The sequence below is a fragment of the Cydia splendana genome, chromosome 6 (genome assembly GCF_910591565.1).
Source record: "Cydia splendana chromosome 6, ilCydSple1.2, whole genome shotgun sequence".
Lineage (NCBI taxonomy): Eukaryota > Metazoa > Arthropoda > Insecta > Lepidoptera > Tortricidae > Cydia > Cydia splendana.
In genome coordinates, this window is record NC_085965.1 from 11,546,069 (window position 1) to 11,690,247 (window position 144,179).

Here is a 144,179-nt window from a genome sequence, read left to right on the forward strand (position 1 = left end):
GGCATGCAACGAAAAAGCTATTTTCCACGACTTCGGCACACGGTAATATTGGAGTTGTGCATGAGGATTGAGAGAATATTTCGTTTGGCTTTGGTCTGCTGAAAATGACACCCGACCCGGCTTTTGTTCATTCAGTAGTAAACATGGATTATACTACAATGACCTTTTATTTATGTAGACGTGTGACGTTCATAGTTGACAAAACTAAAATTTGATCCAACGATTTTGACAACTTGACAGGTTGGCGTCACCCATAGGACTAACTAAATATAGGTTCCGGAACCTATATTTGATGGCTCACGATCGTGCGCCTGGTACCATATCTACCTCTTTTTACTTACATCCATGTTATACTACAACCTTATTTCATTTGGGTTAGTATCATATGGTCAAAAACGCAGGTCGTCTACAGCGTCAAGTCACCTAAAAATCGTTTGGGCAAATTGGCAGATAGTCTAAAACGTAAGCAGCCTATAAAGCAACTCGTCTAAAATCAACCCGATAAATAAGCGGTTTGTCCGATATGTAACTAGTCACTTTAGCTACTTGCCTTAGGATCATCTAGACCAATTCACAAATAGGTTAAAAAGTAACTGATCGATAAAACAACTCGTCTTACTCGTCGGACACTTGAATAGCATATTGGAGTCATCACTTGACAGCTTTTCAATAAGTGTCATTCCATTAAGACGAGTTGCTTCTTGGGCGACATGCTATTTAGACCACGTACATTTTAGACGAATTGCTTTGTCGGCGACCAGCTATTTAGACCATATGCATGTAAGACGATTTGATAATACGACAGTAGACGAAATCATTTTGTGACGAGTTGCTTCATGGACCGCTTACGTTTTAGACTACTCTGCAAATTTGCCCAAATGATTTTTAGGTGAGTTGACGCTGAGACCACTTGCGTTTTTGACCATATGATACTAACCCTTTTATTTCATAAGGTATGCTTAAGTATTAAGTTTGTATTATTTACTTACATTATAAATATTTATTTATGTATTACGTATGTGCTTACACATAAATAGGTTACAATTTCAAAATGTATTCATAGGATATCCGAGTAGGATTCACTCGGATGAACGGAACCATGTCATATTAACCCATTTAAAAATACTTGTGACTTCGCTTTGACAATCACATATTTACATACGTATTGAGTTGGAATTACATTTGTATTTATACATACATAGAACAAATAGAATAATGTGCCCTCAGCCCTTTGAAATTGTAGAAGGCTTGAATCTAAAAACAGGAATTCACGACTTCACGAGAAGTATCTATCCACATTCCGGTGCATCCGGTTCATTGTTGGCGTTGTCAAGCGTTACTACCAGTTACTGCTATCTCACAAATGTTGAACAACGCGTTGCTCGTTCCTAGTATAATTTGATCTCAACACAGGTAACCACAATGTAACATTTTCAAAATCGAAACGACAGAAAAATTCTATCTAACTTCCAAACATGCTCACAAAACGGCTACACGAGAAACGGAGCTGAGAATTGCGACCTGTAGCAGGCGTGGCTCTCTCCGCGATTTCGTCGCTTTGCTACATGTAGCTAAAAGTACATCCGTTCCACACCAATTTTGGTGGCTAGCCATAAGCCGCGCGTGGCGCTGTTGCCACCTAGCGGCCATATCTGTCCTGATCGTAACAGACGCGTTTTGTTAGAGAGTGAGTCTTCTGTACCTAGTAGGTACTATTATTTATTCTGTGCCTGTAGAGGAGAACATCCGGACATAAAAAAGCATTGCCCAAGCTGAAACGTAGACCTTCGCTAACGCTCGGTCAATAAGCCTTGTCTCGGCCATGCATTGTGAATAGCTCGAGCTCACTCGGAGTTACCGTCTTGTTAGACCGGCCGTGACTTACGGTAGTTACGGTATTACGTACAAGTAATTACCGCTGCACTAGCTCACTCGACCAGTTTAAGAGGCTTCTTAGTTTTGCATCGTGGTTTAATGAATTATCTAGGAATGAGATACAAAGCCAGTCTACTAAGATTATAAATTATTTCCATATACTCGTAAATATGTAAATAAGCAAAGCGAATGAAAACTGGGTAGCCACTTTTATCAATATCTTTTCAGATCGGTCACGGTACTAATTTATAATACAACATGAGCATCAAGGGGCCTAGCCAAGATACCAATCGTTTGCGCCGTAGCGAACGAAACGCTAATGTCTCTCTATCACTTTTCGATATTAGTGCGACAGAGAGACATTAGCGTTTCATTCACTACGGCGCAAACGATGGACATCTTGACTAGGACTCCAGATTAGGGTATTAAGTACGATTGTTGAAGTAGCTGGTTCGAATCCAGCTTCGAGCATAAGAGGGTTCGTATTTTTAGGATTTCGTAGCCAGCTAGGAATTAGTTACCTATAAATATAGAAACTAAGATGGTGAAGGTCTGCTCAAGTGAAGTGTTTTTATGAAACAGACTACTAAAATTTATTTATCAAACTAGCTGTGCCCGCGGCTCCGCCCGCGTGGAATTCGGTCTGTGTCAGTAAGCGGCTAATTTCTAATCCTAATTTCTCTCCCTCTCCCCTGGAGGCGGAACTTGAAGTAAAGTTGACAGATGGATATGCTAGAGCAGCGATCGGCAACCTTTTTTTGCGTAATTTTAGTAGCGTAGTTAACGATGAGTAAGTTGACGCGGGCCGCACTTTGTTAATATTTATGACTTTATCAGACATTGTAGTTTCTCAATATTACATAGCCAGAGAGGCTCGCGGCAGGCCGCAAGTGACAGTTTCACGAGCCGCATGCGGCCCGCGGGCCGCAGGTTGCCGACCGCCGTGCTAGAGGACTGTAGTCCAGATAAAATATAACTGTATAGTATTACGCGTTCGACAAGGATGACGGTCAGGGCATGAAGTTATCTAGATCCGAATTGTCAAATGTCCACAGCGCTATCCTGTGTTGCCAGTAGTATAAACAGAATTGCCCGAAAGTCTGAAATTTCTTTCGTGAATCGGAAGATATTGCTAACGAGTAATTAAAAATGACGTGTTATTGTAAAATTTAAGCTAAAATACATATAAATGAAAATTATAAAATTATAAAGAAATATTTTAACTTATTAACCATAGGTATAATGTACCCATGTAACATGTTATGTTGAAATAAAGTGGCAATGTTATTGTGACGTAATCGCGTGTCACTCTGGGAATGGAAGACCATGTTTTATTAGACCATGCGTGCTACTTATTTTGCCGATAGTCTCTATCACAGCGTAAATGGGAGCAATTCACCATATTTGTTCATGAATCCTTTCTTTTTCTCTTTGTAAAATATGTGTTTTATTTAATCAACTAGCTGTGCCCGCGGCTCCGCCCGCGTGGAATTCGGTCTGTGTCAGTAAGCAGCTAATTTCTAATCCTAATTTCTCTCCCTCTCCCCTGGAGGCGGAACTTGAAGTAAAGTTGACAGATGGATATGCTAGACTCTAGCATCAACAAGAGGACTGTAGTCCAGATAAAATATTTTACAGTTAGGTACCACTAAATAAAACTACACTCCAAAATCAATAGTTATTTCGCCCTTATTAAAAATTTACACGTGATTTAAACTTAGAGATTATAACCAACATCCTATAATGTAATTGAAAACGCGAGCGAAGCGAGCGCGAAAATGTTTCGATATAAAAACGCAATTTGATAGACAGTTGTACATTTTTACTTTTAGTATGGAAATCAGTCACATCATTTAATCACGAAAATTGACAGTGCTGCAGCAGTAACGTTGCAACAGAGTATTAAACTCAGTAATTCGCCTTTCGAGATTACACTAAGTTTACATGTAGTAGCACGAAGATAGTGCTGCCATCGTACACCCTTTTAGAGCAACTATTAAAAAAAAAAACAAATTTTATTTATACCCTGTGGCGGGTACTTCATAATCTCATACACGTTTTGTGTCGCCGCCATCGTATACGCTATTCCCGTGCTAAGTGTTTTAATTCGAATATTTGGCTGTAATTCGTGTGTTTTACCATGGGAAAACGTAAGTTTAGGGATGATGAAGAATACTATGCACGGAAAATAAAGAAGTTGGAGCAGAAAATGAAAAAAGTGCGACGGGAACGCCGAGAGGAGTCGTCGGATTCGGAGTCGGGGAGTTCGGTGTCGTCGGATGCAGACCAGTACGATGAGGAAGTGGTAAACGAGCTTGGCGTGGATCATGTTTCCGAGCAGGAGGTGCCGCAAACCGAAGGTACTATATACTTATGTTTCTTTTATATTACGCGTGGTTTTGTAGGTACGTAGGTAACGCAGGCGCGCTTGACCTTGGCTCGAGCGTGCGCACGCGCCCCCTATCGGCGGGGAACCTATACGATCTTGACGTAGGTGTCTACCTACTTATTGTTCACAAGAGTGTAGCTACGTACTTTTTTATGCACTGCTACGTATGCTTGTTTATTCGGCGTATTTTTATTTTACTGGTAAACATTAGTGGCTAAAGTTGTGCCTGTAAGGCTACATACTAACCTAAAATATACTTCAGATCGATCTGTAAGGTTGTATCGTAGTATATAGGTTTGCCACCTCGATGCGCAGTCGCAAGAGTCCGCGAGACAGCTACTGATGATATCAAAAGTTTACTCCAGTGTATCCAGAATACAATCGACTTACCTATTACAAAGTCTGGCAATAAAGCAGTTTGAAAAACTGTTTCTAGGCTTGCACATGTGATTTATTTTTACTTAGACATTTTGTGTCGGTTTTTTCAGGACCCCAAGAGGAAAACCAACCATCTCCAGTCCTGGATCCTCAGCTGGAAACATCGCCGGAGTTAGATCCGAGTATTTTGAATATTCTAGGTGACGAACCTGCTAAAGAAGAAATATTTAGCAAGGCTGTGCACAAGGATATTGCTAACCGATGGTCCGATATACTAATCAATGGTTTAAAGGAGGATGTCAAAAAGGAAATTATTTCCGGTCACGACATTCCTGAGAATCTGACGTTACTGCAGAGTCCTATAATAAACCCTGAAATCAAAGCGGCGGTCAACGAAAACGCGCTTAAGAGAGACATTATTTTATCAGAAAAGCAGAGAAGTATGGCTTGCGTCATGACATGTATAGCCGACTTAATGTCGTCGAATTTAGAAAATCATTCCGACGCCACAGAAAATAAAGAAAGTTTGAAGCTACTCAGCGATGCAGGCCGCTTGTTATGCCATATACATTACGAAGAGACTTCAGCTAGAAGGAACTTCTTGCAAGCTTGTCTTAGCAAAGACGTCAAAGACAATATAAAGGACCTGAAACGAGATAAATTCCTTTTTGGTACGGATCTTTCAGAGAAACTGAAATCTATGAAGGCGATAACGAAGACTGGCGCGGAGATGAGACCCGCCTCAACGAAACCGAAGCCTCCACCTAAGAGCAGACCGGCTGAAGCGGTACCTTCGAGGGCTTTAAACTGGCGGGGCCCGCCACCGCCGGCACCTCGGCGCGCGTACGCGCGGACGAGCTCGACGGCTGGTGGGCGCAGGCAGCCGGCAGCGACGCCGCGCGGCAGCGCGCGCCGCGACCCTCGCCCGCGGAGCAGCAAGCCGACCGCCAGTCGGCGCTAAGCAGCGAGTCGCAGGCGGGTACACTACAGTTTTATTACCATAATTGGCAACGCGTAACTAATGACCCGGTAGTTTTATCTTGGGTCAGAGGCTTACGCTTGCCAGTTGACATTGATATCGTCCAGTCACAGATACCTGTAAATAAACCACAGTCGGCTCAGCATAAGTTAGAAATGAATAATGAAATTACTAAACTCATAAATATAGGCGCTGTTCGACAGTGCGAGCCATGCGAGGGTCAATTCTTATCAAGCATTTTTCTAATTAAGAAAAGTAATGGCCAGAATAGATTTATCCTAAATTTGAAGCAATTGAATAAGTTTATTCCTACACCACACTTCAAAATTGAGGATTACAGGACTTTGATGCGTCTTTTATCTAAAGACACTTATATGTGTACATTGGACCTTCAGAATGCTTATTTTTCAATAAGTAAGTGAAGTGAAGACTACAGAAAATACTTACGATTTCAATGGTTAGGGCGTTTGTATGAATTTCAAGTACTGTGCTTTGGCTTGAATTTAGCGCCATACGTATTCACAAAACTTATGCGTCCGGTTGTGGAGTATTTACGAAAACAAGGGTTATTTTCTGTAATTTATTTAGACGATATATGTCTTTTTGGTTCCAGCCCTTACGAATGCAAACAAAATTTCAAACAAACCAAAGACTTATTGGAATCGCTTGGCTTTGTAATAAACTTAGAAAAAAGTGACGGTACACCTAGTCGAAGCATTACTTTCCTAGGTTTCGTTTTTAACTCCAATGCATTAACAATTAGCATTCCGAAAGATAAAAAATTAAAAATTAAGCGTGAGATAATACGGTTTTCTAACATGAAAAGGTGCAAAGTTCGAGATTTTGCACATTTAGTTGGTTTGCTAGTGTCTGTATGCCCAGCCGTTCAGTACGGGTGGGTTTATACAAAAATGTTCGAACGACAAAAATACCTTTGTCTAAAAGATAATGATGATTATAATCAATTCATGTCAATACCAAATCATCTTAGTGGCGATTTTAATTGGTGGTTACGTAATATTGAAAAGTGTAACAACCCGATAAGGTCAGGCGATTACCGGCTAGAGATTTTTTCAGACGCATCTCGTACGGGCTGGGGCATTAGTTGCTCGGATCAAACAGCGAGTGGTCAGTGGTCAAAAGAAGAGTTAAATGAGCATATTAACTTTTTGGAACTGACAGCTGCATTTTTTGGTCTAAAAATTTTTGCCAGTAAATTCACGGATTGCGAGATACTTTTGCGTATTGATAATACTACGGCAATAGCATACATAAACCGGTTTGGAGGCATTCAGTTTCCGCATCTGAATGCACTAAGCCGTAAGATTTGGCAGTGGTGCGAAGAAAGACGCATATATATCTTTGCGTCTTACATAAGCTCCACTGAGAATTTGATTGCCGATGCCGAATCTCGCCGAGTTCATGCAGATGTTGAGTGGGAGCTCGCTGATGAAGCCTATAATCTGATTTGTGAGACATTTAGACGACCAGAAATCGACTTGTTTGCAAGTCGTCTAAATAAAAAATGTGTGAAATTTGTATCATGGCATAAAGACCCAGACGCATTCAAAGTTGATGCTTTTACATTGTCTTGGAATAATCTTCTATGCTTTTCCACCATTTTCAATGATATTAAATGTACTCCAGAAAATAGTAAATAATAAAGCGGAGGGTATTGTGGTTGTACCTTTATGGCACACACAGCCGTGGTTTCCACTTTTTAAGAAACTACAAGTTTCAAATAGCTTGGTATTTCCTCCAGAGGCTATTTTATTGCATTCGCCTTACAGGGCCGAACACAAACTTCAGCGGAACCTTACCCTGGTGGCCGCTGTCTTATCCGGACGGCGTTCCTGAGGCAGGGCGCTCCTCCCGAAGCCGTGGACGTGATGTTAGCCTCGCTGACGGACAATACAATTAGTCAGTATGAACCATGTATTAAAAAATGGTTTTGTTATTGCCAAGAAATTAACGTCAATCTTTATGATGCGTCCGTTAAGGATATATTAAGATTTTTAGTAAGACTTTATAATCAAGATAATAAATACGGTTCAATTAATTCAGCGAAATCAGCTATAAGTCTTATAGTAGGTTCTGGACTTATGAACGATTTAAAGATAAAACGATTCATGAAGGGAGTGTATAAATTGAGAACTCCCCTTCCAAGGTATAATTCTACTTGGAACCCAGCGGTAGTTTTAGATTTCCTAAGTAATCATTATCCGAACGAAAGCTTGCCGTTTGATTTATTATCCAAAAAGCTAGCAACATTACTAGCATTGACCACAGCGCATCGCGTACAGACCCTTTCTTTGATTCGAGTGTCTAACATACAACAATATAATGGTGAGAAATTTGTAATCAAAATCTCTGATAAAATAAAAACTTCTGCGGTTGGTAGGTCACAACCTTTACTGATTCTTCCTTACTTCGACGAAAGGCCTTCTATTTGTCCGGCTAGAACTTTAGAACAATATCTAAAAACTACTGCCGATAAAAGGCAAACAGATTGTGAGTTTTTATTCATTAGCTTAAGGAAGCCATATAGAAATGTATGTTCTCAATCACTGAGTCGCTGGATCAAGGCCACACTGCAGGAGAGCGGGATCGACACCTCAGTATTCAGCTCTCACAGCACCAGGCATGCATCTACGTCTGCTGCCAACAAGCTTGGCGAAAGCATAGATGTTATAAAAAGAACCGCAGGATGGACAGGTAACTCGGCATCCTTTGCTAAATTTTATAACAGGGAAGTATTACCTGATACGTCAGAGTCGTTCGCCCGGTCTCTTTGCAGTATGACCTCAACATAATACTTAATAAAATAGGTATTATACTAGTTGATTATTCATTATGCATTAATTAACATCTAAATATGGTTATTTTCTAAGAAAAACCGCAATGTAAACGATTTGTTAGAACTGAAATATAGTACATAATAAGTTGATTTCATACTTTGTTTATTTCAGTTTTCCTAAATATTTCGTGAAGCTTTAAACATCTACATGTAAACTTAGTGTAATCTCGAAAGGCGAATTACTGAGTTTAATAGAAAATCAAACGAACTTACCTGTAAGTGACGTTCGATGATTATTAAACGAGGTAATTCGCCTGAGAGATTACACGCCCACCCGGACCCTATACAGAACTAGTTCTGTAGTTGCCCTATTTCCTCACGAAATATATTATGTATGAGTTGACGATGGGCTCCGGGTACCAAAAGTGTATGAGATTATGAAGTACCCGCCACAGGGTATAAATAAAATTTGTTTTTTTTTTAATAGTTGCTCTAAAAGGGTGTACGATGGCAGCACTATCTTCGTGCTACTACATGTAAACTTAGTGTAATCTCTCAGGCGAATTACCTCGTTTAATAATCATCGAACGTCACTTACAGGTAAGTTCGTTTGATTTTCTATTGCTGCTACAGTCCCCACCCGAATGCCACCTTTATCATATTGTAGAAAGTAATTGTAAACTCGAGCGAAGCGAGCGCGAAAATTTTTCGATATAATAAAACGCAATTTGATAGACAGTTGTGCATTTTTACTTTTAGTAAGGAAATCAGTCACATCATTTATCACGAAAATTGACAGTGCCGCAGCAGTAACGTTGCAACAGAGTACCTAATGCTGCTGCAGTCGCCACCCGAATGTCACCTTTATCATATCTTAGAAAGTTATTGAAAACGCGAGCAAAGCGAGCGCGACAATTTTTCGATATAAAAAACGCAATTCGATAGACAGTTGTACATTTTTACTTTTAGTATGGAAATCAGTCAAATCATTATATCACGAAAATTGAATGTCACCTTTATCATATGTTAGAAAGTTATTGAAAACGCGAGCGAAGCGAGCGCGAAAATTTTTCGATATAAAAAACGCATTTTGATAGATAGTTTTACATTTTTACTTTTTGTACCGAAATCAGTCACATCATTTTATCACGAAAATTGACAGTGCCGCAGCAGTAACGTTGCAACAGAGTACCTAATGCTGCTGCAGTCGCCACCCGAATGTCACCTTTATCATATCTTAGAAAGTTACTGAAAACGCGAGCGAAGCGAGCGCGACAATTTTTCGATATAAAAAAACGCAATTCGATAGACAATTGTACATTTTTACTTTTAGTATGGAAATCAGTCACATCATTATATCACGAAAATTGAATGTCACCTTTATCATATGTTAGAAAGTTATTGAATACGCGAGCGAAGCGAGCTCGAAAATTTTTCGATATAAAAAAACGCAATTTGATAGACAGTTGTACATTTTTACTTTTAGTGTGGAAATCAGTCACATCATTTTATTACGAAAATTGACAGTGCTGCAGCAGTAATGTTGCAGCAGAGTAATGCTGCTGCAGTCGCCAACCGAATGTCACATTTATCATATTTTAGAAAGTTATTGAAAACGCGAGCGAAGCGAACGCGTAAATTTTTCAATAATTTTTGGTGCCCCCTAGACATGGTGCCCTAAGCAAGTGCTTATTTTGCTTAAAAGGGTTAATCCGGCACTGCAAATGACAGAGGTCAATGTTTTTTTTTCAAAGTACCCACCTTCGTGGCCATTATTAAGTGCTTAAGGAGGCGATACGTATGAATATGGATTTGATATGGATGCGATATAATTACGATTAGGTATAATTCATGACGGAGAAAATAAATAATTTTATGCAATTATACGCGTGTTGATGTGTGTTTATTTTACCACTACCTATACGCAACTATGTAAACTCATTTTTAGTTTTCTTGGTTACTTAATGTTTACTCAGCTCCCCAAAAGATGGCACTGTGCAATGAGGGGCAATTAATTTACTGTCGTTTAATTTTGTTGTATTATTAAATCAACACAATTATTCAATTAAATTTGTTGATATCCGTACGATTGATTGATATTTTAGAAGAGGGGTCTTCTAAGCTTAGAGTTATATTGGAAAAATCCTTCCGCGGTGGTTTATTTATGTCACATCGTATTAAATTCAGCGCCATCTGTTAGTTTACCAGGGTACTCTATAGTGTTAGCACATATTTGAAAAAAGTTTGCCCCTCCTTCCTAAGTAGCGCCATACGATTCAGGGGCAAACTTAAGTCAATCAAGTGTTGTGGCTACCCCCCCTTTTAAGGGTTGATTTATAGCCTATATAGCCTTATAACCTGGCCGGGGATTTTCTCGACAGATTAGTAAAGTTTTCATCAAAATCCGTTCAGCCGTTTTCACATGATGCGCGTTCAAATAAACAGACAAACAGATAAACAGATAAACAGACAAACAGACAAAAATTCTAAAAACTGTTGGAACGTGTTCTGTTATCAATTCTAAGTATCCCCAGCCAACTTTTTTTCAAATATCTTCCATGTAGAGACTTTCGACCCTCTTCAGCTTTATTATATGTATATATAGATGTAAGAAGTTTTTAAATTACTTTTTCACAAAACATGCCTACCTTTACCTTTTAGAAATATGCAGTGAAGGTTTATTCTATTTATACCGAGGTCAGTCGACAATCATAAAAGTGATAAAGCCTGGATTAAAGCGTCCATAATAAACGCGTAGTAAAATGCTACAATATTTTACAAGCGAAGGCTGTTTTTTAAATTTTTTGTTTAACAGTAAAGCTTTTGGCTGGATGGTTAAAATACCTACTTAAATCTTTTACATTTATTATGATTTTGTGCTCTTAATATTAATAACCTAAAACGTGATGACGTTATTTAAGATAATTAAATACCAAACAAATTATTAACATGCATCATATTGTATGTTATCTAACTAGGCATCTATGTCTCGTCATGTCATCTCGCATCATGAAAACCTAATTAATGTAATAAAGATTTTTGATAGTAGAAAATAAAAACGAATTGACAACCATAAATTAGAGGTACCTACCTAAAACCAAGGAAATAAGTTAAGGAAATTAATTCTTTTACTTTTTAATAAATTCCTTTGACAAAAGTTATATGCCTATGTAATTTTCGTTACACAATGGACAGAATTGAACTGTAGAAGAATTAAGGCCTTCATTATGTATATAAAAATTAATTACTTTAGGTACCTACCTTTCTATCAGCCGACAGGTTCCATCGACCGTGGTCACAGATAACTGAAATTCCAGCAGAACGGTATCGAAAGAGATGCTGGGACATATTTTATCTCGAACTGTCGAACTTTAAGATACGTCAAATAGTACGAACTAGATACGATATGGATTAGATATGTCAGTGTTAAAAGTGACGCTTTTGTTTGAAGAAACGTCACTTTTGACACTGACATATACATATCTAATCCATATCGTATAGAGACGTAATATTTGACTTCCGTTTCGAGCGCCATCTTGATGGCACGCGTCGGGATCAATTGCTTTGTTTTTTGCTCATTAATATTGTTTAAAGTGTAATATCGATAGCCTATTATACAGTTAACTAATGTGGTAGTGTGCAGTGAATGGAGAATTTATCTTGAAGCACGTTTAACCATCATTTTGGAGTCAACGGCCGGTTGTCCACGTGTTTCTTGTAAAGCCCGCTATCGCTTTACAAGAGCTAAATCACCGTACACTGTCTTGTACTAACCGTACAATTTCAATCGTTTTACCCTGCTACTACGACCTTGACACTGGCGAAATAGCCCCAATGGGTTGAAGCCATAATTTTAAAAGAATGAATGAATGACGTAATATTTGACGTATCTTAAAGTACGAATCGGGCCGGTACATGATGAAATCTTTAAAGGTCGAACAACTCCAGACTCGCCACACTTTTTTAATTCAGTATAGAAAAAGACTGCGCGATCTTGACGTCTCTTTTAATTGAAAAACGGTTTTTAAAAATCGGTAACTATTAGGTACCTACTTATGAAAGCAAAATAATTTAAATACTGTAAATAATTGTTACATATTTGCCGTGCCTTATTTTTCAAAAGTGTTTTTTAATAAAAAGACAAGTCAAGATTGTTTACCTTTTTTCTAATGCTAAAAAAACGAACTAAGTATAGAAACTCACTGTTCAACTCAGCTCACAGGTGAGTACCTACTGTCAACGCCCCGGACCACAATAAATATAGGTAAATTAATTGGAATAAAAAATTTAAACCGAAATAACCTAAAAAGTATGTAATAATACTTTATGTACGCTACTGTAGGTACACACAAGAAAATGCAACGAAAATTCTTGCAACTACAAAATGTAAAATACCTAATAACTTCGTAGTCGAGCCCATTACCCATGTTTTGTATCTACTACAAAACATGGCTAAGGATTTAATAATGTTCATAACATTAATTTAAGCAGAACAAAATGACTTCCGCTCTTTTCATTTTCACTAGGTTTTTGCACGGTTTTATCGTCCGAGCGAAGTTGTTTATGACAGCGAAGTAGTTGGGTATATTCGTCGTGACCCTTATGATTTTATATCACGGGTACAAAAATTACTTTGAATTTAATTCCACCTAATTACCATACAATACATTTTCCGCTTTCACTCGCTTAGCCATTTTGTGTGGTTTACAGTAACGTACTTGATCATTTTTTGGATGGATTAAATTAAAAGGTAATGTTAACAAAATACCTAATTAGTTATTTCATGCATATATAGCAAATATCTAGTATTTAACTAGTTTGCAAACTTATATTTTACAGTGAATGAGAGTAGGTAATATGCGAGTAAAAGCGGCCGAGCGGACTATTAAGCTCGACGTTAGCTTAATCTGCGGCCATTATTATAGAGGTACCTAGTACCTACTAATATCTACAACTGTAATTTTCACTTATGTTCATGCTGCGTGTGATCAGATAAGCGCCGGTGTTCTGATTGTAATATTTAATCAAAATCCACTACTAATTAATAGACCGTCCCGTACATATAATGAGGTTAATTGGAAATAATTCCAATTAAAACTCAGTCCGTCGCGCTCACAAACCAGTATCCTTTTAATATCACTTTTATTGAATCAAATGCGAACTCGAGAATAAGGTAGAAATGTGGTCGAACTTTTCACGTGTAGTAAACTACTGGGTTATTGTTAACGTTGAAAAATTTCCCACGGGGAAGTTGAACGTTCATTCAAACGATAACCGTCCGTGCATATTTACACGTCTGCTTATTGCTATTGGGCCGGATCGAATTAAAACCAATGCTCATATCAAGTTATATTTGCATTACGTAATGAAGTGGCTAATGTTAATCGGACAAGGTTAAGTTATTATTATGTTAAATTACTTAAATTTCCTTGGTATTTAAGACTCTTGGAGAAGTAGAAATTATAAGCTTATTTGAACCGCACAAAGGAAAATCTTTATTAAAGGAAAAAATATTATGGCTGTAATTACCTACTCTCTGAGATTTTAATTTGATAGCTAATGTTCCTCGATTTTTATCTATTTTTCTATACTACGCAATTTCAAAATTCTATATTTCTTTCTTGACCCTCGCGGTAATTATTATTATTATTCCGAATTTTTACTGTAAGTATTAATGAGGTTGTATGTATCCTACTTTAGGCTTATGCTTGTACCTGTTGTATTTCTTTTTTTAGTTACATATATATTTTATGAACCTCCAGGTCTTTTCAGTAATAAGATTTATGTGCGTATTACGCACCTCTGACTTATGTATCTTGTATATGACTGTATGTGTTCTGAATAAATAAAATAAATAAATAAAGGTTAACACTATGAAGTTAGCTTATCAGAATACCTATGGCACCCCAATATGGCAGCTCATTTTGGTAGGTCATCTTGCTATCTGACCGAGAATTGAAGTGAAGATGACCTATAATACTTTGTTTGCCAAGAGGCGGTCTGTACTCTAAAAGAAGCTTACTTCGACAGTTTTCGGTTCTGCATTAGATGTTATCAATTCATACAGTCTGACAACATTAAGAGCAATAATGGCCACTTTGATTCTCTGACGTAGGTTACTATATAGTTCTTTAATATGTTACAGTTCACTAAAAATAGCAATACTTTCACCGAACATACTTGCTCTAATTTATAGAACAACCCCACATAGCGCCGCGCATAGAGGCTCGCGTTTTACATTTAGCTCTGAGCTCTGCTTCTCTACCTATTTATTTCCTGAAATAGTTAACATGTTTACATTGTAGTGCAGTTCGCTGACATCGTGCTCGCTCCGTTGTTCATTATTTGATTATAAAGTATGCAAATGGCCCGGCATCAGTTCTTAGTATTATGTTAAACACCGAAATTCTGAATACATATTCAGTGACCACATTAACCAAGACGTAGATGCCTCGAGACATTTTATAGCATTGAATAGGAAATGCGATTATTTGAAAATTATGTTTTTTGTATCTTCATTGCGTGCCCCTCTGCTGAAAAATATTTGTTGCTAGGCCAAAGTAACTAATGGACGACGTACTTTTTTTATTTTACAAAAGTTTTTTGTCGTTTGGTTTGTGTACACGGGTAAAGGTTTATCCACAATCACCATTCTTTTAACTTGGAATGTCTCGAGATTGTTTCAAAATAAAGCCTTCTTTAGTTTGTAATTGAACTTTACGTTCTCCATGTAATATTTTACGATTAGATGTTGTCGTATCCGTAGCTTTCAGAAGTACCTAAAGAGTAGAGTGACATTTTGTCACTCTACCTCTTTCTCTTTCGTTTGTCATTTTGTGACTGCACGACGGCCACTGACGAGACGACTGCCCTGCATTCCGGAGTAAATAGGTAAGTTGTTTGAGACGTTTTCGAGCATGGCATAAGCCTGAATATGGTTTACAAAGGATGTAGTGGTCAATAGCTAAGGAAATGCAAGCTGCACCACTACTGAATATTAAATGTAACCACTCAAAGCCCCAGGCGAATCATTTCGTCTGCTTCGTAATGTTCATATTAAAATTATCCAAAAGTAAAAAACCGGCCAAGAGCATGTCATACCATGATCAGTGTAGGGTTTCATAGTTACCGTTCTGTCACAATAGGCTGACCGGGGCCAAACTTATATGAAATTAAGTATGACGTATAAATAACACTTGTACGTACTGCGTGTGCTATCAAAATCGTTGCAGACTTATCTCGGTCTAACTCTAATTTTCATGTCTAGTAAAAAATAAACTGCATAATCGATACCAGTGTGCAGGGTCCACAAGATCACGATCGCACCTATTGTCTTTTATTTGTATTTACTTTAAACATTGCCAACATCTACGGTTAAATAATATCGAGTTTGTATGTGTATTGCAAGCATTTCGTCTATTGTTCGATCACCGCCGGCATATGACACTGAACTGAATTGTTAAAAACGGAAAACGCCCCGGATTTTGTGTCAGCATTTTTTCATGGAACTTTTATTCGCAGTCATCCGCAGCGATATCGCAAATACGTGAACCAATGAAAATGGAATAATGTGGAATATAAAATTTTAGTAAACCCATGCAGTGCCACTAGCTATCTAGTGGATCTGAACTATTCAGAAACGTAAATTCTCTAAATCAAATGTCTAAACCGTAGCTTATGACTTGAGTAAGTAAGTAGGTATTTTGAAATGCTGTTCTTTACGATTACTTTGATATTATAAAGGTGGTTTTAAACGTTTTATTTGGTACGGTCAAGGAATTTAATTTCAGTACCATTTCGTACTTTGCCACAGTGACAATAGTAAAACAAGAGCCCTCTGTCTGGGAGCGGAAGGCGCAGCGCAGCGGCCCGAATGGCGGCGCCTCATTCATGATCGAGTTAGCCATTTTGAGACTGAACGCTGCAGTAAGCTCGACAGAAAACAAGATGAGCTTAAGGCTCGGCCGCCAACCTCAATTCCCTACAACTATATAGGAGGTCCGCTGACGTGCCCAAAAGCTCCAGTATTTAGCAAGAAGATAGGGCCACCTAAGGGCGCACCAGAAAGTGGATCAGCTACACTCTAATAGCACGAGTTAAAAATTGCCAGTCGCTATGGCCGAAATCGGTCAGGAGAGCGTCATCATCAGTATGAGGTCCCCAGTGACTTTCATATAGATCGTCACTGTGACAAGGTACGAAATTACATTCTTTGACTGTACCTACTTGTAATTAAAATTGATTGATTCATAAGACTGACATAACAAAAAAATCGTAAAAAACAAAATACATCGATATCAATAACTTGTTTAGAGTGAACTTATTTAATACACGGTGATTTAACTTTCGTGTAAGCACAAAATATTAAAGCAGGAACCTACATTTTTCGATTTATTTCGGGAGCTAATCCTTAAAAAAAGAAAATAAATTCAAGAAGGTAAAAAGTTCAGGATCAACATTTCTTGCCAGTGTGACTTGGCCTTGTTACAAAACTGTTATTCTCGTCATTTGCCGGCGGAAAGCGACGGTTAGCCTCAGAGTAAACCAGTACACGTGCCCTAGAGAATCGTAACAAAAAGGTCGCAGTGGTTCAATTGAAAATGTTCAGCAGGTAAGCGTAGGATATAAAGGAATAGGAGTGCGGCGGCGGAGGCACTAATAATAATGCTGACAGATGGCGGGGTAAATCGCGCGGTTAACATATTTCGAGCCCTAATCTATCTGTGGAATTAAAGGCGCGTCACATGTTGTTATTTATTCGCAAAGAGCAGAAGTTAACGCACTTGTCATCGGGATTAGTATGTGTAATTAGTTTATTGTGTTGTAAACGTGGAGTGATTACAATTTATAATTGTAGTGTTGTATTTAGTTTAGTAGGTCATCAACATCAGTCAATATGAGAGTTGTACAAATATGAATACCAAAAGCCAGTGAACGCACGCAAACTTATGTATTTATGCGTTTTCGGTACAATTTACTGCTTGCGTCAGTGATAGGGAATGCAAATCGGTTATTTTTTGTATGGAAATAACCGCGGTTTCGGTTAATAACCGATAATTTCCATACAAAAAATAACCGAAAATAACCGATTTGCATTCCCTAGTCAGTGAATATGTAAGCATACATACTGTAAGCAATTATAATTAAATAAATAAATTTTCTGTTCAAGTTACAATTATTACTTTGTTTTATGATATGATAGTCAGTGGTATCTGAGGGCCTACCAACAAAAACAACAAAATCGTCATCTGCCTCTCTATCGGACTTGCCTATTCGAGCTACTTGCGCTGCGGCTAGTTTGCAATCCGGATCAGAAATGTATGAAATTATCCGGATCTGGATCCGGATCCGCGGATCTTCCCATACATTTCGGATCCGTCGTGCAAACCCTAGCTGCGGCGGATTACCGCTCTTATGTTGGGCGGGAAGTAAAATAAAACCCCTTCAAAAGTATCTATCAATGTAAAAAAAAATATGCGCATAACAATTCGCGAGTGTGGTTCACATATTTGCACGAATGATTGACGGGTAATTAGTTCAAGCCCCCTTGACGCTCAATAGCCCGAATGATCCTGGTTAAGAATAAAATGCAAAATTAGTGTGAAAGGTCATGTAGATTTTGACCTGCGTGTCCTACATTGCGTAATATAGGTTTATTAGTGTGGCTACTACTGGACTTAATAAAAATAACCAATTATCATAAATTAGCATAGCAGGAAACTGATTAATTAGAAAATTATTTTATTGCAAAAAAAATATTTAAATATCAATATTATGGAAAAGTTTTAAACTTGGTAGTATTTTTTACACTTATTCAAAATATACATAAATATTTGCGGGTTCTCCTTAAAAAAATAAATAAAAGGAAAAGTGAAACACATCGCTTTTTTCTACGTCTGTTCGTGATACGGATACGTTGGCGACCATTTCATTGTATTATTCCCACGGGATTTCCCGGCAATGCGAACGTCTCACTAGACTCGTTGTCTAAATGACCTTATCACACGTCTTTTATGCTATTCGTCTGCACTGGACCGGACTGCACCGGAGAATGTAATAATAATAATTAATAATTAATAATAAATAAATAGTATAGCTAGTTTTCATAAAGCAAACAATTCAATTTATTCTTGAATAAATGTACTTACCACAGATTGAGGTGGCAGAAATGCTCTTTTAATGGTTTCCTTTAACAACCCGTAAGATACCGTGCACTTACACACGGAGGTTACACACTATATAGAGTGCAGCAATTTCCATAATCCGTTAAGCACGTTCTTCACAACACACGTAAGGGGAATGGAAATAGATTACGTGGGCTTGCTTGTGACATTGTTATGTTATGAATATGAAGTTATGACAATGTATCTTCAGAAATGATAAAGATGAAAATCCTTTTTAATACACTAACGAACACATTAAGAGGAACGCACAAAAATAAGTTTACTTAATTACAAAATTTGAAATTACTTTAGGTGCTGTAATCCAGTAATTAAACCTCTTTTTTTGCGTTCCTCTTAATTTGTTCATGAGCAGATATAGGAATCCGCGGGGCAAATTGTGAATTAAGACTTTATGTTTGTGCACTTATGGTACTAATTATAACAAAATTTAGGCTGTTTTAAAATGATTAGGCAATTAAAAACTAATTTTTAACTATTTTGTTGTAATTAGTAACTAGTAGTACTAGTAGTACTAGTAATTAGTAGTAGTAATAGTTGTAGTAGTAGTAGAATTTCTGATTTTTTTAAATTGTTTCTTAAGGATACCTATAGGTAATGCTACAATCACCGAAGTACTAAAATCTGCTAAAAAAACTTACTTTCTTTAGGTACACCTTCTTCAAAACTACATAAAATGTAAACCTAAGTAAAAGCAGAGGCTAGTAACCTAAATAGAAGACACTTGTCTCTATATTGTATTGTTGAAGGTATGGCGCTATTTAAAAGTTTTGTATTTTAATTTTGTGATGAAAACAGCCATTTATTGCTATTTATAACTTGGAATCGTAAAATTGGACTTACCTGACTACTGTCAGTGCATAAAAGCATCAGAGATATGTATAGAATTAATTAAATAACCCTAATTGCGTTTTCATTCGACAGACAGGTTGCTGACGTGAACGTGTAAATAGTTACAGCGGTACGTGATGTGACGGACGAGACCACAAGCTCATACGCAACGTTTTATCGCGGTCAATGTTGTTTTTTGTCCGCAATACCCGTTAGCAACCAACATATATTTCATAACCTCCATTGCCCTGGTCACAATAAAAACGAACATATATCGCATCAAGTTTGCTCAGCTTGCATCGAGGTTTTTAGTGCACTGATATTCGTACCTGTACGTTATCGTTTTGGAATATCCTTAGTAGCCTTCAACACACCACGACTGCCTTAGCAGTGTCAAACTAACATATTCGATTCGCTAACGTCCTCCTACTTTCTATACATCTCGCTCGCACTAATGTGCGAGTAAGAGCGGGATGCAAGTTAAGTTACGCACACGCTAGCGAATATATCACTGTCAAACCGGTGGTAGCCGTAAAGGTACCTACAAAATATTATACCTAAGCTATGTGAAAAGAATTATCGAGGGTTGTTTATCGTAAACCTCGAATGAAAATTACATTCTGATCACGCAATGTGCTAAATAGCTTCGTATTCGTACCATCGGGCTGAATCAATTTATTAACAGATTTCCCGCGTTTTTGCATATTTCATAAAATATTCTCGTCGATCTTTGAAAACATTTCTTGTGGAACTGGAAAAAGTTCGAGAGAGTCGGACGCTGATAAGACATAAAACTTAAGCGAATGAGATATGGGTGTAGTTTAGTTGCACGAACGGGTCAGGCGGCGGTTGGCACATACATATACGTCCGCTGGGACATGGCAGATTTACATTGGCCCGGTTCAGTTACCGGATAGTCAATCTAATTTTAGGTGGTAGGTACTAAATTTAGCATCACTTCTCACACTCCCTTACTGGCTTTGAAAGTAGAGGATGTAATTGTACTATTGACGGTTCCGAGTAGATTGGATGTTGAACTAATGCACAGGCACCTGCAGAATACTAATCGATGCCATAAATCGCTAAGTTGTAGGTAAGATCTGCAACTTAACGACGGGATGAATAATGGAACCAAACTAGACCCGCTTATTCAACTCTAGATTGCATAGCTGAGCACTAGAACGACAAAGATCGTTAATCTTTAGGTAATTAACAAAGTTAACTTATTGAGAATTAAGTTGTACAGCTTTGACGTTTATGGTGACCATATACCGTGTAATCACATAGCCTGTGCAAAGTTAGCTTGGACCGAGTCTATACGCTTACTAAAGGTGACAGTCCATTTCCAACGACAGCTGCACTACTGTTGCGAGTGGGTTTGCAATCCGGATCCAAAATGTATGAAATTATCCGGATCTGGATCCGGATCCGCGGATCTTCCCATACATTTCGGATCCGTCGTGCAAACCCTAGTTGCGTCGTTACTGTCATTCATTTTACTATGGAAATTGACAATAACATCGACGTGTCGGAGGAGTAGTGCAGCTGCGGTCAGAAATGGAATGTTACCTTAAGCATTCTGTTAATAGTTAAATGTATAATTTTCTATGACAAAAATGCTGTTGGGTTATGGCACAGACAAAACATCCTCTAGACTGAGCATAGTCGCGCTACCCCCTCTGCCACGCATACGGTAAATTTACTCCATGTTCGAGTCGAAAGTGTCTTTGTGTGACGTCCGTGAACTCGTTCGTCGTTTGAACGGACCAATCACGGCACGGGATCTCGCTAACCTCGTCCCGCGCACCCCCGCATTTTTGGCAGCATCGGTTGCATGAAATAATTGCTCTAAACTCCGTCTAGAGGATTCCTAGTCTATGGGTTATGGAAACAATCGGCCCAATTCGAACCATGTTTATAATATGTCACAGTGATACGATACCGATCGGTCAGTGTCAAAAGTGACATTTCTTCAACCAAAAAGTGTCAGTGTCAGATCGGTATTGTATCGCTGTGACATCTTATAAGCTGTGTTCGAATACGGCCGTATATTTTGGACAAAGTAGTTTGAATCGTGTACCGGCGTAATATTACAAACTATATTCCCTTATATCTACATTGTTGTTATTGTAACGCAATTGTATCTTAGCTGATTGAATTACAAGTTACAACCCGGACATCAATTTACAAGTTACAACCCACTTACAACCTATGCATACGACATCAGTTTACCGAAACAAGATTTGGTCCGTTATATAAATGTTGATGGGTTTCGATTACGGTGGAACTAAGGGAAATGAATTTACGATTAAATACTAGGTAAGTACATTTAATTGTCATTTCAACGATTAGATGAGTCTGTTCACAAGAAGCAGTAGGTGCTCGTACCAACGCTCCGCGATTGTTGCGCCATTAGGGTCCTAGCTAAATTGGTCGTTCAATACTTACGATATAGAATTTCCAATTTAGCAAGAACCCTAAATGGCTTAACAATCCCGTGTGGTGACTGTACTTCCCACGCCACACGTCTTAACCTGCAAACATTATAGGTTAATAAAGGCTTGTAAATAAAAACGGCGACTCCGCAAAATACAACGCATCGATGTATGTCAGCCATCAGTCAATCAGATACAGTCTATGTTCTTCACAAAATTGAGTTGTCGCCGATCAATGACGAATTCTGCTCTGGAAGAAAAATGGTTACTATTATTTAAGACACTGAAAAATGACCACTTCATATAGTACAATATATACTGGAAGTAAAGTGCTTTAGCATAGTTTGTTGTTAAGGCCCCAGTACACAGTGAAGTGGTCAAGGATGGTCCATGATAAGCCATATCGCTATTGTGTACAGGGGGTAATGGTATACATGTCGGCGGCCGATCATAAGATCAGGCATATCGCGAAATTCCTAGGCATATCGTGAAACGTGAAAATCTTTGACTCGTTCCCTGAGTCGACGGAGCCCCGCTACGCGGGGCTCCTATTTGTGGGCAGTTTGCCCTTCGGGCATCTGAAGCAACCTAACGAACCTATCCTACCTATGTATTGGTTTAATGTGACTATCGTCAAAACATTACACAGGAACATTACGATCTGCCTGATCTTACGATCGGCCTACAACATACATACAATGGCGGACGACCATCACTCAGTTACACAGTCACAGGTATCAGTCGGCGAAAGGCTATCAGTTGGCTAGATCGTGGTGCGCAATCGGGAAGTTGTCGTTTTTTTGACACTGAAAAGAAACCGTGACGTAGCTGCGTAGCCTGGCCTGTGGTGTTCATACAGTCGCCCATCGCAGTGGCTTGGCATGGCCCATCGTTAGCCACTGTGTACTGGGGCCTTTATAGTTAGTTACATTGACTGCAGTCTCGGGTTCAAAGTTATTGGTTTTGTTACATGATATGCTTCAATTAAGTTCTCTGGTGCATTGGATGATCGATCTACTATAGGTACAGAATCGCTCACATAAAATAACAGTTTCATGTTTTTTTTCAACCAATTGTAGATATGTACCTATAGCTATGTCGTCCAGAAGAAAGAAATAAAAATATAGTTATGTTTTTTTTTCACGATAATTTTTTTTAATCATTTTGCAAAAAGAGTAATCGATTAAGTTTGATAAAAAAAAAGTTTTAGAAGCAATTTTCATTGAAGCATTTTAATGGTGCATTTTAGAATTTAGTTTTTTTTTCTATTGAGCGAAAGTTGTTTAGTTTAGTTTCGAATCAATTAACAACAAGTTACTACAGAAAGGCTTGAGGAGCTATTCATATATTTGGCAAGCGCGTTATGATCTATAAAAGCACTACGATTTTTCAAAAAGTCTTCTGATTGCACTCACTGCACAATGAATGTACGCCAAGCTACCTTCACGTAAGGTAGGGAAGGCACGTTAGAAGCACTTTCGTTGTTTTGCCGTAATGTTTATTGATAGCGCATTAGCGCCGTGGTGAGTGTATGTAGTCTCGTTTTACTCTGCTGCTCTGATGACCGCGCTGCCCTGGATATTACGGTGCGGTGTAAAGTTTCAAGCGTAATTTTGTTTCGAAACAACTGTCCCGAGTAGCTACATGTAATTTACTTTCATAAATAACGTCTATATATTGCATCAATGTACTCAACCATTGTAAAGAAATAAACAAAATTTTCATTTCAACCTTTTAACGTCATAATAGTCGTTAGTTTGCCTGTGACATTATCAATTGTATAATTATATATCACATGTCTTAACCCTTTAACCATTTGACATGCCTTTCTAGTCATTCGATTTCGAACCATAATTCTGAATGTAGAGATGAGTTTTTGTTTTAAGTATGATGGCAAGTATGTTGCCGCTACGGACTTAAGGGTTAAGTCGAATAACCTAACCTAACCTAGCCAGACACAAAGTCATGCGAAAAGGTCTTATTGCATTTTTGCAGACTTACGCAATTATACAAGCTAAGTGACAGCGACACCTAGCTCTCGTACTGTCGTGGTGTAGCTCAAGTAGCTGTACAAGTGTATAGCCGTGTTGTATTGCTTTGTCGATTAAATTATGACAAAACCTCCTAACACATGTTACTGCGTGATAACATTTCATGATGGTTTTTGCTCTGTTATGAATTACGCGAATAGCCAGTCTAGCCACGCGCCAACGTTTGTGCATTTAATTGCGGCGTAACCAGAATAAACAGAAAACTAGACAAGACCGGCCTCAAAGTAGTGCTCACATACAATCTAAATGAGATTGTGTAATGATTCCTTTAAACCATTGCGCTGTTTTTTTTTTCATATTAAATTTATACAATCACAACTGCGCTTAGTCTTTTAACAAAGGACAAAGCTAAAGCGAGTTCGTAGCACCTGCTACGACCGCGTAGCACCTGCTACGACCGCGTAGCACAATCTAGAACGAAGTTAATAAATAATTAGTAATACACAACCGCTGACTTTGTGGAAACGTTTTTTGCTAATGTACGTTTAGTGGCGTACAAAGGATGCCTACAATAAAACCGTTAATTTCCAGGAAGTTTACTGTAGGCGGAACGAAATATGAATTCAATTCCCGCGCTACTAATGGAATAGAGTACCTATCACACAAAAAAGGAATTGCGAAGCGCTTGTAATGGGGAATTCAACGTTGATTAAGGTCGTGTTATGAAAGAAATCCAATTAATGTTGGTATAGGCCGAAAATTAATTAGTTACTCTAGTAGTTAACAATGAAAGCAATAATCATTCAAAGTGAAAGTATGCAACAATTATATGTAGTTATATTTGCAAAAGAGGCTGTATAGGAAACCCATTATAAAATAATGGCGCACACAAATGACAAGTATCGTTTATGATTAATGGCAGAACCACTTTGTACATTACGAAATAAAGTTACAGACGTTATGACGGGGCGGCTAACTTTTTACTGGGATAGGTAATTGTCTGGGGGTAAGGGCTGCATTTTAATAAGGTGACGTCGCGTGCAGTCTGGGTGCAGGGTGCAAGCGGGGGGCGAGTGTGCGTCGGCGGCGGGCGCGGGGCGAGGAGTGCACCTGGGCGGCGGCCCACGTGCCCGGGCCGGGCCCGCTCGCTCGCTGCTCAGTCGCCAGCGAGCCTTTCTCGAGCGAACAGCGCGCGCCGCCACCACCCCCGCGCAGCGACAGGTGGCGCCGACGCCCGACGCCCGCAGGCCGCCGGCAACCCCCGCTCACTTCATCCCCCCGCACCCCAACACCATGAAACTTTAATGAAACATTTGCTAAACAAATCACGGTGTGGTGCTTCGACGGACAACAGTTCACTAGTGCTGATTGTTTCCCATTCAAGGATCCTTTGAAAATGATAGGCTGTTAAAGCAAACGCCGGTACTGAAAACGATACTGTAAGTACCTATACAATTTAATCATTTTTAGGGTTAATTAATACCTGAGACATAACTAAGATTATCGGCTTAAATAGTAAATAAATACAAACATATGGCAAAAAGTTTTGCAAGACCACAAAGTGTCAGGAGCAGGATAAGCTTAGAAAGCAACACGGTGTATTCAATGTGTAAACCTTAGAATGTTAGTGCCTAATAAGCTCAAAAACTAAATAACAAATACTACGCAACAAGAAATAGTGTTAAACTGATTTCACATCGTACGGGAAATTCGCAGGCCGTCGCAAAATGGTTTTCGGTACTTTTTTAGCAGCTGGATCTGGATTTATTCTTATATTCTTGGCTTTGGATGGCTAGATTTCCACGTCGACTTGCGTCAACTAAATTGGTAATTTTTATTAAGAACTAAAATAGTATGATAATTCCTAGATTTCACGCACAGAGACTCTGTTACGGAAAATATGGTTAACATGATATACTAGTCAAAGGATAACTTAAGTTTTGACAAGGGAAATGCTCTAATCATCAGTTTCAGCGTAACTTGATGATAGCTATATTGTATTACGCAACGATAATTGATCAATATCCACAGTAATTAATAGACATTGACCCAATAAATCAACCATGATTGATGTATACCATAATTATAAACGGGCTGCCTATTTCACGGACGGTTATAATTAACTGTTATCTATAACAAACTCCAGTTATCATCTTTAATTAACATGACTGTCATCTAACCGTAATTCGACTTCTTGTAGCTAAACTCTGGTATAGTGCGTGACAGACATTAGTTCTTCACTTAATTATGTTTAGCGAAGTTAGAAGTACATATGGGGGTGAAATGTTCCACCAAACTTGAAGAAATTAGCGAGATGACGTACACATACTGCCGTATTCGAACTTCAAGATATTCACAAGAGACGACACGTACTAGATCCATTCTAGATACGTTATAGTTTAGATATCAACTAGTTCTCTTTTGCAGCGCAATTCGGGCAACCAATGTCACTTTTACGTTAGACAGAGTAAGATATCTATTAGATGTGAATTGGATCTCTAAGTCATATCCTGTGGAAATCGTTCAACAGTATCTCCAGATAGTGAATAGAATCAGGCGTTACTTTGCGGAAATCCATACTAATTAAAACCAAAATATTACTTTGCTAATCCGCGAAAAGATAACGTGCTAGTCAATCAGTGCTAACCCGTTATACTTACTTGCGTATTTTTACATGCAATTAATATTCCCACCCTCCCACCGCAAAAATAAATACGCAAATAAATATAACAAACCACCACCAAAAGAATAAACCTCGACACGTGTTTCGCCTCTCTACGAGGCATCCTCAGGAGTTGTTGACGGTCTGACGCCCGGCAACGGAATGACCTGTCTAGAATGGTCGGCCATATTTATACCCTGACCACTCCCCCTACCGTGCAAGTGTGAGTGAGATGGAAAAATTCGTAATAACGGCGATGACGCAACATTCAATTGTTCGTTAAGAATCATGCCCCTATTGTTGTACCTAATTATTTCCAGTTGTTCCAGAACACCCAAACGCAATCCCTTTTCGCAAACATGTAAAATATCAAAAGAATGATTCTCAGATAAAGTGTGACCTGTATCTAATAAGTGCTTTGCAAAATTGGACTTCTCTGGATGGTTATGTCTATATGACGCAACATGCTCTTTATACCTAGTAGTGAAACTACGGCCCGTTTGCCCCACATACACTTTATTGCAATCGTCACAGGTAAGCTTATAAACTCCAGACTTTTTCCCATTCTCGATCTTATCTTTGCCATTGCAAAGCTTCGAGTGCAAAGTATTATTTGTCTTAAAGGCCACAGGAATGTCGTTAGACTTCAAAATTTTGTAAATTGCATCAGACAACTTGCCAACATAAGTTATGCTCGCTTTATATTTCTTAATCGGTTCAGAGGATCGTGCCGCATACAACATAGTGTTGACCATACTATTCCGCTTTTTCCTGATGATACCATCCACAACAGACTTATCGTAACCATTCGAAACTGCTAAGTGATAAATATTATTTAATTCAATCTGATAGTGTTCATCAGAAAGAGGCACAGTCAACATTCTATGCACATAACAATGAAAAGCAGCCAACTTATGCTGCCACGGATGCGTGGAAGAAGCCGGGATAACTATATCGGTATGTGTAGGCTTACGGTAAATTTTGAACTGATGCCTGTTGTTTACTTTAGTGATTGTTAAATCTAGAAAATTCAATGAGTTGTCTTGCTCTAGTTCCTTTTTAAACTTAATTTTTGGATGCTTACCATTAATTTCAGCAATAAATGCATCCAGCAGGCCCATACTACCCGTCCAACAAATAATCAAATCATCCACGTATCTAAAATAGTATAATATATTATTGTTGCCCGCAATATGCTGGTTCTCAAAATGGTCCATAAAAATATCAGCCATTAAAGGACTTAGTTATGGACCATTTTGAGAACCAGCATATTGCGGGCAACAATAATATATTATACTATTTTAGATACGTGGATGATTTGATTATTTGTTGGACGGGTAGTATGGGCCTGCTGGATGCATTTATTGCTGAAATTAATGGTAAGCATCCAAAAATTAAGTTTAAAAAGGAACTAGAGCAAGACAACTCATTGAATTTTCTAGATTTAACAATCACTAAAGTAAACAACAGGCATCAGTTCAAAATTTACCGTAAGCCTACACATACCGATATAGTTATCCCGGCTTCTTCCACGCATCCGTGGCAGCATAAGTTGGCTGCTTTTCATTGTTATGTGCATAGAATGTTGACTGTGCCTCTTTCTGATGAACACTATCAGATTGAATTAAATAATATTTATCACTTAGCAGTTTCGAATGGTTACGATAAGTCTGTTGTGGATGGTATCATCAGGAAAAAGCGGAATAGTATGGTCAACACTATGTTGTATGCGGCACGATCCTCTGAACCGATTAAGAAATATAAAGCGAGCATAACTTATGTTGGCAAGTTGTCTGATGCAATTTACAAAATTTTGAAGTCTAACGACATTCCTGTGGCCTTTAAGACAAATAATACTTTGCACTCGAAGCTTTGCAATGGCAAAGATAAGATCGAGAATGGGAAAAAGTCTGGAGTTTATAAGCTTACCTGTGACGATTGCAATAAAGTGTATGTGGGGCAAACGGGCCGTAGTTTCACTACTAGGTATAAAGAGCATGTTGCGTCATATAGACATAACCATCCAGAGAAGTCCAATTTTGCAAAGCACTTATTAGATACAGGTCACACTTTATCTGAGAATCATTCTTTTGATATTTTACATGTTTGCGAAAAGGGATTGCGTTTGGGTGTTCTGGAACAACTGGAAATAATTAGGTACAACAATAGGGGCATGATTCTTAACGAACAATTGAATGTTGCGTCATCGCCGTTATTACGAATTTTTCCATCTCACTCACACTTGCACGGTAGGGGGAGTGGTCAGGGTATAAATATGGCCGACCATTCTAGACAGGTCATTCCGTTGCCGGGCGTCAGACCGTCAACAACTCCTGAGGATGCCTCGTAGAGAGGCGAAACACGTGTCGAGGTTTATTCTTTTGGTGGTGGTTTGTTATATTTATTTGCGTATTTATTTTTGCGGTGGGAGGGTGGGAATATTAATTGCATGTAAAAATACGCAAGTAAGTATAACGGGTTAGCACTGATTGACTAGCACGTTATCTTTTCGCGGATTAGCAAAGTAATATTTTGGTTTTAATTAGTATCTCCAGAATCGCGCAAATGTCAAATTTGACAGGTGGGATCTTAAACATATCGTTATCGTATCTTGGTGATGTCTAAAAGATGTCTAATAGATGTCTATTTCAAAATCCGAATCGGGTCCATACTCACCCTAACAGGCCACACTCGGCAGTACTTGTAGTTATGCTCGAATTACAACTGAATTATAGTAAGTACAATCTTTCACCAAACTTACTACTTTATGTTACTGTCCAATGAGGTATACATTTTTGAGGTACTATAGTTATGTATTCGTATATGTGTATACACGTGTATATGGGAAGAAGTTTTAGTTATAATATTGCAAACAAAACACAAACATGAGCGTATTGGCTTATGTTTTTTTAATGATTACAGTAACAACACATATGATTATTAAGTACCTAAGTAAAGTAAGGTGACTAGAAGTTAACAAGGACGAGTAAGGCATACATGCTTGATTTATTGATGGAATACAAAAGTCATAGCGACTTTTGTATTTTGATAAATAAATCAAGCATTTGCATTGAAAAATGTGCCAGTGACGTTTTGTCTTCTTTGTTAAGTTTATTAACTTTTTTATCTGTTCTGACAACCAATTCTATGAGGTCTTATAAATCTTATAAGGACCTCTATAAAGCGATTTAGTATTTTTATCTACAAACAGAGCTATTTGAAGAAGTAAAACTGCCAATGAAGACCAGAATACAATACTTCTTTATTATTTAATCATTATTAGAAGATGCACTATGGCGGTATATTAATTTCATGAGATTTCAGTCTGTTATGTGAAATCATTTTTTTTTAGTTAAAGATTACCTTATTCTGCTAAAGAATATGCTTGTCAAATCGCCAGAATCATTTTTAACTTAACCACGTGACATCATTTTATTACGAACCATATTACCGATTGATCGTTGTCGTATAATGTCGCCGACAACTTATTTTCCTTACCAGAGCTGTAATATACCATATTTGTATAAGACGTCCCAATACATGTAGTACCTTATTAAATTGCACCACGGGACTTAATCGCGTTAAATACGCATTAAATAGTTTTAAGATTTACCTCCGACGTTTCTAGGACGGCGTCCCGTGGTGCAATTTAATAATGTTTAATAATCGTGAAAGTTTAAATCAGAGTCATGTAGTACCTATTGTCATATTTAATCTCAAGTCACTATCTATAGAGTCTACATCTCTGGGCATGAGCATGTCAAGCGCTAGAACGTTTACATTATACTAAAAAAGAAATACAAGAAAAATTCTGTACATTTTGCAAACACTGAATCACCTTACCTACTTATTTAACGTCGTCATTTAATACCCTTGACGACCTATTTTGCCTGCCAAATTCGTTAAATTATTCTCGGACAAAAAAGGTTCTTGGGTGTTTACCTACTTTAGTCGGTACAGGTTGTATTTTACATCTACAGGAATGTTATGTTAATCCCCTTGAGGTGGCCAAGGATTAGCGGCATACACTCCGGCGATGCATGATGATACAAAAACATGCTTAGTAAAGTAACACTCACGTATTATACCGCTCCTTGTCAGGGACGAGTGTAGGCCAGCATTCGTAGAGCTTATTCCTCATACGTTTACTATCCCATGTTCGAGCATACGTGTACATTGGTGATGTCGGTAGCCGACAAAACCGCATTGATAGTATGATGTCTAAAATTGGTCTGCAAAATGCATGACTGTGGAGGTGGTACCGTGTAGCTACTTAGTAATTGGAAGATATACCTATTGTAAATTTTTAAATTGAAGCTTTAGCTTATATGGCACGTACTCAATGATACTTTCATTCAATGTTAGGGAGTCAATTTCATTTGATTTCATGTTACATGTCGCACATAATGTACCTAATAGGAAAATTCGTCAACGTCTAGTACCTAAGACATGCGTGGCTAAGGGTTTTAACCACATCCATAATAGAGTTGTAAAGGAGATTGTATTCGAGGCTCGACTCCGTTTGCATTTTATTTTTAATTCTGGGTTTCTCATTTTTGGCTAATAAAATGCGAAAATAAAGGCATCGAGACCAACATCGTAAAAAATATATAAAAATATACTTACTTTTTGTAAATATATGAGATTGCATGCACAAAATCGGCTCGCACACATGTGTAATTTTGTGTATTATTCATATAGCAGAATTCTCACAAAAGTCGACCAATGAAAAAACTTTTCCTCCATTTCTCTCGCGTGGGAGAAATTAATGGGACCATTGCGAGAGTTGGAATGTGATTAGAGGGCCGTTGTTGGGTCAATCAGCACTCGCAACTTCATTTATTTACGAAATCAGTTTCACAATTCCTTTTCATGTTGTTATTTTAATTACAGAGCGTAGAGAGTCCAAGTATACAGGGTGACCAAAAAATAATAATTGCTCAGTATAATTCCAAACCTCCCTGGCAACGGGAATGTAGTTATAAAGTGTAAGTGTAAGTGTTGTATAAAGTTATGTACTTACTGAGTATAATTGCATGAATTCTATAGTAATTTTAATTGTATTTTTTTCTTAATTACTCGTAATGCATGTTAATTATAAGATGTAATAATGTTTTGAAAAGATGTGTCCCGCCGAGTTTGTTGCCGGTCCCATATTGGGATACCCTCCTCCAATTGAGGGGGGATTTAAATCTTCTCGGGGCAGAGGTGTACGGTTGGAGCCGGTAAAGGTTTATTTGACGTTCATAAGCGCATTGTAATATGCCTACTTGAATAAACTATTTTTTATCTTTTTTATTTTTTTAATTTTTTTGCCACCCTGTATACATATTATAAATATACATGCCTTACAGTCTTTCTCTGGCTAACCAGATAATGGGTCCAGAGAGGAAAATGGGAACTACGTTTGTATTGACAGCGGTTATCAACTATTCTCTTAACACTGCACGTACCTACTGATAAATTAAAATTTACCTATACTAAATTAAGATGTACTGGTTCAGACTTAAAACCCTGGCCTGCATTTATTTGTCACAACGTAGTCCTAATTAATTCCCTGGCATACCTAATTCGTTTTAACTTTCGAGTACGAGTATATGGCTACGTCTATCTTACGTTGAGTTTAATTCACGTGAATTGAAATGTTGTAGTATAATTGTACTAAGCGCCACTTGTACGATCACACTAACCCGGGGTTAACCGGTTAAACCTAGAGTTACCATGGTTACCAGTACAATTTGACACTGGGTTAACGGTTTATCCGCTTAACCCCGGGTTAGTGGGATGGTGCAAGTGGCGCTAAGGAAGATTAATAATTCCCGGAAATTTGGTCTCATACGCAGTATAGCTCAAACTACAGTTACAAACCCATGAAGATACAGCTACAAAACTAAAAAACGAAGCGTATGAAATGTATACAGAATACCGGGTGTGCAAGCAATTAACCCCCTATGCGGGCAAGGATTCTTTCGCTATGCATTGTTACATCGTTAGAGTAAATTAGTTACAACTTAGATCCTGTCTGTAGGTAGTTAAAGTTTATGGGTTAGGACAATTCTACAAATGCGTTTAGCTACCTAATATGTACCTATATTAAAATATATGTGATGTTATTGTTCTAATTAAAATTTAGAAGCGACACAAAATTCACAGACCAAACATCAACAAAAGGATCTACTTACTACTATTTTTACGTTTAATGATATTTTATTGTGGGACACAACACAAGCCTACCGACTGAACTGAACTACGATGTCATTGACAAACACTTTGTGTTTTGGTGCAACCGGCTTTTGAAATAACCTATAAAATGTTATAAATTGTTTCATAGTAGTTAGAAATTCTTAATTTAGGAGGCATATTCACATCAATACTCAATACACACATAATAATAATAATAATAAGCCCGCAGGGCAGCTTGTGGCGAGCTGTTGGGAAGTAACGACCCCACGGACCCGAGTGCTCCCGAGAGTAGGTCAGGGTCTCCGTCTCCGGCGTGTCTTCGTCGGTCGGAGTGGACCCCAAGGGGACCCGCAGGACTCTCAGCTCTGGCTTGCCTTAATTGGCCGTCCAGAGAGGAGTCGTTAGAGCTATATGCTCCAGGGGTGGAAGTGAAAGATGCATAAGACGCGAGTTGGCACAGTGGCTGCTAACAGCCACTGGGTAGAAAGCGGCGCACACCTCTCGACACCCCTGAGCCGCTCACACCGATGTTGCTCCTGGTCGTCTTCGCGACGGCAGTTTCAGGGGCCCATCTAGTGCGCGGCAAGTCACCACCTGCCTCGATAACTTGTGTGAACATTGTTATGGCAGGTGTCCGTACGTCTTTGTAATAACCCAGTCTCATAGTCCACCCAAACTTCAATCCATAGACCGGTATACTGTTCTCTTTTTCTACAATAGTCCCAATGCCTGCTGAGACCGGTTCATGGGTGTCTATTGTAGCACCTGTGAACGGGTTCCAGCAGGCGTTCTACATGACATAAAAACTCTCCAAGGGGCCTCTACGTGTTGGATCTGTGTCCCCACGCAAGCCTATCAAAAAGCCGGGATTATAGGCCCGTGATATCCAAGGAGATACAAATAATAATAAGCCCGCAGGGCAGCTTGTGGCGAGCTGTTGGGGAGTAACGACCCCACGGACCCGAGTGCTCCCGAGAGTCGGTCAGGGTCTCCGTCTCCGGCGTGTCTTCGTCGGTCGGAGTGGACCCCAAGGGGACCTGCAGGACTCTCAGCTCTGGCTTGCCTTCATTGGCCGTCCAGAGAGGAGTCGCTAGAGCTATATGCTCCAGGGGTGGAAGTGTTAAAGGGCATAACGCCGCGAGTAACTTCGGAGAAAGCGCAGCACCACCTCTCGACACCCCTGAGCCGCTCACGCCGGTGTTGCGCCTGGCCGTCTTTACGATGGCGCATCAGGTGCCCATCTAACGAGTGGCGAGTCATCGCCTGCCTCGATAACTTGTGTAAGCAATGTTATGGCAGGTGTCCGGACTTCTTTGCAATAGCCCAGTCTTTTTTCCACCCAAACTTAAACCATAGACCAGTACTCTGTCCATATTCTTTACAATAGCTTCCAACGCCTGCTGAAACCGGTTCACGGGTATCTATTGATGTACCCGTGAATGGGTTCCAGCAGGCGTTCTACATGACATCAAATCTCTCCAAACGGCCTCTACGTGTTGGATCCATATCCCCACGCACGCCTTATAAATGACCGGGCTCGAAAGACCCGAGAGTTTTAAAACGGAGATATAATAATAATAAGCCCCCAGGGCAGCTTGTGGCGAGCTGAATGGGAAGTGACGTCCCTTGGGTCCCATTACCCCCGAGAGTCGGTCAGGCCCGTCTCTCCGGCTTGCCTTAATTGGCCGGCTGGAGTGAACACTGAACAGGGGCCGCAGGACTCTCACCTCTGGCTTGCCTTAAGACGATAGGTAGGCCCAATGCCCTTGAGCGTCTGGGTGGAGCTAAGCGCTCTGTACCCGCACCACCCGCTTACCCCGCTCACTGCGATCGTACGTGAATTTTGTATCGCTGCACCGCCACGAGGTTCAAAGAATAAGATACAGCCCAGAGGCGCGCAGTTGGCGCTATACTCGTATAATCTTTTGTTTGCAGATATTTTGTTGTTTGAGTATAAGTAGATCATGCATTTAATGGAGGTCGTAAATTACATTTCACGATTAATACGACTCGCGTCCGGCTTAATACGCCAAATCAAATTATATTATTACTATACACCGTGTTTTTATTGAATTCCGTTAACTTCGGGGTATGGTTAAGTACGTTTAAGAAAACGAAATGGCATAGTTAATTAAAAAAAAAATTTTGTTTTGCTTTTTAAAAAAATATTTAAGTTTAAAAATTAATTAAATGTAGCATGTAGCGTTGTTGTAACACGGGCATTACATTTAACTCAAGTAAATAATTGAAATCTGTGACATCAATGTCATTTCGAACATTGATCGACCGAGATTGTATTTTTAAGTTTAGTAGCAAATATATGAACTCATTCTAAACACTAATCAATATGTAAACCGGCCCTAAGGCAAGTGTACATGCTTGTAGAGGCCTTATATAGGCCTTATATTGTAGAGGCCTTAAATTGATTATCTCCAAAATGGAGTTAATTAGAATATCGGTGTCTTTGAGAAAGTTACTTGATTTAAGCTCAGGAATGCACCCTTGAAATTAACGGAAATAAAAAAAACCGGGCAAGTGCGAGTCGGACTCGCGCACGAAGGGTTCCGTACCATAATGAAAAAAAAAACGAAAAAAAAATGCAAAAAGAAACGGTCACCCATCCAAGTACTGACCACGCCCGACGTTGCTTAACTTTGGTCAAAAATCACGTTTGTTGTATGGGAGCCCCATTTAAATCTTTATTTCATTCTGTTTTTAGTTTTTAGGGCCGCAGAGGTAAAGGCAGGCCCAAGCTCAGATGGTTGGATGGCGTATACCAGGACATCAGGATCTTAGGAGTGAAAAGTTGGAGAAGGAAGGCCACAAACAGATCGGACTGGAGAGACTTGCTTGACCAGGCTAAGGCCCACCCGCGGCTGTAATGCCTCAGATGATGATGATGATTTAGTATTTGTTGTTATATCTAGTTATGTCTAGCTATCACGGTTCGTGAGATACAGCCTGGTGACAGACAGACGGACGGACGGACGGACGGACGAACGGACAGCGAAGTCTTAGTAATAAGGTCCCGTTTTACCTTTTGGGTACGGAACCCTAAATAATAGGGTGTGTTATATTATATTACTTACCCATCCCGTTACGCACCGTGCACGTTTGTGTAATTGACATAACCGTCGTATTAGTAGAGTGTCATTCTATAAAACTTTCTAACTATGTAATCAAACTTGATGAATGAATGAATTTACTAGTAACTTTTGTTTACATAAGTAGTTAGCAAGTTCCATAGAATGATACTCTATGCAATACACCGTTAGCCAACATTTTTTAATATGTTTATTACCTACCTTAGGTTTTTTGTTTTGTCTAATATCTAAAATTATCTTTTATCGGATCCTTATCGGCGTAAGAATGCGACGCCATCACCATCTGTTTGACCGTTATGGACCACGGAGTGCAAGCTATCGCTCCCATATTTATTTGCAGTCAGTTACTCCACGACTTTCTAGCTGAGCCTATCGTGGTAGCTTTGAACGAGGAGGTTATATATGATTTCTTTCGGGACACACATTTTACCACTTTGGATGTGTCTCTCGCGCAAACTATTCAGTTTAGAAAAAAAAAATATTAGAAACCTCAATATCATTTTTGAAGACCTATCCATAGATACCCCACACGTATGGGTTTGATGAAAAAAAAAATTGAGTTTCAGTTCTAAGTATGGGGAACCCCCAAAATTTATTGTTTTTTTTCTATTTTTGTGTGAAAATCTTCATGCGGTTCACAGAATACATTACCAAGTTTCAACAGTATATATAGTTCTTAGTTTCGGAAAAAAGTGGCTGTGACATACGGACGGACAGACAGACAGACAGACAGACAGACATGACGAATCCGTAAGTGTTCCGTTTTTTTGCCATTTGGCTACGGAACCCTAAAAACATTTCTCGAAAGAAGATATTTAATATTTATAATATTTACACATGGCCGGGATATCCCTATTATATGCCTGCCGAGTATGATATTAAACACACAGCAAAGAAATTATATTTTATGAACGTAAGGCCGGTAAATGTTATCGCGATTGATATAATATGTATGTATACTTACTTTTCTCAAAAAATGCGTGGAAATACTTATAAAAGTTCAAATAAGGACGGGACGTAATGACAATATTTCCACGCATGTTTGAGAAAACTTAATTTACTTAATAAACTAACATCATTTTAATAGGTAACAATCCTGAAAATGTAATAGTTTCTGAATCAAACTATATAGTATATACCTACAACATAAGTTGCCAATGTTGATCAATTACATAATAATTATTTTTTAGGAATCGAACTTTATTAAAAACGTTAAATTTTAATGGCAATATGTCGGCGCATGTTCGAAAACATTTTTTATAAATTTCAAAAGAAGGTTTTTCAAACATAAGTGGAAATATTGTGATTAGGTTTGTAATAATAGGCTGCAAAACACCGTGTTGCGCGCGCTAAAGTGCGTCACAACCAAATCAACTTTCTGCAGTTATTTAATCTTTGGCCACAATAACTCCAACTTTATTGCACTTGGGCTCAGCACAAGCATGCAGAATACAAGGAAGGCATGGAGCGACGAGCGACACAGCCTCCTCGTCTCAAAGCTAGCACACGACTGCCGGCCACGCCTTTTTCGAGCTACGAAATGTTGAAAAATATTCGATTTCTTAAAAAAAAAATGATTAATTAACATTATTTTACGTTGCATTTGTAGTGTTGGTTAATACATTTATTTTAGTTTAAAAATAACTTTAATCTAATAAACCGTTTAGTAGATATAGGCAAAGTTAGTCGCAAAACGGCCTCTCGTAATGTTCCTTTTTTCGAAAAATTATAAGTCACAGGATAAAAGTCAAACGTTACAAATGTTGTCCATAAAACGTGGATTCATATATATTTTTTTCATTTTTTTTTGTTGAACTGTTAAGAAGATATATACTCTAGAAAGTAAGAGTTTACGGCCAAAAACGGCGCGTAGCGCCTTAACCGGCCGTCCAGAGTGGGGTGTCAGAGCTATATGCTCGCAGGGTGGAAGTGAAATATGCATAAGACGCGAGTTGGCACAGTGGCTGCTTACAGCCACTGGGTAGAAAGCGGTGCACACCTCTCCACACCCTGAGCCGCTCACACAATGTTGTCCCCTTGTCGCTCCGTGCGAGCGGCCGTTTTCGGGGACCCATATTGTGAGTTGGCGAGTCACCACCTGGCCCATTTTTTTTTCGTGTTTTTAACATATGATCAGGGCAGGTGCCATAGTCCCGGTTACTAGTCCACTAGCAACTCAACTCAATAGCCCGGTTTCTTTTGGTACCTTTTTCTTACAATAGTCCTACACTAAGCTGGGCTTGTCCTTGGGTGCACTACTATAGTGCAAACAGGGATAATCGTCGGTTGGTGTCACATTACATTTAGAGTAAATTGTCTTATTACAAGGGGCTTCTACGTGTTGGCTTCGGCCCCACGTACGCCTTCCAAATGTCCGGGACCCCATAGTCCCGAGAATTTGTAAAAGACATAATAATAATGATAATAAGCTCGTAGGGCAGCTTGTGGCGAGCTGTTGGTGAGTAACGACCCCACGGACCCGAGTGCTCCCGAGGGTCGGTCAGGGTCTCCGTCTCCGGCGTGTCTTCGTCGGTCAGAGAGGACCCCAAGGGGACCCGCAGGACTTTCAGCTCTGGCTTGCCTTCATTGGCCGTCCAGAGAGGAGTCGCTAGAGCTATATGCTCCAAGGGTGGAAGTGTTAAAGGGCATAACGCCGCGAGTAACTTCGGAGAAAGCGCAGCATCACCTCTCGACACCCCTGAGCCGCTCACGCCGGTGTTGCGCCTGGCCGTCTTTACGATGGCGCATCAGGTGCCCATCTAACGAGTGTCGAGTCACCGCCTGCCTCGATAACACTGTATAACACAATGTTATGGCAGGTGTCCGGAACTCTTAGCAATAGCCCAGACTTATTTTCCACCCAAATTTAAACCATAGACCAGGACTCTTTCCATTTTTCTATAATAGCTCCCAATGCCTGCTGAAATCGGTTTACGTGTATGTATTTATGTACCCGTGAATGGGTTCCAGCAGGCATTCTACATGACATCAAAGCTCTCCAAACGGCCTCTACGTGTTGGATCTATATCCCCACGCACGCCTTATAAATGACCGGGCTTAAAAACCCGAGAGTTTGTAACGGAGATACAAATAATAATAGTAATAATTCCTACAAGGCCCTCACGGGACCCGATGTGGACCTGCTCGCGTAGGTGAACTGGTGAACGATTCGGGGACCTCTTCGGAGAAACCGAGGGTTTTGCCTGTGCAATTGCAGACGAAGTGATGATGACGAACAACTATCGGAAATATATCCTGAAGGACGGTACGGTCGACATTTGTCGGGCATGCCGCCGTCCCGGAGAGTCACTCAGGCATATCATTTCCGGTTGTTCTCATCTTGCTAACGGCGAGTACTTGCACAGACATAATCTCGTAGCCAGGATTATTCACCAGCAACTTGCTCTTCTATAAACTAGCAAAAAGCAGAGCTTTGTAAGGGCTCGCGGAGGTTTTCTACCTTAACGTACCTAACCGGTAGGTACGCCTGTCTGTTACAGCTTTTACTTTGTCCTTTAAAAACGTGTCCAGACGACAAAATCAAATTGCCAATATCATCCACACGTAATATACAATTTCATAAGTGCATTACATCCTACACGGTCGCCCAGTACTTTTTGTAAGGAACCCAACTGGCTTTCCTACATAATGTTGGGTCAGCGAGCCAATGTTCTTGAATTTATTTTTGCGTCCACTCCACACAATTGCTCGAAAAACTATCCCGTCTGGACACCTACTGGCGGTAATCACGCTGCTCCGCACATAAACTAACACACACAGTTCCACTAGGTACAGCCAGGGTCCAGCATCAGCTCTATCTTGGGTACTGCTCTTCCAAGTTCTCATTAAGACGTGTCAGATGACCAAAACAGCGTGTGCCTATGTTGCACCAAACCTGAGTTCCACTAGGTACAGCCAGGGTTTAGCATCAGCTCTATCTTGGGTACTAATCTCCTAAGTGCTCATCAAGACGAGTCGGATGGCCAAAACAGCGTGTGCCTATGTTGCAACAAACCTGAGTTCCACTAGGTACTGCCAGGGTTCAGCATGAGTTCTATCTTGGGTACTGTTCTCCCAAGTGCTCATCATGACGAGTCGGATGTCCAAAATAGCGTGTGTCTATGTTGCATCAAACCTGATCGAGTTCCACTAGGTTCAGCTAGGGTTTAGCATCAGCTCTATCTTGGGTACTACTTTCCTAAGTTCTCATCAAGACGAGTTGCATGACCAAAACAGCGTGTGCCTATGTTGTATAAAACCCGAGCTCCATTAGGCACTGTCAGGGTTCAGCATCAGCTATCTTGGGTACTGAAAGTACTGATCTACCCAGTGATCATCATGACGAGTCGGATATCCAAAACAGCGTGTGTCTATGTATGTTACATCAAACCCCAGCTCCACTAGGTACTGCCAGGGTTCGGCATCGGCTCTATCTTGGGTACTACTCTCCTAAGTGCTCATCAAGATGAGTCGGATGACCAAACCATAATGTGCCTTTGTTACACCAAACCTGAGTTCCACTAGGTACTGCCAGGGTACTGGGTCATTTTGCTGAACTGCACGCCGACGTTTCGATTGGCGTGCAGTTCCCATACAAGTTGCAGTCGGGTTGTAGTCCGTCTGTATCGGCCCTAAGTCACTGAAGTTTGTATTAATTATGCTTATCTTTATTTATAATTTTCGCAGTTCCAAGCAATAGTAACACTAAAGGCGCCATTCATTAATTACGTAAGACAATTTTTGCCAGCTTTTGACTCCCTCCCTCCCCTATGTAAGAAATAATAAGAATAGGCTGACCCCGTCCAGCCACCAATATAATTTATTTTCAAAAAAATATTTTTATGAATGTTTATTTGGACCTGTACAAAGGTACTTGAGCTCGTTTAAGCTAACTCTGCACCGTGTTTGATAGCATAGAGTGTGGAAGTATTATTTTAAACGTCATAATTTCATAGAAATTAAAAAAAAATATCGCATCTTTGTGATCTTACTTAAGAACTATGAAAACTCCCACCCCCTTGTAAGAAAAAATAAGATATGTTCGACCCCCCTCCCCCCAAAATCGTCTTACGTAATAAATGAATGGCGACAAAACTGTAACTGCAAATACCCGATTTAAGTTTGCTAACACAACATGACTGATCATCACATCGTCAGCGTCACAAAACATACGAGTAAATTGACCTCCGCAGTAAATATACAGCAAGATTGATTGTTCTAGTAGGTATTCACAAAAACTTAATTGCTAAAATGGGAATCAAACCAAGTGAAGCGAGGTGGGTTGAATCCAAAATTGTACCCACTTTGGTATTCATCGTTGTTAATGGCGTAAGCGCCATCGACATTATTGAACTTGAAAACACCACATAGGTATCGTATTGTCTGAATACCCACAACACAAGCCTTCTTAAGTAGTCAATTTGTATAAGAATGTCCAATATTGATTTATTTATTTATTACTAACGCCATCTGTTAGAGAAAGAAATAATTAACATTAGCACGAATGTTAATTCATCATTTTGCCAACAGATGTCGCTAGTAGTAATACAAAGTGTTATTACTTTATTTTATTTTTTTAGGTTTATAAAATGATATTTTTATGTTTGATAACACATCTAGACATGAATTTAAATTACTATGTTAAATTTCAAACCTAACAGTGCAGTAGTTTTTCCGTAAAGTGTACCACAAGAATGCATAGTTCGTCGATTAGTGATAGGGCTCGCTTCGCTCGCCCTAATAAATAAATAAATAAATATTAGGGAACATCTTACACAGATCAACCTAGCCCCAAACTAAGCAAAGCTTGTACTATGGGTGCTAGGCAACGATATACATACTTATATACATAAATACATACTTATATACAAAGATTACAACCATGACTCAGGAACAAATATCTGTGTTATCACACAAATAAATGCCCTTACTGGGATTCGAACCCAGGACCATCGGCTTCGCAGGCAGAGTCACTACCCACTAGGCCAGACCGGTCGTCAAATGGCCTTGTGGACCGCGAAGTACCGTACTACAAGTACTCACCTGCGCCTGTTCTCGAGAATGGTCGTGCCACGCTCTATTGGGATCGATCTATCATCACTGACAGGACTATTGTAGCCAATAAGCCTGATATTGTGATAATAGATCGTTCGCAACGTCGGGCCGTGCTCGTTGACATCACCATCCCCCATGATGAGAATCTCGTGAAGGCCGAGAAGGACAAGTCCAGTAAGTACCTAGACTTGGCTCACGAGATAACCGCCATGTGGGATGTTGATTCGACGATCATTGTCCCGATAGTCGTTTCAGTGAACGGTTTAATAGCGAAGAGTCTCGACCAACATCTTGAGAGACTTTCGCTAGGTGGTTGGATCAAGGGACAGATGCAGAAGGCGGTGATCTTGGACACGGCGCGGATAGTCCGCCGGTTCCTCTCTCTGCAGCCCTGACCACCGGTAGCTTGGGCCTTGCCCCGCTGCTGGCGGCACCCTAGGTTAGGTTTTTTATAATGTGTTTATATGTATTTTTTATTGTTTTGTAAGTTTTTTTATATTTTACTGTTATATTCATATTATAAAAACCTAGCCTAAGACGAATGATGAATAAAGAAAATAATAATTCAGCCTATATCCGTCCCGCTGCTGGGCACAGGCGTCCTCTCATGCGCGAGAGGGCTTGGGCTATAGTCCCCACGCTAGCCCAATGCGGATTGGGGACTTCACATACACCTTTGAATTTCTTTGCAGATGTATGCAGGTTTCCTCACGATGTTTTCCTTCGCCGAAAAGCTAGTGGTAAATATCAAATGACATAAGTTCCGAAAAACTCATTGGTACGAGCCAGGATTAGATCCCGCGACCTCCGGATTGTAAGTCCGACGTCATATCCACTCGGCCACCACCGCTTTTATAATACACACATATGACAACCTAAGGGAGTCCCACTTGCATGATGTATTATTGATTTAGCACAAGATGGACGGACAGAGATTGGAATGATATCTGAAACACATAATCGTAACAGATCTTATTTGAAAGAGCCTTGTAATATATTTGTACTGGAAACTAAATATGAATATAATTCCAATCTCTTAAAGCCACGAATAAAAATACAGCAGAAATCGCAACGGGCATGCACTTCAGCGGCGAGAATTTTCAAAAGACAACACTCTTTTCGCCTGACCGCCATCCGTCGCTAGGGAGGCGGAATATCTATTCTGTAGTTAGTTCGCATTTCATATTAAGTGAAGGTGAACAGTGAGTTCAATAAATATTAAATTCATAGTTGTTATATGTCGACCATAATATTATAAATGGTAATTTTCTGAATTGAAAAAAAAAACAATCAGAGAAAAATAATAGCAGTAATAAGTGTAATAGACGGCACGGCAAGCACTACAACTATTCGTAACGTATCTCGCGAGGCACTCGGCGAACCGAAAATGTCGCCCATAAATTGAAGTAGATGGTTATGAGGTCGCCAGTGCGTGCCGCCTATTGTAGTCCCAGTACTCCCGTCTATTCATCATAATGTCGCGAATTTTAATGCCCTAACTCATGTTTTGTTTCTTTCTTTTGCGACAGTAGTTTCGGCATTTTCCATTGCTTTTCTTTACGATATAATTGATTGATGGTGTTCAAGACTCGCCGGAAAATGAATAGACTATATTTAGCACAAAACAAACGTAAAAATTTATTGCAGAAACTACAAAGGTTTAAGTTCCTACATTTCGTTTCCACTGAGGGTTCACTGTGATATAGTTTATGGTCGTTGTCTTGCAACTCAATCAAGTTACAAGTTGCGCAAAATTTAAATATGCCTTTGTGTGTAATTTTTTGTAGCATGCAATTTTTCTATCTACATATCGATGTTCACTCATTATTTAAACTAATTGTGTGCACAAATAATACACGCACACACAGTGCGACAACAGGGCAATACTTTGGAGTGGCTATGAGGTTGTCGAGAGTTGAGTCTGCGGTAGCCAGATCCCGGTAATTCGTTCAGCAGGACGCCGGCGGCGTTATGACATTTTACACTTCCAACCTGGAGCATAGGTCCCGCTCTTGCGACTCCACTCTGGCCGGCCGGTGAAGGCAAGTGCAGAGGCGAGGGCCAGATGAAAGTGCCCTCTGGAATAGGGGTCCGCGGTGTCGCCACTCACCGTCAGCTCGCCACAAGCTGCCCCCGCGGGGTTATTATTATTATATTCCTAATCAAATCACTAATCCTTATACGCGGAGTATGTAGTTAAGCGAGTAAGGTGGAATGCGAATCTGTCAGCTTGAGAATTACATTACATCGGTAATAACAAATTCTCGGGATAACGTTAGAATCCCGCTTGTTGTTTGCGGATAAGAGACCCGTGTCGGGTCGCGACCCGCGTCATTGCTTTTCATAACACTGCGCAGGTTATACAGAATACAGATACTGCACGCCCAACAAGCAGAATATTTACGTTCCCTATTTCTAAATGCAGGACGATTCATTAAAGCTGACGCGGTATTTAACCTGTACGGTTACCATCAGTTTTTCACTGACATAAACGCCGTCGAGAACGTAATTTACTTTCTATACATCCCGTTTGCACTAATATGCGAGTGCGAGCGAGATGTATAGAAAGTAAATTACGTTCTCGACGGCGTTTATGTCAGTGACAAACTGATGGTAACCGTACTGAAATGTCAACACTTTCAAAATTTAACTGCGTGAAGTGTATTTAGTTTTACAAGTTATAAGTAAGTACTTAATTAACATCTTTATTGTGTGTCCAATCTGCCATTAAAAAAACATTTCCTGATAAAACATAAAGGTAGAAAGTGTGTAGGTGTACCTTTTGTACCTACACCGGGAATCCATAATTAACAAAGCCAATTTCAAAGTTTTTTTAATGGCGTGTCTGTTTTACCTTGTATAATATTGAATCTGTACCGCCGCGCTCCAACGGATCCAACAAATGAACTGCACCCTTCCAATAACCATTAAATATGAACCACCTGTTGTACTCTTATTTTCAGAACAAAATCGCACCCTCGACGCGTATAATCGAAATAGAATTTCTTACTTCGCGGCAATGTGAATATTTTGAATGGTTTTGGACCATACTTTAATGCTTTGTAATACCTAATTACTTAAATAAATCATTTGTATGTGGTCCTGGAGACAATTAAAAAAGTTTAAAATAGCAACTAAGGGTTTCTTAACACAGTAAAAAACGTGAGGTGACTTTTGAAAATTACTGAAAATAGAAAGGGAAAGAAGTTGGGACACCGTTTACGATATGAAGATTACATAAAGATCATTATAGAAGGGAAAGTTGAAACAAAAGCGAAGAGATAAGCCAAAAAAACTTACATACTTAGACCAATACGATAATCCATACACGAAGACCCGTTTTCATAGTTCTTGAGCATATCTATGCTAATACTTACTAAATATTAGCTTTAAATATACCTCCACCAATTGACAACTGCCAGACTCCTGGATTGGATTCAGTAATAAGGATACAGCAAACTAACTAAATAAGTATCAAATTTCGTTGCCTTATTAGGTATCATGTACAATTGAATGAATACGTACATCTATAGCTGCCATAAAGCTATTTGCAAGTCTTGTTTGACTAACTGCCCGATTCGAACTTTAAGATACGTCAATTAATAGATCTAGAAACGATATGCATTTGATGTGTCATCGTCAAAAGTGACGTTTTTATTTGAAGAAACGTCACATTTGACACTGACATATCTAATCGATATCGTTTCTAGATCTATTAATTGGCGTATCTTAAAGTTCGAATCGGGCTGTAAGGAGCGCTATGTTGCAAGTTAACGTGCTTAGTAATTTTGCTATCCCGGATAAATTTAGCTGCCCTTTGCCGACTTGAAGTTAACAAAGCCTCGAGCGATAACTGAAAACAACTTCTCTGAGCGGCAGTTTAACCAAAACAACGTTCTCATTAAGATAATTAAATATCTCTGCTTGTTATTCATTCTATCTATTTATTTACAGGATGCAGGATTTATAATATTTATAAGTTACTAGCTTTGTAAATATGCATATGTGACCCAAATGACAATTCAATAGAATAATATATAGTAATATTGAGCTGACGCAATGGTAGAGCCAGGAGCAGGAGGGTTGAGCTCATGTGATTCATTTACTTTACGCCCCTTAAAGCTTAATAAGGGGCGTAAAGTACAGTTAGTAAACTCAGTGATTGTAGTGTCCCTTTTTTCCTTACTGACCTATTTAATTAAAACGCCAGTAAGAATTTAAAAGCTGTACCTACATTTTTTTTCTGGACCATCAATCACTCTGGAGCCGTAATATAGATTGTTGTGAAAGTAATGACTTCGGCATTTAACTCGCCACTCGAGTAATTAATTATCACCAAAAACGTTTAAGCTCAACACAATTTAGTAAGTACCATATTTATGTGAACTGTTAATTAAATTATACAATCAGATTAACCAGTAGTTGAGCGGGTTTATTTGAACACGCTCTTGTTCTCTAAACGACAAAGCTGTCACCATTTCGAACCCGTCATCTTATTAGCCACTATACCTATTTATGCTCGTAGGTACTGTTTTGGTTTTATTGACTTGATTGAGTGGGACATGATAAAACTACGACTATATTCTAAATAACTAATTGTGAAATTCACCATCGACATTGACGGGACAGACGAGGTCATAGGTATATACGAGTATACGCAATATGGACGTATACTATACCGGGTGGGGCCTATTATATAACAGGAGCAAAAAATTTAACTGTAGGCTGTACTCCTCGACTGTCTCGTACCTTAACAAAACTTAATCGTTGTATTCTCCCGGTCTGTAAGTATAGTCACGATTTGATTTCGGTACTAAATGTTAGTTAGTACCTAGGTACTAAGCAGCTGGCTGGTATGCAATGCATGAAATTTAATTTAATTAGAAAGCTGTTTTTGTCGTCGCGTCTAGAATCTGACCGTCACGTCCAACATGAGATTAAACCACATGGACTGGTTTATCAGGACCTAATCAAATAGATACCAATTAGATCGTGCCGCCCGCAATATAAAGCGGTCAGATCGCGCTATCGGAAAAGGCTATATGTGGTATTATCTATGAAAAGGGACCTTATTGTCGATGGCGCTTACGACACTAACATCGATGAGCACTAAACGTAGTAGTTTAAAATTGGTGATTCTGGCCCATTTTAGTTATTTTGATTTCCAATTTAGCAATTAAGTTTCTTTGATTACCACCACCATATTTACAGACTTTTACAAGGATTTCATGCATTATTTTCTAGTATGTATAAGTCCTTGAACTACGTTATTGCTTGTCAGAAACACGACGGCTCATTATTTTCTCGATAGAATCTTAAGTTGAAAACATGCCTAACACTGTCTTTATTTCCTTATGTTAGAAGTACTAGGACGAAAATGTATATGAAACTTACTTCAGTCGATAGCTTTTAAGTAAATCTTCATTATTGCTTGTCCTTTTATTGATACGTTAATTTTTTCATTCATCATTTGATGAATTCAACATTTTGCCTACTAAATTACACCCTACGCGGCAATACCTTGCGCCTATTCCTCACGCCAGTACGCCCGTGACCACTGTCAGTGTCGGACCTGTGCTAGTTTAGCGGACGTTTCATAAAATGGGTAATCACAGTATAAATATGCAAATATGTTATACACACAATGTTTTTCAACATACTTACGAAGAAAAGCAAAATAATCTTAAATACGGTGACATTTCAGACATTCGTCCGTCATATTGTCATTTTATAACAAGTTGGGCAGCAAAGGCACACACCCATCTAACCAATCCGGAATTCAGTCACGATTGATAAATTGTGTAAACATATTTTAAAAGGCTATAAAATTAATCAAATTGAATAATTTAGACTGGTCACATTTTTGTAAAAATCGATTTCTACTGGCAAAACATATTACTTTTTGGCAACCGGGTTTTTTAACCTAATTAGACCCCGCTGAATCCGAATTTGCCGGTTGCTTGATAGAATTCTTGACTGGAAGTGAGATATGTGATATTAAAGGTCCCTTTTTTTAGTTTTTCGTAAATAACTCGTAAACGGTGGCCAATATAAAAAAAATGAACTAATAATCTACACAAAATTTTCAATAAAAAAGATTCAGTACATTTTTAGCAGGGATCAATATTTAAAAAGATAATAAAGAGGGAAAGTTAATTATAATAAATTCTAAGGTTCCTTGTTTTTATTTTTTCGTTAATAATTTGAAAAGTATGACTCATAGCAAAAACAAATCTTACACATAAATCATCATCATCATCATCATCTCAGCCATAAGACGTCCACTGCTGAACATAGGCCTCCCCCTTGGACCTCCATACGTGCCGGTTGGAAGCGACCCGCATCCAGCGTCTTCCGGCGACCTTAACAAGATCGTCTGTCCATCTTGTGGGTGGACGTCCTACGCTGCGCTTGCTAGTCCGTGGTCTCTACTCGAGCACATTTCGACCCCATCGGCCATCTTCTCTGCGTGCAATGTGGCCTGCCCATTGCCACTTCAGCTTGCTAACCCGGTGGGCTATGTCGGTGACTTTAGTTCGTCTACGGATCTCTTAATTTCTGATTCGATCACGTAGAGAAACTCCGAGCATAGCCCTCTCCATAGCTCGTTGAGCGACTTTGAGTTTTGAGATGAGGCCGGTAGTGAAAGACCACGTTTCGGAGCCGTAAGTCATCACTGGTAACACACATTGATTAAAGACTTTCGTCTTGAGGCACTGAGGTATGTCGGACGAAAAGACATTACGTAGTTTCCCGAATGCTGCCCAACCGAGTTGGATACGGCGGTTGACCTCTTTCTCGAAGTTGGACCTACCTAATTGGACTACTTGTCCTAGGTAGATGTACGAGTCAACAACTTCGAGTACCGAGTTCCCAACAGAGACTGGGATGGGCACAACATTGGCATTTGACATAAGTTTCGTCTTGTCCATGTTCATTTTCAAGCCCACCCGTTGTGAAACTCGGTTGAGGTCATCGAGCATCATGCTGAGTTCCTCCATCGACTTTGCCATGACTACGATATCGTCGGCAAACCGAAGGTGAGTGATGTATTCGCCGTTGATGTTGATGCCAAGTCCTTCCCATTCCAGGAGCTTGAAGGAGTCTTCCATTACGGCAGTAAACAGTTTCGGAGAGATAACGTCTCCCTGCCTTACGCCTCTTTGCAATGGAATCGCCCTCGTGCTCTGCTCCTGTACTCGGACCGACATGGTGGCGTTATTATACAAACACTTCAACACTTCGATGTACCGAACTACCGATAGTCAATATGGCATCGCTGAAGAGACAAGCACCGCCCATGTTTCCACCGAATCGAAGGCTTTCTCATAGTCCACAAACGCTAAGCATAATGGCAAGTTATACTCTTCGGTCTTCTGTATAACTTGCAGCAGCGTATGGATGTGGTCTATGGTACTATAGCCTTTTCGGAAACCGGCTTGTTCGGGAGGCTGGAAGTCATCAAGTCTGTGTTCGAGACGGTTCGTGATGACCCTTGAAAACAGCTTATAGACATGGCTCAGAAGCGTGATGGGTCTGTAGTTCTTCAATAGGTTGTTATCACCTTTTTTGAAGAACAACACCACCTCGCCTCTATTCCATGTTTCAGGCGTTAACGTTATGCCCTCGGACAAGGCGGAATTAAAGAGCTTCTGGAGGACTTTAAGTACCGGTGTTCCACCCGCTCTCAGAAGCTCTGAAGTGATTTCGTCTTTGCCCGGCGCCTTGTTGTTCTTAAGCTGCTTCAGGGCCATCCTAATCTCGTACAGACTGATGTCCGGGATATCTTCGGTATAATGTCGGGACAGCTTGGCTCTTGGACCTCCTACCAAGCTGTCAACGGGCTTTGCGATCGAAGTGTATAACTGTCCATAGAACCTCTCGATCTCACCTAAAACCTCCGCTTTGCTCGACGCTATGCTGCCATCTTCCCGTTTCAGCTTTGTCAGCTGGCTTTGCCCAATAGACCCTTGCTTTGCTTGCGTTGCTTTGTCCTTTGCGAACACTTTGGAGCCTTGGTTTCGCTCAATAGTCTCTTTAATACGGTTAGTATTAAAGAGACGCAGATCATGTCGCAAGGACTTAGATATACGTCTATTGAGCTGCCTATATGACTCCGCGTCATCGGGAGACTGCAACTGTAGCGAGCGTCGTTCAGCCATGAGGTTTAAGGTTTGCTCGGTCAATTTCTGAGGTCTATCTTTACGGCGGGGTCTAAAAAACTTAGACCCTACTGTGTGGACAGTTTCCACTAGCCCGTCGTTGATTTCGTCCACTGAAGCCAAGTTCTCTAGGCAAGCAAAGCGGTTAGAGAGCTCGAGTTGAAAGCTTTCGGGGTTTTGAACATGGGCTCGAGTAGGTCGGAGCGTAGACTTCATCAGGCTGGACCTTTCAAGTTTAATATTGATATTCAGTGTGCCTCTTACGATTCGGTGATCACTACCGGTCTTTACCCTGTTGATCACACATAAATAATAAACATAAAATTTCCTACAAGAAACATGTAGGGGGCTGTCCATAAATTACGTCATCGATTTTTGACAATTTTGGACCCCCCCCCCCCCCTATAATCATCCAAAAATCATGCTTCAAATGACCCCATTTCCTCCTACTTCATGCTACCGTCATCCGATGTCCAGACCCCCCCCCCCCCCCCCTAATTTGAAATGACGTAATTTATGAATAGCCCCTAGAACACTTTTCGCTAGGATCAATATTTAAAAAGACAAAGCAGCCGGTAAGTTAATTACAATCAATTTTAAAGTCCCTTTTTAGTTTTTTGTAAATAACTCGTAAACGGTGTCCCATAGCAAAATAGGTTTTATGAATAAATAATCTACATAAAAATTCCTGCAAAAAACATCTGAACACTTTTCTCTAGGATCAATATTTAAAACGATATTAAAGGAAGAAAGTTCATTACAATCAATTCACATGTCACTTTTTTTAGTTTTTAGGGTCCCGTACCTCAAAAGGAAAAAACGGAACCCTTATAGGATCACTCGTGCGACTGTCTGTCTGTCTGTCCGTCTGTCACAGCCCATTTTCTTCAAAAGTACTGGACCAATTAAGTTGAAATTTGGTACACACATGTAAATTCGTGACCCAAAGACGGACATCTTACGTAAACAAATGAATTTTAAACATGGAGGCCACTTTTTAGCCAAGGGGTTACGTTTACGTTAAGTTAACATTAAATTAAGAACCTATTTTGCTATGGGCCACCGTTTACGAGTCATTTACGAAAAACTTAAAATAGGGACCTGGAAATTGATTATAATTAACTTACCCCCTTTAATACCTCATTAAATATTGATCGTAGCGAAAAAGTGTACAAAACCTTTTTTGTGGACAATTTTATGTTCAATATTTACGTATAATATTTTTTACAACTGCCCCCGTTGCAACCGTTTACGAGTTATTTACGAAAAAAAAGCGACCTGTGAACTGAATGTGATTAACTTTCTTCCTTTAATATCGTTTTAAATATGGATCCTAGAGAAAAGTGTTCAGATGTTTTTTGCAGAAATTTTTATGGAGATTATTTATTCATAAAAACCTATTGTGCTATGGGACACCGTTTACGAGTTATTTACAAAAAACTAAAAAGGGACTTTAAAATTGATTATAATTGACTTACCGGATGCTTTGTCTTTTTAAATATTGATCCTAGCGAAAAGTGTTCTACATGTTTCTTGTAGGAAATTTTATGTTTATTATTTGTGTAAAATTTGTTTTTGCTATGAGTCATACTTTTCAAATTATTAACGAAAAAATAAAAACAAGGAACCTTAGAATTTATTATAATTAACTTTCCCTCTTTATTATCTTTTTAAATATTGATCCCTGCTAAAAATGTACTAAATCTTTTTTTATTGAAAATGTTGTGTCGATTATTAACGTTTAACATTTTTTTTATATTGGCCACCGTTTACGAGTTATTTACGAAAAACTAAAAAAAGAGACCTTCAAAAATTGATTATAATTAACTTTCCCGCCTTAATATCTTTTTGAATATTGATCCTAGCGAACAATTGTACGGAATCTTTCTTGTAGGCAATTTTATGCAGGTTACTTATGTTTAAGAAAATTTTTGCTATGCGCCACCGTTTAAGAGTTATTTACGAAAAACTAAAAAAAAGGGACCTTTAATATCAACTATCTCACTTCTAGTCAAGAATTCGATCAATCAACCGGCAATTTCGGATTCAGCGGGGTCTAATTAGGTTAAAAAACCCGGTTGCCCGGTTAATATGTTTTGCCAGTCGAAATCGATTTTTACAAAAACATGATCAGTCAAGTATACACTCATATTGTATACATATAATTAATAATTATTTAGGTACACTCACCGACCTCACCGTCTTACCTACCATTTTTAGGGTTCCCTACCCAAAGGGTAAAACGGAACCCTATTAGTAAGACTCCGCTGTCCGTCCGTTCGTCCGTCCGTCTGTCAGCAGGCTGTATCTCACGAACCGTGATAGCTAGACAGTTGAAATTTTCACAGATGATGTATTTCTGTTGCCGCTATAACAACAAATACTAAAAAGTACGGAACCCTCGGTGGGCTCAGTGGGCGAGTCCGACTCGCGCTTGTCCGGTTTTTAATTTCATTAAGTACTCATCAAAATTCGAATTTACTAATAAATCTTTTTCAATATTAATTGCCGAACTAAAAATCCCGGAACTGACGATTCAGAATACCGATGTCGTCAGAATAAGGACGTAGACGTGCTGCGCGGGAATGGTGCGGTGCGCCGCGCGGGGCGCCCGCCTGCCCGTTCTACCACTCGTCTGCTTCACCCCCTTGAAAACGTAAAACTCGAGTATAAGAGCGCCTTAAATATTCTATACACTTTTTCGCTAGGATCAATCTTCTTCTCCTTCAACCTAGCGTTTTAGCTAAGCGTCCGGTCTTCAGCATCCTCTGGTGTGAGTAGATTTTAAGTAGATTACTTATGTATCAGAACATTTTTTGGTACAGGCCACCGTTTACGAGTTATTTACAAAAAATATTAACAATTGATCATATTTAACTTTTTACCTTAAATATTTTTTTAAATACTGATCCTAGCGAAAAAGTGTATAGAATATTTAATGTAGACAATTTTACGCAGATTACTTATGTATCAGAACATTTTTGCTACAGGTCACCGTTTACGAGTTATTTATAAAAAACTACAAAGGGACCTTTAAACCCGATGACTGATAAGTTCATCAGCGTCACATAACATAAATTGACCTCCGCATTGGATAGACAGCAACATTGAATGTTCCAGTAATCAAAGAAACTTAATTGCTAAATTGGAAATCAAAATGACTAAACTGGGCCAGAATCCCCAATTTTAAACTACTACGTTTTGTGCTCATCGATGTTAGTGTCGTAAGCGCCATCGACAATAAGGTCCCTTTTCATAGATAATACCACATATTATTGTGGGGTTATTTTCAGTTCGTATTAATTCCGATTTAAGCCAGAAGCAAAAATGAAAAATAAATACCTAAATAAATAATAAGAGACAATATTACACAGATTAACCTAGCCGCAAACCCCAAAACTTGTAAAGTCAGAATCAGAATAGATACTGACGGCCAAAGTGTCCAAATATATCGTAACGCATCTTTGTTACCATAGATATAAGGATGTGCGTTAAAAATATGTATACATACACCAAAAAAATTGTACATATATGTAATACCAAGTAATACTAAAATATATTTTTAAGGAATGTATGATATATGTATGATTATAAAATCCGGTATTTAATGGGGTCACTTCCATACTTTCAAGTAGATCAACTCCGTGTTGCAGTCAATTGCTCTAACATAAAAACTTACATTTAAATTCGATTAAATCTGCATTTGTGTACAAGTATTGAGTTAAGTACAGAGAGTACTCACAAAACGAATTTAATCTGTCTGTCTCAACGGACAGCCGCTGCGGTCCGCTCGCCCGGCTGTATCATCAAATAAAAGCATTCTTGCCAAAACGACAACAGCAGTGCGATTGGGGCCGAAACGAAACTAACAATCCCACAATCTGGCTGCATTTCACAATTTTAGAATTTAGAATCGCGTTTAAATTTCACTTAGGGTTGTTTCACACGTACCACAACCACACCACGTCGCAGCGTTAAAATGCGGTCAAGCAGTGGTTACGTGTGAACATACAAAATATGCGCCCGACCACGTGTTGTGGTTGTGGTGTGGTTGTGGTTACGTGTGAATTGTACTATTCATTAAACATACAAAATATGCGCCCGACCACGTGTTGTGGTTGTGGTGTGGTTGTGGTTGTCGTGTGGTTGTGGTACGTGTGAAACAACCCTAATATTTACATGCATGCATTTCACATATATTTACATTAGGTATAGTACATATGCAGCATACAAATTTTTGCGACACGATTTTAGAATCGCGCTGTAATACATTTTTTTTTGTCGCATGTGCGCGCACCGACATATAAACACATACGTTGCATTTCTGCGACAAAATTATCGCACGACAAATAATCGTAGTGCGCGCTTGGCCGTACACAACATCCAGGCAGCGACGACTTATCTTCTGGTGTTTAAGTTTTTAGCGTTGTCTATTTGAACATGGCGCGTGGCAGTGGTCTGTTGATTACTGCGGGAAGTTTCTCTAACATTCTTATCTAAATTAGTAAATTAACACATTTAATGAAGAGGACGCTCGGGACGCTGGATGCTGCCAAGTTTCATTTACGATTCACTTACATGTAAACATGTTGTTCGACAATATTTACGACGACGTTTACTTAAGGCTTGCGCAGTTTAGGGGGAGTCCGAAAGACTTGCCCAGGTGGGAGACTGACATGCCTATTCGGATTTCGAGATAATCACAAGCTCTTGAGACGATTTAGAGATCAACTAGATCTACATTAGATATCGACTAGATGTGACTTGGATATCTAAGTCATAACTTGTCGAAATCGTTCAAGAGGACCTCCAGAATCGCGGAAACGTCAAATTTGACATATCTATCTTACAAATATCTTTAAATTATCCGTATCGTAACTTGTTGAAGTCTAGTAGAAATCTAATTCATTTCCCGAATCGAGCCGTGAAAATGAGAACTGAGAGACCTGGGCAAGTCTCCCGGATTCACCTTAATACATATGTAAATGTAACAATTTAGATAGGAACAAATATGGATTAAGTATTGATTACATTTTAACGGGACACATTGGAACGGAATATTATTTTTGTTTTATGAATATTGGCATGACGTGACTTGACTGTAATTTATGTTTTACAGGCAGGGGCAAGAAGTCGCGGCGTGCGCGCGCCATGGTCGCGCGGACGCGATGACGCGCACTGCCCGCGGCATGCCCCGCTGACATGGCATTCAGCCGCTTCGCGCTACTGACGTTGGCTACTCTTGCAGCTATCGGTAACCTTCTTTAGGGCTCATTTAGACGATGCGAGAACTCGCATGCGAGTTTCATTACACTGCGGGTTTTGATCGGTCGGTTGAATTGGACGTAACCAACAGTCCGCAATGTAACTAAAATCGCACACGAGTTCGCGCGCCGTCTAAATCAGCCCTTAGTCTCTTTGCGTCACACCAGGTTGTAGAAAAATGAACACAGTAATTTCAATTTAAAAAAAAGGTACATGTAGCCAAATAATTTTAATAATTTACTTCTCAGAAAGTTAGTTGTTTTATTGATACTTTGGTAGTCGGGTAAAACCGCAGGTGAAAGTAGTTTGTGTTTAACTACTTTAATTATGAAAGCTGCTGTTCACACATCATCCAATCTTTTTATCACGTCACTATCAGCATTGTTTCGTAGGCGCGATGACGATTTGTTATATATGTGTACATACATATACGTTCTGAAATGATGATACGTTCCATAAGTTGGTACGAATAATAGGGGGAGTCCGGGAGACTTGCCCAGGTGGGAGACTTGAACCATTTTATCAAAAAGGTGCCAAAATCAAATTATTCAATTTATCAGAACTCCAATATCACCTAACGATACCTATCCGGACATGATATATGTATGCTAAATAATAAATATTTTGATTTCGACACTTTTCTTTATATAATGGGTCAAGTCTCCCACCTGGGCAAGTGTCCCGGATTCACCCTACTACCTCTTCACTCTATTATGATTGCAGCGAAAGCTCACACAACACCCGGTCACCTTTTTATAATAACTCTGCATTCTTTACAAGTCATCATCTCGGCATTGTACAGGGCGACTATAATGGACTATGTGCGGCGGACATATTATAGAATGTATTTTGTCATTGTCCTGTGGTGATTGTGATGTGACCTCTAGCGCTCTGGAACGCAATCACTCCGCTCAGCTATGAAGTAAATGGAAATAGGTATTTGGGTTTTCTCCAGCTCCAACATTTTTTATAAAATCTAAAATGCGGAAATGTAGATATTTATAAGAGAAATATGATCTAGCCTTGTCACCGTAGGTTGATGAGATCAGTTCTGGGGTGGTGTCGGCGTATGAAAGCATAATTAAATCGGTGCATGTGATGCGATGCATAATGCACGTTGATATCAATCAGTCGTTCTGAACTTCTGCTGTCAAGTTCGATTCCATTTCTCTCCACCAAGTCCCTAGTATTACTTGACCTCGAGATAGACCACAACTAGGCGTAATCAGGGATGATACTTTAACTAGACTGCCTGAGGCTGTTTTAGAAAAGCGTTGGAAATGCAAGACCTGACATTACCGCGTTAACGACTCTCATAGCTCTTTGTAACGCTCTTCAATCACTCACCGACACATACGAATGAAATGCGTTTCCGCGACTGCATTAAATCGCGTTCGCGGTACTAAATACGGTTCGGAACGGTTTTTACCGTTTTGCCCATAACTTGGATATAGTCCGATATTTTTTTTAAACTTAGAAAATCCAAAAGCAAGTTAAGCATGAAAATTAAGTAAAATCGTGATTAATTCGATCTTAATACATTTCTACAAAAATAAACTATGTTTTCTCAATCGTTTCGAGTGTAACGTGATCAAGGTATCGAAGTTCCCTACTGTTAGTTATCGTTAGCTAGTATCTTCTTTTTTGTTTAGTGTTTTTTATACCTTGTCCAGAAAAGAAACCTCCTATACCTGTAAATCTTAAAAGAACCGGGCAAGTGCGAGTCGAACTCGCCCACCGAGGGTTCCGTACAAATATATATATTATTTTTATATATTTTTTTGGAGATTTTTCTCTGTACACTACAAAGTGTAAGGCGATATTACTTGCCAAGTCTCATAGTACTAGGTCAACGGGAAGTACCCTATGAATTTTGATTCCCTTGAGAGTGTCGAAATATACGATTTTTGCGGCATAAACGGCCCTATCTTTTTTTTACGTAAACTTAGAAGTTTGATTTTTTCATAGCTTCAATGGACTGTAGGCCTGAATATATGGTTTTAATTTGAACTCGATACCTTCAAACGTTCCCGAGATAAAGGGTCTTGACAGACAGACGGACGGACGGACAGCAAAGTGATCCTAATATAATGGTTCCGTTTTTTCCTTTTGAGGTACGGAACGGAACCCTAAAAAATAACATTTATAAAGACAAAGCTTCAATAATCACGTCGTATCCGATCAAAATGATCAATACATTCACAAGTACCTAATACGACCTATATTTACTAACCTTGCTTTTTTTACAGTGTCAAAGTTTCATTTACATTGGTACCTAATGGAGATAATTTTAAAGCTCTCAGAGGGGTCATGGATAGTCCCACTAATCAAACTATTCGCATTGCATTAATTAGTGGTTCGCTTCCTGCAGCATGGCATCGATTTAAATACTTCTCAATTGCAAATTAGTAGCAGTACCTATAGTCATTGCCGATTAATTTGGCTCCGTATTTAGTTAATCTACTCCTTACAATCAAGTGCATATTCAAACGAGATCCAAGATTGAGTTTAAACTGTCGCGAGTCGTATTAACATTAAGCTAATTTTACGGTTTAACTCGATATCAATTAACTATTCAATTAAATGGGTAAATAAACCAGCTAAATGTTTATTTACAGTTTCATTTGATAACTCGTATCTTTACTCAATAAAAAAAAGGCTACAAATATAATGACCACCAAAAAATACTTTGGTAAGTACCCTAAATAAAAAAAACATGCTTACCAAAAAAAATTATTGAACACCAAAAAAATATGGCCTAAAAATACAAAAGTACCACCGTTTTAATTACGACTGCCCTTCAAATTGTATTCAAATACAAAATATATTGAATGACCACCCAAAATCATTAATGATCACCAAATCTTGAAGACCAAATTAATGCGATACTTTCACCTAAATAAACCACTATGATTACCAAAAAATGTATACATATTACCAAATAAAGTAAACTGATGCCAAAATTACTAGCCCCTCCCGCTCAACCCCCCATACCCCGCACCGCATACCTACCTAACCTAACCTACTTTTCTAGTAGCATTTCGTTATGCTACTAGAAAAGTACGTTAAACTGCTATCAGTTAAGTGGGTTAGGTTAGGTTAGCACTGCGACCCTTACAGAAACGAAATGGTACTATAATAGTAGGTTAGGTTAGGTTTGAACTGCGACCTTTACAGAAACGAAATGCTACTATAAAAGTGGGTTAGGATAGGTTAGAACTGCGATCCTCACAGAACCGAAATGCTACTAGAAAAGTGGGTGAGGTTAGGTTTCAACTGCGACCCATACAGAAACGAAATGCTACTAGAAAAGTGGGTTAGGTTAGGTTTGAACTGCGACCCATACAGAAACGAAATGCTACTAGAAAAGTGAGTTAGGTTAGGTTTGAACTGCGACCCTTACAGAACCAAACTGCTATCAGAAAAGTGGGTTAGGTTAGGTTTGAATTGCGACCCTTACAGAAACCAAATGCTACTAGAAAAATGAGTTAGGTTAGGTTTGAACTGCGACCCTTACAGAAAAGTAATGCTACTGGAAAAGTGGGTTAGGTTAGGTTTGAACTGCGACCCTTACAGAAAAAAATGCTACTGGAAAAGTGGGTTAGGTTAGGTTTGAACTACGACCCATACAGAAAATAAATGCTACTAGAAAAGTAGGTTAGGTTAGGTTTGAACTGCGACCCTTACAGAAAAGAAATGCTATCAGAAAAGTGGGTTAGGTTAGGTTTGAATTGCGATCCTTACAGAAACCAAATGCTACTAGAAAAATGGGTTAGGTTAGGTTTGAACTGCGACCCTTACAGAAAAGAAATGCTACTGGAAAAGTGGCTTAGGTTAGGTTTGAACTGCGACCCTTACAGAAAAGAAATGCTACTAGAAAAGTGGGTTAGGTTAGGTTTGAACTCGACCCATACAGAAAATAAATGCTACTAGAAAAGTAGGTTAGGTTAGGTTTGAACTGCGACCCATACAGAAAAGAAATACTACTAGAAAACTGGGTTAGGTTAGGTTTGAACTGCGACCCTTGCAGAAAAGAAATGCTACTAGAAAAGTGGGTTAGATTAGGTTGAACTGCGACCCTTACAGAAACGAAATGCTACTAGAAAAGTGGGTTAGGTTAGGTTAGAACTGCGACTGTTACAGAAATAAAATGCTACTAGGGGGCTATTCATAAATTACGTCATTTCAAATTAGGGGGGGGGGTCTGGACATCGGATGACGGTAGCATGAAGTAGGAGGAAATGGGGTCATTTGAAGCATGATTTTTGGATGATTATAGGGGGGGGGGTCCAAAATCGTCAAAAATCGATGACGTAATTTATGGACAGCCCCTAGAAAAAGGTGACGAAGTGGATTAATTAACTTGATAGTATTATATTAAATATTTGCACATTTTTAATAAAAATGTGGTTAAAATTTTGGTGGTCATAAACTATTTTTGGGTTTACAATGATTATTTTGGAGTAATTTGCTTTAATAGGATAGCAAGATTTAAAAATTTGGTTATAATATTACATTAAAATGGAGTTCTAATTTTGGTGGTCATTTACTATTTTTGGGTTTACAGTGATTATTTTTGTGTCATTTTCTTTAATAGGATAGCAAGATGTAAAAATTTGGTTATCATTTCACATTAAAATGGGGTTTGAAATTTGGTAATCATTTACAATTTTTGGGTTAATAATGATTAGTTTGGTGTCATTTCCTTTAAAAGGATACTAAAATGTAAAAAAAATTGGTAATCATTTCACATTAAAATGGTGTTATAATTTTGGTGATCATTCATTATTTTAGGGTGCTAAAATATATTTTTTTGGTATTAAATTTTACTAAATCTGGTGATCAGTTAAATAGCAGCCATAAAAAAACGTAAACACGGAAAGATAACATAGGTAATTCCTAATTATTTTAAGGCGACTAAAAACGTTCATTGCTATTATATACAAAACTTGATCAATAAAATACAAAACTTTAAAAAATATTTCCTCAACTGTTTACCATATCAATTAACTTTTTGTTAACAAAAACTTAATATCAACAACAACATTGTTAAAGTTTTTTTTTGGGTTTCCAGTAGTATCTTATTAAAATATAGAATATCGTTAAGTACAAAGTTATTCATCAAATATTGTTCACTCAGACAAACACAACTTAAAGTTGTTAAAGTAAATTTCTCCTTTTTCAAGCAATAAAAGTGAAACATATCGCGAGAGTGACACACGTGAGTTAAACCGTAGGTGAAATCCAAGATATTAATTTTGATAAAATTTCAATTGATAAATATTCATTACCGTCAAGAGAAGTTAGCTACTCCAGAGCTACTCTTCCAAACTAGTTTTCCGGTATCGTCCGAATTCAGACTACATCAGTACAATATTAGTGCTGCAGTATTGTACCCTGATATTACTGCTGCAAATATCAAAATTCTAGCATCAACATCGATTATGACATTTGCTGCAGTAATGCAGCCGACTGCATTGCTGAAGGAAACGTTAAAACAGTACTTTTAACGAACCATTTAGCAGCATAGCACTAAAGTGTCATTCTGTGGAACTTGCTAACTATGTTAAACAAACCGCCATATTGAAATTGTCTCTGACTGATGACTTTACTAGTGACTTTTGTTTACATAGTTAGCAAGTTCCATAGAATGACACTTTATATGGCAGCATTAATGTCGTGCTGCAATACTGCTGCAGTATTGCTGGTGTAGTCTGAATCCGAACTGTACCTTAATGCAACACACCGTGTTCACTTACCGAAGGTGTAATAAATTCCACTTATTTCGTGCAGATGAACATTAAGTGCTGAGTATATTTCCGAAAGAACTTTCAGAAAACAAGATTGTTATAAAGAAGTTTTAACTAAGAATTTATTATGAAGTAGTATTATAAGTAGTATTATATTTTTAATTTTTTTTTTTTCATTTTTCAAGAACGTAATTTAAAGGAAAAGCTTTGGAATGTAACTTCTCTGTAATTGCAAGCATCTGTGGGTCTAGTTACCTAGTTAGTTAGTTCTGCAGATAACTATCTACACTAAATGCACCAACTTATTTTTAAAATAAATAATAACCAAGCAAACCTCAGTGCTATCAGTACTTAAAAATTACTAGGAGTTGGAGGCCTATTCTAATTGTAATGGTTTTTTATATTTAATTCGTGGTTTAGTTTAGTTTTAGTATAAGTTAGTCAGTAAGCTAGATTAGTTAGTAGTTTTATGATCATACATCGGGGTTTTCGGAGCGGGAATGTTTCACACTAGCCAATTAACAGGTAAAAACTGTAAAAAAGATACTAATTTAACATTTCTAAGCACATTTGGACCTTACTACCTACCTACGTTTAATTCATAGTTTGGTAATTATTTTACAATAAACAAAGTTATAAATACACGAAATCATTCCCGCTCCGAAAACCCCGATGTATGTTTATGATCATATTGTATTGACATAATATTTTATCGCTAAATAAATTCAATGGAAAGAATATTGTAATTGAGTGTTATCAAATGGTTATTGATATGACCTGTTAGCTGTCAACAGTCACATTTCTGGCTAAAGAAATATGAACAGGCCTCTAGTTCAAATAGGTAGGTACAACTTTTAGTTATTGGAATCCTCGGCGATTTTCAAGTTACCATGCTAACATGTACAATTGTATATTAACTTAATAAGTATGTATGTAAACACTTTATTATACATAAGACAGGTTATGATCACAATAAAAACAAAATATGGAAGAATGCATGATTTATTCACATGAACATACAAGAGTGCAAGACATGCACTTATACACTACATTCTGCCATTTGGCATGTAAATGTTCGATGATATATGTAATATAGCCCCATTTCCTGCTAGGATAGGTACCAAATTTATAACTTATCACGAATGAATCCTCGAGACTAGTGTTACTTGACCTCAACAACCATAACAACTATGCATTATCGAAAACTATTGCTATATTGGCTTGCTGAAGACGGTGCGGTAAACCTAGTGAATACATAATCTTGAGGTTCACCCGATACTGCAACGTCATCGATATAATGTAGCTCAGTAGTTCAAGTTTCGCGCTTGCCTTACATAAAGCATATCCAAGTGTTCACTAGTTAAGTTAGTAATACTTGCCCACACTTAAGCGCATATTATACACTGTGCTCAGTTTTTGGCCCGCGGTGAAATCTGACCTACCGTCCAATAATAAGACTTTTTTAAACTACAACTTGGCATTGTCTTTGTCGCGTAAAATGACAATCAATATCCATCAAGAATATCCCTGAATGGCTATAAGAAAGCACTACCGAGACAGGACGTATAGTGTAAAATGTTCCCGATATCACGCAATAAAGATAAGAATAAACAATCTTTACTATAACACTTTAAACTCTCGCGTTTTGTACCTACACATATTTAATTACACAAACGGGTCTACCGCGATATAATTTCATTGTTTAATTAAAGGTAAAAACAATGAAATTATATCGCGGTAAACCCGTTTGTGTACATATATTTAATTACACAAACGGGTCTACCGCGATATAATTTCATTATTTTTACCTTTAATTCCGACGTTTCAGCCGTTTGCCGCCGTTTGTGTAATTAAATCTTCACTATCTCACTATTTTAGAAAAGATTTGGGTACGAGAGATAAACGACGTGATGGGCATTTTAAGTAAAAAGTGTATTTACTTTTTTTCGACATATTATCAACTTTTAGGTTATTAGAACTATTCAGAATCACGAGGACTACTACCGATTTAATAAGGAAATAAAGTGTTCAAAAAAATTTTCCTTTTTGTGACACATTTTCAAATATATTTTGTATGGACCTTCACAAAAGTGACGTCTAAATTTTGTTGGAACCACTGGGGAAACTATTTTTTTTTTATCTTTTTAATCAATAATCCTCGTGATTCTGAATCTAAATAAAAATAACCCAAAAGTTGGTAGTTTTTCGATAAAAAGTACATTTCTTTCATGTCCTGACACAGTTGAACTTTTGTAAGTCCTGGCGCACTCTCGACGATTAAGGCATTTAAAGTTGATGAAGCCTGTGACAAATTATAAAGTGATAATAAGTCAGCCGTCAAAAAAAACATACTGGTATTTATATCGCTCACAGAGTGCAGTTTATCTAACTAAAGTATTTACTTAAATACCTAGTGTTAATAAGGACACGACGGTAGGACATGGAAGAGTGTCAGTGATAAAGTGATAAGTAAAAGCTTTCCAAGCCAATTTCTGTCGAAGAACAGTATTACTTTCGTTACAGTAACATGCTAATTTTGTGACAATATTCAAGAATCTCAAGATTGATCTCTAACTTTTTGTCACTTGGTCAATAGACATGAAAGTCCGCCAGTGACATTAAAGTTGTTAAGAAAATAACCATACGTACGACGGTTATTACACCTCGAGATGACAAATGAAATAGATAAAGATACTTCTGTAGGGTGAATAAAAATAAATTCGAAGCTTGAAATATTTTTAATTCAAAAGTATTAAACCGTTAGTGGTAGCAGTAATTTAGTGCGATACCGGCGCTGTCCGTCCTCAGAGAACGCCTTTACTGCCACGGCCGGCGAGAGTCCGGCTTTACGGCTTTACAGACGCCTTTTCTCTTGCTCTTTTCAACCGAACTAAGAAGCATGTTCAGATTTTGAAATATAATATTTGGTTCAAAATATTATTGCGTCTCTTTCGAATCTTATAGTAGCCGCAAACCAAAGGACCGGGGTCACTATATCTCTTGCCATGATCAGGCAAGTGTCAATGATTAGTTTTACGACCCCGGTCGTGAGTTTAGTTTACGGATACTATAGTGGCTGATATCAAATTAATATCATAATTTTGAAATCTGGATATTTCCTTGGGTATTTTTTGGTAAATGGTAATTTTTTATGGTTTTCAGTTTTCAACAGTGCGAGATAAATTGTCATTCAATTTTCTTTGTGTATTACTGAATAATGTTTAGGTATATGTACCCAACTCCGCAGGTTTTGGAAGTAAAATTTAAATATCTTATTTCGAATGATAAAACCACCTAACATATCTAAATAAAGTTCACACAAAACCGCATAAAATTGCTCATTCAAATTTACTCATTTCGTGAAAACGAAGTGTTGATTCCTTTATAAAGGAGACAGACGTGCTCTATTGAGACTAAAATGAAAACAATGGATAGTAGTCCAGCCGCATTGTTCCGCAGAAGTATCAGGAGCAGCACACCTTACAAAGCCTGTCATTGTGCGGCGAGCCTTGTCCTAATTCCCCTTCATTTCTTCATGCAACAATATAATAATAGACGGGAAAGCGAAACAAGGAAAATTGACGTCAGGCGCCTGGAGGAAAAAATTGCTTGCAAGAACCCCTTGCTTTTACGACGACTATGATGCTAAAAATACTTTTTGAATAAATCAAATGAAACTAACGAAGTGAAATACTTATACTTAGTCAATTCACAGATTATCAACAACTTCTGTGATAAATAGTTATAAACGTGTAAAACTCTCCAATAACTATATTTTTTTCTTCTTATTTGTTGTTTGCTATTTTTATTGAAAAAGTTTGGCACTACGTTCAGAAACTTACAGTTCTGAACATATCCCACAAATCGCACAAACGGAATTAGTTTTACACCCAGTGACATTGAACGATAGATTTTTTTATGTCGCTAATTAAATACAAGCTACATTGGATGAGTCGCCAGTCCTTTATATGCAAAACAGCCCCAACGTTACCCTATTATTTTTATACGTAAAGACGCTGACGGGACATTGATGGTCTGATGATAAAAATAACCTCCTATTATGAACACAGGGCTCTGCTATTTATGTTAGACCCCGCAAAGGAATGTTATTTTTAAATGTGTGGCGTGTAATTTTTAACGTAGGTATATACCTATTGTGACGTGGAGACAGAAAGTTACGCCGTATTTTTATACACAAGTATTTTTTGAAGTTCTGTTCTGAAAACACATGGGTATTTTTTTAGGCACGGACAAGGCCATGCCTGTTTCGTTCATTAGATTTAGTTTTAGCGACCACACTGAACTATAGTAATTTTTATATTCTTGGTGCGCTCAAGTAGTGTGTGTACCTACTGTGCTAGATGTTATTGTCAGTGGAGCTGATGTACTTGGCTAGATGTTATTATCATTACTTAATACTTGTATTTAGGTAGTTATTAAGTTTGCTTTATGTTTACAGACACGTACTTTTACTGTCTAATTATTCAAAGCACACACTATATGTACGTAATTACTGTTTTTTGTCTGGCTATAGTTTAAACTCACCTTCTCCCACGTGTTAGCTTAGTTTTGTTTTTTAATTTAATTTTATTGTGTTTTTCTCTCTGGTTGCCCTGAAAACCAGCGCCATGGCTAAGTATATTAGCCATCGGTAAATGCTGTGGCTAAGTATATTAGCCATCGGTAAATGCTAAGTGGCATCCATTTTGGTGTTAGTATGTATTAGAATAAGATGTATTTTTAGGTTATGTTTTATTTTGACACCAAATAAACTTTTTCTATTCTATTCTATTCTCAATATAAAGCAGCAGTAGACCTATCCAAAAGTCAATAGACATGAAACTTTGTTGTGATTGCAGGGTATCGCGTGTTTTGTGTAACTATAATACTTAGGTATTTACGCGCCACTAATTAGCAGATGTACTAATACAAAAACTTTTATCTTATACGGGTGCCATGTACCATATAAATTGTCTGGATCCAGCAACGGGAAATAAGTAGTTTGTACTAGGTATTGGTACCCGGACAGCCAAAGAGTCCGTCACCGTTAAAAGGTTCGCCAAATTTAATTGTATGGGAAGTTTCATACTTCACTGCGCATCGATGTTGATCAGTCCGCCAATTGTCGTTAATGGAACTAGAGCTAAGACGTTTTTACGAGCGTAGGGTGTTGTGTGTCTTGTAATTTAACACTAAATAAAAAATACCATTATTTTGTGAGCATTGGGTGTTGTGTGCGCTATACTGTGTGTAGTTCATAAGTCAGACTTTCGGTTGACCAAAAGTAAGTGTTATTTTTTGTGAGCGCAGGGTGTTGTGTGTGCGCGCCGCAGGGCAGCGCGCAAGGCGGTGTGCAAGGCGGCGCGCAGGTACCGCCGGGCGTGCCGCACTCCACCGCGCCGCCCGGCCACGGCGGCGTCCGCAGGTACGGTCACCGACCACATTTCATTTACCAGACTATATATTATTAAGCACCACACTAGAGTCTTTTGAGCGTCGGCGTCTAGTTAGCTCTATGGGAAATGGCGTCGCTGTGCAATTGCGCCAACTGTGCGTCGAGCTACAGCCATAAAGTTAACTAGACGCCGACGCTCGGGAGACGCTAGTGTTGGCTGGCCCTTAAACTCGGTTATCTCAAAGCGACCGGAGTAAATTAAAGTTATTTCTGCTGTTATTAAAACAGTAATCAATATAAAACTTGCGCAAAGCTCTATTGAATTTAAATTATATCCCCGAACCTTAACTGCTTATTTCCTTGGTTTTAATTTTTAAAGTTACAGTCAGCATCAAGTTTAACTGCCAAAGAGGCAAAATACAAACCTCTGTTACCACAGGTATGTCTATGTAAGGATTATTTTACCGTATACTTGGCCACATTAGTTGCCACCAGTTTCTTGTTTAATGCTGACTGTTCAAAATATATGTATGTATAGATTTCGATGTCCCTTTAATAAAATGTATTTCAACAGTCGTTCATTCCATAAACTTCATTGAGATAACAGAGTGCAATAGTTTAATTATATTACAGAGCTGTAGATGTACGATCAACGTCGATCAATTAACCATTAACCATTATTTAAACGCCTATGTAAGATAACAGAAAAACAAACATACCTACTTTGATCGGGACATCAACAGCTTTAGTTCAACGTAGGCCCGGGGGCCAATTTTATAAAAATACGTTACATTTTAGCTCTAAGTATATCTCGTAATTAATGATAAAATCGTATTAATTGGAATTTTACTGAAACTCAATTTGGATATCATAACACTGCACAATGCAGTGGTCTGGCATGGTTTGTGGTGGACGTACCGTTTCTACTTATAAGACCTATTGTAAACCTATAAAAGCAATAAATAAATAAATTATGAACCGTTGCTAACATTCAAAATAATATGTGTATTTTCTAAGTTCCTTTACGTAATTGAGGAACATTATTTCGAAAACGACTATGTGACGGATATTTATTAAACCGGTCTTAAATCTCTAATATAAAAAAATATTTTGAAGTCTAGGTTCCTACTTACTTTGTAAGTCGTAGGAAGCACTCAGTAGTAACACTCGTAAATCCGACAATCAATTTGTCACGAAGCATCTGAAAACTTTCCCTTGCCTAAGCTGGAGAAAAGTTGTTAGGAATAGATATTCGGTTATTGGATTCACGGGTTATACTGGCAGTGGAAAACAATGTTGCAAATCGGTATTATGTATATGGTCGTTCACCTAATGCAATCGTCGAATACAAACATTGTTTGCAGGCCGTGACCACCCTAGTGTGATTGTCAGATCAATATGTTTTCTGAGGACCAGGAGCGGCTTCCAAATCTGTTTTTGATTTAATAATGATACCTTAATACTCGCAATGCATCTCGGTCGCCCTAATATATATCTAGTATTTTGTTAGAGAACTCTCGATAACGAAAAAAATCATAAACGCGCTACATTTAAAAATAAAAAACCTCGAAATACCGGGATGTGCTAGAAAGGCAGGTATGTTCAAAGTTGATTGTAAGAACTTCGCTTCGCTCGTTCGTTAAATATACGAGTATAAGTAGGTATAAGCGAAATGCACGGGTGAATGATAACAGATTGATATCAAATTAGCATCAGTTTAAGTTGGAATCGGTCTTCTGCATTGATATCAAGAATCCTAATGGCAAAAAAATTTGTCGAGTAGGTATAAAATGTATACAGGGTAGCTTTCTCACAAGACATGTGTGGCTGTCAGATAATGTTTGTAAATGCACACAATCCTACAGTTCTGAATTACGCATTCGTGGTGTAACCAAATAATCAGTAGGTAACTGCCATGGCACACATAACTGATACGTACACATAAGCTGATCCGGATATATGTCGAGCTTAATGCAAATGTATTGCATAAGTATTACTATGTTTTGTGGGTTAATATGAATTACACATACACGCGTTATATGTCTACGAACCTGATGAAAGATTGCTGATGATTGGACTGCCCATCAAAATTAAAAACGATCTACTTCTTAATGATTTAATACATACATACGTACATGTGATGTGCTAATAAACAAATAAATCCAAAGAACAAAACAGCTGTAAGAATAATTAAGTATATACCTACTTTATATGATTTTAATTACTTAGATTTTGATAAAATTAAACATGTCGAAACATTAAATTTACAAATTGGCAGATATGCAATTATTTACAAGTGATTCTAATATAATAGTAAATATGTGTACTTACCTAATTTTTAGAAGGTAGTTTTTACCCATATCAGTTAATCCTGACGACGTCAGAGTCAATTTTTGATATTTAAAATGTAGATAAATAAAATAAGATAATGCATTTGTCATGCTGAGGTACAAAGAAATAATAATTTATTGTATCATATTTTACATAAATCTTTGATGCTCTGTTTTATTTTATCTACGTAAGTTAGCATGAAATTATAGGTAAACCCCCAAAAGGATGCCTCGAACTCCCAAAGCCGGAAACATTACATACTACGTAGTCAGATTGAATAAGGTATTTGTTCTGAACAAGAAGTTTCTCGGGCGAGTCTCACCTGAACCAATAGAGACCGGTAGCGCGTCAATAAAGTTCACCCTGCCATTTAGTATTCAGCGTAAGCTCGGGTGCTCCAACTTGCAAATATACCTAGTATTTATTTTAAACTTTATTGCTCTTTAAAAGGGTCCGGTAAACTTTCATAACTATAACAATTTTGTAAAGTGGAATAACTTCAAAATACACCGGAAAAATTGGGTGTGAAACATACTTAGAGAATGTTGCTGACTGCGTTGCTGTCAAATAAAAGTCAACTCAGCTTCCCATCATCCAACAAAATATGCTCATCTACGGTTGGCGTTTTACGAGCTCTGTATTATTGCGCTATTGTCTTTTACTCGAAGACGTATAAAATACTAATGGTGTTATTCATAATCGTCTGTCAAATCTATCAAACGGTTGATAGAGTCTGTGTGGAAAGAGAAGAGTCGAAAATGTATGGAATCCAACACATTTTACGACTCTTCTCTTTCCGCACAGACTCTAATCGTTATCCCAATCCGTTATTTAGACATTTCTGTTTGTTAGAAACAGACAAAATTTAACAAAGGTTTGTAAAAGGTTGCTAAGTTGTATGAATAAGGGGGAAAATTCTATCTAAGTATTTTATATTTTTCGAGAGTAACAGAAACCAAAACAACAAAGTAACTAAATAATAATGCTCGTGCACATATATAAAAAAACAAAGAAAGAAAAATAATGGAAGTGGATTGTTTAACTCCCTTATTTGTGTTTAATTGTGTCCCCGTATTATCCTCAAGCATATTACAGATATACCCACAACCAACATCTTCTAAAACGTAATTAGCGATGCCGGCGTCACAGAAAGCGTCTGACTTCTGCAAAGTTGTTAATTAATCTAATATACCTGCAAATTATTTAACTATGTAGGATTATTCATCTCTTCGCAACTACAAATGAGCTTAGCTTCAAACTCGGGTACTTCTACTTACCTTAATGGGTATTAAGAAAAGGTAATAGGGTAGATATTTGCTGAGAGGGTCGAATGGATTTACCCGAATTTAAGGTAAAGCGACACAAATGTTAACAAGTCACGACTCAGTATACAAAACCAAAGCGTGAAAATTTCTATACAAAGTAAGCTACGATTATATACAATTGTAATACGATTTAGCGGCGTCCAACTTGAACGTAAATGAAATTGCTACCCTATATACTACAAATGCTATTCAATGAATTCAGTAATCAGCTGTGAGTGTTATGAAATTAAACAATTTACCTAAATCAATTGAGTATTTGATCGTTTAATTCTGCATAATCAATATAAGAAAACAATTTCGTTTAACGCAATATCATTTTGAACAGAGCTGTCTAGTTTCTCTATTCACTGAAGCATATTCAAAGCGTAACGAAGGTAAATGGCATGTCAAAGTCCATCGTCTCTCACAAAAATTCAATAAAGCTATTTTGGTTATCATATTCGTGGTTTCTGAACACAAAAAATCATCAAATGATGTAAAAGGCAAGACTTCTTTTAATCCAGTAATTTTGTCAAATTTTGTAACCTGGCTCTTTTGCGTCAAATCCGGTAGTTCTGATTTTTTGCAGACTTATTTATGATGTTGGCCCAATGAATAATACTAGTTTGTGACTTCGAGCGCCGAACGCAACTTTGTCAAATATCGAAAAACCCGCGAAAATTTCGGTTTTCTTTTAAATTTGGGCCATTATAACCCTAAAGGTAAAGGTTTTTGATAGTGCCTTCTCAGGACGTTTTTAAAGTGGACTAAATTTGCTACAATACGAGACTAGAATTGTCTCTGTACATCTACGAGTAGTAGTTTCCGAAATTAAAGCTTTCAAAATTTATATTTTTTTGAAATTGTGTTTGTAGGGTAAGTATGTGCAGTGAGTATGCACTTTTGTCTCAGGCGATGCAGCTTGGCACAATTGTTCCTAAGGTCAAATAAAGCTGATTTGAGCCGGTAGACACGAGATCGTACCGTGCTTACCCCCCAAAAAAGGGAGGCGCAAGGGTCGGATCACCAGGTCCAATCTATGCTATATTTCTTCCTGCTTTTAGCAACTAGGGCAAGTTATATATCATTTTCATATAATTTAAGGACGAGCACATTATATTCATACTATTAAAACGCCAAGTTAAGTGTTCTTTTAACATTTTTAACCTTCGATTTTGGCCATAATTACATTTCTATGGAAATCGTCACTCAATCCGCTACATATTTTTCCAAAAAAATGTATGACTGCCTGCTTCGAAGTGATACTTTATAGAATAAGGAATCCCTAAATTATATGAAAATGATATATCACTTGCCCTAGTTGCTAAGAGCAGGAAGAAATCTAGCATAGATTGGACCTGGTGATCCGACCCTTGCGCCTCCCTTTTTGGGGGGTAGGCACGGTACGATTTCAAGCTACCTGGCCAAATCAGCTTTGTTTGACCTTAGGAACAATCGTGCCCAGCTGCATCGCCTGAGACAAAAGTACATACTCACTGCACATATATATACATACCCTACGAACACAATTTCAAAAAATGTAAATTTTGAATGGTTTTATTTCGGAAACTACTAGATGTACAGAGACTATTCTAGTCTCGTATTGTAGCAAATTTAGTCCACATTAAAAACGTCCGGAGAAGGTACTATCAAAAACTAGTCCTTTAGGGTTATAATCACCCAAATCTAAAAGAAAACCGAAATTATCGCGGTTTTTTCGATATTTGACAAAGTTGCGTTCGGTGCTCGAAGTCACAAACTTGTATTATTCATTGGGCTAACATCATAAACACGCCTGCAAAAAATCAGAACTACCGGATTTAACGCAAACGCGAAATGTATAAAATTACTGTATTATTTCGTTAAATTGTGATTTTATTTCGTCGATATCAGAGTTTTGCTTGAACCGCACGCAATGAAGTGGATGTAAGTAAATGTAAAGCACTGCAATCATTGCCGGAGGAGACCCAAGGGAATCGTTCACATCATGTTTCATTGGACTATGAATCTGGTCTGCGGTCAACGGTGGGCAGCCCCTACGTGCTAATCATGAAACATAATTACACTACATCTACAAAAAAAACAAATGCAAAATTGACAGTTTCATTACTGTATAAATAATAAAACGATGATCTGGGTTCTGATTGTATTTTTAATTACAATTACACCGAATGTAGATATGTAATGGTACTAAACCTAGGAATTTATTAAAAAAAAACCTTTCATTTCCCGTAAAATAATAAAAATTAATAATTTGTTTCCTTAGAGAAAAAAGAAAAAATATAATATGTATTTAAATCTAGTAGTTTTTTGTATACGACTTTTCCTTAGGTATATCTTTTTGAGTTATGTACTCTCTCTCGGTTTAATTTTTATTGATTACAAAAGAAAAATTCTTGTTTAAGGATAATCTACATAAGCGTTCCGAAAGCTGTGTCTTTATATGATAACATAACTGATTGCTCGAAAACCACCTCATCTTCTTTGCTTTTTCACTCTTGGGGAACACATAGGAAAGTTTCATACATCGGTACAAGTGCAGAGTGCTACGCCGTAGACCACACGTCGGCTACGACGTTGCTACGTGCTAACGTAGCATGCCTATGCTGTCTCGAAACTAGGAGAACTTCCAGGGCAAAAGTTTATTTTACTTCTTTTCTGTGGTTTTTACAGTTTAATTGACTACTTCTACTCTGTGTAATAGGGTTCCTATGAAAATCGAGTACGTTTTAAATGTATTAAATTATTATTCTATCTTCTATTTAATGTAAATTATTGATATTTTAGTAGGTACCTAAATTAGAAAGAAAATTGTATTAATAATTAAAATACTATCAAAACCTTAACCTAGGGTGCCGCCGTCAGCGGGACAGGGCACAAACTACCGGTGGTTAGGGCCACAGAATGAGACGCCACCTGAAAATAAGTAATTCTTTTTTTACATTTTTTTTTTCATGAAAATATGCCACTAAAACAGTATGACATATAAAAAAATATGGCGTACTGTTATATACAATACACTTTTTAATTATACAATATGTACAATTGATAAGCACCAATGCATTATTTATTATTATAATAACGGCAACGATTAAATAAGTACAATGTAGGTAAAAATTTATTTATACATAAGCGCACAATATTTATACATATAATTAGATAAATTCTAAAATATAGCATATTGAGTAGTAAGCGTTGAGTTCATTTTGATAATGCTTAGCTTATTTGATATTAATTAGGTATCCGTAGCGCTATTGATTACACCAATAATCGCCCACGTACTCTGTGGAATTCTAATCACGGCGCACATACATGCACAATATTAAAATTGCATTCCTGGCGTTGCTCTGCGGTAGCCGTTAACGTAAATGATGTACCCGAGTTGCCCTGCATCGGAGGGTATTCTTAAATGCAGGAAGTTTAGTCAGCAATTGAAGTAGTGTTGTTAGGTGAGGCGGTGACCGACCGTGCCAGCGGTACCGGCGCATACAGTCGGCCGACGCCTCGAATACCCGTTATCTCGCCCCTCGCCGTCACTCTTGTGTGTACGCAACGTACAACAACAGACTCTTTTCGGATCCCACAATTTTTCTTGTACTCCACTGTATGTTTCTGAACACAACTGTTTATTTTTTCAATGTCACATTACCAAATTTAATGTCACGTAATGTAATATTTCATTATCTGCTACGAAATGGGTGCGACGAGACAATGTAAGTAGACCGTAGTACATCTACAACCTAATTACCTATGTACGTTCAGCAAGTTTTATTTGTACCAATTTGTATGGGAACCAAACGCAGAAATTGATAACGAGCGAAGCATCGATTGTTGCCAATGGACGCAGATTGTTGTAGACTTTCGCTGCATGACAATACAATATTTTTGGTATTTTATTTGCACGTTTGATTCACCAGTAGTATTCGTATTGGGAACATGATGTTAGTGTAATATTATAACGTATGGATGTCAAATGTTACTCTTTTAATCGGGATATTATTATATACTATCGTTATTTTAAAATGGGAACTCTTATTTACTTAAATTATGTAAATTAAGTTCCATTGAAGTTCTAAATGAATAAAACAAATCTATTATTTAGTCAAATAGAACACGACGAAGTTGCGAAATTGAATTGTTTTGTAAAACATAATTCGACTAACGAGATATCGAAAAATACAGTAGACATTTTACAACAACGAGCGAACGAAATCGCGTCGTCGACTGCCCGAGGTTTGATAGCATTTTATTTGTGTCTTATTGTTTAGCAGATAATAAATTCAACTTGCTTTAGAGTTTATAATATTACAATAATATTAATGTTTTACTATTTTGTCACGGTAGTTTATGATTGCATTCGCATGCACCTTTTTACTAGGCGAATCCCGCACGACCGCAGTAAATGTCATATGGACGGAACATGGCAACAATTCAATTTCGCTTTTTTGCTGTAATTACGTAATATCCTCAAATTTGTATGAGCAGCTTGGCATTGAAAGTTTGGCTTCACGCCAAATTTATGATCAACGGCACCTTTGGCAGTTTTGCTGTCTCATTACGAGGGGCACAGCGGGCGAACGTCGGCCTCACACCTAGTCGCCACTCTTCGATCTGCCGCGAGATGTTCGCGCGCTGTGCACGCTCGCATGAGTACCTGTCGAGCAGTCGAGTGTTGATGCATGCCAACGTGTTCATATTTTGTACGCAGATTCAGTCAGTATTCCAGAGGGCGGGGATATCGCGACTGGCGCACTCGTGGAGACCCCACGCTCATCAACTCACTCTGGCGCAGTCGGCAACCACTCGGTATCCGGAAACAACTAGGTGAGATATACATAATTACTAAAGCAATTTGCTGATAGATTGCCAACTTGTATCTTCAAACCAATATTTTTTAAATTTCAATCAAGGGCACGGGTAAACTTACTTAGATGGGCTGCGTCCTTGTTCGAGGTAATGCTACCGAAAGTCGAAGTGTATCACATTCCATTTTCTAAGCTCCGCATTTAAACGTGTTATTTAGTGGGTCTCTATTGTTTCCCAAATAGTTTTAAGTCATAATGTATTGTTTGTCCGAATTTTCGTTAGTCATAATTGGTTTTTTTCACAAACGCGTAATTTTTCAGGATTGCCATAAAACAAACCTAACCTAACCTATCTATAGAATAACCTTACGAAAGTCCTGAAAAGTTAACGGTTTCAGTTTTATGACTAACGATAATATGATAAACAATACATTATAACTTAAAACTTTATGGAAAACAAAGGGACCCCGTTATTTAGTATAGTTAATACTATTGGTACTTACTCATTATTTTCATAGATATATGGCGCCAAGCCAAAAATGAAAAATTTGTGTACTAGGTAGGTACATGCAAAAGTACGAGTACTCCTTTTTTTAGGAAATCTAATTTTAATAACTAGTATTGAGAAAACAACAAACCTATCTGTGGTCTGCGAACAACTCTGACCACTGTTTATTTATACTGATTATTTATACTGATATGTTTTTTTTTATTAGTTTACATTGTAGGTACATTCATTAAATATTCTTCCATTACGTACCCCCCTACTTGACCCCTAGAATAGTTATTTAAGATACAAGTACGGAAAAGAGGAAATTCTAAACGAGTGGCGATAAATTAAAACACGACCAAATTTGAATCGACACGAGATGCGAATTACTTATTTGCACGTGTATTGTACAACGTTATACAGTACATATGCTGCCCTCCTAAGCTGAATATCTCAAAAATAAATGACATTGAAAATGGAATTTTCACATAAAGAATGTAAGGTACCTATTTGTTTGCATTAAGTTTTTATTTGAGATACCGCTAAAGGCCCATTAAACTTATGACATACGCCCGAAGAGTGCTGTTTCCCGCACTAGTGTCTGAAAGTAGGACCATATGTACTATAAATATCATTACATACCCGTTTCAGAAAATATGCTTGTACAACCCTGGAGGCGTATTCTGATTATAATTGCAGGTTATGGATTTGATCTGGATTTGTTGTGGATATGATATTCAACCAGAAATTTCACTTTTGTCCAGCTTTTGTCACTGACAGATCTTACCCATAAAAAATCAAGGTAAAATTCATATCCTGTTATACAATCAGAATACGCCTCCTGGTGTCCGAATCAATTTACAATAGAAATTTCACTCTATAGCAAGGCCATGGTATAATAATATACTCCGCCTGGTACTCCATTCCCGTCTTTTCTAGGTCACCTAACTGACACAAGCCTACGTCATCATGCGACAGCGCTATATGATAATATGCGATAGCGCTATATATAGCGGCCATGTTATTGTGACGTAGGCCTGTGTCACTCTGGGAATAGAAGACCATGTTTTATTAGACTATGAGCAAGGCGTCACATTATATGAAAGTTATTGAGTGAATTTGTTATTGTTAGTATTTAATACCTATTTCTAAAAAAAGCTAATGATATATATATCGTCTACAGGGAACGCGGAAGTGTACATAGTCCTGGCCCTGCTGATTGGGTTTGTGACGGTAGTGGTGGGGTGCTGGCTGTCGGACAACTGCTGGTCGCCGGAGCCGGAGGACATCCTGGCGGGCGGCTGACCCGTGGCGGCGGGCGCGTGCACGCACGTGTAGCGCCCGCCTTCGGCCGCGGGCGACCGCGACAGCCCGTCGGGCGCGGGCTCGCTGTCCCCCGTGCTGCCGCCGCCGCCCGCGCGGGCGCCCGCCTTGTTCCACGCCGCGCGCCACTTCTGCCGCGGTGCCTGCCTCCGACTCCCCTGCGACAGGAGGACCGCACCACCGGTTTTTTGACCCGAACCGTTGCGGCCCTCTTGCCGCATACATGAAAAAACTAACGGCAATCTCATCTCGACTATAGCTAATGGTGGAGTGTGTGATAACGAATAAGTGATTAGAAAAGACTAACTGTTGTAATAGACTTTTGTAAGCGCGTTGTAGGTAGGTACGATAATAAACCAGACGTGGAAAGTCTTTTCTGAACTTTAAACGGCGACAAGGTGTCATTTTAATGAACTGCAAGAGCTTGGGGTAAGAGATTTATTTAATTATTAATACAAGTATGTATGTACATCAATGTAAAGTATCTTATTGTAATAATACGAGACGATTTTCCTATGCGCAGGTGAGCGCTCGGGATTATGTAGCGAAGTAGAAGCTCACTGTATTATCAGATGTTTCCCAGTAGGCAACGCTTCTAGCGGTCCCTCTAATTTCCTGGACTTCACCTGACGCAACACTCAACTCACGTGGTGCGACTGCGTCTCCCTTTGTAATACTTTACTGTTGTTTCTAAAAGTATGTGCCTTGAAACGCTTTTCTCGACTTGACTTGTAGATTAGAACGAGTTTTGAACCATTTAGAAGAAATTTCTTCTCTCTGTCTGTTAGGACAAGTAATCCCATAAGTGCATACACATCATGACCGTGCCTTGACCGTTCTATAGACTATGAGAGGGACGTAATTAACAATAGGATTTTAAATTACGCTTTCCTCCATTTGAGGTAACCTACCAATGATTGCTTTGGAGTCCGTAGTGTCCGGCTTGGTTTGTTGAGTTTTCAATGCGCGGTGCATCGTTAGCTGCTCGAGGACAAGAGTTAGGACCAAAGTCTTTTGCTACTTGTGCGTCAATTGGATACAAACAGTTCTAAACTCTTCACAATAGGATAAGAAACAACAATGAGAGACAACGACATGTACATCTAAATGTAGAATTTGGATACATTTTATTGGCATTTTTACCTTAGTACCTAAAAGTTTTTGTAAAACCATTCATAATGGTTACCTGCTAGTAAATTAAACGCTTGATTAAAATAATATTTTTTAGCTTTCTGGATCCATCCAAATTAAAATAATGATTGTTACAAAATTAGCTTTGGGATAGCGCCTGCCAGTTAAATAGCTTAACGAATTAATTAAATAAACATTCATAACAGAAGAATACTAAGTACCTGTAAGCATTGTAGTTGTGTTTACGAATTCGTTTAAAACTGATGGTTCAAATAAAAAATATTCCTACCTACTTTGTACTAACTTTTCTAAAACTATATTTTAATCGTGCGGAATGGGAACAAATTCACATCAAAGCAATGAAATCCTTCAATCGTAATCCATTCTGTGAACGCATACCAGAAAAATGTAAATTCACATTTGAATAAAAAAAAACGCAATTAAATTTATTCTCTGTATAAATGGACATAGGTACTTATTAGGTACATAGAAAAAATGTATTTTATGCAACACGTTCCCTAATATTGCTAGGTATGAAGGTCTGATCTGATGACATATATGAAACAAAGATGAGCTCATTTCATAAGAGGTTGTACGTCAAGAGCTGTAAGTTATATCTAAGCCAAAAAACATTCCAGAAAGCAAACCTATACGAGTACCTATCCAATAGGTATTTAATAATATTTATGCTTAAAATTAGCGAATAAAAATACTTCTGTTGATATGATTCGAATTTATCGTTTATGTATTTTTGGTTTATTGCTGTTTCTGTGTAGGTATCTAAATCTGTGTATGAAATGAAAGAAGGCTAACAAAGAGAGTGTATTAGGGAGAAGTAGAAGTGGGAGTTGGAAGGGGTAGACCTCGGCGGACTTTCTCTGATCAGATCGGGGAAATCCTGAAGAAAGGCAAGGTCAAGAGCACCTAAACCCGCGAGCGTGTATGTGGAATGTTATGAAAGTGAAGGAAGCGAAAGAGGTATGTCAGGATCGTAGCAAGTCTCTGCCTACCCCTCCGGGAAATAGGCGTGATTATATGTCATTAATATGTCTGTGTATCTGAATTTTAAAAATTGTACCGTTATTCACATTCCTATTTTTGTTTAATAAGAATTGAACGTAGAATATTACCTTACACTTAACATTTATTTAATGCGGTACATAACTTAAGTTTAATAACGAAAGGGGTAAGCATTTTATAATAGTACCTACGAGTATGTATCTATTTTATGCAAGTCACATAACAAGGATTCTTAAAATTCGAGGACTGAAGTAACAAAAAAACCAGGCATAGTCGAGTTTTGTAACAACCGACCGACCCCAGAATTTTAAGACCTTATGTGTCGTTGTATATAAACTTTATCTACAACGCAAGAACAACTTATTATTAGTAAAAAAAAAAACAGAATACGGCCTTTTACAACAAAAATATTACAGGGTTCTAATGATCACGAGAACGCTGTTATCAGTATTCTTAAAAAAAAAAACATTTGAATACTGTCTATGTTCTACTGAAAACAATATTATTTTAATAATGCTATCAGTTATTTATTTGAATAATTTTAGTTCATATCTATGCTATCATCAGGTACTTAGAAATGTAAGATTGAGAAGATTCCCCCATTACGATTACCCACAAGAATAATATCGTCTTATACCTAAGGTACTCAAGTCGCAATGTGAATATAGGCAGGTACATATGTATAGCACATTTATCTGAATAGTTATCATTTAGAAATCATTGTACTTTGTGCCAAACTTATAATAGTAATTATTAGCATCCGGACAAAATGAATTTTCAACATTTTCATGCATAATAAGTATTTTACATGAAACACTATCATAGCAATCAGAGCATAGACTATGGCTAAAATGAATAAAATGCTGTTCATAATAATACGAATCCATCAACATTGTATAGAACTAAACACCTAGATTTTACTCGTATAGACATAAGAAACCCGACTGAATAGTCAACATTCATAAGAGTTAGACGATTGTAGATAAGCATTTTATTTCAGTGGATAAAGTAAATGAGTGTACAGAATTAGGCAGAACACTACTTGTGCTATTTGATAAAATCATACGTTCGTCTTTGTTAATCGATCTTAACAATAAATGTATTGTGTCTTTTTGTCTCAATGTTTATAAATGTGATTTTTGTTGTAAAGGTATATTCTAGACCATAGTTCAACATACCTACTTAATACATTGCTTCATTTTAGGCTTCCTAAAACCCCAAGACTTTTTAAATCTTAAAGCTTGTATTGTATTTGTCTCATTAACTTACCGAAAGGTGACCACGTGGAAGCCAGGATCACAGCTAAATCACTGCAAGTATTTTCAGTGTCTGAAGTGAATAGCTTTCCAGCGTATAATTATTTTTGCCGTTTAAACTAAACGATGCTTTATACTTCTTGGATACCCAACTTATTTCTTATTGATAATGTGCAGGTACAAAAAATATTCTTGATAAATGTTCTCTTACTATTTAATTCCCTACACCACAGCGTCCACGGCAGTAGGTATATCTCTCCTGTTTGACATCATATTAGTTGTTATTGCATTCCTATAACAGAAGTTTGTGATACCTTATAGTATCGAAATAATAGCAACTTGGTTTTATGACTAGTGTGGTAAGTATACAGTTTCGAAAATGTAATCGTCAATTTACATTGTGGTGCATGGTATCTGACATGCGTTTTGTGCACGCATTATAAATTCGATAATCTTCTGGAGGAGTGTTTTGTAAGTGGATTGGATTTCTGGTAAGCTTGGCTGATATAGGAATTGAGAAAAAAGTAAGCTCAACATGATCTTAGCGATTTATGATAATGTATGTAATAAAATAATTTATCGCAAATACTTAATATAAATGTATAACAAACAAATGGTTTTATTTATTTTTGTATTTAGGACCTATTAATTAAATTGTTAAAACCGGAATAGTATATTTTTCTCCATGTTAACAGTATTTAAGTAGTCATTACGCAGTAAATTAGTGTTATTACTTGCAGCTCATCTAATACCTAGGTATATATGTATGATAAGGTACACACAGGATGCGCGCAGTTGCCTATAAATATTTGATACCCTACTAGTGACTCATAGAAACGCAAAGATTCCCGAACGGTTAATATTCTGGTTTCAACGTTTATTATTTTAACTTTGAATTTGTTACACATCCTACTAATATTAAATGCTGGCTTGAACACTAGAAATCTTGATAAATTAACAAGCATGGGATAATTTAGAGCATAACTCAATGCAAACCGTTCCATTGAAAATATAGGACGAGGCGCTCGCTCTCGGCGCAGCGACTGTGACACAGAAAGGCTTTCTCGCCTGACACCCTACACCGCACTATATGTGTAGGTACTATACGTAGTCGTTATTCTCATCCAAGTTATTAAAGAAACAGCCACTCATCGCGAGAACAATCGACTCGAGAGTCTTAAGTAAAATTAAAAACTCACATTTACGCGTGAATGTTACACTTTTTGCTATAAACTACTTTTTCTAAAAGTAAACCGAAATGTTAAAAGACTTGATGATATAAACTTATTAACTTAAATCCTCAATATCTTCCCTGCCACAACTTGTCATGTTACTGTTATAGAAAACTGCTGAAATAAGAAATTGGCAGTTACTGGTTGTGAAGTACGAATGACGAGTTTTTTCTGTTAGAAAAAATACACTTACGAGAACTACCTACTCGTATCGTTGGATTTGGGTAAGTATAATATCTCTAGTTTTTATGCTTCCGCAAAATTGCGTAACTAATAGCTTTTGCAAATTTTGCTATGCACAAAGTTAAAAAAGGATACAACGAGGAAATGAAAATCGGTGTAAAATTATTAATCATTAAACTTTTAGTGCCAAAACTAATTATACTTATAAAATGCGATGAAGATAAAGGCGAAAACAGAGGTTTGCTCGAAAACTAAAATCGTCAAATATCAAGTTACACAGTTACAGTTGTAGGTAATATTTCAGCCCCGACGGATTAAGACCAAACTGAGACGTGGCTATTTACAGCAGCACAATCACGATCGTGGCCGGGGCTGCTTGGAAATTAAATGAAAAGACCCAGAGTTCAGAGTATGAACGTATGACATTAAAATTGTACGAACATTAAAAACGCGCATTCAATGTTCTCTTCGCCTTAGGATCATGCTACGATGATATCGTTTTACGTACCTACACCGTACTTACCATTGTTGTTAGGGTTCCGTGCCCAAAGGGTACAAATGGGACTCTATAGACTCTACTGTCCGTATGTCTGTCACCAGGCTGTACCCGTTATAGATAGACAGTTAAAATTATCACAGATTATGTATTTTTGTTGCCGCTTTAACAACAAATATAAAAAGTACGGAACCCTCGGTGGGCGAGTCCAACTCGCCCTTTTCTGGTTTTTTTGAATACATTTAATATTTATTCCATGAATCTTAAGAGGCCGCTTTTTTATATTTTTTTCTGTACGTGAGATGCCTATTGACGCGGCTCTAATTGCATTTCACGCACATCAATCAGCGTGAGCGATCGTTGAATGCGTATCAAAACAAGATCAAACCCGTAACAAAATGTCGAATAAGAATCTGTCTCTATAGAAATAATCACCGTGAAGAATTGCAAATATATAAAGATATATTAGGGAGTTAAAATTATGAATTCTATAGTAAAAAATCTTTAAGGCACTTTTAACTAGTTTTACAAGAACTAAATATTTTTTACCTTTTAGTTGTATCGTGATTCTGATCTATCTTTAACGCCTACAAGAAGACAGACATTAATAATTTTCAAACACCATCTCACTCTACGTGTTTACAGTTAACCAATACCTCTGTTCGTATAATTCCGTCTGCCAGCTACACGGCCGCTTATCCTAATTTGAGAGGATTTGCAGATCATTATGCAGTTCACCGCTTCATCGCGTCTACACCTGTACTGGTTGTGCAGGTAAGTGGCTAGGTACATAGGCACATTTGCATAGCATCAGGCGAGTGAATTTAATTACAGGATCATTAGAATTAATTACAGATAGGTAAACCAGTCTCATAATTGTAATAATGGCCAGCTGCTTCAAATCAAGTTAACGAATTAATTTCAGTATGAAACAGGCAAGGAAACTTCAATTTTATCTCCAAAGAAAATAAACTTTCGCACAAAACGACTAACACGAATTGACGGGTGGGCTCCTTGCAACTTTTAATACCTACAATCTTACAGTTCTTTCTGTCTAAGCCTGTCTGAAACATTGGCATTATAGGCCATTATAGGTACGAACAGATATACTCGTACTATAGCGGGATTTCAAATATCTTATTTTAACCTTTATCTTCTCCGAGAGTCTAGTTTAAATAATAGATGACAAGACTATCAAATTGGTTAAAAAAATCTATCTTCTCTTCATAAATAATAGATTTTTGGACTTTTGCTTAAAGATTATAGTACTGCGTATAATTTTCAATAGTAATTTGCTGCAAAGGCCGAGAAATAGATGGTTGCAAGTGAGTGAAGGTAATATTCTGGTGGTAACAGCTTTGCAGCACTGCAGTAGCAGCAGGCTAGAGCGATGTCACTGTCATTCTCCTTGATTGAATCGGCGACGGACGTCAGCAAATTATTTTTATCAAAGAAATTGACATTAACCGGTTCCCGCTGTCACGATGGAGTAGCAACTCTGTACAATGTGTTTCTAGAAAAAGGCGCGGTAATTGTGATTAATAAATAAATAAAAGCGGCCAAGTGCGAGTCGGACTCGCCCATGAAGGGTTCCGTAGCTGCAAGTAACATAATAAAATTGCGGTTTACGATTTATGACGTATTTAAAAAAAACTACTTACTTGATCTCGTTCAAACCAATTTTCGGTGGAAGTTTGCATGGTAATGTACATCATATATTTTTTTAGTTTTATCATTCTCTTATTTTAGAAGTTACAGGGGGGAGGGGGGTACAAAAATGATATTAGAAACTTCAATATCATTTTTGAAGAGCTATCCATAGATACCCCACACGTATGGGTTTGATGAAAAAATAATTTTTGAGTTTCAGTTCTAAGTATGGGGAACCCCCAAAATTTATTGGTTTTTTTTTTTCTATTTTTGTGTGAAAATCTTAATGCGGTTCACAGTATACATCTACTTACCAAGTTTCAACAGTATAGTTCTTATAGTTTCGGAAAAAAAGTGGCTGTGACATACGGCCGGATAGACAGACAGACATGACGAATCCATAAGGGTTCCGTTTTTTGCCATTTGGCTACGGAACCCTAAAAAGTGATTCTAATTTTGCGATATTGTTGCACAAATAAATAACTATAAAATACATTTGGCTGCCTGCACTAAGAACTACAGTATTTAACGCACAAAGTTCTATAAAAAAAATACAAACCGCGAAACGAAGAAGAATGAACCGAGTACAACAACGAACCTCATCCAACTTGAGGCGGAGTGGTCTATTGTATGTTAAGTATCATCATATTTAGTGTCTTTATGCCGCGGGAGCCCTACGTCCACTAAGAGTACCTAGTGCTTGACGTATGCAGCGGCCTGAAAATGTTTTCTTTTGTCCTGTTTTCGCCATGTCGCTCCATGATGCATTCATTTTTTCCTAATTAAAACAATGGAACAACAATGTCACATTTTATGTGACTGTAGTTTACTTAATTGCAAGTTTCACTGTGTAATTAATAATTACTTTTTTATTGTCTGACGTTATGAAAGTAGGGGAGAAAAATTACCAACTTTCTTAACTGGAGTATATTTTTGTAAAATGCCAATCGTTTGCGCCGTAGCGTAGCGTAGACAGACTGCATTAGTATTAGGGCAGTATACCAGTGGCCTATTTTATAAAGCTACAAGTTACAATTTACAAGCGGAAGTCTCTTTCTAACCCTATGTGTTAGAACGAGAATTCCGCTTGTAAATTGTAACTTGTAGCTTTATAAAATAGGCCACAGGCCTATTCGGATTTCGAGATAATCACAAGATCTTGTGACGATTTAGAGATCAACTAGATCTACATTAGATATCGACTAGATGTGACTTTGATATCTAAGTCATAACTTGTCGAAATCGTTCAAGAGGACGTTCAGAATCACGGAAACGTCAAATTTGACATATCTATCTTACAAATATCTTTAAATTATCCGTATCGTAACTTGTTGAAGTCTAGTAGAAATCTGATTCATTTTCCGAATCGAGCCCTAAGGCTATGGTCCAAAGCCTGTGGAGTGATTTATGTACACACATAAGCAAGGATAAGATTTAACAACTTGTTACTGTTATAATACGACCTTGATCTTGATTTAACCTGTCTTATGTACAATAAAATGTTTACATACATACATACCTTGAAGATCGTGCCCGCTGATTAGAGCATGCGACATGAAGTGAAAGTCGTGCGTGAGATGCGCGCCAATCACCAAGACGATCGTCAAGGTCGTATCAAAGCCATAACAAACTGCCGGCATAGCCAAGGTTACAATCGCTATCGCTTCGACAGCGAAAAGCATTATGTCTCTCTATCACTCTTCCATATTAGTGTGACAATGACAGTTGAGTTTAAGCTACGGAGCGTAAGCAATTGGCATCTTCGCTACGCGGCGTGTTAAGTTAGAATAGACGAGACGTGTATAAAACTGTCAGCGTCACTTTAAATTTGGGAATTTTACCTACATATATTTTTTACCTGCGCGTGTGATACCCGTTCCATTCCACATTTTTATAAATTATTAGGATGTTTGGTGCATAATATCAGTCAAAGTAAAGAACGGGAACCCGTTAGGAAGAAGAAGTGTTGTTTCAGGTGCCAGCTTGTTGGTAACCGTCGGATATTGTTATTGTTAAAATGTTAATCCAAATATGGCTTAGCCATATCTGATCAGTAGAGTCTGCATGTTCGGAAAGAGAAGAGTCGTGGAATGTATTGGGCCCCATACATTCCACGACTCTTCTCTTTCCGCACAGACTTTATCTTAGTAGTAAGCAACAGATATTTAATTGCTGCTATTTGATACCTACACAAGAACTTGAAAAACATATTAGATAATATTCCAATCTGGCTTAAATACAACGATGTTTATCAAATAGCATCGTATTGCCTTCATGTTTATGTTAATTAATATAATGAAAATAATTTACTAATAATAATAAATTATATCTTACACAGATCAACCCAGCCCCAAACTATGTAAACAATGCTTGTACCTACAGTGGTTACTTGGCGACGGACGATACCTACATACTTATATCGATTTCTTATTTACCTATACTTCTTAGGTAGGTAAGTACATAGCTTAGGAACAAATATTCAATTTATAGGATTATAATATAATTATAATCTCTGTAACAGACTTGTCTGTGGCGAACACTTCTGTGGTAAGCGATGGGAATAAAACTGTTGTGCGTGGCGTATCTTAAGCCCCCTCCAGACTATGCGCGTGAATCACGGGCGAAGCCGCGAACGCGAGTGTGGAGCGGGCTTTAAGCATCACCGAAATAGGCATTAACTTTTCATTTTTTAAAGAGGTCATGTACAACGTTCCAATTTACTTGATTCACGGTAAACACAATTTAAATACGTTTAATTTGTAACGTACACAGTCCTTTGTCAGCATCCTTCCTGAGGGCCTACCGTGAACCACGTTCGACGTGTTGCCTCTCTGTCGCACTTGTAAATTCGTACGTAAGTGTGACAGGGAGGCAACACGTCGAACGTGGTTCGCGGTATTCCCTCTGTTATGGGCGCATTCAATCTCGATTCCACGCAGCCTATTCTCGAGTACCTAGGTATGCTAATTTTGCCACGCTAAGTTTAGGTATACACTATTAGAAACCCAGTTCAATTGTACAATCTTAATTATTTGATTTACCTATCTATAGGTATATTTCGCATATTATTTATTTATTTATTTATTTAAACTTTATTGTACAAAACATAAAAATAATGTACAAATGGCGAACTTAATGCCTAATAATATATAATATATTATGGTTCTCATTTATTATATTATAAGTGTTATCTTTCTCGCGCAAAGATTGGCCATAGCAATCCAGCGCGGGAACGCTGCCTGCGTGATGGGCACCCTACCAAGGACGCAAAATTTGATAGGTATTTTTTATTTTGCGGCACCCTAGGTTAGGTTTTTTATAATGTGTTTATATGTATTTTTTATTGTTTTGTAAGTGTTTTATATTTTACTTTTATATTCATATTATAAATCACCTAGCCGAAGAATTCAGATGAATAAAAAAAAAATAATAATAATTTAATTTATTATTTTTATTTTTTTAGCTTTATTTATTTGAATTGTAGTTAATTTTAGTTTATAACCTAGCATATTATGTTATTCTATGACTAATAAAAAAATCTAAAAAGACAGTGGCCAAATTAAACACACGCAGGATATCAAAAATTAAGTAAAATTTTTAGTCTGAAATGTTTTATACAATTATAAACTAGAACTGTGATAATTTCAAGAGTGACTTATCTGCTGCACATTATCTGCGAACCTGAGTGCCCGCTATAACAGCGGTACTCAACCTTTTCTTACGAGGACCACAAAGACGATTTTGCCTTGTAGCCGCTGGCCGCAAGATGAATTTGGGTGGGTAGACCTCGGGCCGGCCGAACCAAGGTCGCGGTCCGGTGCGCCCGCCTGTTACAGCTTTAAGATAAATTCGTGCTTGAATTTTGACAGCCGGGTGTGTGTATGTACACATTATAGGATTACATTGGTCTTTCAGTGGTCACTGATCACAAAGCTAAGTGTAATAAAACGCCATGTATTTCAGCTGTTAAACTAGGCGCCACGATATGTTCTTAGTCTTTACATCCCTTATTACAGCTTATACTTACTATCAATAACTCTTTGCTTACTACGAATCACGTGAGCTATAGTTGTAATTTCTTTATTTCCCGCACATCTACCATTACTTCTTACGACAGACTTAACAAAATGTCAAGAACAATTTGCTGTCTCCCTATACAAAAGAGGAAAACCATTTGGCTCGTCTCCTTACATCCGGCAATCAATGCAAACATTGTTATTCAATCGGCGCTGCTGGCTTGTCCTGATAACGCGGGTAATCGAATCGACGTCAGTTTATTTATTCGGCGTAAACAAAAGGTCTACGGTGAGATTGATTGTGTAAACATTACCTATTGCCATGAATTGATAACGGTAACTGCAGGTTAAATTGCTTCTAGCAATAATATAAGCATTGGCAAACTCGGTACTATTATGTAATTTATACCTTAAAATATCGTTAGTATAGTATAGAGGCTGAATATTCCAAAAAAAAAAAACCGGGCAAGTGCGAGTCGGACTCGCGCACGAAGGTTTCCGTACCATAATGCAAAAAACGGCAAAAAAAAACGGTCACCCATCCAAGTACTGACCCCGCCCGACGTTGCTTAACTTCGGTCAAAAATCACGTTTGTTGTATGGGAGCCCCATTTAAATCTTTATTTTATTCTGTTTTTAGTATTTATAGCGGCAACAGAAATACATCATCTGTGAAAATTTCAACTGTCTAGCTATCACGGTTAGTGAGATACAGCCTGGTGACAGACGGACGGACGGACAGCGGAGTCTTAGTAATAGGGTCCCGTTTTACCCTTTGGGTACGGAACCCTAAAAATAAGAAAGTATTGATGTCTATAGAGCTCAACTCGTATGCTATACGAGTTAGCACGCACCAGAGATGAGAAAAGCACCTGGCGTGCGAAGAAAAAATCCACCAATAGCAGGGCCAAGGGAAAAGCACGCATCAATGGGAGCGCAATCTCACACTGCTACGGTACGGTAGTGATTATTCATCCAAAATGTTTTTTTTTATCGATTGTCTATGAAACATTGAAAACACACTTCTTCTACACTTTATACACTTTCGCGGATTGTTTAGATTCCAAATATTGAGTATGCTAAACATTCATGGAGCTAAGCTCAGATAACTCTGATAAATGTTATAAGCTCTCCGTTTTAATTTAGCGCTAGAAAAGATTCGGTTAACAAAATACCATCGACCTCGCCTGGAACAGCAATTACAAGTGTTATTATATTTCAATTAAGAGATTTTCCTGTCACACAAGTTAATTGATCGTTAGTTACCGTTAGCGTTAACGATCATTGTGGATTGTGGAAAAACTTTTAAATATGAACGGTGCTCCCGTTAAATGTATGAAGAGTAAGGGTGGGAGTGAGGCTTTATTCTCAAATGTGTACTTGACTTATCAAAACGATATCAAAAACATATTGCTTTCGTGCTCTAGTTCACTCTAGAGCGCAAACACATGTGAGCGACCACGACAAACAGATGGTTTCGTTGCACTGGAAAAATAAATGAATATTCGTTCGTGTTCGTATAAATACGGTTCCAGGTAATCTGGGCGTCGGGGGAGACGCGATGGCCCATATAGGGGCTATATCCGTCTCGCCGCACACCGATTTTTTTCTGGAACGATCTAAGAATGTGATATTATCACTTTTTTTTGACGTTTTTGATGTCACGGTTCAATTCGAGTGATTGAGCGGTTCATCCCTAGATGCTCTAATAATTGTTTTTACATTATTTCCTTGCATGATATATATTCTGCTTCGCATCGTCCGACAAAAATCGAATCTCATCCACGAACTGCTATTTCCCGGTCTGTGCAACAATGGACTAGTATAAAGTCGTGTTATCGTGTAAGAGGTAATTTTGGTAGATGGCAACTGGTACATGTAATGTAATGTCGTAAATTGATGAAGTTACTTTTTTATGAGAGACTGTTTAATATAAGTGACAGAAATTTGTCCCAACCTTTGAAATGTGTAGGTACTTATATATATTAAACAGTTTCATGAAATCTACCTATTTACCTGGACGTAGTCGTAGAGGCTGCTACTTTTGTGTCTTTGTATTTCGTTTTTTTTTTAGCCTATGTTATGTCTGTCTATTCTATGTGACGATAACCGTGACAAAGTTGTTTGACAGACTATAAATACAGCGTAATTAATAATTCGTATCGTTTGTTCATTATTAATAATTAACGAGTAATTATCATTAACAAATTGGAGAGTAGTGTGCATGTCTTAAAATTGATATACGAGTCTATCTTCAGGCTCTGTATTAGTAATATTTACTTTAGCAGTCTGGTAAATACTCATTTATATATTTGTATTAACAAACTTGTTTCCTACTGCTGCTGCTGCATAAAATATAGCTTAAAATACGTACCTAACAAAAGATATGGCGCTACTTTGGTGTGCTTTAAAAAATTGCGAATGCGGTAAAAACCAATAAATTTTACTGCACCTGCTACTAACAGTGTTGATAATTTCACTGGCTTGTATTAATTACCTACGGTATACGTGGGAATGTCATCCATTTTCATTTAACTTTTATATTCATTACAAACCTACGTTTTATGCGCCCAAAAATGAACGTAAAAAGAAATGATACTGAAGCTACAGTTCACTAGTAGGTATCTATTCTTTGTTTTCTATACCATCCTCTTTAAAATCAATATAACCGGGACTACGGAGCACGGGTAATTATTTGTATGATGTTTTTGTGAAATGATGCTTGTTTAGCAAGCAAAATTTTGCTGTATACCTATCAGTTATATAGTGCAGTCGCCCTGGTGCACCTGAAATCAATGAAACTAATCAAAGTAAATGCAACGTCGTCTTAAACTATGTATAGAAAATGTTTGTAGAGAACAATCAGGGTGCCTAGCCAAGATGCCAAGCGACATTAGTATCTCTGTCGCACTAATATGGAAGTGATAGAGAGAGATTATCGTGTCATTCGCTACGGAGTAAACGATTGGCATCTTGGCTAGGCCCTCTGTTGTAGGATTCGGCAACAGCTTTCGGTCAGAAATGAGCGCACGCGGTGGTCTGTTGCAGGCATTCAGCTGAAGTGCACATAATGGCGCGATCGCAGCTAGAGCACTCTCAACTAGAATTGAATTTTCTTATCACTTCGTCTGCAGTGGGAAAGTAAAATGTATGTGTATCCTACAACATCTAAATCGGTAGGTACTACACGCATGATCTCTGATGTCCACACCACACCTACAGATACCTTTCATTATATCCGTATTCCTACGGATATAATGAAAGTTCTTGTCTACGTGATAGCGTGATAAAACGGTGTCCGTCACTTTCAATCACATGGTGTTAAAAAGTGACGGTTATTTTATCACGTGGATAAAGCCATCCATAATACGCCTGCTGAATTTAGTAAGCGATGAGAATAACAACCATGACGCTTCATTATTCAGGTAAATACGAGTGTAACTCATCGTTCTGTTGGTTCCATTACCTGGTCCGGCGTACATTACCGTAGTTGATCTGATTCATAGTGTGCCGGTAGCCTTTACCGCAGCGCTATCAATATTCAACGCACTATTCTTAAGTCTTTGAGCGCCAAGCGTAGAACGCAGACAACGTGCTCCTCCAATGTTAAGAGCGCTATTACATTTCGGCGTTGAGCGAGTTTAGGTATTTTACGCGCTGCGGCAGGCCGTGCGAGCTCAGTACGCCGATCCCTTCTACCACACTCGCACTACAATGATGGATTAAACATTCTTGATCCTTCGCGAAGCATATTGAAATCAACCATAACAACACTAACTGTACCTACTTAACTTTTAAAGTTCTAAAACTGTTATTTGGTAAGTACGAAAATACTAAATGCAGTGCAAATGTACATAGGGGCTGTTCATAAATTACGTCATCTATTTTTGACGATTTTTGACCCCCCCACCCCTCAAATCATCCAAAAACCACGCTTCGGATGAATCTGTTTCCTCCTACGTCATGTTACCATCATCCGATGTCCAGACCCCCCCCCCCCACTCCTCCCATTTGAAACGACGTAATTTATGAATAGCCCCATACTCGTACTTATGAAGGTATATTACTCGAAAGAAATTATAGGTACCTACTCGCTTATTTACATGTTTCGTCATTGCATTTGGTACCTATAGGTTGTAAAGTTTGTATCAACGAGTGTTAAGTTTGATGTCCTAATTTCCTAAAAGATGGCGCTGTTACAAACGCAAACTAGGTAACGGCAGTTCATCGTAGAATATACATATAGAACTGTCAAATATGAGAATAAATGATTGGTATTGGTATCTTAGCAACTTATTCAAACAAAGTGGTCCTTCGAGTTGAGAAGTGAAGTGACTTAAGTGACATAGACAGTGCATTCAAAAGTGAACTTTAATTACAGTACAATAGAACCTAATATTGAACTTAAGTGTCAGTGACTTAGAACATTTAGAAATATTTCAAGAAGCCGTCAGTCAAAATTGTCATCAAAATTACAAAATTAAAATTAAAGATTTCGCGAAGATAAGATAAATAAAATATATGTCAAGACCTACGAGTAAACTCAGAAAATTCGCCGCTATAAATCAGTGCTATTTACAAGATTAGAATTTATTGAGTTGGAAAAAATAAGATTTCACAAATAGAAGAATAGAACACGTCAAAAAATTTTCCATGTCAAACAAAACAATCATGATTTCGGTGTGAATTTTCATAGTTTTAAAGAATAGTTATCTCAAAATGTCTCAAGAATTACCTGGTTTAATAGCCGAGCAAGAAAATATTTGTGGACTAATTCTGAAAGCGCAAGCGAACTTCAAGAAAACACCAAAAGCGAGATTAACAAGAGGGTACATCAAGACGCGAAAAGAATCCATAGAACAATATTTTAGTCAGTTCGTAGAAAACAATCGAGCCTTGATAAAAATATCAACATCGTCAGACAAAGCGAAGTACGAATATTTCAAAGACGATGTATATTCAGCATGCGAGGAAATGTTCCTAGATTTGAAAGCAGAGATGACAGATATGCTTGAAGGTTCGACGACGGGTTGTACGAGCAGCATTAATCCAACACCAAGCACAAGCAGGGACGACGTGAAGCTACCGAAAATAGGTATAGCGAAGTTTACCGGTAACTATCAAGATTGGACTTCGTTTTACGACATGTTTACGTCACTCATACACAACAAACAGAACTTGAGCAGCGTCCAAAAGATGCATTATTTAAAAAGCTACTTGTCTGGAGAACCTGCTCAACTGTTGGATCACCTAGCCGTCACTGAAACAAACTACGAATTGGCATGGCTCACGCTGCAGAACAGGTAAAACAACAAGAGAGTTATAGTTAATTCCATCTTGAGCAAGTTGATGAATCAAAAGAAAATTCACACGGGCACTGCTAAAGCGATTCGAGAGATATTAGATACAACTATGGAGTGCCTTAACAAGCTGAAAGTACAAAACATTAATACAAGTTCATGGGATACACTTATTATACACATCATTATTGAGAAGTTAGACACCGAAACACATAAAGAGTGGGAGGAAGAAGCAAGTAACCTGAACCTTACAGAGTTACCTACAATGATCATGTTCAACAAGTTTTTAGAAAAGAGATTCCGAGTTTTAGAGATGATGCAACCTAGCCAAACAACGAACATGAACATGCAGAGTACCTACGGAAGCACCCAGAGAGAACCTAATGTCACTGTCGAGTCTAAGTCATTTCACGTGTCACCAGTCATCAAGTGTGGTTTTTGTAAGCAAGACCATCATTTGAATCAATGCAAAGAGTTCAAAACCAAAAACTCTGCTTTAACTGCCTAATCCATGGTCATGCTGTCCGTTTCTGTAAGAGCAAGTTTTCATGTCAAAAGTGCGGAAGAAGACATCACACACTGTTGCACAACAATACGTACCAATCCAAAGAGAAAGAGCTCAAAGAAGAAACAAAACAAGAGATAGAAAGCAAAGATTTCAAGCGAGAGAGAGAAACTAAACAAGAACCCAAGCATGACATGACAAATAAGAGAGAGATAGTTGCCCACCTAACAACAGGAAGCATGACAGGATTGTTATCTACAGCACAAATTAACGTGACGAACCATCAAGGAAGAGAATTCATATTAAGAGCTTTGTTGGACCCATGTTCTCAAGAGTCTTTCCTGAACGAGTCTGCAGCCCAAACTATGGGGCTTAAGAGAAAACGCGTAAACGGAAACGTATCAGGTCTTGATCAGATGAGCACACCCATTCGATTTGCTGCAGATATCCAGATTTCATCACGTCATAATCCTGAAAAGAAAATGAGTATAACATCCTACATAGTAAAGCGGGTCACAAACATCATGCCTTCAGAGAAACTAACCATCGACAACTGGGTTCACCTAAGAGACTTACAACTAGCTGATCCGACTTACCACCAACCAAGTTCTATAGATATTCTATTGGGAGTAGAAGTTTACAACGAGATGATACAGCCTGGTCTCATCAAAGGCGTTCCAGGCTCTCCCATAGCTTTACAAACACATTTGGGATGGATAATATCGGGAAAAGTCAGAGTCGGAACAGAACAAGAGCGAGAAGAGAAACCATTCATTAGTATGCATTTAAATGTAGAGTTGAACCATATGCTAAAGAGATTCTGGGAGCTAGAGACAATAGATGAAGAGAAACACAAGCTAACAGCAGAAGAGATCAAAGTAGAAGAAATATACGAGAAAACTACCACTAGAGACGACGACGGACGTTACATAGTAGATCTGCCAATGAGACATGACCCACCAGTTCTACCATCTAACAGCCGAGAGATTGCACTAAAACGCTGGAAGTCTACAGAGAACAGACTTAAGAGTAAACCACACCTATTAGAAGAATACAACAAAGTTCTCGAAGAGTACATGACGCTAAACCACATGAAGAAAATAGAAAACATAGATGAAGAAAATGGCGTGTGGCTACCTCAATTTGCTGTAATTAAAATGGAGCGAGAAACTAGCAAATTAAGGATAGTTTATGATGCTTCATGCAAGGGAAGCAACGGGATATCCCTAAATGACGAGTTGCTAATCGGACCCCCTTTGCTAGAAGATTTAAGAGCCATTCTCATTAGATGGAGAACATACAAGATAGCCTTTGTCGCCGACGTAGAGAAGATGTATAGACAGATACGAGTAAAAGATCAACACACGAATTACCAGAGAATTGTATGGAGACCAGATCCAAAGGGACCCATTGAAGACTTCAAACTCTTAACTGTTACATTTGGAACATCCTGTGCGCCTTATCTCGCAATAAAAACTTTGAGGCAAACAGCAAAAGATGAAGGAGCTGACTATCCAAAAGCTCAGAAAATGATATTAAGAGATTTCTATATGGATGATTTGCTCTCCGGTACAGACGAAGAAAAAGAGGCTATAGAAATTCAAAAACAAGTTACTCAAATTTTAAGTTCCGGAGGATTCCCACTAAAGAAATGGTGTTCGAATAGCGAAGAGTTTATGACAGCATTAGACAAACAAGAAAAGAGAGAAGAAACACAGACAGTCGAAATAAAACGCAAAGAGAGCGTAAAAACATTAGGTATAACATGGGAAGTTAAGAAAGACAAGTTACTCATACCTAATCATATCAAAGATGTAGAAGACACACCTATGACTAAAAGAAGCGTTTTATCTGAGATAGCGTCAATATTCGATCCAATGGGATGGATCGCTCCAAGCGTCATACTAGCAAAAATATTTATGCAAGTTTTGTGGAAGAAAGGCATTTCGTGGGATGAAGAACTTCCGGCAGAACTACAAAAAGAGTGGCTGCAGTATAAGAGAGAACTACCAGCCTTGAAAGAAGTCAGCTTAGATCGATGGATGCACACTACGAGTAAATCAACTCTTGAACTGCATGGATATGCAGACGCTTCAGCATTAGCTTATGCAGCAGTCATTTACTCGAGAGTTATAAACGAAGAAGGAGAAATCAGAGTATCCCTCGTGACAGCAAAAACGAAAGTCTCGCCGATTCGGAAAGTTTCCTTGCCGCGATTGGAGCTACTGGCTGCTACATTATTGAGTAAACTTCTGAAACAAGTAGCTGATACATTAGAAGTTCATCTTGACAACGTATACGCTTATTCAGATAGTCAAGTGACTTTGGCTTGGATACATGGAGATCCAATGAAATGGAAGCCTTTTGTAAAAAATAGTCTCAGAAATCACAGAGATACTCGATGCTAATCACTGGTTCTACGTAAACACTAAGCAGAATCCTGCTGATCCTGCTTCAAGAGGAGTGAAGCCTTCGAAACTTATGTCTACAGAGATATGGTGGAACGGACCTGAAATACTGAAAGAGAAAGAAATACGATTAGAAAAAGGAACTCCACTAGACACAGCAATAGAAAAGAGAAAGAATATAGTAACGATGGTAGTAACAAATGAGAATGAGGAACAACTTACCTTATTGAAGAAGTTTTCGTCACTGGAGAAACTTACCCGTGTTATTGCATCCTGCAGACGCTGGCTAAGAGTTATAGATAGAGAGAAAAGTAACTTACCTTCTTACCTGACGTATGAAGAAAGAAACGATGCACTTACAATATGTATAAGGATGTCACAAGAAGTGGAATTTTCAGAAGAGATAGAAGACCTGAAAGAAAACAGAAACTTGAAATCTAAGAGTAACCTTCTAGCTCTATCCCCTTTCCTTGACGACAAGAATGTTCTAAGAGTCGGTGGTCGATTGAAACACGCAGATATGGAATTCATACGAAAACACCCGATCATCATTTCGAAGAACAATGTACTACTACCGTTAATATTGAGAGAAGCCCATGCCAAAACACTACACGGTCCTCCGCAAATGATGATTACATACTTACGAGGCAAATATTGGCTGATTAACGCAGCAAACCGCGTTAAACGTTTTGTGCGGGAGTGTGTTACATGTATAAGACAGAATGCGAAGAACAGAGAGCAAAAGATGGGAGATTTACCTGATTCTAGAGTCAAGCCATGTAGACCATTCTTCATCACCGGAACGGACTTTGCGGGACCAATAAATGTCAGAATGAGCAAGGGTAGAGGTGCCAAATTGTTGTAAATAATTAACGCGTTTAACTTGTTTAATTAACTTTAATATAATAAAAATAAGCAAGTACATAAGACTGAATTATGTCGTGTCACGGTCGGCGCTAGTAAGGACTGACATTACATTTGTGTACATGCATCAGTGCATTGATGCGTGTTTGCTCGTCAATAATTTCAGGCGCTATGATTTGCATTCCTTCCATCATCCTCCCCTGAATGCAAACCCATTGCAGCTGTGAAGGTACTAAGCTTCAGGCGAGGCAGTCCTTTGGTAAGTGCATCAGCTATCATGCCATTGGTGCTGATATATTCGACGCTTACTTCTCTGGCAGCAATCTTATCCTTCACAAAATGGTATCGCACGTCGATATGCTTGCTCCGAGCATGATAGGCACCAGAACCTGAAATACTAATAGCGCTCTGATTATCACAGTACAAAGTTATTGGCGTACCTGAAGATTTATGCCAGAAATCATCTTCAAGTTGTTTAAGCCAAAGCGCTTCTTGAACCGCGGAGCTCATGGCCATGTATTCCGCCTCAGTAGATGAGAGTGCCACTGTGGCCTGTTTTTTAGAGTTCCAACTTATGGCAGCACCCTGAAAGATAAAAATATATCCTGTGCAGGATCTTCTGTCTAATGTGTCACTGGCCCAATCTGCATCACAATAGCCAGTTATGTTGTTGCTGTCTTTCTTGAATGTGAGTTTTTTAAGTTAATTGTTCCTCTCAAATATCTAAATATTCTCTTGACAGCTGCCCAGTGCTCAGTTGTCGGACAATTATTAAATCTGCTTACAGAATTGACAGCAAAAGTTATATCCGGGCGTGTACCCTGTGATAAGTACAGTAAACATCCCACGGCTTCTTGATAGGGTATGTTTCTTTGAATTTCATTTTCATTTTCAGCTTTCTTCAACTGAACGCCAGCTTCAAAAGGTGTAGGTACCGGCTTGCAATCATACATCCTGAATCTGTGCAATATCTTCTCAACATAAAGTGATTGGTCGAGGGAAATTGTATTCAGATTGTCACTCTGTGTTATTTTAAAGCCAATACATTGTTGAGCTGGACCGAGATCTTTTATTTTAAATTTTTCTCCCAATTTTCCTTTAATAAACTTAACAGTTTTTTCGTTGTTGAATAGACAGAGTATGTCGTCAACATATACTGCAATAAACAATATATCATCTTCACTTTGAAGTTTGTAGTATATGCAAGGATCTACATTTGATTTCTTTAAACCAATTTCTAAGAGAGCAGCATTTAGCTTTTTATTCCACTGTCGACTCGCTTGCTTTAAACCATACAGGGCCTTGTTGAGTCGACAAACTTTATTTTCTACTTCATAACCAGGTGGTAACGCCATGTAGATTTCTTCCTCTACATCACCTTGGAGAAATGCTGTGATCGCATCCATCTGGTGTATTTTTAAGCCATATTTAGCTGCTAGGCCAATCAGATATCTTACCGACGCATAGCGCACCACTGGAGCGTACACCTCGTGATAATCTATGCCTTTGGTTTGTCTAAAGCCTTTAATGACGAGGCGCGCCTTGTAGCGAGCAATGTTGCCAACGTCATCCCTTTTAGTTTTAAATACCCACTTGCAGGGAATAATTTTCTTGCCCTTTGGTAAATCTACAACAGCCCATGTGTTATTTTCAATTAATGATTGATATTCATCTTCCATTGCCGTTTTCCATAAATTTGCATTTTCACATTGTAGGGCTTCTACATGGTCTTGAGGATCGTTATCCAACAAGCTCATTGCTGATTCAGAGCTGAAACATAAAAATGAAGTCGACTCTATGTTATCAACGACATCATGGCGTCGACGAGGTCTCAAATTGATACGACGCACTTCAGGGCTTATTACAGTGATGTTTTCTAAAGGAACATATGTCTCATCCATATCACATGGGTCTTCAAATACCTCGCTTAAATCCTCATTATTCTCAGTGTCACTTGATTCACTGCTATTTTCTTCATTATTAGGCTGTTGTATGTTGTCTTCTATTTCAAAATATATTGCCTCGTTCTCATTATTCTTCATTGTACTTATTTCTCCATTCACCTTTTTATGAGCTTCATTTTCTTCAGGCAATTTTCTTACTTTTTCAATTTCGCATTTATCCATAGCTTTATTTTGTCCAACTGTTTCTTCCAGAAATACTACATCACGGCTCATTATTACTTCTTTACTTTTTTTATCAACAAATCGGTAGCCTTTGGTACAGTCACTGTACCCGACAAATATTAATTCTCTAGATTTTGGATCAAACTTGTGTCGCTTCTGTTTAGGAATGTGCACCATAGCCCGGCATCCAAATATTTTCATGTGGCTTAGGTCGGGTTTTGATCCAGTCCATAATTCTTCTGGAGTGACTTCAGGTAGAGAGCGACAAGGGGATCTGTTGATGATGTATGCGGCTGTGGCTACAGCCTCAGCCCAGTACTCCGTCTGTAATGAAGCATTAAACATCATGCATTTAGCCCGCTCTACCAGAGTACGGTTCATCCTTTCACTCAATCCGTTTTGTTCTGGTGTGTAAGGTACGCTTGTTTGATGTTTTATCCCGAAACTCTTCAAACATTGATCAAACTTATGATTTTTGTATTCTGTTCCACAATCTGTTCGAAGAATTTTTATTTTCATATCTAGTTCATTTTCAACTTTACTCTTAAATTCTAAAAACTTCTCTAATACCTCTGTTTTTTGTTTCAGGAAATATACAAATACTTTTCTGGAATAACCATCTATAAATGTTAAAAAGTACCTTGCACCTCCGATAGACTGTTTCTCCATCGGGCCGCAGAGATCAGAATGAATAACTTCAAGCAGCTTTGTTGCCTGAGAACCTTGATTCTTGAACGGTTGCCTGGTCTGCTTTGCTTTTAAACATGAAGTACAAGCATCTGGTTTTCCCTGTGAAGATAACTTTACACCAAGTGTATACTGTGGAATTTTCTCTAAGTCACTGTAATTAATGTGACCTAGACGCTGATGCCAGACGTATTTGTCATCTGTTGTGGCTGTCATTGCATGCCCACTTGGGCCGGTTATTAATTCATAAGTATTATTTACTTCTTTTGCTTTTGCCACAATATTTCCACACTTGTTGATTATTGAGCATCCATAGTCATCAAACTCAACTCTATTTCCACTTTTAATAATTTGGCTCAATGACAGTAAATTTTGGGCTAATTCAGGAATGAACAAGACATTCTTTACCTGTATCTGATCGAACTGTCCTGAAATTTTACTTGGTACCCGGATGGTCACCGTTCCGCAGTCTTTGACTTTGAGTATTGTCTTATCTGCTATCTTGACAGTCTGAACAGGAGGAGTGGTTTTAGTCTCTAGCCATTCCTCATGCATTGTCATATGGTATGAACAGCCAGAATCGACCAGCCAACTGTCATCATAATCAGAGTTGCCGATAGTCGCTGAAAAAGCGGCAACATAACCATTTGTAGTGCTTTTTTCTTCTTTTTTATTTTTAAACCAACAATATTTCCCCAAATGTCCATAATTGTTGCAATTATAGCAACGGGGGCCTTTAGATTTCACTGAGTGACTCTCCTTGCTTTTACTGAACCGATTAGGATATTTCTTTGACTTTGCATAAAAAGCGGTAGTAGTATCTGCTGATGTTTTTACTTCTTGTAGTAGCTTAGTCTTAATCAGATCTGCACTAATTTTTATGCCTGAGCTCTCTATACCCATAATCATTGGTTTGTATTCATCGGGCAATCCGGCCAACATTAACGTCCCGAGCCACTCATCACCGACACTGAAGCCTATGTTTCTCAACTTGTGTGCTGCCGACATAATTTTATTAATATAATCTTCAATGTTTGTACTTGATTCTAAGTTGGTATTTATCAAATCTCTCAGTAGCCCAACTTTTCTTAGTAAACCTGAGTCTTCAAACGCTTTGCACAAATTGTCCCATACCTGTTTTGCCGTTGTTGCTTCTTGCACATGTACATATAACTGTGGTTCGATCGAGAGTATTATTTTAGATCTCGCTTTTGTATCTTTTTTCTTGTCACTATAATCTGCCGTAGTGACACTTTCATGCAAGTCTTCATGTTGCAAATACGCTTCCATTGCAAACTTCCAAGTCGAGAAATTATCTCTTCCAGTTAATTTTTGTATTGATAATGTGTTTGTAGTCATCATTTTATCAATTTTTTATAGATTTGAGCTGAAAAAGATCTTAGTTTTTTTTTACGCGGCAATTGAGGTTATGTTAATTTTACTTTTACTTTTGTTATCACTTTTATTACACTGTACTTTTCAAAAACTATATCAGGCAGGGACGGCCCATAACCTGTTGTAAATAATTAACGCGTTTAACTTGTTTAATTAACTTTAATATAATAAAAATAAGCAAGTACATAAGACTGAATTATGTCGTGTCACGGTCGGCGCTAGTAAGGACTGACATTACATTTGTGTACATGCATCAGTGCATTGATGCGTGTTTGCTCGTCAATAATTTCAGGCGCTATGATTTGCATTCCTTCCATCACAAATCCTACAAGGCCTATATATGTTTGTTCGTTTGTATGTGCACGAAGGCACTGCATATAGAGGTTGTAAGTGACATGACAACACAAGCCTTTCTAGCAGCATTTAAAAGATTCGTTTCAAGGCGAGGTCATGTGGCAGAAATGTGGAGCGATCACGGAACTTCATTCATTGGCGCTGAGAATGAGTTACTAGAAATGTAGAGTCAAGGGAAATCCAGTGTACCAGATGAGTTTATTTCGATGCTAGATAGAGAAGGGACGAAATGGAAATATATCCCTCCAAGCGCTCCCAATTTTGGCGGATTATGGGAGGCAGGTGTCAAGTCGACCAAATACCACCTGAAACGTATAGTTGGAGATACTACACTTACATTTGAGCAATTAAGCACGGTCCTGGCAGAAATTGAAGCATGTCTAAATTCTAGACCCATTTCACCCATCAGCGATCATCCGGACGATTTGAACCCCTTAACACCTGGCCATTTTCTCATCGGAGAACCCACTAATGTTATACCATCTGAAGACCTCGGAGATGTAAAGATGAATAGACTCGATCAATGGCAAGTGACAATCAGAATGGTACAAGATTTTTGGCGAAGATGGCAGTCCGAATATTTAAGTAGAATGCAACAGAGACCTAAATGGAGACAGCCTACTCGAGAATTCCAAGAAGGAGATTTAGTTCTAATAAAGGACCAGAGGCTACCTCCTGGTCGTTGGCCTATGGGACGAATTATAAAGAAGTACCCGGGAAAAGACCAACTTACCAGAATGTATGACCTGCGAACCTCGTCAGGAGTGTTACAACGTTCAATTTCAAAATTATGTCCTTTATTATGTGATGTAGAAAAATAGTTTGCGTCCGTAACAATCTATTATTTTATGTTTGATTATGTGCAAGATTGAATTTTAATTTATTTTATTATTTTCTAATGACTTCACGTCATTAAAGGCGGGAGTATGTTAAGTTTGATGTCCTAATTTCCTAAAAGATGGCGCTGTTACAAACGCAAACTAGGTAACGGCAGTTCATCGTAGAATATACATATAGAACTGTCAAATATGAGAATAAATGATTGGTATTGGTATCTTAGCAACTTATTCAAACAACGAGGGTTTAAAAACGAACTGGTACTGAGGATCTGATGATGATTAAGGTGGTCACGGATACCAATCAACCATGTAGTAACATGATTAGGCTCGTTTGATTCGTCTCAACAAGATCTTTGACACTGAAGATACACAGGGTCTGATGATGGAGCTGGAAGGTGGCCACGGGTACCAGTCTATCATGTAACTAAACAACTTCGTGTTTGGGCTCGTTTGATTCGTCTCAACAAGATCTTTGACACAAGACAGTACTCAGGGTCTGATGATGGAGCTGGAAGGTACCATTACCAATCAACCATGCAACTAAACCACATCGTGTTTAGGATCGTTTGATTCGTCTCAACAAGATCTTTGACACTAGGTGATACTCAGAGTCTGATGATGGAGCTGGAAGGTGGTCACCGGTACCAATCAACCATGCAACTAAACCACTTCGTGTTTAGGCTCGTTTTATTCGTTTCAACAAGATCTTTGACACAAGATAGTACTCAGGGTCTGATGTTGGAGCCGGAAGGTGGTCACCGGTACCAATCAACCATGCAACTAAACCATTTCGTGTTTAGGCACGTTTTATTCATCTCAACAAGATCTTTGACACAAGGTAGTACTCAGGGTCTGATGATGGAGCGCGAAGGTGGCGACGGGTACCTGTCTATCATCATCAGCTCCATCATCAGACCCTGAGTAGTATCTTGTGTCAAACATCTTATTGCGACGAATCAAACGAGCCCAAACACGAAGTGGTTCAGTTACATGGTAGACTGGTACCCGTGGCCACAGTCCAGCTCCATCATCAGACCCTGAGTACTAACTTGTGTCAAAGATCTTGTTGCGACGAATCGAACGAAGCCAAACACGAAGTGGTTTAGTTGCATGGTTGATTGATACCGGTGACCACCTTCCGGATCCATCATCAGACCCTCAGTACTACCTTGTGTCAAAGATCTTGTTGCGACAAATCAAACGAGCCCAAACACGAAGTGGTTCAGTTACATGGTAGACTGGTACCCGTGGCCACAGTCCAGCTCCATCATCAGACCCTGAGTACTAACTTGTGTCAAAGATCTTGTTGCGACGAATCGAACGAAGCCAAACACGAAGTGGTTTAGTTGCATGGTTGATTGGAACCGGTCACCACCTTCCGGATCCATCATCAGACCCTCAGTACTACCTTGTGTCAAAGATCTTGTTGCGACAAATCAAACGAGCCCAAACACGAAGTGGTTCAGTTACATGGTAGACTGGTACCCGTGGCCACCTTCCAGCTCCATCATCAGATCCTGAGTACTATCTTGTGTCCAAGGTCTTGTTGAGACGAATCAAACGAGCCTAAACACGAAGTGGTTTAGTTGCATGGTTGATTGGTACCGGTGACCACCTTCCGGCTCCAACATCAGACCCTGAGTACTATCTTGTGTCAAAGATCTTATAGAAACGAATAAAACGAGCCTAAACACGAAGTGGTTTAGTGGCATGGTTGATTGGTACCGGTGACCACCTGCCGGCTCCATCATCAGACCCTGAGTACTATCTTGTGTCAAAGATCTTGTTGAGACGAATCAAACGAGCCTAAACACGAAGTGGTTTAGTTGCATGGTTGATTGGTACCGGTGACCACCTTCCGGCTCCATCATCAGACCCTGAGTATTATCTTGTGCCAAAGATCTTGTTGAGACGAATCAAACGAGCCCAAACACGAAGTGGTTTAGTTGCATGGTTGATTGGTACCGGTGACCACCTTCCGGCTCCATCATCAGACCCTGAGTACTATCTTAAGTCAAAGATCTTGTTGTGACGTATAAAACGAGCCTAAACACGAAGTGGTTTAGTTGCATTGTTGATTGGTACTGGTGACCACCTTCCGGCTCCATCATCAGACCCTGAGTACTATCTTAAGTCAAAGATCTTGTTGAGCCGAATCAAACGAGCCCAAACACGAAGTGGTTTAGTTGCATTGTTGATTGGTACCGGTGACCACCTTCCGGCTCCACCATCAGACCCTGAGTACTATCTTGAGTCAAATAAATACATATAGAATGTCAGATCGTTTCAAATATTTTTAATCCTGTCCGGTAGTTTATTAAACTGTACCATTATAAATTATAATACTATAAAAACAGTGCTAGGATCAAAGTCTCTCGTTGCGGTTTACACGCACACAGTATAGCGTTTTACACGGCGCCCGCCGCACACAATGATAAAAAACCTCGTCGTCGCCGTTGAAAATGTGCGGAGCCGACCGACACACGTCCTGCCTCTACAAGCTCTGCCGCGGCACTGAGCTGGCGCAGCGCGCGTCATCGGTAATATAGAGTAGTTTTCAAAAAATTGCCAAAAAATTATAGTAGAATTTCATAAACACTTATGTATACCAACAGTATAAGCAAACCTTGCAGATTGCTTGAGTATGAAAATGACTTCGATATTAAGTAGATTTTCGTAGGAATTGACACTTGTTTCGGAGAGAAAATCGAGTTCGTTTTACTTTGATTTTCTCTTTCTCAAAGGTATGTAGGAAAAATATAGTTTGATATGCCTAAAGTACAGGGTATTAGTAATACAAAATAGCCAGGTTTAGCAGAGTAAAATTCTCAACATTTCCAAATAAGAGCTCGCCATTCAGTGCTTCACGGGGTTTTTCGGAAACGACCATCAGAAAAAAAATCATTACTAATTTAATAAGTCCTTTTTCTAATATTTACAACGATATTTATAAAGATAAGAAGACGCTTTTACTGGAACAAGTACTCATTGTTTCTAATAATGAGCGCAAAGTCCTGAATTTCGTCGACTAGTATCATCAATTTTGCATTATTTCGACTTTTCTTGTAAGAGCGCTCTTAAGCGTAAAGCAATAAAATTTCTATTTACTCGTTATTTCAATTTGAACTGCTGCTATTGTATATAAGAATTTTATTCATTTATTATAAAAATACTGATACATAATTTTCTCGGTTAATGTTGATGCCTTTTCACCGATACACGAGGCACGACTGTTCACCGATGTCAAAGTTTACGTGCTACTTATTTTGCCGATAGTCTCTATCACAGCGTAAATGGGAACAGTTCACCATATTTGTTCATGAATCCTTTCTTTTTCTCTTTGTAAAATATGTGTTTTATTTAATCAACTAGCTGTGCCCGCGGCTCCGCCCGCGTGGAATTCGGTCTGTGTCAGTAAGCGGCTAATTTCTAATCCTAATTTCTCTCCCTCTCCCCTGGAGGCGGAATTTGAAGTAAAGTTGACAGATGGATATGCTAGACTCTAGCATCAACAAGAGGACTGTAGTCCAGACAAAATATTTTACAGTTAGGTACCACTAAATAAAACTACACTCCAAAATCAATAGTTATTTCCCCTTATTAAAATTTTACACGTGATTTAAACTTAGAGATTATAACCAACATCTTATAATGTAATTGAAAACGCGAGCGAAGCGAGCGTGAAAATTTTTCGATATAAAAACGCAATTTGATAGACAGTTGTACATTTTTACTTTTAGTATGGAAATCAGTCACATCATTTAATCACGAAAATTGACAGTGCTGCAGCAGTAACGTTGCAACAGAGTATTGCTGCTACAGTCCCCACCCGAATGTCACCTTTATCATATTTTAGAACGTAATTGTAAACGCGAGCGAAGCGAGCGCGAAAATTTTTCGATATAAAAAAACGCAATTTGATAGGCAGTTGTACATTTTTACTTTTAGTACGGAAATCAGTCACATCATTTCATCACGAAAATTAACAGTGCCGCAGCAGTAACGTTGCAACAGAGTACCTAATGCCGCTGCAGTCGCCACCCGAATGTCACCATTATCATATCTTAGAAAGTTATTAAAAACGCGAGCGAAGCGAACGCGACAATTTTTCGATATAAAAAAACGCAATTCGATAGAGAGTTGTACATTTTTACTTTTAGTATGGAAATCAGTCACATCATTATATCATGAAAATTGAATGTCACCTTTATCATATGTAAAATAGTTATTGAAAACGCCAGCGAAGCGAGCGCGAAAATTTTTCGATATAAAAAACGCATTTTGATAGACAGTTGTACATTTTTACTTTTAGTATGGAAATCAGTCACATCATTTTATCAAGAAAATTGACAGTGCCGCAGCAGTAACGTTGCAACAGAGTACCTAATGCTGCTGCAGTCGCCATCCGAATGTCACCTTTATCATATCTTAGAAAGTTATTGAAAACGCGAGCAAAGCGAGCGCGACAATTTTTCGATATAAAAAAACGCAATTCGATAGACAGTTGTACATTTTTACTTTTAGTATGGAAATCAGTCATTATACCACGAAAATTGAATGTCACCTTTATCATATGTTAGAAAGTTATTGAATACGCGAGCGAAGCGAGCTCGAAAATTTCTCGATATAAAAAAACGCAATTTGATAGACAGTTGTACTTTTTTACTTTTAGTGTGGAAATCAGTCACATCATTTTATTACGAAAATTGACAGTGATGCAGCAGTAATGTTGCAGCAGAGTAATGCTGCTGCAGTCGCCGACCGAATGTCACATTTATCATATCTTAGAAAGTTATTGAAAACGCGAGCGAAGCGAACGCGTAAATTTTTCAATAATTTTTGGTGCCCCCTAGACATGGTGCCCTAAGCAAGTGCTTATTTTGCTTAAAAGAGTTAATCCGGCACTGCAAATGACAGAGGTCAATGTTTTTTTTTTCAAAGTACCCACCTTCGTGGCCATTATTAAGTGCTTAAGGAGGCGATACGTATGAATATGGATTTGATATGGATGCGATATAATTACTATTAGGTATAATTCATGACGGAGAAAATAAATAATTTTATGCAATTATACGCGTGTTGATGTGTGTTTATTTTACCACTACGTAACTATGTAAACTCATTTTTAGTTTTCTTGGTTACTTAATGTTTACTCAGCTCCCCAAAAGATGGCACTGTGCAATGAGGGGCAATTAATTTACTGTCGTTTAATTTTGTTGTATTATTAAATCAACACAATTATTCAATTAAATTTGTTGATATCCGTACGATTGATTGATATTTTAGAAGAGGGGTCTTCTAAACTTAGAGTTAATTTGGCAAAATCCTTCCGCGGTGGCTTATTTATGTCACATCGTATTAAATTCAGCGCCATCTGTTAGTTTACCAGGGTACTCTATAGTGTTAGCACATATTTGAAAAAAGTTTGCCGCTCCTTCCTAAGTAGCGCCATACGATTCAGGGGCAAACTTAAGTCAATCAAGTGTTGTGGCTACCCCCCCTTTTAAGGGTTGATTTATAGCCTATATTTGAAAAACCAGAGCAACCAACGATATTTCCGTGCACGCGGACCATTTTTAAGCAAATGCTGATTGCCTCATTAAGTATTTATAGTCGCCCGCGCAGTATAAAGAAACTGAGTCCAAGTTCCGAGTGACACATAGAGCTCGTTTTAAAGGTCTCATTTACGTTTCTTTGACACACAAGCAAGCACTCATTCGTTAGAAAGGCTCGGCGGAAGAATATATAAGATAGCAAACATTCACTCGAGAGGAACCGCCTTTTCAAGGGGAAAATTGTCTGAGAACATATTTCATTCATCAGTGAAACATTTGAAAGATCAGAAATTTTCCTTCCAGTAGGTATCGTATGTTAATTTGGAGGGCATAGAACTTTCTTATGTTGTTTGTCAATTAACATAGGAGTCTTGCAAACGTAATGAGAAAACGAGGAGGTTACGCTTATTTAATCAAACAATGGAGAGCATACTTAACACGCATTACTCCCGGCAATTTCATTAAATATTGTGCGAAGCTCAATGGGGCGTTCAAAGGACGCAATAATGACCTATTTTGAGTTTTACCTTCCTACATAACATCAAGTTAATACACAAGTATTAACTTCAAGTTATTTTATTCGTTTAATTACTGGTGTTTGTAAAAAATGACATTCGCAAGCGTAATAATTACCTATAGCTTAACCGTGACTTAAACAGAATAGCTTAAATATTAAATGATTATAAAATTCCAGCTGCCAACCTACTTATACCGTGGGTCAATAATTTGACATAAAGGCTGGTTTTTATACCGACTTTCTTCTAATGCCAGCCACTCACTTATTTGCTATGACGTTCTTTTCTTACTGCATGTCTTTCCTTTAATTATATTTCTCTTACCAATCTCAATATAATGTAAGTACTTATTTATTTTAGTCGTATGGCATTGATTCAATTCTTGGTCGCTTTACAAATTTACAAATTAATATCTAGATTCTTCACCCAATGGGCTGCGTTTTCGCTTAGCTTAAGTACCTAAGTCTAGCTAGAGGATCGCCTGTGTACTTTTTTTGGGTACTAAATGAAGTGTACCTACACGTACCTACAGGTGCTCCTCAGTCGCACTTCGGTGTATCTCGCCACCTTCACTAAAACATAAATTCTCCGGATCGCCGGCTTTCAATGCTGAGTCCGGAAGTACTACATAATACCTAATCATCTAACCAAATATCAGATCAATATTTCTGTCACTTGCAAAAAAGTTGATTGGCACTGCCGTATCTGCTGTAAAAAGTATATTACTGGATTCATCAACGCCACTAGTCTTGATGGACCGACGCCTCACGATAATGTTTTACGTCGAGTCCGGACCGCCGGGATTGATCGATGTTGTCATCAATTTAACATAGTAAATATATACAGATTTCCTGTCACAGAAAGGAAAGTAGTATTGAGGTGTAACTACCTATTCGGCATTTCGCTGTAGTCATAAGACTTAACTGGTGCCGTTCGTCAGATATTAGGTAAACGGCCCCAAGTTCGTGTTAGTACGTTATTTCGTTAGTTTTGTTTCTGGCGCAAATAATAAGGAATTCAAATATTTTTTATTCAAATTATACATATGAAAAAAAATTGTATTATTTAATCTCTTCAATAAAATAATAACCAATATTTTAGTGATTAAACTGAGAGTAATACGACGGTCGAAACTGTCAGACGGCCGCAAACAGCTGTGTTGTATGCGTGCACTTTTTTTAGGCGTAAGGTGCGCGCTCTCACTTGTTAAGCTTATAGGAAGGAAAAGCTAAACCCATTCGAATAAAAGATTTTGTGAGTGTTTCTGTGGGTTCCTTAGTAATTGATTTGATAAGAAAAAAGATTGAATATATGCATAGAAATACCTTAAAATTGCAATAAATCGACTCACGAAATAGCGGTCATTTTATTTTACGTGTGTCTCCTATTTCGTGCCACTAACGAATCAAGGATATTCTAGATACATTTTGAGTGCTTGTTTTTAAATATAACAACGAAGATAGTTAAAAAAATAAATTAGAAAACAATTAATGTATTTCATGAAGTTTCGTATGAGCGAAATTCGGTATATGTTTTTTTCACTAGAATTCTCATAAAACGAGTTTGAATGTGACCCGAGTTAAAATTTTTAAGGTATATTCCACGTATATTCTCATATTAACTACTAGCACAATTTTATTTATAATTCAATTTATTTGATTTATTTTTGTGTAAATGTTTACATTTAACGTATAAGATCTCATAAGATAGTTATTTTTTTGTAAATAAATATATTTTTTTAAATATTTTTTTTTTATTTTTTTTTATTTAAATATATAGTTCGGCTTTTAATCAAGTATTAAAGTACCCATATGGTTTCCAAAGTCTTAATTCAACCATTAAAGTCGACGAGTACAAAAAACTTTAACCTAGCTCTCAAATTATTATTTTTTTAAATATTATTTTTAATTTGACCTTACAATTACTCGTAAGTAGGTAGGACCGTTAAATATTTAAAATGATTATCAGCAAATTATCACCAATTACTCTAAGAAAACTTTATTCCGAAACAGGGGACACGAATTCACGAACTTAGGAGCTGAGCTAAATTTGTATCACGAAATGGGAGCCAAATAAGAGGTTCACGAAAAAATTCATATAAAAAAAAAGTTTCAACTAAAACCCTATAGTTTATACATTAAATTATTAACAAAGAACTAATATAACTTACTCAAAAGCTTTCAAGGTATTGATATGATTAGTAATATTTGCCTGCCGAAACAGGGGCCTTTACCTTTGTTGTGACAATTTTATCTCTTGACAGTGACATCACCCGCATCTAATACTGCAGCAATAACGTTGCAACAGTAATGCTGCTGCAGTCATTGCTGTCATACGAATGTCACCGTGATTTATATTTTATAAGCTATTTTCTACTAATAAAAACAACTGCGCAACACTAACCGATTGATTTAAGTGGTAAACTTAATAATAAGTAAATAGGCACTTGAATCGTTAGTCAGATCTTAACTCTTACAGGCAGAAGAGTAACACGTTCAGGGAGCCGACTTTTAAAATTCGACCGCTCGATTTCGTTCGAGTTTCGAGTATTTCGTTCAATGATATCTGCAGTACCCGGCATTTAAATTCTACTAATAGAATTGAAAACGAGTGGTCAATACCACTCGATTCCCAATTTCTATCGCTCGTATTTCAAAAGTCAGCATTACGCTGTTTTCCACCGATTTTCGAGTGACGAAATCGAGCACTCGAAATTCAAAAATCGGCCCCCAGATCTTACGAGTTAAAGATCTGAACGTGTTAAGTAAAACTCTTCTTTAAAGACATTAAATACTTATTGCAGTTGGTGTTGCCGGTTGATTATCATAGAAGATTCACGTACGGTAGAACATAAAGAAAAAAACGGGTTGTGTATAAAATTGGGACTTTTGTACGGTATAAACTAATTTGCCCAAATATATCTGTCCCTTATCGGGTTTCTGTTCACCTATTTTCAGCTCAGCTGTCTTCACTGTGCGTGTGTCAGGTGATTTGTGTCTGATTGATTTAGCGGGAAGTCTTCACCCGTCTCAGACTGAATCACCTCTCCGAGTCCCAAGTTCATATAACGTGATAACAAGATCCTGTTATTACATAGAATTCCGGGAAATCTTTTTACGTTAGGAAATGATGAGATTCGCGTATAAAGAGGGGTATTGAAGCATACGTCTGGAAATCTATTCTTCCCAGTTGAGTCATGTAAAGGGATAAGTATGTTTTTATGGGACAATTGGAATTTTATGCTTCAAAAATTTATAGCCATTTTGTTTCATGTATTTTTGCCCGAATACGGGCAAGGATAATATATGATTTTATATTATTTTTATTTCCGGAACAGACATGGTAGTACATAAATCCGCTAAGCTTAGACGCGTTCTGTTTTTTTTTGGTTGTGCACACGTGAATAAATGTCCTCAATTATCTCCTCATCGGATTAACCGATTTAGTTGCAGTTTCTGTAAAACAAAATTGTGATACACGGGATGGTATTTAGGTAGGTTTTTAATCACAAGATTGCGCTGATATAATTTAATCGATGTTATATAAACATATACCTATTATTAATATGTCTACTATGTTTGTATTTTTGTTTTACGTTAGCGTCATAACTACTAAGCCTATTTTCAATGAGACTTCTTAAATGGAGTTTCCGTAGGTACGGAAAAATCCACAAGAAGTTAAATAATTTAGGCATTAAGTTGGTAGTTATTTGTTTTAAAAGGGAGCAACGTTGTTGCTTAACCCCTCGTGCTATAGTAATACCTGAACAAGGGAAAGATTCCAAAATATAAACTATCTTTTCAGTTTTGGAACAATAAAGAGAGTCTTTACGACCTGGCGGCTTAGCACGGTCGCGTTTTTATCCCTTGTCACCATGCCTGTCACGTTCTAACAAGTATGTAAGTGCGAAAGGGACGCGCATAGTGATAGTCGATAAAAATGGAACCGTGCTGAGCCCGCTGGTTAAACTACAACTACATATTATTAAAACAAACAAAAAACCCGACTGTTGATATATATTTTTGTTCTAGGTGTGGTGAAAAATATTGTACTATAGTTGGGAAAGAGTTTTTTGTCAGTGGAGCATAAGAACCATAGAGAGAACCATGCTTTATTTTTCTTATGCTAGTATAATATATATGTACCTACATCAAATTGATATAATATGACTAGTGACTAACTACTCTGACAGATTATAATTATGCAACACTAAGACTAGGTAAATATGTGGTTATATTTGTCTTAAGATTGGCCAACGAGCTGGTGTCACCAGACTGATAAAAGAACGCCAGAACGCTGGATGATAGTAGCTAGGGACCAAGAACAAACAATCGAGGAATCACTCAAGTGCTGATGTCGAAGTTTTTTTAATGATATGATAATGCCGATAATTTAAGTCATTTAAAACTTTACTTCGAACTTCGAGTCAACAATTGGCGAGAGGTCGCACAGGACCGAGAAAAGTGGCGCTGTCTTGTGTCGGAGGCCAAGTCTCATTTTGGGGCGCTGAGCCAACGGAGTAGTAGTAGTAAAACTTTACTTTGTAGAAACTCATTCTTCGATCATCATAAAGAACAAATGGTTTATTATGTTCAATATTCTTCGTCGCTTCTTCTCACTAAAAATCACGACGGCCGCCGACAGAAGCAACACATAATTGACACTCAAGTATATTTATTTTAACAACGTGATCAGAGTAACTAAACTAACCACATACAATCAAGAGCACTCAAAACGGGTTATTTCCTCGGAAATCGTCGTACAAAGTAACTGTTTTCATTGCTCATGAGAGTACCAGTGAGCGGCTAAGCTAAAATGACGTCACGTAGAGGAGGCCGGTCACACTTAATGAAAAACTTGTTCGCTTTGAGAAGTTTTCTTCGCCGCAATTACTTCTCAATAAAAAAAGAACCTTACACGAATAAAATATTTTGAAAAATGTCACTGCAATAAATATGTTGTACATTATTACAAAGGCAGAGTGGCAGGAATAACAAAAAGCTAAAAACAAATTTTTAATAAACAAGTAATTTGCTGAAAATAGAGTTCTTAAATTTTAACAATATGTCTTTCTACGCATTTGGAACTCACACACTTCCAGAAACATTATATTATCAATATTATTTACTTATAATAAATCATTTGGTTCAAATCAACATCATCAATCAAATCAACCGGACACAAAAATATATTTCAGTTTAATTCCTGTGTTAAGTGATGTTTGTCTAAACCATATTGAGCGACACATACAAAAATTGTTTTTCTTGGTTTCACACAGATATTAATGATTTATTACTCAACCTGTATCTACATTAATTCTTAATAAATAAATAGTTTACCACGAAATGGTCCCGCCTCAGCATAATGCTAACCCAAAAGTCAGCGCTGATCTTCCGACGAGACCATTTGTGGGTCACGAACGGCTGTAGGTACGATACGGCCCCATCATAAAATTTCAAATGTATCCTGCCTAAAATAATAAAACAATTCATCCAGCAGTGAGCCTGAAAGAAGTTTTTGTTATTGTATAATTAGTGTCCCCAAGTTTTGTTGACTCAGCCCGGGTAAGTAAACGTTGCTTTATCAAATTATCATAGTATAAATAGAGTCGGACCATGAAAAGTCTGCAGCGGATTTGATAGCCCACGCAGTGCAAGTGTTATTTATACTATACGTCATAATTTCATAGAAGATTGACGTTTAAAATAACACTTGCACTGCGTGGGCTATCAAATCCGCTGCAGACTTTTCTTGGTCTGACTCTAACACATTTTGGAAAATAGTTTTTAAACAAAAAAGGGGACTATTGAAGTTACTGTCGATTATCACGTTAAAATGTAAGCCCAACCACTTAAAACAGGTCCATCGAGGAAATAGATTTTTGTAGTGTTGTGTGGTTGTTTTATTCCGGTATTGTGGGAAAAGAAACATAAAATTGATGAAAAGTTTTTCATCACGTACCTAATATCGATTTGCAGCACATCATTTTCTACAGGTATTTAAAATTATCTTTATTGAGCTTTCAAAAAAAAGCTTTTCCATTAATTTAATATTTAGGTAGCTTTATGAACAATTTTGGATGTAGTTAATCGCTTCGAATTCCGAAAAGTGGGCTTTGATCTCGCCGATACACTCGTACGAGTACAACTGTTGCATATTGTAATCGATTGTAAAAACAATCTATAACAGAATTCACATAAAACACATCACTTTTAGTCAAAAGACAAAGAAGAGAAGTTCAGCTACAAAAAATATTAAGTACCACCTGAACCCACAAAATCTACAAATTAATTAAATTTAAATACGCCGAAACCGAAAACAAGACATAAAAGTGAATGCAGAGTGCCTGCCTCCGGCACAAACATTACCAATTTAATTTTCCAAATGTTTCGAGTAAGCACCTGAGTAGGTACATATTTCAAAAATACTTTGTCTTGGCTAATATTGCCTTTATTATAATGGGACCTCTAGGCTCGTAACGATTACGCGTAACGAAGATCACATTTATACTGGATTGTAAGAAGGGTTGCGTTCCGTTGCCACTACAAATAACACTCACACGCAATATTGACATTTCCTTTTTGTGCTACTGAAGATAAAGGGTGCGGGTATCTCATTAGCCCTTACTTCTTGTTCATATTTAGATCGACTGCAAAGAGCGCTGTCGCGCGAACAAAGCCATAAATAATGGAGCGTCCCAATTCTGTCCGGCGATATAAAAGAAGGCAGTAACCTTTTAAAAATTTAAAATAGGTAAAAGTAAAAAGCGTAGTAGGTCGTAGGTATGCGTTTGTTTAGAGAGTGGCGGCAGGTAACCGCAGTTTCGTGGCTCGGAGGCTATTCGGCCGACTGTCCGGGGCGCGGTGGCTCTCGTTTGCATTTTGCATGAGAACCAATTGTTTGGCTCTATACCGACAACGGTGCTCGGCAGCGACCTCCGTCCAAGAGATTTACTGGACTCTCCGGTACCTGTTAGTATATAGATACACCTTGGACCCGTATACATACACAGTTTAAAATATAAATACATAAAGGATAAGCCAAGACATTTTTTGTAGTTTATATTTACTTTTGTTTGAAGTTTGAATTTTAAATTAGGTTTAACATTGTTTTTGGTTTAACTATATTATAAATATATTATAAGGATACGCACCAAGTATGTTGATTTGAAATTATACGAATGAATTTAAACCCTAAAATTCAATTAATTAAAATTAAGTAAAAGGTACTTAACGGTTTTACAAACACCAGAATGGCAGACTGCAAAGCTGCGATAAATAATAATATAATAAATAACCAACGAAACAACATTGGGACAGTACAATACACCAGCAGTTATTATTTTTATACGACCGACGTCCGGAATGGAAATCCCCATTTACAAAACTGATACTCTCTTTAGGCCTTTTCAGCGTTTAATATAGGTAAGCTTAAAATCAACTTTTCATGCTTTATATATTGTTAAAAGTCTTTATACACAGAGATATACAATACGGCTTCTAATTAGTAAAATATCTGAGTGCAGAGTGAGTAGGTATAGAATGCTTGAATATAACACTATGATAATTATGATTATTATAATATCGGATCACGTAGGTACCTATACTCATTAACTCACCGTCGCCTAAATTATAAAGATTTTATCGGCACGCAATTTACATTTTACTAACTTATTTTCTTCTTACTCAAACTAATTATTGTGAGGTACCTAAAATTACGCTAATTTTACGCTTTTACTCGCGTATATTTTAGTCACTCGCGCGACATGTTTCATAGGTGATCACGTGCAGCTTTCCATAGAAAACGAAGAAGTCCGACCCGGCCCTCAGTCATCCTGAGTAGCGTTCACGATATGGAGGATCTCCTAGGGAGAGAGAACCTAGGCTCTAAACCGTAAAACTAGCTTAATTTTAGTATGACTCATGACAGTTTAAATTCAAGTACCAAAACTCTGTGTAGGGGGCGTCACTAGCACAAACAGTAAACGAACCGCTTTGATGCATCAATGTTATATTTTATATATATATATACGTAATTACGTAACACATACCTAATCTGTGAAAACCTGTCATAGTATTTATACAGTATATATGTTACTCTATGCATGGTTTACGGTTTGTACTTTGTACTAGTACTGCACTGTGGCGGCAGAACATTGCAGTAAATAACACTTTATTAATTACTTAAAATTAATCCTTACTATTGTACGGTGTCTTTCTGAGAAATATACTTAATTGCCGTGCTGTTTTGATTTGTGTAAATACCTAGTCAAGTCCCCCCTTAGAAAACAGACATATCCACGCAATATATGTAGATCATTTCGAATGCTTCGTTCTCAAAGTAACTTATGCTGTGAAAATACGATAGCTAAAGTACCTATCTACGGCATTGGAAAGCGCCAAGTTAAGGATTCATTTATTATCCCTGAATCGTAGCGCGGCACCGCCGTGAACGAGGGCGGACACGTGAATAATCAGCGCCAACCAAAACAAATCACGCACCAAATCTATGGAATATTTGCTACGATTTATGTACTATTGGTCAATAAATTATGAGATCGTAAATTGTGCAGTAAATGACGAATATTATCTGGCACTATTTGCTTCCCTGCGGCTTGCAGTTGGCAACAACTACCTAATACAATAGGTAATAATGTAAATCGTAAAATGTAAAGACAACTATCACACATTATTTTATTGAAAATGGAATCATATTACGATTATTGTTGAGAAAATTTGTTGGATATATTTCATAGACGTCAAAACAGTAAACTTGCAAATTGTCGTCTGGCAGTCGCTGCACCGACCATAAAGCGAACAACGATGCCTAGTTAATGGAAAAGTTTCAGCAACCTTGGAACTTGGAGCAAAGTTTAATAAATCAAAAGTCCGTTTAGTCAACCGTCCGAAAACTTTAACCGTAATAAGGAGATGAGACGTCGTGGCAGCTTGTAATTGATCTACTCGTAAAGTAAAACCTCTGGGTTATAGGTATGCTACAAGCCCGTGTAAGTAGTAATCTATAAATAAGTAATCATTGTCACAAACAGATCATGTTGCTAGAACGTCCCAAGATGCATAGAGTTGACGTAGATAAACCTTTAAACCTGGCAATAAACTGTCAATACAGTCATTTCTAATCTACCTCTAGGGTTGCCATGCAACTTTCGGTTCGATTAAATTGAGCAAACCTTGTTTGAATAATTATCTATATTAAAATTAGAACGTCTAATTATAAATTTATTTGGAAGCCATTAAAATTTGTCTAGGCTACCAAAATATCTCGGGATAACTTGTTGGTCAGTAGTTGTGCACCGGCGCGACCGACACCGGGGCCGGGGCAGCGGCCGGACGTTCAGTTCTTAGTTAATAAAGAGGGCGCGGACGCCGCTGGAGTGCTGCCAGCTTGCGAACTGTTTGCGATAATTTCGCACCGCAATATCGCGACAATTATTTCACGCCTCCCTTAGATCGGGTTGCACGTAATATTATCCTATCCATGTGTGCGTGTACGTGACAAAACTAAACTTAACTTATGAAATTTGCAAAGCACTAGCTTGATTAAACAGGCCAATGTGTTTGCCACATGTTGTTGACAATAAGGCAGCGGTGGTCTCGCAGCTTGTTTTGTTAACTACCTCTGTGTAATGAACTCTATCGTGTACGCTGAGTATTAGGGATTCCGGATTCGGGGGTGTTATTGCAATTGTTTCCCGACCGTTTGACATTATTCTTTCATGAGTACAAACACCGGTCGTTACCCAAGTAACACACAAGCAGGATAATAGAGTAAAATTATCATCTTATTCAAATTAAGATTGCATAAATTTTGTGTATAAGCGGTGGAAATTACTAAATTCGGAATAAGAAAATATGTGGGCCTAGTGGGGCCTATATACCAATAAATGCTGAATAAATTTTGCATAGTATCGGTTTTGCATATTAAAGCTGAATAATACTGATTTCTTACACAGTTAGTCAGACATTATTCAGCTTAAAGCATTTGTGGTTACTAAAAGCTGCATAATAGCAGCATTAGCAGCAATTAGCTGTATATATTTTGTGTTGTGAAACATTAAGCAGACAATATTAAGAAAAATGTGATAGTGTCTACTAAATGCTGAAAAGAAGCGTCGGTGAAGACTTTCAACTGTATAAAAGCGGTTGCAGTTTCTGTTTTAATGCTAGTTTTTGAATAAAGGTGGACGTTATTACTGGAAGCTGTAATGAAATCCACATATTATTTGTTATTCAGTAGCTGCATATATGGGTTAGTTATGGCTTTTATAGACATAACGTCTGAATAATAAATACTAAAACAACACTTATACTTAAGTTATAGCGATTTTAGTACACATATACTATTTTTTCTTGCTAAAAGCTGCAAAATGAACGCAATGAGAAGCGCTATTCAAACTACTGCTTAACAAGTGCGCGGTGGAGAGGGTTCCGTAGCTTTATACACGGTCAACAGTGCTACTTGAGCCTGATTGCTTTGAGCTTGAGCGTGTTTTTTTTATTTTATTTTGAATGCATCTTGCGTATTTATTCTTTAATCCAACCATTATTTAAAAAATCGAGGTTTAGTTTTCTTAACAATTCTCTTCGATTGGTTATTTTACACAAGATGCATTGTCGTTCTAATGACGTAAAACAATTGCTAGCTAGCATCCTAAACACTGTTAACTGACCATTTGCATACCTTACTGCAACGAGATAAAGTTTACCAATGGCCATTTAAGGTTTTTGCTAGTTGGCAAACAAGGTGTCAAATGCTAGTTATTGATATTGTTGCATTAAAAACTTGTAGACTTGACTGGGTATGAAAAAATAAAATAATCACCCCCATTAAAATATAGCGAAATCGATTCTCCTGTCGATTTTGAACAGACTGTTTTTAGGTTTCAAGTGGGTCTACTCATACCCATCCCACACTATACTCGTACTCATACCTAAACAATACTGCCCATACCAAACTATACTTGTACTCATACCCGTGATACCCGCACCTTCGCACCTATACCATTTCATATTCATACCATACTCGTAACCACACCATACTCATACTATACACATCTTCGTACTCACTTCGTACATCTTTGCGTATACCTTTACCTACTACATATTTGTCGGAACTGATAACGGAAAAAAGAACTGTGTAATCTGCCGTGCCCCCAGATTTATCATATAACTTAAATCGCGTTTATAATATTAGTAGGAAGTAGGATTGAATATTGCCCGTGTTACATACCTATAATGTTTCTCATCAAACTAGTGAGGATCTATGTGGTTTTTACTATTTGTGTACAGAACCCTAATAGGCTTTAAGATTGAGAAAACAATTACTATTATACTAATGTTATTCAAAACTTGTTGTTCTAAAACCATTATTATCTAACATCTAGCTTAGTAACGCGAATAATGTGAATGCTTATTCAGAAATTTAGCACAAAATAGCTGTGGCAGCAGCTTATATTCAGCACAGCCGGACGCCATTACGGTTGCTCATATTCTAACCTCTACAAATAAATAGGAATTGAAAATGAACTGAAAATCTCATTTTTATTCATTTATAAAACTAGTTTTATCGTAGCATAACTTGTTAAAGTACATTTTCTATCACTAAAACATCTAAACACCGCAAAAAAATTACAAATTTAAAAGTGGAGTAGTAAATTTTCTATATTTACTTTTTAAACAGTGCATTATTTACGCGGCGCATTAAAATTTTAAATAAAATGTATATATATGTCGGAACCTGACACCAGAAAGACGTATTGCAGCGTTATAGTTCATTATTTTAGACGCCTGTATAAAATCGATTAGCAATGTTGAGCTACATATTATTTGGTTGTAACGAAATAAATAAAGTTGCGTAGAGAGTAACGCCGTCTATTGGCGCATTGTTGAAATAAAGTTGCGTAGAGAGTAACGCCGTCTATTGGCGCATTGTTGAAATAAAGTCGCGTAGAGAGTAACGCCATCTATTGGCGTGTTGTTGAACTAAGATGACAGGTAGAAGGCTTTGGAACGTCGAGAGGTTTCTCTCGAGTGAGCGTAGGCACGAGTTGGTATTTTTGTCGGTATGTTGGTAGACTGGTCGAGCAGGTTTACCAACTTGACTGAGGCGGGAGCGGAGAGGCTCCGCCGCTGGTACTTTTTCTTGATCGGACCGCGCTAGAGATCGGACGTACTCGTTAGCCAACCTCGTGCCTAACTCGCTACGTTCCTGAAGGCTTATACCTAAAGGATTATTCTGATAGCTTATAAAATCCCGCGTTCTTTAACCATTTAGCTAAGTGTTTTATTTCAAGTGTTATTTTGATTTCTTATGTTTCATTAGAAGCTTACTTTTGTGAACTAAAGAAATGATGTGTTATGTGTTGTTTTAACTTGTTTTGAAAAGATTTGTCCCTCTGAGTTTGTTGCCGGTCCCATATAGGGCTAAATCTTCTCATGTTAGAGGCGTAGGGTTGGAGCCGGCCTAGTTTGACTTGAATAAAGATTTAAACGGTTTCTTTTTACTTTCATATCGCTCCCTTGAGTTAAACATAGCAATTAGTTCTTTTAAACATTTAGTACTGAAGTATAGTAGGCACTAGTATGGTTGACGAGTCCTAAGGTTTATTTCATGCACTGGTAGCATGGTAGCATACTGGTTTAGCTGTGAAGTAATACATTATCGTACTACCCCACGCGCCCACCGCCTTTGAGACCATCCGTATTCGACATATATATTAACAGTAAAAGTCGCATGCGCAATGAAATTGAAGTTATGTAAACAGCAAATAAATATATATGGGTGATGTCCTCCTTATTTTGTAAGTATTCACTTCAAAAACTACACTTTGACACGAGTTCACAAATTAAAATGGAAGACAAATCATTGATTTAACACAAATATCTGAATATATTTTCTGTAAAAGTGCACGTTGGAACCAAACGCTTCATAACGTGTGAATAACTGATGCATTGTGTACAAAGCTGGATAACTTTGGTTTAAAAGCGGTAAAGAAGCTTTTGACAGCCTCTATACAAGTGTTATTCAGCGACTCAATGTGTGGGCACACATTTATACAGCTATTACATTACTGTTATTCACAAATAAGCGGCGTGGGCTAGCCCACTTTGCGCCCAAACCTTCTGTATAACGTCTGTATAAGCGCTTATACAGACGTTATACAGCTACCTTATTCAGCATACAGTACGGCACCCAAGTAACACAAAAGTAGCTGAATATTGTTTGAAAAATAGAGCATGCCGTGGCCATTGGTAAACTTTATCTCGTTGCAGTAAGGTATGCAAATGGTCAGTTAACAGTGTTTACGATGCTAGCTAGCAATTGTTTTACGTCATTAGAACGACAATGCATCTTGTGTAAAATAACCAATCGAAGAGAATTGTTAAGAAAATTAACCTCAATTTTTTAAATAATGGTTGGATTAAAGAATAAATACGCAAGATGCATTCAAAATAAAATAAAAAAAACACGCTCAAGCTCAAAGCAATCAGGCTCAAGTAGCACTGTTGACCGTGTATAAAGCTACGGAACCCTCTCCACCGCGCACTTGTTGATACTAAGGAGTAGTTTGAATAGCGCTTCTCATTGCGTTCATTTTGCAGCTTTTAGCACGAAAAGATAGTATATGTGTACTAAAATCGCTATAACTTAAGTATAAGCGTTATTTTAGTATTTATTATTCAGACGTTGTCTATAAAAGCCATAACTAACCCATATATGCAGCTACTGAATAACAAATAATATGTGGATTTCATTACAGCTTCCAGTAATAGCGTCCACCTTTATTCAAAAACTAGCATTAAAACAGAAACTGCAACCGCTTTTATACAGTTGAAAGTCTTCACCGACGCTTCTTTTCAGCATTTAGTAGACACTATCACATTTTTCTGAATATTGTCTGCTTAATGTCTCACAAGACAAAATATATACAGCTAATTGCTGCTAATGCTGCTTTTATGCAGCTTTTAGTAACCACAAATGCTTTAAGCTGAATAATGTCTGACTAACTGTGTAAGAAATCAGTATTCTTCAGCTTTAATATGCAAAACCGATACTATGCAAAATTTATTCATCATTTATTGGTATATAGGCCCCACTAGGCCCACATATTTTCTTATTCCGAATTTAGTAATTTCCACCGCTTATACACAAAATTTATGCGATCTTAATTTGAATAAGATGATAATTTTACTCTATTATCCTGCTTGTGTGTTACTTGGGCATGCTCTATTATTCAAACAATATTCAGCTACTTTTGTGTTACTTGGGTAATAATAAACTAAGCATTTATGTATAAGGATACTAAGGGACGTACATTACGTCTATTAGTACTTATTAAGATTGGTAGTTTCTATTGGGTTAAACAAAGGGCACTTTAGCAGAAATTCTCAAGAAATATCGCGTTGTCAAAACTCGCTAGGAAGATAAGCAGCCGAACATTGATGAAATAGAGGGGCATTGGTGGATCATAAACAAGCTTCACAATCGCAAAGTCCTCTCTAACAAAATGTCAGTACATAATGTACATATTTTAAACCAATAAATATATCGCCTCATCAACATAACGGCCTGCATGCGTTCCAATTGATCTAGTTACTATATTAAATAATGATGACTTTGTTGACGGTTGGCGTTAGCAGCGCGGCGGCGATGGCATGGCTGGACGGCGGTTCTAGTTAATTATGAGCGTACGGACGCTGGAGCGTTGCCAGGCAACTTATCGCTTCCTTATCTAGTTCTCTTATTACGTCCTTTAGGAGTCTTCAAACTTTTGAACCCGTGCCCCAGCTGGTGGCTTTAAGTCACTTTTAGCATATAATGTTAAAGAAAAAATCAATTCACATAACAAAATGCCATCATTTTATGGTCTAAATTAGCAGTTCTACTTCAGAAAATATCTGTTTTTGAGAGCAAATGCATACGTTACTATTTAACTTACATGCATTTGTTTAGTGTAACGCATGCATAAATTGTATGCGTTACACTAAACATGTGTGTCAATATTTGAAGTTCCCTTGACTTTGTAGCTGCTGCACACATCTCCGCGCGATTCAAGATTGTCTGCGCGGTTAAGAAAAAACCGGGCAAGTGCGAGTCGGACTCGCGCACGAAGGGTTCCGTACCATAATGAAAAAAAACGGAAAAAATGCAAAAAAAAAACGGTCACCCATCCAAGTACTGACCACGCCCGACGTTGCTTAACTTTGGTCGAAAATCACCGTTGTTGTTTGGGAGCCCCATTTAAATATTTATTTTATTCTGTTTTTAGTATTTGTTGTTATAGCGGCAACAGAAATACATCATCTGTGAAAATTTCAACTGTCTAGCTATCACGGTTCGTGAGATACAGCCTGGTGACAGACAGACGGACGGACGGACGGACGGACAGCGAAGTCTTAGTAATAGGGTCCCGTTTTACCTTTTGGGTACGGAACCCTAAAAAGTCTGCGCGACGTGTCATCAGATTATTGTCATTTAAAAATAAAGCTCAATCTCAAACGAATTGACATGTTTTAATTAAGGGCCCTAAACCTTCTCTACGATTCAATCATCAAATCCCAACCTGATTACCATCACTATCTGTGAAGTATTCGATTTGAAACAAAAAAAAAGAATTCACTTAATCAGTCCAACCGTGTACGAGAAATCGGGGAATATTACATAAAAAATTAAGATCCTCCTTCGAAGTCTCGAAGTCGATTGAAAATAAAGCATCTGTATCTTCATTTTTGCTAGGAATGAAGACCGCTTAAAGCGTATTGAAATATGCTGCTAGCCAGTACCCCACATCCTACCATACAACAGTAAAATGCACCACACATTTGACTGCATGCTACTTTAATTTTCCAACTTCGCCGGGCAACAAAACTGCCCATATTCTTACATACCACGATGTATCAAAATTAGCGAAAGTTAGACGATCACCTAATTAATACTGATATAGAGAAAGTTAGACTCAACCACCTAACAACTCTAACAAGTCATAAGTGAGTTTGAAGGCCATTAGCTATTTCCACCGAGTCTTAACCGTCTCGATAGTTTTCGTAACGAATACTGACAACTTTAATTATACTCTCCGTTGAACGTTGAACCGATGTTCAAGGTATTCGAAGTTGTTGTCAACTGGAAATGCATCGAGATTTGTGATAGAATTCTTTAAAACACCCCCATTTTACTATAGGTAGGTATCTTGTTTCGCGGACAATATAAATAAACGCCACACGACTTGTCTTTTATGTCATTAAGGCAACTTTAAAAGAACTAATCCTTAATAAACCAAGAAACAATAAAATTACACGTCGCCTTTTGGGTTTTAAATTACAATATCTTACTTACATACCTATGTAATATGCCCCTTGAAACTTACCAAAACTTGGCAAGGAAAACATGCGATTTAAGAAGTTACACAAAGCCTATTCGTGACCGATCGTATAAGTAAGAGAACGGATAAAGTAAGTTGAGCATCTAAAAGTCTTCTATAACGTTATATAAAACTAAAAGTTACTTATCTGAGGAAGTCAGCCGAATCCATTCGAAGCCTGTGAACGGCTCGACTTTGCATGGCAACTGGCTACGGACTGTAAAATCTATTTCAAAGGAAGAAATACAAAAGACGTTGATTTAACACCGCTATAGGCGACAGTGAAGAAATTTTCAGCAGCAAACTTCGCATAGTGGTAACTTCTCCTTTAATCTTCAAAGAACGTTTCATTTCACAGTTTCATAACTCGTTACGTCGCGTTCCCATCTCTATCATATCAGCAGTTCATAAATAATATTGTAGGTACTCAATCAAGTCAATCATTTCTCATTATTTATAAAAATAAATATTTAAACTAAACGAAAACGAAGCCATCCAGCCATTCTTGGACCTACTAAAAAGTAGGTGACAAATACCTAACATAAAAGATTTTACTAAGACATTAAATAACATACATAGGTACTTGTATTTTTCAAATAATCCACTTAACTTGACAACGCTTGTTCAAACTACAGGCCTATTCGGATTTCGAGATAATCACAAGATCTTGAGACGATTTAGAGATCAACTAGATCTACATTAGATATCGACTAGATGTGACTTGGATATCTAAGTCATAACTTGTCGAAATCGTTCAAGAGGACCTCCAGAATCGCGGGAACGTCAAATTTGACATATCTATCTTACAAATATCTTTCAATTATCCGTATCGTAACTTGTTGAAATCTAGTAGAAATCTAATTCATTTTCCGAATCGAGTCGTCAGACACATGCTGTAAATACCCTGTAAATTTAGCTCAACCAGTTCCCACTGAATTTCCAAATACAGAGTTTGGAATGTTGAAAGTTTCGAGACAGCACTCACATAGGTATGTACATGTATTGGAACAGAAGGAGAAACTCAGCTCTGCTATCGATTACAAACTTTATGCTTTTAAACTTTTACAAATGAATGGTTATTCTACGTACGTGTTCGATCATTCTTGTTTTATAAAACAATATCAATATAATTTTCAGGTAATAAGCTTGTAGAATTATAATTAGTATAAACATTTTAAATATTTACATACTTATAATTAAATATATATTTAGGTAGGCGGAGTCCGGGACACTTGCTCAGAAGGCTTGAACCCTTAACCATTTCAAATGTTTTGGAAAAACAGAAAGAGGTTTTAAATGACCATCAAAAGCAAGGCATGCAAGGCAGGCAAGCATGAGTATGGCACATAAGTGTCGACGGTTTGCGGTAGCGCGAAATTTGAATTAAAATACACAATGAGGTTACAGTTTTCCTCACGAGCAAGTGTGTTGAACTCACCATACCTATCTACTGAACTACCTACTGTAAGAAGATTGCCACCTTTTACAGTACTATGGTAGATTGAAATGCCGACTATAGGTAAGTTGACATACATTTTAAAAGTTTAATGTAGTGAAAATCAATGAATTATGAGGCTTTGGTTTCAAAGCTATGTAACGTATAAGTGCATCTATTTATTCTACCCACGCCACACCAGTTTTAAATCACGTGTAAACATTTCCTGTAAATTTGCCCGTCCTGCTTGTGCTAAATCTCTGAATGGCAACTTTAAAAGTTCCTACAAAACAAACATGCGCTAGCTAAAACGAGTTCACCAGATTAAGTCAGCGGTAATGAATAGGTACTATCGGATTAAGGTAAAAGGAAAAAATATTTTCAGCCTTCTTTCAATACACATTTTTTAAGGATAATAATACTCCATAATAAAATATGCGTTATTGAACTGCAAAAAGTCAGAAATACTTTCCGAAAGTTTAGCTCTACGGGTAGATCTCAGCTCTGAAATTGAAAAAGTGCTCAACTACACAATGAAATAGTAAGTTTGTTAAGTGTTGTGTAATGTAACAATCTTTTTAGGGTTCCGTACCCAAAGGGTAAAACGGGACCCTATTACTAAGACTCCGCTGTCCGTCCGTCCGTCCGTCCGTCTGTCTGCCACCAGGCTGTATCTCACGAACCGTGATAGCTAGACAGTTGAAATTTTCACAGATGATGTATTTCTGTTGCCGCTATAACAACAAATACTAAAAACAGAATAAAATAAAGATTTAAGTGGGGCTCCCATACAACAAACGTGATTTTTGACCGAAGTTAAGCAACGTCGGGCGGGGTCAGTACTTGGATGGGTGACCGTTTTTTTTTTTGCCGTTTTTTGCATTATGGTACGGAACCCTTCGTGCGTGAGTCCGACTCGCACTTGCCCGGTTTTTTTTCGTTAATAAATGTTTAAAAATGTTTCGGTCAAAAATGTTTATGAAATATCTGGGCTGCTATTAAACGCATTTTAACATGTTTCAAGTTTTTGAGAATCTACCTATTTATCTACTTATTTAATTTTCTAAAGCGGGCACCAAATTTTTGGTCACGTTAGGTAGATTAGGTAAAGTCTTGTGTTAGTTTACAAATAAATCTCAACATGCAAAGGGGAAGTTAATGCACATGGAACACCTATTGACTTGGCATACATTTGGTAAATTCCGCTACCTAAAGGTTGCCTGGAAGAGATCGCTTTTTAACGATAAGACCGCCTGTTCACCTCTCCTTGAGTTGCTGCCATTAGGTATATTGTTTTCTGTACTGAAGTGTGCAATAAAGAGTATTTGATTTGTATTGTACTTATTGTAAATCAAACCATGACGAATAACAGCAAAAACATTCCTTTAAATAAGTTCATTTTATAATTACTTCAACACGAAGAAGCTAGTCATAAAAAATACTCCATTGCGCAAATGATGGTTTTAATAAACGTCGACGTTTTATGAGACAGTGATAAAGAGAGGTCAAAGTTGTAAAATGCTTAAATGCGTAGATATAAATAGACGTCTCCGATGTCATATTTTAAAATTACGTTATTTAATTTGTCTTTTAACTTTTTAAGCCACATTATAGGTATATATACGTGGATGTACCTAGTTAATCTAAACACTGGTAGTGTAGTGGGCAGTTTTTATCAATCTGCCGTTCGTTTCTGGTAATAATCTTCATAAATTTGTTGAATAGCCGTAAGTTGTGTAACAACTCCTTGTAATAAGCATTCTAGCGGTTACATTACAGGTGAAAGCATGGGCACAGATTATATAATGCATGAGTAAAAGCAGTTCGACAAATTTCGCAAAAAAAGGCAAAAAATCATGTTTGTTGTATGGAGCCCCACTTAACTAGTAGTTCGCCCCGAACTGAGAATTCGCGGTTCGACACAAAGATCAATTGAATGCAGTACTACTTAGTCCGAGATGGGCATTTCGTAATTAATTGATCATTTTCGAAATCTGCTCCCCCTAAAACCTATAAAACGACATCCATGACGACTTTTATGACATAGTGCATGGCCGCCATTTAGGAATCCAAAATGGTTATCATTTTCGAAATTTGCGCCCCCTAAAATCTATAAAACGACATCCATGACGACTTTGCCGCCATTTTGGATTCCTTGGATTCCTAAATGGTCATCATTTTCGAAATCGGGGCCCCCTTAAACGTATAAAACGACATCCATGACGACTTTTATGACATAGTGCATGGCCGCCATCTTGGATTCCAAAATTATCATCATTTTCGAAATCTGCGCACCCTATAACCTACAAAACGACATCCATGACGACTTTTATGACATAATCCATGGCCGCCATCTTCGAATCCAAAATGGTCATCATTTTCGAAATCTGCGCCTCCTTTTAAAACCTACAAAAACGATATCCATGACGACTTTTATGACATAGTGCATGGCCGCCATCTTGGATTCCAAAATAGTCATCATTTTCGAAATCTGCGCCCCCTAAAACCTATAAAACGTCATCCATGACGACTTTTATGACATCGGGCGGGGTCAGTACTTGGATGGGTGACCGTTTTTTTTTGCCGTTTTTTGCATTATGGTACGGAACCCTTCGTGCGTGAGTCCGACTCGCACTTGCCCGGTTTTTTTTCGTTAATAAATGTTTAAAAATGTTTCGGTCAAAAATGTTTATGAAATATCTGGGCTGCTATTAAACGCATTTTAACATGTTTCAAGTTTTTGAGAATCTACCTATTTATCTACTTATTTAATTTTCTAAAGCGGGCACCAAATTTTTGGTCACGTTAGGTAGATTAGGTAAAGTCTTGTGTCAGTTTACAAATAAATCTCAACATGCAAAGGGGAAGTTAATGCACATGGAACACCTATTGACTTGGCATAAATTTGTTAAATTCCGCTACCTAAAGGTTGCCTGGAAGAGATCGCTTTTTAACGATAAGACCGCCTGTTCACCTCTCCTTGAGTTGCTGCCATTAGGTATATTGTTTTCTGTACAGGAGTGTGCAATAAAGAGTATTTGATTTGTATTGTACTTATTGTAAATATCAAACCATGACGAATAACAGCAAAAACATTCCTTTAAATAAGTTCATTTTATAATTACTTCAACACGAAGAAGCTAGTCATAAAAAATACTCCATTGCGCAAATGATGGTTTTAATAAACGTCGACGTTTTATGAGACAGTGATAAAGAGAGGTCAAAGTTGTAAAATGCTTAAATGCGTAGATATAAATAGATGTCTCCGATGTTATATTTTAAAATTACGTTATTTAATTTGTCTTTTAACGTTTTAAGCCACATTATAGGTATATATATACGTGTATGTACCTAGTTAATTTAAACACTGGTAGTGTAGTGGGCAGTTTTTATCAATCTGCCGTTCGTTTCTGGTAATAATCTTCATAAATTTGTTGAATAGCCGTAAGTTGTGTAACAACTCCTTGTAATAAGCATTCTAGCGGTTACATTACAGGTGAAAGCATGGGCACAGATTATATAATGCATGAGTAAAAGCAGTTAGACAAATTTCGCAAAAAAAGGCAAAAAATCATGTTTGTTGTATGGAGCCCCACTTAACTAGTAGTTCGCCCCGAACTGAGAACTCGCGGTTCGACACAAAGATCAATTGAATGCAGTACTACTTAGTCCGAGATGGGCATTTCGTAATTAATTGATCATTTTCGAAATCTGCTCCCCCTAAAACCTATAAAACGACATCCATGACGACTTTTATGACATAGTGCATGGCCGCCATTTAGGAATCCAAAATGGTTATCATTTTCGAAATTTGCGCCCCCTAAAATCTATAAAACGACATCCATGACGACTTTGCCGCCATTTTGGATTCCTTGGATTCCTAAATGGTCATCATTTTCGAAATCGGGGCCCCCTTAAACGTATAAAACGACATCCATGACGACTTTTATGACATAGTGCATGGCCGCCATCTTGGATTCCAAAATTATCATCATTTTCGAAATCTGCGCCCCCTATAACCTACAAAACGACATCCATGACGACTTTTATGACATAATCCATGGCCGCCATCTTCGAATCCAAAATGGTCATCATTTTCGAAATCTGCGCCTCCTTTTAAAACCTACAAAAACGATATCCATGACGACTTTTATGACATAGTGCATGGCCGCCATCTTGGATTCCAAAATAGTCATCATTTTCGAAATCTGCGCCCCCTAAAACCTATAAAACGTCATCCATGACGACTTTTATGACATAGTGCATGGCCGCCATATTGGATTCCAAAATTGTCATCATTTTCGAAATCTGCGCCCCCTATAACCTACAAAACGACATCCATGACGACTTTTATGACATACTGCATGGCCGCCATCTTCGAATCCAAAATGGTCATCATTTTCGAAATCTGCGCCTCCTTTTAAAACCTATAAAACGATATCCATGACGACTTTTATGACATAGTGCATGGCCGCCATCTTGGATTCCAAAATAGTCATCATTTTCGAAATCTGCGCCCCCTAAAACCTATAAAACGTCATCCATGACGACTTTTATGACATCGGGCGGGGTCAGTACTTGGATGGGTGACCGTTTTTTTTTGCCGTTTTTTGCATTATGGTACGGAACCCTTCGTGCGTGAGTCCGACTCGCACTTGCCCGGTTTTTTTTCGTTAATAAATGTTTAAAAATGTTTCGGTCAAAAATGTTTATGAAATATCTGGGCTGCTATTAAACGCATTTTAACATGTTTCAAGTTTTTGAGAATCTACCTATTTATCTACTTATTTAATTTTCTAAAGCGGGCACCAAATTTTGGTCACGTTAGGTAGATTAGGTAAAGTCTTGTGTCAGTTTACAAATAAATCTCAACATGCAAAGGGGAAGTTAATGCACATGGAACACCTATTGACTTGGCATAAATTTGTTAAATTCCGCTACCTAAAGGTTGCCTGGAAGAGATCGCTTTTTAACGATAAGACCGCCTGTTCACCTCTCCTTGAGTTGCTGCCATTAGGTATATTGTTTTCTGTACAGGAGTGTGCAATAAAGAGTATTTGATTTGTATTGTACTTATTGTAAATATCAAACCATGACGAATAACAGCAAAAACATTCCTTTAAATAAGTTCATTTTATAATTACTTCAACACGAAGAAGCTAGTCATAAAAAATACTCCATTGCGCAAATGATGGTTTTAATAAACGTCGACGTTTTATGAGACAGTGATAAAGAGAGGTCAAAGTTGTAAAATGCTTAAATGCGTAGATATAAATAGATGTCTCCGATGTTATATTTTAAAATTACGTTATTTAATTTGTCTTTTAACGTTTTAAGCCACATTATAGGTATATATATACGTGTATGTACCTAGTTAATTTAAACACTGGTAGTGTAGTGGGCAGTTTTTATCAATCTGCCGTTCGTTTCTGGTAATAATCTTCATAAATTTGTTGAATAGCCGTAAGTTGTGTAACAACTCCTTGTAATAAGCATTCTAGCGGTTACATTACAGGTGAAAGCATGGGCACAGATTATATAATGCATGAGTAAAAGCAGTTAGACAAATTTCGCAAAAAAAGGCAAAAAATCATGTTTGTTGTATGGAGCCCCACTTAACTAGTAGTTCGCCCCGAACTGAGAACTCGCGGTTCGACACAAAGATCAATTGAATGCAGTACTACTTAGTCCGAGATGGGCATTTCGTAATTAATTGATCATTTTCGAAATCTGCTCCCCCTAAAACCTATAAAACGACATCCATGACGACTTTTATGACATAGTGCATGGCCGCCATTTAGGAATCCAAAATGGTTATCATTTTCGAAATTTGCGCCCCCTAAAATCTATAAAACGACATCCATGACGACTTTGCCGCCATTTTGGATTCCTTGGATTCCTAAATGGTCATCATTTTCGAAATCGGGGCCCCCTTAAACGTATAAAACGACATCCATGACGACTTTTATGACATAGTGCATGGCCGCCATCTTGGATTCCAAAATTATCATCATTTTCGAAATCTGCGCCCCCTATAACCTACAAAACGACATCCATGACGACTTTTATGACATAATCCATGGCCGCCATCTTCGAATCCAAAATGGTCATCATTTTCGAAATCTGCGCCTCCTTTTAAAACCTACAAAAACGATATCCATGACGACTTTTATGACATAGTGCATGGCCGCCATCTTGGATTCCAAAATAGTCATCATTTTCGAAATCTGCGCCCCCTAAAACCTATAAAACGTCATCCATGACGACTTTTATGACATAGTGCATGGCCGCCATATTGGATTCCAAAATTGTCATCATTTTCGAAATCTGCGCCCCCTATAACCTACAAAACGACATCCATGACGACTTTTATGACATACTGCATGGCCGCCATCTTCGAATCCAAAATGGTCATCATTTTCGAAATCTGCGCCTCCTTTTAAAACCTATAAAACGATATCCATGACGACTTTTATGACATAGTGCATGGCCGCCATCTTGGATTCCAAAATAGTCATCATTTTCGAAATCTGCGCCCCCTAAAACCTATAAAACGTCATCCATGACGACTTTGATGACATAGTGCATGGCCGCCATATTGGATTCCAAAATGATCATCATTTTCGAAATTGGGGCCCCCTAAAACCTATAAAACGACATCCATGACGACTTTTATGACATAGTGCATGGCCGCCATCTTGGATTGCACAATAGGCATTATTTTACAGTGATTCTGATTATACAGTTTAACACAAAAAGTGTATTTATGTCTGGGATAAGAACGATCAAAAGTATTTTGACATTGAGTAATTATTTTTAAATCTTAAATTAAAAAAAAAACAATATTATAAATGTGTAAACCGAGCACTTTCATTTGATACCAAACTCGACCATACTTTCTTGCAAATAAAATGACCAGAATAGCAAGACCCCTCACAAATAGCTTTTTCGCATTTTAAGCTCTTCTAGCTCAATAACCTCTTGATCGAGCTTGCTCAAAATTTAATGACTAAAATTTGATGCCCTCAACTGTACGTTCACCCAATTTAAATTAAATTAGAACAAATTTACTTAAGTTCTTGAGTATCAAACTATCCTCTGATAGTTCAGCTTAAAAACATCGAAATGCCGGGACATGCCGCTAGCCAGCCGCGTGTCCCAAGTCGAATGTAAGAACTTCGCTTCGCTTCGCTCGCTCGTTCGAATATCTATTATATTCTGTTTTTAGCATTTGTTGTTATAGCGACAACAGAAATACATAATCTGTGAAAATCTCAACTGCCTATTTAGCTATCATGGTTCCTGAGATTCAGCCTGGTGACAGACAGACGAACACCGCTGTCCGTCTGTCCGTCTGTCTGACTCCGCAGTCTTAGTAATAGGGTCCCGTTTTTACCCTTTGGGTACGGAACCCTCGGAAAAAGGGCGAATGCTCGATGTTCATTTTAGTATGGAAATCGACACTTGACAGTAACACCGACGGCATTCACGCCGCTGCAGTAATGCCGGGACAGTAGTGCAGCTGCGATCGGAAATGGACTCCTTAACTCAACAAATATTCTTAAAAGAGTCTGTTCGGAAAGAGAAGATTCGTGCAATGTATTGGGCCCCATACATTCCACAACTCTTCTCTTTCCGCACAGACTCTATCTACGTTTGAATTTAGAGAATTCAACTTTTGTAGTCCGTTTCCATTTACTATGTAGTAGTGTATTCACTGAAAAAGTAAAATCTTTCGGAGAGAAAGCAAAGTACTAAATCACTAGCTATAAGTATAATATATTCTTGTTTACAGGGTATTACCAGGTCACACGTTTTATCTGTGTTGTGTGGGTATTCAATTCAGATATGCACTAGCGGGTAGGTAATATACGGGTAAGTTTTGAACATCGTTTATATATACGCATCTGATACGCATACATTTAGCAACTCTTGTATTTTCATCAAAATATCAAGCATTTTCACTAGAAAATGTGTCATTTGTGTGATGAAGTAAAAGTGGAGTTAGATGAAGTAAATATAAAATCAAACCGCCTTCAAAAAGGATAAAATAAAATATAGGTACTTTTTATATGTGCTAGCATCCGCTATTTTTGAAGTCGGTACCAAGCCTAATCTTAAAAGCGTCAACTTTATCCTTTTTGATGTCTTTTTTTAAAGATTTTCCCAAATATTTATGACTGATTGTAGGTACCTACTTAGTTTAGGTCATACATTTACTATTTATTTATTTCATCTATCACTTCGGATAAGGATTGACATTATCGTGCAAAGGAGCAGAGTCAGCAGAGTCAGGATTTATTATAGGTGTAAAAATCATTCATCTTTTCTGCTGTTTTCTCAATTGTATCTGGTAACCGTAGGTACCTAAACGTGAATGTAAGCGAGCTCTTTGTAGATAGCTTTCATTCGATGGCACTTTTACAAAGAGAACGGTGGACGTGGAATAGAACGAAATGAAATTAATTTAAGTCAACATTTCTATTAGAGTGGAATTAACTAACGACGAAGGTAACGGATTGAAGAAAAATAATGGATATTATTACAAAATGAATGACAGACTATGATTTTTATATCATTATTCTTAGTCAGTAGTAAATTAATTTTCAAACGTTTTTACCATTTGGTTTTCCGTTTATTTTATTCTTTTGCTTTTTTATCTAATCAGTATGTATCTAGAAAAAATATCGCCTTGGAATTTGCCCTAACAAAACTTTGCTGACCTATCGAATTGGTGCGTTAACTATATAAATAAACGTTCACGTCAAAGGGTCAGGACGTGTGGGGATATCGGAAATATAACAGAAATATTGTCAGGCGTCATGGCGGCAGATACACAAATAAAGGTGTCTAAATACAAGTTTGCAGTTTGTAAAGTTCAAACAACATTAGTCGGCTGCGGGTATGCGGTTCGTTTCTCTCTAGTTTTCGTTTGCGCAATCAGGAAATTAAATAAAGTTCAAGGCGCCGAGCTACAGAGCATTGAGTCAAACAACCCTTGCTACATTTTGCAAACTCCTTAAAACTTAAAGTTTTCTACGAGTAATTAAATATCAGGAATATGTCATCATAAAACAGCAAGGTTTGAAACTTAACATTTAGATTCAAGGGTGACTTCGTTGAGTAGTTAATCCATTTATTTTATATAGCTGTTCGTTGTTTGGCAAAAAAAAGGAAAATGTGACTAGTTCACTCTTGCATACATTAAATCTCGGTTAGGTATCGCGGGTAGGACCATGCTGTAAATTGATAAATTGGTCCGCGTAATTAATGACAAAAAGATAAGAAAATATCATAAAAACAGCTTTTTCAACTCGTCGACTGTAATTCCTGAATTAAGAATTCGTATACCAAACTCATGTTACTTTTAATGTATGGGCTCCCAACTCAACTATAATATTCATTTCGATACAGTTTAGTCAACTATAATGAAATTGACCAATCACAGCTCGCCGCGGTCAAGAGGACGAAACAAAACCATAGCTCAAATTAATTACTTATTTTAGGTTGTATTGTAGGAACAATTGCTTCATAAGTCAGAAACGCGCATGTGACACCCTTAGTATAGGAACACCCATAGACTACGAAAACCGCTTAGTATTACTTGTTAGTCTCCATAGGCTACGGTGGCTAAAATCGAGAAAAAACTGTTTAGAAATTGAATTAAGCAAGGAGCAAGTACCAGGGCCTCATGAGTTACGAGAAGGTGTCGTTGACCAACCCGCCGGGCCGCCGCCGGGGAGCGTACGAGTATGAAGGTATCGCGGCTGCTCGCGTATCTTAGCTGTATACTTTTGGTTTGTTTACTAGTTTAAAGTATTATTTTTGTTAGCTCGTAGAAAAAGTATTGTATACAATAGTGATATAATCAAGCTTTTCAATCTCGTACCTTACTTAGGCAACTCAGCAAGCTTCGTTGCCTAAACACGGTACTCGACTGAAAAGCTCTCATTATACCATGATTACTTAATTAGAGATATGACATTTGATTGGAACAAAATGCACCCATGAAAGTCTAGAATATTGCGCTAACATGTTTCGTTTAAATGGGTTGTAAATGTAACAAAAGTTTGTTACGATCCACATATTTTATCAGTTAACTATTGAAAATATTAGTCAAAGCCCCGTGATATAAAACGCTGGAGCCCTCGTATCTCGACAATGAATTTACAGCCTGAAGTGTCGAGGCATCGAGTGCAGAGTGGCGTGGGGTCGCGAGCGCCGACCCTCCAGGGCCGTATACCCATCGCTTACTAGTGCAGGGAAGCGTTCGCATCAGCTGAACCAACATAAATGTAAATTTCTATTACGCATAGTTCAGGATCTCCGCGGTTCGGTTGACGTGAACGCTTACCTGGTCTGCACTCGGTAAACCATTGCAATACATACGTGGCCTAGCCAATAATTCCAGTAGTAGGCCATACAGGAATGTGATTAAGTTGTGCTTGTGCCAATACAAACGCATGCACCAATTGAAACAGTACATCCTCGCTGCGACACACAACCTCACAAAATTTTGATGCATATTAAACCTAACCAACTGCTCGTTGTATCTGGTGTTAAGAAGTATTATGCGTATTAAATAATACTCTGGTTTACCAGCGTAAGACTTGACTATGCCGGGTAATAGAATAACACCACAACTCGCCGTCGTCGCCCGGTACGGTGCAGTTAAAATGTTCTATAAAGCTATCCGGAAAGTGTTAAATTTGTAACAGCCCCGCTTCGCTGCAACGCTAAGCTGAACTCGACCGTTTGTAATGACCACACAACTCTCGACATTATGACGTTTTGCTTGGGCACAATACACTCTACGTATATAATTCTACACTTAGTCTCGTGCTAAGTCATAAATAATTCACTATACATTTCCCGCCGCTGACGGATGTTTTTTTTCTCATGGCAAATAGTCCTCTCTTGGCAAACGGAGTGATTACCTTGTCCTTAATATTTTATTTGAGCTTGCACCATGTAACACAAAGGCCGGTCTTATTTCGTGAATAAAACATTACCCGAATACCCGCTGTAGAGCGAAGAGTGAATCGTAAATAAATTTTCTTTATATTTTCAGTAAACTCAACCGATTTTTAATAAATAATGGCTTGCGGCGGACGGGGTACCTTTTACCAAAAGCTTAAATAAATTAAAATACCAAAATAAATTATATACATATATTTTTTTTGTTATGAAATAGGAGGCAAACGAGCAGACGGATCACCTGGTGGTAAGCGATTACCGCCGCCCATGGACACCCGCAACACCAGAAGAGTTGCAAGCGCGTTGCCGGCCTTTAAGATGGGAGTATGCTCTTTTCTTGAAGGTTTGAAGGTCGTATCGGTCCGGAAATGCCGCAGGCGACAGTTCATTCCACAGTTTGGCTGTGCGAGGCAGGAAGTTTCTGGAGAAACGCACAGTTGAGGACTGCCAACCATCCAACTGATGAAGATGGTAATGTTGTCGCGTAGGGCGATGGCGAAAAGAAGCGGCAGGGATTAATCCGAACAATTCCTCGGAGCACTCCCCGTTATACATGCGATAGAAAATGCAGAGCGAGGCCACATCTTTACGCAGCGCCAAGCAGTCAAGCCGTTCCGAAAGCCGCTGGCAGTCGACAATTCGAGCCGCTCTTCGTTGGATGCGGTCCAGAGGGAGAAGCTAGTATTGGGGTGCCCCTGCCCACAGATGAGAGCAGTATTCCATGTGTGGGCGAACCTGCGCCTTATAAAGCTGTAGGCGCTGGGCCGGTGTGAAATACCGTCTCGATCTGTTGAGCACACCGAGCTTCTTGGAGGCTAATTTAGCCTTACCCTCTAGATGACCGCGGAACTGGACTTCACTCGAAATGTCGACACCAAGGATTCCGATACTGGCTGCGGCACTCAGGGGAGTGCTCTCAAAACGAGGTGACGCGACAAACTCTAACTTTTTTGCGCTAAACGCGCAAACCTGTGTCTTGCTAGGGTTAAAACAGACTAAGTTAAGTCTACCCCATTCAGAGACTTCCTTTAGGGAAGTCTCAATTTCAGACACAAGTTTGTTCCGGCTCTCGATGACATTTTCCCGAGAGATATTGGTGCGGCCGGTGTAAAAGGCATCACCTGTACTATCATCAGCATAACAATGAATGACGCTGATTTGCAGCATGTCATTGATGTGCAGAAGGAATAGCGTGGGTGATAGCACACAGCCTTGGGTGACACCAGCATTCACAGACATGGGGTCTGAGCATTCACCGTCAACTACGATATTTATGCTTCTGTCTGCTAGAAAGCTACTGACCCATACACATAATCTCTCGGGAAGCCCATAGGATGGTAGCTTCGAAAGAAGTACTTTGTACCAAACCCGATCGAAGGCCTTCGCAATATCCAAGCTAACAGCCAATGCTTCACCCTTTGTCTCGATCGCCTGTGCCCAACGATGTGTCAAGTAGACTAGACGATCACCAGCCGAGCAGCCTTTACGGAAACCGTATTGTCGGTCACTAAGCAACTGGTGATCCTCTAAGTACCGAAGGAGCTGGCAGTTGATAATGGACTCCATTATCTTCGAGAAAAGGGAGGTTATAGCTATTGGCCTGTAGTTGGACGGGTTTGAGCGGTCGCCTTTTTTAGGGATCGGGTGCACCAAAGCTGACTTATATGAGGTTGGGACTACGCCAGAAGTGTAAGAGAGCCGGAAAAGACGCGTTAAGACCGGTGCCAAATCAGGAGCACACATCTTCAGGGGCGTCGGCAGCGTATAAAGGTGGATTCCTCTCGATCTTCGTGGTGCAACACGCTTGCTGGTGTCCCACAGGGCGGCGTGTTGTCTCCTCTTCTGTTTTCTATCTTTATAAATTCTATCACTTCCAACATTTTGTCCTCCTACCACCTTTACGCCGATGACCTTCAAATATACTCTCAGGGCTCTGTTGCCGATCTATCACAGACTATCTGCGCCATGAACACCGACTTGGAGAGCATTTTAGATTCGAGCAAACGTTACGGTCTCAAGGTAAACCCTACTAAAACTCAGGCTATGATAATAGGTAGCTCAAAGCTTACTGCTCGGATTGATTTTGGTTCTCTACCTGCCATTGTGTTTGACGGCATTAAGATTCCCTACTCTCTCCAGGTAAAGAACCTCGGTGTCATGATGGACCAGTGTCTCTCTTGGGCGCCTCAGGTGCGTGAGGTTAGCAGAAAAATGTTTGCAGCAAGTGCATCACTCCGCAGACTTCGAAATTTCTTGCCTTACTCCACTAAGATTGCGCTAGCTCAAACCCTCTTACTGCCCATATTAGACTATGCCGACATTTGCTATCTCGACCTTACGGAGGATCAGCTGAATAAGCTTGAGCGCCTCCAGAATCTCTGCATAAGGTTTATATTTGGCCTGCGCAAATATGACCATGTGTCACAATTCCGTTCTCAGCTCCTATTCATGGCTTCCTATTCGACTTCGCCGTGACTCTCATGTCCTCGCCCTTCTTTATGGCATTCTCTTTAACCCCGCTACACCACCTTATCTCAAAGAGCGTTTCAAGTATCTCTCTTCTATCCGATGTTCTCAGACTCATATTCTTGCTCCTCCTTCATCTACTTCAAAATTTTATAACACCTCGTTTACCTTCCGGGCTGTTCGGTTGTGGAATGCTTTGCCAGTAGAATTAAGATTAGCTAAATCTCTCCCCATTTTCAAAAATCAGCTGAAAGTATACTTTTTATCTCTGCCTTAAGTTGCCATTTTATATATTGTATATATGTAAGTATAAATATATATTATGTATATTGTATATTTATTTGTGTATTAGGTTTTGTTGTAATACTAATATAAGTAGTATGTAATATGTGTGTTTGTGTTTAATAGTCTCCATATTTCGCTCCGTGCACTACGTGTTGACTTTTGTTTTAGTTCTATATTTCCTGCTACCCAAAGGTTGTCTGGAAGAGATCGCTTTTTAGCGATAAGACCGCCTGTTGTTACCGGGTTCTATTTTTCCGTTAAAATTTCTTTGTAGTTTTACATGTATGTAAAATGTATAATTATTGGTGCAATAAAGAATATTTACTTACTTACTTTACTTACTTACTTCAGCACAATCGCAGGGATTCCATCAGGCCCACTCGACTTATGAGTGTCGAGGGAAAGAAGTGCTTTACGCACTGAGCTTTGGTTTAACCGGATATCCGGCATACAGCTCTCGCACCGCGGTATGGTCGGCGGCGCGTATCCCCCGTCATCCAAAGTCGAATTGGACGCAAAGAGTTTGCCCAGAAGATCGGCTTTGTCTTTTGCGTCGTGGGCCAATGAATCATTCCCCATGTGCAGAGGCGGAAAAGATGGCGTGCAGAAATTCCCCTGGATAGCGTTGGCAAGAGACCAGAACGCACGAGTTCCCGAAGGGAGGCGCTCTAATTTCTCGCCAATTCTACCAATGTGCAGTGACTTTGCTCTGGCTTTCTATTGTCTCGATCGATAACTCTTTTGAAGGACCTGGAGGCAAAGTTATACTCCTTTTTTAATGCGCTAGTCTTTACATCCCGTACTGCCGCTGCATCTACCCAGGCTTGGTAGCACTCTTGCTTTCGGCGAGAGGCCCTTTTGCAGAAGCGACCAAACCAAGGTTGGGATTTGCCACCAACAGGAACCACAGAGGATGGAATGAAAAGCTCCATTCCCTGCAGCACCACGTCAGCAACAGAATCAGCAACGACATTGGGATCATCCAGCGTGAAGCAAACCTGCCTCCAAGGGTAGGATGCAAAGAAGGAACGCATCCCGTCCCAATCTGCTGACCTATAGTGCCACACACGGCGGCTACAAGCAACTCGCCGACGCAGCGGGCACGCGAGTGGCACCGTACTCCGGATCAGGCAATGATCCGACGAACCAAGTGGGGCTTCAACGGATACATGGTAGTCAACCGGATGAGAGGTCAGCAGAAGGTCCAACAGGGAAGGTTCCTGGCCTTCCACATTTGGGATTCGCGTAGGCGCAGTGACCAATTGTGTTAAGCCATGTGCCAGAGCAAAGTTATAAACAGATCTGCCCACATGATCAGTCTTGCTAGAGCCCAGCCATTCGGCGTTGTGGGCGTTGAAATCACCAAGTATAATGATCTCAGCGGATGGGATCTGTTGCTGCACCGAGTCTGCAGCCGTTTGGATCTGCTCAATGAGTCGGTCAATTTCGGTATCACCGCTATGGGACCTATATAGGCATGAATAGACACGGGGATGATCATCGTTGTCTATACGCAGCCATAAGGTGGAGAGGTCCCTACCTTCAAGATTGCGGAGGCGGCGAGAACTGATATCGTCTCTAACGTACACGCACACTTATATAATTAAACGCTTTCATAATGATTTCGCAGCTTGATTGCTGTGTTCTACTCTGATAAACGTGGTAAAAATCAAGGTTTAATAAAAATGTATTGATTTATCAACAAGGAAAGGCGCGCGGTAGATGATAGTTTCATATAGGTATATATGGCATAATGACTAAACAACATTGGTTGGACAGCTGGCCTACGTTTCGAAATACTTGCTAATACAGAACAAACTAATTTAACCCGGGGCGCTGCCATGTGACTAGGGTCTTGCAAATGCAGGTTAATTTAAAACAGTTTCATGCGCTCCATTACCATGGAAAAGCAGATCGAAACCAACACAAACAGTGTTGAGAAGATTAGTAAAGGCTATAAAGCTCGGGAAGTGAACGCCTCTAAGGGGATAGTATTTTTATTACAGGTGAAAAGCTCCTCGATTAAAAAGTCGGACTTATTGGCTTCGCAAATTAAAACTAGTAAGTTAGGTTCTTCTAGAGTTATGCACAATCGCTATGGAAAATGTCTTGTTGACGGTGCTTTGTGGGCCAGACTGTATTGAGGGTTGAGGTTACTGAATAGATAATCCGTGAACTGGATCAACGCGCAGTTTTTAAATTGACACCTCAATTATTAAAAAATTAAAAAATATAAATAAATAAACCATTTATTCACGGAACAGCATATTTTTACATAATAGGTACAACCTCCGCCAAACTGCAAGCATTTATCTCAGATCTTTAAACAATATCATTTATTTATATTACAAAAGAAAGAAATTATCAAAAATGTTGCATGGCCGGAATTACGTAACATTGTGTGCCGGTGCCGGTACACTCGAACCCAACTAAAAAATCTTCGGAAACTAATGGCCAAACACTTTTCCGTATAATTATCGAAATTGCTCACAAAATGTCACGAGACCTGGTCAAGAAATGCGACCTGTGGGGGGAAATCGAAAACGATTTGTTAGACAATTTTCACAAAAGCATATTTTCCGTGTAGCGAATTTTCACATCGCATTTTATCACGATCGCAAATTTCTTTAATCGTCTTTTTTAATGCAGCGATTTTTCATGTAGCGTTTTTCTATGCTCGTATATTTTACCAGTTGATCATTATATCACAAGTCACTATTTAGTAATCCACAGCTGTTACACTAATGACGGGCCGTCCTCCCGTCAAAACAGAAATACGCCTGTCCCGCCTAAAAGGCTCGTTTGACAGAAATGCATTTGTAACACCGACCCTTCATTAGCACTCTGAAATATTTCCCCAGGCGGGCAACGTTTCTAGCTGCATATTTAATCCAACGGAAACTATTTTAGTTTCTTAGAATTTAGAATTTCAGAAGGCGTTGGTCTGACAGCGAGCTTTATGTTTACTTTTGGAACGTATCTTTAACTTGACAATTCAAGTCTTTGTCCATGAGTGTAAATTTTTTTGAAGCATTACCATCTCTCGAGATTTTTTCATGGCCGCGCTAGAATTGTAACCAACCGAATCGACATTTATACAAGCTTTTATTTAACTTGCAATGTTTGTATGTATGGTCAAGTCAAATCTAGCAAGCTAAATAAAATTAGCTCACTTCTTCCCATTATTCGATTCAGCTGAGACTTCACATTCATAGGTATACTTGGTGACAAAGCAATATTATGGTACCATAACCTAATTGTATTTGGGTTTGTTAGAATGTAGTGTTTCTATCAGTATTAGTTGCCCTTTGAAAGAAAAGTACCTACCAGTCAGCGATAAAAAGCTTGTCGATAAAAGTCAGTGATAAAAATCAGTTTTTAGGGTTCCGTACCCAAAGGGTAAAACGGGACCCTATTACTAAGACTCCGCTGTCCGTCCGTCCGTCTGTATCTCGTGATCTGTGATAGCTAGACAGCTGAAATTTTCACAGATGATGTATTTCTGTTGCCGCTATAACAACAAATACTAAAAACAGAATAAAATAAAGATTTAAGTGGGGCTCCCATACAACAAACGTGATTTTTGACCGAAGTTAAGCAACGTCGGGCGGGGTCGGTATATACTTGGATGGGTGACCGTTTTTATAGATAATGGTACGGAACCCTTCGTGCGCGAGTCCAACTCTCAATTGGCGGGTTTTATTATTTTTACGTACTACGTAATCGATTGACTTGTTATTCGGATATGTAAACCACCAAAACAAATACTTAACAAAATTTTGACGAATTTTCTAATAACTAAGGATATGTTATAAGTACGTGTATTTAAGATAAGTACATTAGGTATGTATAAAATAAGGATAGTCCTAACGTTTTTTGAATTTTGTCTATTAGTGTTTTTATTATTATATTTCTTTTTTATTATTTACTTGAAGCGAGTTATAAGATGGCTCCATTTTAATTTGATTTCCAGCCAGGGGCGATTTTACTATGGCATTCCGGCCAGGCTCTTTTTGACAAAAATCTTATAATATACTTACATATAATAATGTGTACGGTGTTAATATAATTATATTAACACCGTACACAAGTACAGACTAACACAACTATTTAAGTATGGCAAATCAACTTGAAATGCGCAGACCACATTTAGAATTCCCGGCACAGCAGGCTGGACCAAGGAAATAACGTAACTTTTGAAGCAAACATCTGTTCACCTTAACTGGAAAGAATTTGAAATGAATTTGAGGTTTCAAAGACAATTTAATTACAGTTAAATCATACTTATTCTGTTATTAACTAACCTCCTACAGAACACAGAACAATCTAAAACCATGAAGAAAATAGAAAGTCAGTTTTTTAAATTGACCATGCCATTTGAGCAATTGAACAGCTGCATGAACTAAACAAGAATACCTG

General features: G+C 38.1%; 4 protein-coding genes across 5 annotated transcripts; all 4 read left to right on the plus strand.

Annotated features, from left to right (window-relative positions):
- Positions 1–4,202: 4,202 nt before the first annotated feature.
- LOC134791560 (uncharacterized) lies at positions 4,203–5,971 on the plus strand. Its single transcript, XM_063762609.1, has 2 exons — positions 4,203–4,235; positions 4,701–5,971. Exons 1-2 carry the CDS (start codon positions 4,203–4,205, stop codon positions 5,601–5,603), a joined length of 936 nt encoding a protein of 311 aa, XP_063618679.1. The 3' UTR covers positions 5,604–5,971.
- Positions 5,972–24,848: 18,877 nt separating this feature from the next.
- LOC134791448 (uncharacterized) lies at positions 24,849–78,202 on the plus strand. 2 transcript variants are annotated; one of them, XM_063762469.1, is made up of 5 exons: positions 24,849–25,295; positions 55,141–55,275; positions 66,347–66,461; positions 74,775–74,890; positions 76,545–78,202. In XM_063762469.1, the coding sequence occupies exons 2-5, from the start codon at positions 55,224–55,226 to the stop codon at positions 76,664–76,666; spliced, it is 405 nt and encodes a 134-aa protein (XP_063618539.1). In that variant the 5' UTR covers positions 24,849–25,295; positions 55,141–55,223; the 3' UTR covers positions 76,667–78,202. The 2 variants fall into 2 exon arrangements, with proteins under 2 accessions (XP_063618539.1, XP_063618540.1); XM_063762470.1 differs by having other exon boundaries at positions 74,793–74,890.
- A 14,185-nt stretch (positions 78,203–92,387) lies between these two features.
- On the plus strand, positions 92,388–92,975 carry LOC134791610 (uncharacterized). The gene has a single exon (XM_063762659.1). The coding sequence runs from the start codon at positions 92,388–92,390 to the stop codon at positions 92,973–92,975; it is 588 nt and encodes a 195-aa protein (XP_063618729.1).
- Positions 92,976–93,080: 105 nt separating this feature from the next.
- On the plus strand, positions 93,081–95,881 carry LOC134791611 (uncharacterized). The gene is made up of 2 exons (XM_063762660.1): positions 93,081–93,321; positions 93,579–95,881. Exons 1-2 carry the CDS (start codon positions 93,081–93,083, stop codon positions 95,879–95,881), a joined length of 2,544 nt encoding a protein of 847 aa, XP_063618730.1.
- The last annotated feature ends 48,298 nt before the right edge of the window (positions 95,882–144,179 follow it).

Bases quoted from the DNA above. Each gene is read 5' to 3' on its own strand.
- LOC134791610 (XM_063762659.1), top strand. From the start codon at position 92,388: ATGTCTCAAGAATTACCTGGTTTAATAGCCGAGCAAGAAAATATTTGT.
- LOC134791560 (XM_063762609.1), top strand. From the start codon at position 4,203: ATGTTTCCGAGCAGGAGGTGCCGCAAACCGAAG. The intron at 4,236-4,700 runs GTACTATATACT...AACTGTTTCTAG, and splicing joins GGAGGTGCCGCAAACCGAAG to GCTTGCACATGTGATTTATT.
- LOC134791448 (XM_063762469.1), top strand. From the start codon at position 55,224: ATGGCATTCAGCCGCTTCGCGCTACTGACGTTGGCTACTCTTGCAGCT. The intron at 55,276-66,346 runs GTAACCTTCTTT...TTGTGAGCGCAG, and splicing joins GGCTACTCTTGCAGCTATCG to GGTGTTGTGTGTGCGCGCCG. The intron at 74,891-76,544 runs GTGAGATATACA...TATCGTCTACAG, and splicing joins CGGTATCCGGAAACAACTAG to GGAACGCGGAAGTGTACATA.
- LOC134791611 (XM_063762660.1), top strand. From the start codon at position 93,081: ATGGAGTGCCTTAACAAGCTGAAAGTACAAAACATTAATACAAGTTCA. The intron at 93,322-93,578 runs GTACCTACGGAA...ACCAATCCAAAG, and splicing joins AACGAACATGAACATGCAGA to AGAAAGAGCTCAAAGAAGAA.